This window comes from Geotrypetes seraphini, chromosome 8 (genome assembly GCF_902459505.1).
Source record: "Geotrypetes seraphini chromosome 8, aGeoSer1.1, whole genome shotgun sequence".
Taxonomy (NCBI): Eukaryota; Metazoa; Chordata; class Amphibia; order Gymnophiona; family Dermophiidae; genus Geotrypetes; species Geotrypetes seraphini.
In genome coordinates, this window is record NC_047091.1 from 80,487,387 (window position 1) to 80,599,460 (window position 112,074).

At 44.7% G+C, this 112,074-nt stretch overlaps 1 protein-coding gene across 2 annotated transcripts; it reads left to right on the plus strand.

Annotated features, from left to right (window-relative positions):
• The first annotated feature begins 46,780 nt into the window (after positions 1 to 46,780).
• ESRRA (estrogen related receptor alpha) lies at positions 46,781 to 108,386 on the plus strand. Of its 2 annotated transcripts, none has more exons than XM_033955059.1 (7): positions 46,781 to 46,885; positions 84,825 to 85,167; positions 85,679 to 85,795; positions 89,282 to 89,407; positions 96,385 to 96,552; positions 96,748 to 97,017; positions 103,106 to 103,353. In XM_033955059.1, the coding sequence occupies exons 2-7, from the start codon at positions 84,837 to 84,839 to the stop codon at positions 103,351 to 103,353; spliced, it is 1,260 nt and encodes a 419-aa protein (XP_033810950.1). In that variant the 5' UTR covers positions 46,781 to 46,885; positions 84,825 to 84,836. The 2 variants fall into 2 exon arrangements, with proteins under 2 accessions (XP_033810950.1, XP_033810949.1); XM_033955058.1 differs by lacking the exon at positions 46,781 to 46,885 and adding an exon at positions 47,608 to 47,965 and having other exon boundaries at positions 103,106 to 108,386.
• Positions 108,387 to 112,074: the final 3,688 nt, after the last annotated feature.

Here is a 112,074-nt window from a genome sequence, read left to right on the forward strand (position 1 = left end):
TGCTGCACAGGGGGATGGAGGGAGAGGGACAAATCCTTCATATGGTGAAGGGGAGGGACTTAGGGAGACATGTATGGAGAACAAAGAGGAAGAAATGTTGGACATAGGGTGGAGGGCAGGGAGAAATGGTGCACGGGGAGAGAGAAAGAAATGTTGCACATGATAATGGAGGGGAGAAAAGGAGAGATGCTGCATGGAGGGGAATAGAGAGATATGACCCAGGGCATAAGGCAGGGTGAGAGAGAGAGATGATAGACATTGGGAAATAAACAAATGTTGGATATGACAGTGGAAGGCAGAAAAAAAAATGTATTTTCCATTTTGTGATTACAATATGTCAGATGTGAAACGTATATCCTGCCAGAGCTGGTGTTAGACAGCGAGCGTGAGCTAGGAACTAACAGAGAGAGAAAAAGTTTTACACCACGGTGCTGGCATAGGGTTGGCGAGGGCAAAAAGGGGTGGGGTGAGTGGAAAGACTACAAAATAAACCTGTCAGGCCGTTTGAAAAAAAACACTCAATTGGGCAGGAAAAGTGAATCGAATCGAATCGAAAAATCGATTCAAAATTTTTTCCCCTGAATCGGGCAGCACTAGTCTCTACTGGGCAATGGCACCATGAATCTTTGATCACAACTGTTCAGGGTCATGAAATGTATCTTCTGCTCTTCTCCCACAGGGTCTACTGTCTATGTCCATCCCTGAATGCCACCTTTAGGTTCCACAGCCGGTGAGCCATGGTTGGGATTCACCCAGTCCTCCCAGACCCTGGGTGGATCCAGGTCTCTAACATGAGTGGCAGCAGGTTAGTGCTCCCCACTGTGGGAGAGGATCCTGTGAACTGCCTATGCTGGCACCCAACCTTGGTTAGGAAATGGAGTCTCTCATTGGGGATACATAGAAAGTCACTTTCCCACCCTCATGCTACCAGTTCGACTCCTTCTGCAATTTCCCCTGCTCTCTCCCCTCCCCCCTCAAGTATCTCTTAATAACTTTCAAATGCTATAACCACAGACCTTGGTTAACCTCCTGCCCAAGAGGCCTTTCATACCAGAGAGTCTACATCACACACAACGAAGCCTGTTTGCCTCCCAAAACTGAGAATTCTGCTCCAAAACTGGTGTGCTGTTATTTTTTTTTTTCCTTTTAATGTATTAGTTATTTATATACTGTCCAGGGTCATTATTATTTTGACTGCATAAGGTTAGACATGCTCATTGAAAAAAAAAAATTTTGTGCTTTATATTTTAGGTTCTAGCCACGCTCTCACAGAACTAAGCTCTCTTTGCTAGAAGATAATGAGATGCTGTCTGTCTTAGACTCTGTGAACAGTGCTGAGCTGCCATCCTGTGGCCAAACAGGGCTATCTACGTTTTGGTCATAGTAACTTAAGATTTCTAATATGAAACCCATAGAGAAGGGGTGACCAACCTGCGGCCCCATGAAGTATTTTGTGCGGCCCCGATCGAGGGCGATGCAGTGTTTTCCTCTGCTGCCCCCAGGTGTTTACAGTCTTGCCGGCTCCCTCCTCTGTCTTGCTGCAGCATTTGCATGTTTCTGCAGCCCCAGAAACAATTTTTCCGGCCAATGCGGCGCAGGGAAGCCAAAAGGTTGGACACCCCTGCCATAGAGTGTGTAACCCAAAAGCACAAGGCAATCACAAGAGCAAGAGACTCATCTGTTGGGGTAGAAAGATGGATTTCTAAAGGTCTACATGACGCATAGTTGATATGAACATTTTCCCATTTAGCTGGATGTGGTTTTACTTGAATTTCAGCCTAAGGTTTGATACTGTTCCACATAGGAAGCTAATAAATATGTCAAGTATTCTGTGGTTGGGTGCCAAAAGGGAGGATTGAGTGACAGACGACAGAGAGCAGTGGGTAACGAAAGCCATTCTGAGGAAAAAGAGCTGATCCGTGGAGGGCTTCAGGGATCTGTTAGAAGGAACAGACAACACAGAGATCTGCAATAAGAATATAAGAACATAAACATTGCCATATTGGGACAGACTGAAGGTCCATCCATCCAGACCAATGTCCTGTTTCCAACAGTGGTCAATCCAGGTCACAGATACTTGGCAAGATCCTAAATGAGTAAAACAGATGTTATGCTGCTTATCCTAGAAATAAGCAGTAGACTTTCCCACATCCATTTTAGGAAATTATCTAAACCTTGGGGTGTTTTTTTTTTTTTTTAAACCCTGCTAAGCTAACTACTTCTACCACATTTTCTGGCAACAAATTCCAGAGTTTAATTACACAATGAGTGAAGAAATATTTTCTATGATTTGTTTTAAATGTACTACTAAGATCATTGGAAAGAGTAAACAAGGGACTCATTTCAACCTGTTCCACTCAACTCACTATTTTATAGTCCTCTATTATATCTCCCCTCAGCCATCTCTTTTCCAAGCTGAAGAGCCCTAGCTCTCACCACAGGAGCCAGGATCCCATCAGCATCATGGATCATGCGGAAAGACCTGCATAGTAACATAGTAAATGACAGCAGATAAAGGCCCTGAATGGTCTATCCAGTCTGCCTTCACAGGTGAATCCCCTGCTACAGATGTTGTCGCCAGAAGCATCCGATTCTAGCAAACAGACAGGTGAGTGCATGCAATCATCTAGTGAGGGGACTGTGGAGGAAGGAATGCAAGTATTAAGGGGAGAAGGCTAAAAAGTGTGAGAAGACAGAGAACAGGATAAGGAAGAAGAATTTCCACAGGAAGGTCCATGTGAGGTGTGGGAGAGGGAGAGTAGCAGAAAGGAAGAGCTCCAGTGACTCATTCTCGCGTGCCACGGAGAAGAGAATGGCATGGAGACAAATTTTCCCCGTCCCCGCATGAACTCTTTTTTCCCGTTCTGTCCCCGTGAGTTTTGTCACTGTCCCTGTCCCTGCCCCATTCCTGTAAGCTCTACCTTAACCTCATAAGCCTCAAACACTTATGATTTTAAAGTGTTTGAGGCTTGTGCAGATGAGGATGGAATTTGCAGGAATGAGGCAGGGACAGGGACAGTGACAAAACTCACGGGGACGGAACGAGAAAAAAGAGTTCATGAGGGGACGGGGAAAACTTTGTCCCTGTGTCATTCTCTACCATGGAGGCCCAGAGCTTGGATGCAGAACTAATGATCAGCTACACATTGCTATATGAATGGCCCAGGTTAAGATGAGGAGGAAGATTTGGAAGTGGAGATACATTGATTTCTTCATGCTACTGGATGGGTTTCCAAAGAGGCAGAAGGTTAAAAAGAAGGCATCAAGGATGGCAAGGGTGCCTTCCTGATATTTGTATGCATCACTAATTATATCTGATTTGTTAGGTTATGTTGGCATAATCATCCAGGGTTATAGGGGCCCTGGGGGTTAGGGATAATTCAGCTATGATAAGAAATTCTAGTACATAAGAACATAAGAATTGCCGCTGCTGGGTCAGACCAGTGGTCCACCATGCCCAGCAGTCCGCTCCTGCGGCGGCCCTTAGGTCAAAGACCATTTCCCTAACTGAGACTAACCTTACCTGCGTACGTTCTGGGTCAGCAAGAACTTGTCTAACTTTGACTTGAATCCCTAGAGGGTGTTTTCCCCTATAACAGCCTCAGGAAGAGCATTCCAGTTTTCTACCACTCTCCTTACGTTTGTATGGAATCGAACCCCTTTTAACTTTAGAGAGTGCCTTCTTGTTCTATCTATCTTGGAGAGGGTGAACAACCTGCCTATATCTACCAAGTCTATTCCCTTCATTATTTTGAATGTTCCGATCATGTCCCCTTTCAGTCTCCTCTTTTCAAGGGAGAAGAGGCCCAGTTTATCTAATCTCTCACTGTAGGGCAACTCCTCCAGCCCCTTAACCATTTTAGTCGTTCTTCTCTGGATCCTCTCAAGTAGTACCGTGTCCTTCTTCATGTACAGCAACCAGTGTTGGACGCAGTATTCCAGGTGGGGGCGTACCATGGCCCGGTACAGCGGCATGATAACCTTCTCCGATCTGTTCGTGATCCCTTTCTTAATCATTCCTAGCACTCTGTTCGCCCTTTGCGCAGCCGCCACGCATTGCGCAGATGGCTTCTAAACTAAACTAAACTAAAAAAACTCGGGGCTCCTTTTACTAAGCTGCGTTAGGGCATTAATGCTCGGAATAGCACACGCTACAATGCCATGCGCGTTAGACACTAACGCCAGCATTGAGCTGGCATTAGTTCTAGCCACGTAGTATGGGGTTAGCGCGCGCTAATATGCTGAATGCGCTAAAAACGCTAGCGCCCATTAGTAAAAGGAGCCCTTAGTTTTATAAACTGAGTCATTAACCAAGAGGAGCTCGACTCGGTTTACAATAATACATAATACATAAATTTGACAAGAAAAAGTAGACTGAACTAGTTAATTTCCAAAATGTTTAGCAAACAAAAAAGTTTTCAGAACTTTCCGGAATAAAGCAAAAGAAGCTAAACTTCTTAATGTAAGCGGTAAAGCATTCCAGAATTCAGTTAATTTAAAAGCAAAAGAATAACTAAATCTCTTAAAGGTTCTGTTTTTACCACTGAGAGAGGGAAATGTAAGTTTTAATTTTTGAGAACTTCTGGCAAGATGAGATCTATGAACATTCCAGTCTCAAGGAATCAAAGTGGCAAAAATGCCAAATAGGATCTTAAACGCAATACAAATGCACTTAAATTGAATTCTGAGATACACTGGAAGCCAATGTAATTCCTTGAGCAGAGGGGTTACATGATCAAATCTACTCTTACCGAAGATAAGTTTAGCTACAGTGTTCTGTATTAATAATAATAATAATAATAATAACTATTTTTGTATATCGCCATACCAGATGAGTTCTAGGCAGTTCACATTAATTAAACAGAGTTACAAGCAGTGTTCCCTCTAAGCGGGCGGGTGTTGTGAGCAAACTTTTTTCACCGTGAGCCAAAAATATCGGGCGCCAGCAAGTTATGAGCCAACTCGCCCGATTCTCCTCTCGCCGCCCTGCCATCTGCCGTACGCCTCTTCCGATCGTGCGCTGTGACGAGAAACGTGTGCGCTGCGATGTAATATTTTGTGCGCCAGCGCACGCCAGCGCAGCTTAGCGGGAACACTGGTTCAAATGGTTTTATTTATTTCCCCAAATTTATTTTTGTTATACGCATTGAAAATATTTGATATTGCGTTTAAATCAAAATCTCAATAAACTTGAAACGAGTGCCCGTGAGATTGTGGGAGGGTTAAATACTCAAAACTTAGAAGTTTTTGCTACGCCAGCTTTCTGGTATCTTTACATACAGTGGCGTACCTAGCATATGTAACATCCGGGGCCCATCATTTTTTGGCACCCCCCCCCCATCTGTAAGAAAAACATGATTTTTAGTAACAAACCACACGTCACACATGAGTACCTAGGAAAAGGCAGCATCTTACATATTGCAGTGAGCAGTACATCAATACACCCATTGTAAAACTAAACAAGCCAGACCAGCACAGATCAATCCTACACCGTCAATCCTAACAGAAAACCATGTCTTTCGAACACACAGAACACAGAAAACACCTTCGCCTAGTAAGGAATATGTAATCACAAACTAACCCCTCCCTCTTTTACAAAACTGTAGTGTGGATTTTAGCTACGGAGGTAACAGCTCTGATGCTCATAAAATTCTGAGCATCAGAGCTGCTACCACCAAGGCTGGTGCTAAAAACGCTTCACAGTTTTGTAAAAGGGGGGATAAAATAAAAATACATAGACAAAGGTTAAATTGAACCAGCAAGAAGCTGGACTCTGCATACAATGCTTCACAGAAACAGTGACACATGTCTCCTAAAGCAATAAATAAATAGAAATTTTTTTCTACCTTTGTCTTCTGTGGTTTCTCCTTTCCTCATCTTCTTGTAACTCTCTTCCTTCCATCCACTGTCTGCCGTCTCTCTTCCCCTATATGGCATCTTCTCTCCTTCTATGCCCCTTCCAGAAACTGTATGCCTCCCCCTTCCATCTCTCCTTTCACCCCATTGGTCTGGCATCTCTCTCCTCGCCTTCCCTCTCCCACACCTCTCCTCATAGTCTGGTATCTCCCCTTCCCTGATTCTCTGGCATCTCTCTCCTTTCCTTTTCTTCCATCTTTCGCTCCCCCTCCATGCTCTCACATCTCCCCCTTCCTTTTCCCTTAGACTGGCATACCTTCCTCCTACGCTCCAAGCCCTGGCATCTCCTTTAATTCCCTCCCTCATCTTCCTTCTCCCTCCAGCTGGGTACCGCAACACTCTTCCCTGCAGCTCTGCACTTCCCCACAATTGCCATGCTTCGGTTCCTCTTCTTCCTTCCTTCCTCCCCCCCCCCCCCGCGGGACCCTGCGGCACCATCAACTCTTACTCCCTCTAATGTCGGCCCTGCAGCTCCAGACTTCCTCGCACCTTCTCCCCTCCCCCTTTGGATCGCTATTATTTTAAATGTTATAGCCGCGGAGCTGTATCCATCAGTGGAGATGTCTAACCTCGGCCTGCCCCGGAACTCTTACTGCAACAGTGACTTCCTGTTCCTGCCTAGACGGGCGGCTGCTGCAGTAAGAGTTCCGGGGCAGGCCGAGGTTAGACATCTCCACTGATGGATACAGCTCCGCGGCTATAACATTTAAAATAATAGCGATCCAAAGGGGGAGGGGGGAAGGTGCGAGGAAGTCTGGAGCTGCAGGGCCGACATTAGAGGGAGTAAGAGTTGATGGTGCCGCAGGGTCCCGCGGGGGGGGGGGGGAGGAAGGAAGGAAGAAGAGGAACCGAAGCATGGCAATTGTGGGGAAGTGCAATCCCCCCAATGCGTCCCCTTACCTTACCGACGCGTGTGTGCGCTGTGAAGAGAAACTTTGCGCTGCGATGTAATATTTTGTGCGTGAGCGCAGGCCAACGCAGCTTAGCGGGAACACTGGTTACAAGTGGTTCCATACAAGATTGATCAGAGTTGCGAACAGCGTAGAGAAGTAAGGGGGAGAGGGGGGAGTCTGGATTGCAGTAATCCAATACAGAGAAGTGTTGTTGGCTTCATTGACTTGTCGACCAATACTCCCAAGTCTCTTTCCTGTGGGGTCTCTCTGAGTACCGCATCAGACATCCTTTATTCGTGTATAAGATTTTTGTTACCGACATGCATCACCTTACACTTATCCATGTTAAACCTCATTTGCCATGCCATGGCCCATTTCTCGAGCGTGTTTATGTCACGTTGCAGGTATTCGCAATCCTTCTGCGTCTTCACTACTCTGAATAGCTTCATATCATCCGCAAATTTAATCACCTCGCTCGTCGTACCAATTTCCAGGTCAATTATAAATATGTTGAAGAACACAGATCCAGCACCGAACCCTGCGGCACTCCACTCATGACGCTTTTTCAGTTTGAGTATTGTCCGTTTACCCATGCTCTCTGTTTCCTATCTGCCAACCAGTTTTAAATCCACCCTCGATTCCATGGCTCGTAATTTTTCGACGTAGTCGTTCATGCGGGACCTTGTTGAACGCCTTCTGAAAATCCAGATATACAATGTTGACCGGCTCGCCCTTGTCTATCTGCCTGTTTACTCCCTTGAAGAAGTGCAGCAAGTTCATCAAGCAAGATCTTCCCTTGCTGAAGCCATGCTGGCTGGTCCTCATCAGATTGTGTCCATCAAGGTGATCAGTGGTGCGGTCCTTTATCAGTGCCTTTACCATCTTTCCCGGTATCGAGGTCAGACTCACCGGTCTGTAGTTTCCCGGATCTCCCCTCGAACCTTTCTTGAAGATCAACGTAACATTCACCACTTTCCAGTCTTCCAGAATCCTTCCCATTTTGATCGACAGATTGGCTATTAGTTGAAGCAGTTCAGCTATAGCCCCTTTCAGTTCCTTGATTACCCTTGGATGGATGCCATCTGGTCTCGGGGATTTATCGTTTTTAAGCCTATCAATCAGCCTGCATACCTCTTCTAGACTGACCGTCAGCCCTGTCAGTTTCCCATCTTCATTTCCTGCGTATAGCCTGTTGGCTTCCAGTATGTTGTGTATATCCTCTTCAGTAAATACAGATGTAAAAATTGTGTTCAGTTTGTCAGCGATGGCTTTGTCCTCCTTTAATATTCCCTTTATTCCATAGTCATCCAACGGCCCCACCGCTTCCTTCACGGGTTGTTTCCCCTTAATATATCAAAAGAACGGCTTGAAGTTTTTTGCCTCCTTGGCTATTTTTTCCTCATAGTCTCTTATGGCCCCTCTTACCGCCTTGTGGCACCTGCTTTGATATTGTTTGTGCTTTTTCCAGTTTTTGTCCGTTTTTGACCTTTTCCATTCCTTAAACGAAGTCTTCTTGTCTCTGATTGCTTCCTTCACCGCTACAGTGAGTCACACCGGTTCAAGTTTCAAGTTTATTAGGTTTTTTATATACCGCCTATCAAGGTTGTCTAAGCGGTTTTACAATCAGGTACTCGAGTATTTTTCCCTCTCTGTCCCAGTGGGCTCACAATCTATCTAATGTACCTGGGGCTATGGAGGACTGAGTGACTTGCCCAGGGTCACAAGGAGCAGCACGGGGTTTGAACCCACAACCCCAGGGTGCTGAAGTTGTAGCTCCAACCACTGCGCCACACACTCCTTTGTTCTTTTTCCTCTTGGATCCCTTGCTGATATGCGGTATATATAGATTTTGCGCCTCGGTGACCATGTCCTTAAAAAGGGACCATGCTTGCTCTAGCATTTTTACAGTGCATATCAATATCCTCTTCTTAATCTTCCTCCCCACCATGAGTCTCATCCCTTCGTAATTCCCTTTTTGGAAGTTCAGTGCCATGGCCAACGTCCTGGATCGATGTTTTGCCCCCGTGTCCAGGTTGAAGCGGATTATATTGTGATCACTGGTTCCCAGCGTCCCTTCTACTTCTACACCATGCGCCGCCAGTCCTCGTAGTCCATTTAGAATTAAGTCCAGAATTGCATTTCCTTTCATATTTTCCTTGACAAGTTGTTCCAGGAAGCAATTGCCTACAGCATCCAGGAACTTGGTTTTCCTACTGCAGCCAGAGGTGCCTAGGTTCCAGTCAGTGGCGTACCAAGGGGGGGGCGGAGGGGGCGGTCCGCCCCGGGTACCAAGCCCTGAGGGGGTGCTCCCGGTCCGGTCCAGTTCCCCCCCCTACGCCGGGTGTCGCGTCTGGAAACAGCCTGCAGCAAGATCGCGATGCCAGAGATCTTTGCCTGCTTCGACTGTTTCCTCCGCCACGGTCCTGCCCCTCCTCTGATGTCAGAGGAGGGGCGGGACCGCGGCGGAGGAAACAGCCGAAGCAGGCAAAGATCTCTGGCATCGCGCGATCTTGTTGCAGGCTGTTTCCCCAGGGCAGTAGCGTACCAAGGGGGGCGAGGGGGAGGTCCATCCCGGGTGCCGCCTTAGGGGGGGGGTGCACAGCTGGCCCGGTCCCTATCGCGCTCCTACCCTTCCAGCGAAAGCAGCATCGGCGCCATTATCGAAAAAGGTAATGGCGCCAGGCCTTGGAGCACCAAGGCAGACCGCTTCTCCCCCCTCCCAGCCGAAACCCCGCTGACCATCCTATCTCTCCCCCCCCCCAAGTGAACCTTTCCGACCCTCCCAGCGAAAGCAGCAAATAGCGTCGGCTTTATCCTCCCTCTGCCGCATCACTGATGACGTCATCAGTAACGCGGCAGAGGGAGGAGAAAGCCGCGAAGGAGGTTTGCTGCTCTCGCTGGGAAGGTCGGAAAGGTTCACGGGGGGGAGAGATAGGAGGGTCAGCGGGGGTTCGGCTGGGAGGGGGGAGAAGCGGACTGCCTCGGTGCTCCATTACCTTCTTCGGGCAGCAGCAGCGTTTACAATTCGCTGCTGTTGCCGGCTTCAGGCCTTGTTCTCTGCCGGGTCCTGCCTACTTCCAGTTTTCATGAAGACAGGACCCGACAGAGAGGAAGGCCTGAAGCGGGCAACAGCAGTGAATTGTGAATGCTGCTGCTGCCCGATGAAGTTCAGGACATCGGGGAAGGAGCAGGGAGAAATCGGCTGCTGGCTTGGGGGTGAGGGTAGGGAAAGAATCGTGGAAGTGGAGAAATCGGCACGATGGCTTTGTGCAGGCTAGGGGGAGAGAGAAAGAAAGGAAAAAATAAAGAGGGGGCCAGGGGGAGAGAGAAAGAAAGGCAGAAAGAAAGAGGGGTCAGGGGGAGAGAGAAAGAAAGGCAGAAAGAAAGAGGGGGTCAAGGGGGAGAGAAAGAAAGGCAGAAAGAAAGAGGGGGGCCAGGAGGAGAGAGAAAGAAAGGCAGAAATAAAGAGGGGAGCCAGGGGGAGAGAGAAAGAAGAAGGACCAGAAGAAGGACCAGAGACTCATGAAATCACCAGACAAAAAAGTAGGAAAAATGATTTTATTTTCAACTTAGTGATCAAAATGTATCCGTTTTGAAAATTTATATCTGCTGTCTATATTTTGCACTATGGCCCCCTTTTACTAAACCGCTATAGAGTTTTTTAGCGCAGGGAGCCTATGAGCGTCGAGAGCAGCGTGGGGCATTCAGCGCAGCTCCCTACGCTAAAAACCGCAATCGCAGTTTAGTAAAAAGGGAGGGGGAATATTTGTCTATTTTTGTATAGTTGTTACTGAGGTGACATTGCATAAAGTCATCTGCCTTGACCTCTTTGAAAACCCGCGGAATATAAATGATAATTAACATTTTCTCTGCGTACAGCGTGCTTTGTGTTTTTAAAATTTTATTGTTGGTAGATCATTTTGACTTGGCCACAAAGGTAAGGGGAAGGGAGGGGAACTGCTGAAAGACATCTAGTAATCCTTGCAGGCTTGACTGCAGGGAATTATTTTTGTAAAATCATGTTTTGTTATGTGACTGGCATTATCTAGACTTTAATTTCTATGAATGAATAGAATGAAAATGATATAAAATTACTTGCTTGTTTTTATGTGCGTGCGCTGAAGGAAAGTGGAGAGAGAGTGGGCTGAGGATGCTGAAGGGAAATGGGGAAGAAAGTGGGGAAAAGACGCTGATTTATAAATTGACAATTGTACAGAATATTGTTTCTTTTTATACTTTAATATAAACAATTCAAGGCTTGTGTGGATGGAATCAGGTGGTTTGCGGGGATGGGGACCGAGCTTACGGGGATTAGTCCAATAAAATGGTATTTTTTTATTTCTCATTATTTGTTTTATTTTTATTTGTTAATTTATAAAGTGGTGATTGTTATGTATCAGTTTTTTCAAATTTACATCTACTGTCTTTATATTTTGCACTGTATTAGAGGACATGTGTTACTGTTTTTTGTGGTGTTGCATTGTATCCAAGGTCTGGTTTCTTGGCGGATCAGTTTAACTTTTGTCTACATATTTCTATTTTTAGTTTGTGATTATTCCATATTGGGCGAGGGTATATCTCTGTTCTGTGTGTATGAAAAAGACATAGTTTTCAGTTGGCATTGACTACAGGACCAATTGACTGTGCGGGATCTGGCTTGTTTAGTTTTACAATGTATGTGTTGGTGTTCTAGTGCTCACTGCAGTGTTTAAGATGCAGCCTTTTCCTAGGTACACTCTTGTGGTGCGATATGTAGATTGGTACTAAAAATCATATTTTTCATATAGATGGGGGGGGGGGTGTCAAAAAATGATGGGCCCCGGGTGCCACATACCCTAGGTATGCCACTGGTTCCAGTCTATCCACGGATAATTGAAGTCACCCATGATAACTGCGTTGCCTCCCTTGCAGTTGCATTTAATCTCATCCATCATCTCTCCATCAATTTCTTCAGACTGCCCTAGGGGTCGGTAGTACAGGTCTGCACGGAAACAGGGATCACGGGAATCCCGCGGTCCTGCAGGGATCCCTCCTAGGTCAATGGGATTCCCATGGGGACCCCTCCCAGGCCCACTGGACTCCCAAGAGGATGGACCTGGTGTTCCTATCCCGAGGCCTACCTAGTTTCCGGTCCGGGTCCGGTGCCGAGCTGAAGTCCCAAGTCCCGACGAATCAGCAGCAACAGTCTCTGTCACGTAGGCAGTGAACTCAGCACGTAGGCACACAGACTCTGTGTATCTACGTGCTGAACTCCATGTCTATGTGATAGAGACTGTTGCTGCTGATTCGTGGGGAAGTGTCAAATGCAGGGTAGAGCGGGCGGTCAGAGTCCTCCTCCCCCCCCCCCCCCCGGGACAAACCTGAAATGAGCTGTTAACTTTGTTGGTCACATGAGGTGTGCAGGGCACGGTTCTGCTTCACGAGTCGCGATCTGTGGCTCAGAGCTGAGTGGGAATCGGTGGATGCAAAGGGCTGCTGAGCCGAAGCTGCGAAAACCCAGCGAGGAGCTGCGACCTGGGATCTTGGACTGCAGCAAGCGAAGATGAAAGTTGCTCTGCCACTACCGGAATGATCCAGCTTTCTGAACCCCCTTGAGCTTGGAGGGTCTGCTCTGTCTACCTATAGCTTGCTATTTCTTTCCCTTACTCCGGCTCTCTTATTCCCTAGTCTGTCACTAATTCTATCATCTTTCTCTTCCATCATTCAGCATTTCCCCCTCTCCCTCTGCTCCCCTTCTATCCAGCATTTGTCCTTTCTCTTTCTTTTCTCTCTAGCACTTTCCCTCTCCTCCATTTCCATCCAGCATCTGTCCCTCTCTCTCCTGCTTCTGCCCAGCATCTGTCTCTTCTCTCCCTCCTTTCTGCCCAGCATCTGCCCCCTCTGTCACCCCATCCATCATTCACCCTTCTCTCTTCCCCTTCCATCCAGCATCTGCTTCATTTCTCTTTCTCTCCCTTCTATTCAGTGTCTGCCCATCTTTCTCTTTCCTCCCTTCCATCTGCATCCTCCCCCTCTCCTCCCTTCCATTCAATGTCTTCCTCCCCTCTCCTTTTTCTTTACATCCATCATCTGTCTTTTTCTCTCTCCCCAAGCATTCCAGCTTGTCTGTTATCTTTCCCCTTTCATCCAGTGTGTCTGATCCCTCCCCCTTTCTATCTACAGTCTGTCTCCTCTCACCTCCTACTTCCAGTATCTACCCCCTCCCACCTGACACCTCAGTCGTCGCCAGACTGACGCGAAGCCTTCCCTCCGACGTCAGCTCTGACGTGGGGGGTAGACTTCCGGGTCGGCTACATATGGCGTGCTGCAGGCAGGAAAAGAAGACGAGCCTCTTTGCTCGAGCTGCCTCCAACCCCTGCTGTTATCTGGACTCGAATGAAGGGGTGAGAGGGAGTGCGTTTTTGGACACAGAAGGCATGAATTTGGGAGAGAGGAAGGGAGGGAAAGAGATGTTGAGGTGGGGGAGGGACTAGAAAGGGAGAATTGGGTGTGAGTGTTAATGAGCAGGAAAGAGAGATGGTTGTGTACACACGGGGAATGGAAGAAAGGAGAATTTTTGGTCATAGGGAGGGAGTGAGGTACAGATGATAGGGAAGAGAAAGATGAGAGGAAGAAATGTGGTAGAAAGGGAACAGTGGGACATATTGAAAGGGATGCAAGAAGGAGGAATGTTGGACATAGTGGTGAAGGGAATGGAGGGATAAATGTGGCATAGTGCTGGAGAGGGGTGATAGAAGGAGAAATGTTGGGCATGGGGCTGGTGGGCAGGGACGAAATATGAGAAAGGGTAGGAGGAACCAATAGACAGCAACAGAAGAATTTACAGAAGATGGGAAAGCAGAAAAAAAAAAACTGGGACCAACTTGATGGAAAAATAAGTTTCCAGACAACAAAGGTAAAAAACGTAATTTATTGACTAAAATATGTTAGCTTTGGGAAATGTATATAGCAGATGTCTTTGTATTGTGTTCAAAAGAAAAGGAAATGCATTTCTGGTTTTATTTCTACAGTGTTGAAGTACTTGCTGACCCTTGCTGTGGCTGGTGGGGATCCCCAAGTACTGCCAGCAGAGGACCTCCTCTAGAGATGTCCAGAACTCCCCTCCACCAAGCGTAGCAGGCATCAGATGCCGCCACCACCACCTGATATGCATTATGAGAGACATCAGGGAGGACCTTTGGGGGTATGTGTGGCCTTCCTAGTAGAGAATGACACAGGGACAACGTTTGTCCCCATTCACACACCCCAACTTCTATCCCTGTCCCTGCAAACTCTGATCCCATCCACAAAAGCCTTGAATAGTTATGATTTTATATTGAAATCATTTTATTAAAGTATAAAATGAAATAATATTCTGTACAACAGCCATTTTATAAATCACAAATACTTAACAAGGATCAACAAAACCCCTGTCTCCCCTCCCCTTCATCCAGGAAGTCTTGTGAAACATTCGATTATCCCTGCAGGATGACTAAGTCTAGGTCAGCCTACATCCTGCCCAAATACTGCCCTAACCACGCCTCCAGATATGCCCCTTTTAGCTCTAGGCACATAGCGGCATTCAGAAGCCTAAAAAGTCCCTGGATATGTCCAGAAAGTCAGTTTGATTGTTGGCACTTGGATGACCTGTCTTTTAGGTCATCTGAGTGCTGACTTGGGCGGGTTTATAGACATATTTCGATTATGAGCCCCAGAAGATCCATAGTGGCAAGAGGATAGACATGAGGTATAATCCTAAAACAACACTGGTGTGATAGCATTGAGACTCGGTAGGGTTACCAGATTTTATTTTAGTAAAATCCGGACCCCCTAGACCTGCCCAGTTCCACCCATCCCCACCCCATGATTTGTTCAAGAACACAAGGAGCTGCAGTGGGAGTCAAACTGGGCTCCCCTGGTTTTCAGCCTGCTGCTCTAACCATTACACTGTGGGGTCCTTTTATCAAGCCGCGCTAGCGGGGTTAGTGCGTCGGACATTTCATCACGCGCTAACCCCGCGACCGGCTAAAAAACTAACACCTGCTCAATGCAGGTGTTAGTGGCTAGCGCGGCAGGCGGTTTAACACACGGTATTACGTGCGTTAAACTCCTACCGCAGCTTGATAAAAGGACCCCCTGTATTTATGCTTCAGTTACAGCTGTACATGTTCCAAATACTGTCCCATGGCATCAGTTAAACTTTTACAGTATATCACTTAATCAAAAAGTCAGAGATAAATTTATCATAGACACTTAAATATTATTATACTTAAGTAGATGACCTTCTGGGGTTTTGCTCATAAGATCACATAGCTTCCAGCGTAGTCTCAAGGAACTTTATGACTCTTCATAAGGTCAATTCAATTCATTTTTTCCAAATCTTTGAGTGATTTCCATCATTCAAATTTTCATTTACTCTATATAAATTTTGAAAACAAACTTATATCGTAGCATTTAAATATCTAAAGCCAAAAACCTTGGAGACAAATCTCCCCCACGTAAATTCATGATTCAAGGATATATTTAAAAAAAAAAAAGTCACTTACATGATTTGAAAATCATTTCAGCCAGTTGTTTGAGGGCTGCCATGACTTTGGGGACCGCATGTGGATCTGGGGTTGCACACTAGAGATCACTGACCTAAGGAGACAGTCACCAGTTTGAGACTGAGGGTCATTGCAAGCTCCCATTATTACCATACTTCTGTCTAATCTATGTCAATTTCACAGTCTCATTAGTCTGGTTAGAGCAGTTTTCTTCAATGCAAGGCCTGGGGACCAATGACTACCCCTGAAACAGTGGCGTAGTAAGGGAGAACAGTCCGCCCCGGGCACTGGCACCTGTCTACTTCTCTGCCCCCCCCCCCCCCACACACATACACACACACACTGTGGCACGTGCTATGCTTCCCTTCCCCTGTCCTTTTTAATGTTCCAGGTGCAAGCAGCAACCCCAACCTGCTGCTCATGCCAGCGTCAGCTCTTCCTCTGACATCACTTCCTGGACCCGCACCTAGGAACTGATGTCAGAGGAAGAGCCAACGCTGGTGCAAACAGCAGGTTGGGGGTTGCTGCTTGCACTAGAAACGTTAAAGAGGTAGGGGGGAAGGGAAGGGGTGCGTGCGAACACAGCAGGAGGGGGTGGGGAAGGAGTGGTGGGGGAGGGCAGAGAAGAGGACAAGGGAAGGGTGCCACCACTCAGTGAAAAGATGGAAGATGATATGTGGGATTCTTTAGGAATAATCCTCAAATATACAGTAAATCCCACTAAAGGGTATTCAGGAGAGATCGTGGAGGAAAATGGTTTCAGAAACCTACTTGGATATGGATTTTCCAATCCGAGGATATTTTAATCCAATGCCAAGTTGTTAAAGGTTTATGACTTCCGTCACTGATTGGAATATCCGTATCCAAGTAGGTTTCTGAGACAATTTTCCTCCACGATCTCTCTTGAATACCCTTTGGTGGGATGTACTGTGTATTTGAGAAGGGCACCACCGCCCCAGTCACCTCTAACCTTCGCTACGCCACTGGCCTGAAGTCCTCTGGGACGGCCCTCCTCATCATTCTGGCTGTTTTTCTGCTACGCTTTGCTTCTCTACTCAAGCTCATGACACAAAGAAGAAAGTGGATGGGAGGAAAAGTCACAAGTTTGAAGAAGAAGGCATCTTTAGTAGATGAAGAAAATGCTTTTGGAAATGCCTACCATCTTCAGCATACACACAAAAAAGGTTTGTACACAGGCTGGTGAGGTAGAGACACACAGGTCAGCAGTGTCATAGCCTGCAGGGGAAGGTGGCTCTCCTTCAACTCAGTTGGATCCAAAGTATCTTCAGCTTAAAAAATTAATGAAGACCGCTGGGTTAGAGGATGACAGAATATTGGCTTTATTGTATTTTCCCCATCATGCATTTAATTTCTGGAACAGTAGAGGGTGCTGCAGGATAGAGTACGGTGTATTAGTAGAGCTATGGCTCTCTATTGAAACAGCAGGGAGTGCTGCAAGGTGCAAATAAAGATCATACAGTACAATTTGGGAAAACCAAATTGAAAAAAATTGTCATTAAAAAAATCAGTCATTAAAAAAAATATGTATGAGGTGACTTGAACACCTATAGAATAAAATCGTATATGATATCTGGATAGGAAAACGCACATTTAAGTCTGTGCATTTAAAACAATTTTTTATAAAAGGCTCATAGAATGAGAGGGGAGGGGCCAAGTAAAGAGCTGAGCTCCAAAACTCAAATTTCTGGCATTTTATGGTGTTTTGAACCACAGGTCCAAAAGAGCAGTTAGGTGTTATGCATGATTTGAAGAGGGTGGAAATGCTGATATGAGATGTTCAAGTGAAAAATACTTTGAAGGACCACCTAACCATAACCAAGTCACACCCAGTGACATAATAAGGGGGGGATGGGGGAAGCCAGTCTGCCCCGGGCACCCGTCCTTCTCTCCACCTCCCCTACCACTGCTATCTCACTGCCGCGCATGTGCACCACTTTCCTTTCCCGTACCTCTGTAACATTTGTGGCATGAGCTATCATGCCAGCATCGGCTCTTCCTCTGATGTCACTTTCTGGACCTGCACCTAGGAATTGATGTCGGAGGAAGGGCTGACACTGGCAAGACAGCAGCTCAGGGGTTGCTGCTTGCGCCATGAATGTTATAGAGGTGCAGGGGAAGGGAAGTGGTGTTTGCGCAGCAGGAGAGCGAGGGGAAGGAGCATGTGGAGGTGGGGATGGAGAAGAGAGCATCGGTAGGGCACCTCTCACCCTCGCTACACCACTGGTTTTGTTTCTGCAGCCTATTGGCTGGACAAGCTTCCTTAGGAATGTCTGACCAATGTGCTGCAGTTATCTTTGTATCCGTTCTAATTTCAGCTGTGTCCTCTCCTGTACATTCCATATCTCTTCCCTCAGCCTGTGTTTCCCTCAAAACTCCTTTGCTACGCTACTGGGGCACAGCTTCTCGCAAAGAACTCAGCGTTGGGTCATCTTGCAGTACCACCGACACTGTGGCCACCTCCTGCAGTTCTTCCCATTGCTGGATTTGGCGGAGTTTGTCACTCTCCCGGACTGAGAGATGTTGGCAGTCAAAGCAACAGCTTCCAATAGCTCCTGAGCCGCTGTTAGTGGCTGTAATCCGGATCCTGCTTTTAAGTATTCCTCATTCGCGCAGAGTTATAATTCACTACTGTTTTAAGTTTTTAATCCATATGTTTTCATATCAGGACTTTTAGGGACCCCTGAAGAAGGCAACATTGTCGAAACACATAGAAACATAGAAACATAGAAGATGACGGCAGAAAAGGGCTACAGCCCATTAAGTCTGCCCACTCTGCTTACCCACCCCCTGTCTATGCCCTAATGACCCAATTTCCTTATTTTGACCCTCGTAGGGATCCCATATGGGTATCCCATTTATTCTTAAAGTCTGGCACGCTGTCTGCCTCGATCACCTGCACTGGAAGCTTGTTCCAATGATCAACCACTCTCTCTGTGAAGAAATACTTTCTGGTGTCGCCATGAAATTTTCCACCCCTGAGTTTGAGCAGGTGCCCTCTTGTGGCCGAGGGTCCCTTGAGAAAGAAAATATCATCTTCCACTTCGACACGTCCTGTGAGGTACTTACATGTTTTGATCATGTCTCCCCTCTCCCTACGTTCCTCGAGAGTGTAGAGCTGCAATTTGTTCAGTCTCTCTTCGTACGAGAGACCCTTGAGCCCCGAGATCATCCTGGTGGCCGTCCGCCGAACCGATTCAATTCTGCGCACATCTTTACTGTAATGTGGCCTCCAGAATTGCACACAGTACTCCAGATGAGGTCTCACCATGGCCCTGTACAACGGCATTATGACTTCAGGCTTTCGGCTGACAAAACTTCTATTGATACAACCCAATATCTGCCTTGCCTTAGATGAAGCCTTCTCCACTTGATTGGCAGTTTTCATGTCTGCACTGATGATTACTCCTAAATCTCGTTCTGCTGAAGTCCTAGTTAAAGTTTCTCCGTTCAAGAAGTACGTCCTGCATGGATTTCCGCTTCCGAGGTGCATGACCTTACATTTCTTAGCATGTTGGGTCCATATCTCCCAACGGTTTTGGTCCTAGATATATTTTATGTGGATTATGAATTTGTACATTTTTAAATAAAGCCCGCATCTTGAACATCACCATCTCCACAGAGTTTTTGTTTTCGCTGTAATCTGGGTCCTATAGCTGACCTGTCTCCAAATGCTGAATGTGACGAACCATCGGACCTGAGGTAGAAGGGGGTCTAGGATGATGCAATATGTCCTTGACTCACTCATTTTATTTTTCTACTACCCATTGTAAGTTCTAAGAAAACTGTGAGTGAGGAACCTCACACACACACACACGCACATATACACACACACTGCCAGCATCCATCTTGCCGCCATGCAACGCCTTTTGCTCCTTCCCTCTAATTGTCACTTCTGCAAGGGCCATACAGTACTCCCCCAAAATTCGCGAGGGTTCCAATCCAAGAACCCCCGTGAATTTCAAAAAACGCAGCAGTGGAGGCAGGAGAGGGCAGCTGGAGTTCCAGCGGGTGAAGAAAATCACTCGCGGTCTTCTCTGACAAGCAGCTCCTGATTGGTGTAGCCCAACTTTACTACAAGAAGAGGTGGTAGGAGCAGACCGTGAATGAGTCCGCGATTCACGAACCGTGAATTTGCGGGGGAACACTGTATATACATATAGCAAAGGCATCTCTCTGCAAACCGCTACTGCTTCCTCTGCCAATCTCATCCCCTAAACTTTCTCTTTTGGAGGAGGCAGGACCAGCAGAAATAACAACAGCACACAGAGAGCCATCATCCCATGTGTCTTTGCTATATGAGTGTGGTTTGAAAAGCTTGGTAAGGAAAACAAGTTACTTAATTTTTTTTTAATTTTAAAATTTTTTCAACTTGCTTGCACCTAGTGGCGTAGCAAGGTTGAGAAGTGCCCCTCCCCTGCCCTCTTCTCCACTCCCTCCCCCATCCACTCCTTCCCCGCCCCCTCCTGCCACACACGCACGCCCCTTCCCTTCCCCTCCCCTGTACCTCTGTAACGTTCACGGTACGAACGGCAACCCCAACCTGCTGCTCACGCCAGTGTTGACTCTTCTTCTGACATCACTTCCTAGATGCAAGTCCAGGAAGTGATGTCAGAGGAAGAGCCGACACTGGCGTGAGCAGCAGGTTGGGGTTGCTGCTCACGCCACAAACGTTAAGGAAATATGAGGGAAGGGAAGGGGCATGCTTGCAGTAATGGGAGGCAGGGAAGGAGTGGGGGGGGGAGGCGGAGAGGAGGAAGGGTGCCGGTGCCCAGGGCAGACCGCACCCCCCTTACTATGCCACTGCTTACATCTAAGTGGTTCACAAAGATACATACATAACTGTCAAATAACGAAAGTAAATATAATACAATCATAAAATTCATCAGCAAATCATTTAGCAAAAGGCCTCTTCAAATAAAGTTGTTTTTAAAACCTTCTGGGAGCTTGATACCTGCTAGAGGGACATCGGAGGAGACTTCATTGCCGCTCCCTAGCTCTCTGCAGCAGCGCTTGGTTTTTTGCTCAGCGGGCAGGCACTGAGTGAGACGGACCCCTGACGTCATTGGATCCGTCTCCAACTTCTCAAATTGAAGCCGCTGCTGCGGTTGCAGCCGCAGCCACAGGGCGTGGCCAAAGGGGCATGCCCAAAAGTGCACATCTGGCCCCTTGGGAGCCACGAGAAGCCATGAGGAGCAGAGGAGCTGGAACTAAAGTTTGTATTTTTTTACTTTATAAATACTTGATAGATTGAACATGGGGAAAAGAAAAATTAAACCTAAGAGTTCTACACCAGCCGTATCTAGCTCCATGGATAGGCATCTAACATTATTAACTGAAAATCCTTCAGTACTACCAATTAATATGAATCCCTCTATGTCAGGTGCTTCAATGAGCCCCCTCGAACAGACTCCTCCCCTTCATCCAGTATCAAGTGATAGTGGGAATATAAATCCTACTATATCCACCGAATAAGTGGTATCCCCCACCCAGACAAATAAATTGGTCTATACTGAAATACCTAAATCACTTGATTTTTCAGGTTTAGTGGAGGAACAACCACTAATGGGGGAAGCACGAGATATTACCCTTAAAGATTTGTGGTTAGGTATTTCTAGAGTTGAAGGGTTTCTCAGGTCAACGATGAAACAAACAGTGGACTTTTCACAAGCTGCTTCTCATAAACTAGAAAATGTGGATTCCAATTTGAGATGTTTGGATAAACGATTAAATGTGATGGAAGGTCAGTGTAATACCCTTCAAACTGTCTCAGTATCTGCTATTAAAGATTCTACTCTGATTCATTCTAAAATGGAATTAATGGAAAATATGTATAGTGCGAGGAATCTCTGCTTGGTCAATTTCCCAGTAACTCATCTATTATCATCTGAAATCTTATTAAGGAAATTTTTTAAAGAAATACTGGGATTGCCCAATGCGGAGAATTTTCCAATCAATAATTATTACTATGTTCCTCAAGAAAAAATAGAATCTGCCCAGGAGGTGGACCATTTGGTCACAACCGAAATTAATTTGACAGAATTTTTAGAAGATAGTCGGGATGTGATTCAGAGTCGGTTTACTCTGGTGATAACATGCATGAGTGAGATAGATAAGATGTTAATAATGAAACTTTATTTCAAAAATAGACTAACAAAATTTTGTGGGGACTTGGTTAGAATTTTCCCTGATGTTTCTAGAGCTATTCAATTAAGGAGGAAAGAGTTTCTGAGGTTAAAAGTTAGAGTTTTGGCCCTAGAGGCTTCTTTTTACCTAAAATTTCCATGTAAATGTCTTGTCAAATTACAAGACATTGAATATGGTTTTGGGATCCCATTCAATTACAACAATTTTTAATTACTCGAGAACAAAAATGAGTTAAATTTTTCTTTAAGTTTCAGAGCTGAGAATATGAGGAAGAAAAATTAAGAATCCCTACAAAGTAAGGAATGATTTAAGACTCACGTGGGTGAGTCGAGAATTATTTCCTTTATCTTTTCTTATAATTTGTTTGTAAAAATTTATCATGTCTCCCCATCTATGTGGGCTTAAAAAGGAATTGTGTATGTTTGATTATGTATTGCTTATGAGATCACCTTTTTTTCTTTTGTATTATTGGATATTGTATTATTCAAATTTATTTAAAAAAAAAAAAAAATCTTCTTAAATTTCTGTAGGTCAGGTAGCAATCAAAGGGATCCTGTCAGGTTATTCCATAACAGCACTCCTGCCACTGAGATAATAGATGACCTTATTTTCTCATAATGCACAGTTATACATCAAGGGCTATAAACTTAGTTCAGCGCGTTTCCAGTTTTTTTTCTTCCCATCGGAAAAATATGTTTTGTCAAACTCTGCAAAATACTCATTGATGGCATCGATGACTTAATGGACTGTGGCGCCATCGCGTGAAAATTTACAGACTTTGCAAACCACTCTCCTATGCTTATTACCGTGGGCCTGGCAGTGGTGGCAACGTACGAGAGGGAACAAGAGGTGCTGCATGGTAGTGGGTGGGGGAGGGGAGAGAGAGGGGGCAATGCAGGATAGGAAAGGATAGGGTTATCAGATGTCCAGATTTACCCGGACATGTCTTCTTTTGTAGAGGACTGTCCGGGTATCCGGATGGATTTTGAAAACCCGGCACTTTATCCCGGTTTTGGAAGGCTCCTCCACTTCCCTGAGCTCAGGGCCGCATTTGGAGGGCCTCCGAGCGTGCATGGATGCGACGTGATGTTGGCGCACATATGCGCCCACGCGTGAGACATCATTGCTTCGCATCCGCGCATGCTCGGAGGACTTCCAGACGTAGTCCCGAGCTCAGAGAAGAGGAGACAAGGTGGGGGTGGGGGTGCGGCTGGGGCAGAACAGGTGGGGCGGGGCTGGGGCACATGTCCTCTTTTTTTCCCTAATAAAATATGGTAACCCTAGGAAGGGAGGACAGAGAGAAATGGGGCAACAGTGGATGAGAGAGAGAAGGAGGGCAATACTAGGAAGGCAAATGGTCCATCAGGTAAGAAAAGCTTCGGATGGGACTGGGATGTCTATGATCTCAAGCCATCAAAAGTCCTTGAGCCCGTAGACGTCAGAACAGGGGAGTCCACAGGGGCCAAGGCCTCCCCCAAAATTGGCAGTCAGAGTCAGCTATGGCTCTACTCCCTCACCTAACTCCTCCTGGCAGCCGCTGCACAGCGTCGCTACAGAATGAAGACTTCCAGGGCAGGCCTGCTCATTGATGCTGTGCGGCAGCTGCCGGAAGATTTAAAATTTCAGCGACCGAGGAAGATAGGTGGGGGAGTCAGGAGCTGGACAGAGAGGTCGTGCCACATGATCCTGCTGGGGCTAGGGCGGAGCCTTTGGGCCCCTCCCCCAAACAAAAAAGCATTCTACTGCCAGTGCCTATGCCTTCAGCACAGGCATTCCTTTGTCCTCCACTTATGGGGTGAATTCCATAAAATGAGACTACTTGAAATGAGAGTGAGCCAACAATCTCATTATTCACCCCAGGCACATGTGAGACCCATACTGTCAAACTTAGCATCAAACACACAATTCCCCTCATTCTATAACATGGTGTCTAAAAGCATGCACTGAGTGCACGCATAATTTTAAAGAACGCTAGCACTTATGTAGATGTGTGTACACTTATAAGTGCTGGCCAAGTGTCCAGGGGGAGATTGTGGCACAATGGTAAAACCTGAGGATGTGGGTTTGTAAACCTGAGGATGTGGGTTCAAACCCATGCTGCTCCCTGTGACTCTGGGCAAGTCACTTCCCCCCCCCCCCCCCCATCACCCCAGGTGCATTAGATAGATTGTGAGCCCGTTGGGACAGACAGGGAGTACCTGAGTACCTGAAAATATTCATATAAACTGTTCTGAAGTCTGCTTGATGTAGTAACTGCAAACAATCTCTTAAGTGTGTCACTCGGGTTACTGTTGACAATCCATAATAAAGAGAGTTTTTTAAATAAATGCTTGAGTTTTTGTAAACTGTCATGACCTGCTTGTTCAGACTGGGTATTAAACATTAAAAAAATTAATATTAATATCGATTCTACAACACTTCAAGGAATGAATGGCTGCGGCGAGTTCTCGCGGCAACCGCGAGAACATAGCGGCTCTGCACGGGACAGGAGTGTAGGAAGATTGCTCCTGCCCCAGTTCACCGCTGGACCACTAGGGATTCTAAAAGGTTCCATTTTTACAACCGAGGAGACGGGAGGGAGGTGAGAATTGTTAGAGTCAGCCAGGACAGGAGGCGGGAGGGATCCCTCCTGTCCCGGCCCACTGCTGGACCACCAGGTCTTACGGCAGGCCCGGTGGAGGCCTGCAAGGCATCGGAAGGGAGGGGGAACAGGGTGCAGAGCCTGTTAGGGCAGTAATGGGGGGAAAGGGTCCTATTTATATTCAGGTCAACCTTTTTTCTTTCTTTTTGGAGAAAAAAAGGTTACCTCGATTTATATTTGGGTCGGTTTATATTCCAGTATATATGGTATATTTTAAATTGTTGTTGAAAGGAGAGGTTGGGAGGGGGTTGTTTGAAAAGATTGGGATGTAGGGTGCAAACAGAAAATTTCATACCCAGCCATTTTGCCCCTAGTCGTACCCAAACTTTGCCATTTGGCTACACCATTGTGGGGAAGTGAGGAGGGATCTGTGGGCAAGAGTAAAATGCATTGACAGAGCTCAGAGGGAGTCATTCAGTATTAGAATGGAAAAGGTATTTCAGGAAAGTCACTGGATATAACAGGATCAGGGGTAGGATGAAAAAGGTCCCCGTCTGATGATGCAGCCTTCTCGGCCAGGGATCCCCATCCAATGGCATAGCTGGCCCACTGCTCAGGGCAGCTACAAGGGCACCCATCTTATCTACCATTTGCCACTGTTCTTTGTGATTGCAGCACAGGATTGAAGTGCATTTGCAGACAGGGTACAAGTGAAGGATGTGGTATAGCTGTGTGAAGGGCATGAAGGCAGGTTATCTTAGTGCATGAAAGAACGAGTGAAATGCATTGGTACAGATGTTTGGATGGAGGTGGAAGGGGAAAGTCTCTGGGCAGGAGCAAGGTGCTTCGGCAGAGCTATGTGTGTAAAGAGGAATGATCTTAGGGCAGGTTTAAAGCTACTGTCAGAGCTGTGTGTGAAGTTTTAGTATTGGAAACACAAGATGCTCTGAATGACAGGAGTGAGGTAGCAGAACTGTGGGAAGGAAAGCAGGAGTAAGGTGCATTACAGCTCCTTGTAGTTGATGCTTGTTTTTCTGTAGCTCATCTTAACCCCAACCCCCCCACCCCCTCAGTTGTTTCACAAACTGCTAAGAAATTTTGACCTACTTACTTAAGTCCTTGTAACAGAGGGGGGCGGACCACCCTAGGGACCCATGATGCAGATCCTCATCCTTGCCCTGACCTTTCTGTCTACTGCCACTCTGGCACCAGTACACTAGGTCATGGCATTGCATCATCGTGGGAGTGAACTGACTTAACTGACTGGCAGCCCCCCACCTGTAATTAAGAAGGGGACGTCAACTGGGCAGCAGCAATGCCTCCCCTCTGCATCCTCCCCCATATCATGTGAGCCAGACAGCTGGGGGAGCAGAACAGACCACTGAGACAGCCAGTGCCCGCTGTGGATTCCTGGTAGGAGCTAGAGTCTGCTTTGGCTGGGGAAGAGTGGGCTTCCTTGGCAGAGTCACTGAAGGAAGGGCACATAGGGTGATAGTGATCCCCTCTCATAACCATCTACCTCTTCCCAACTCATTTTAAATAATAAACACAGAACTAAATTAAACTAAATCTTAAGCTTATATACCGCATCTTCTCTATAAAGATAGAGCTCGGCACGGTTCACAAAAAATTTAAACAAAAGGAAAATATAAGAATTAGTGATTAAATAGAGAGCAGCGAAATTTACATTATTGAAAATAGCCAAGTTTTCAGATGTTTTTGAAATAATTGGAAAGAGCCCAAATTACGCAGCTGGAAGGGCAAATTGTTCCAAAGCTCAGTAATTTTAAAGTAAAGAGATTTCCCTCATTTTCCAATATAGATAACGCCTTTTAATGAGGGGAAAGATAATTTAAGAGCTGTTGGATAGATCTAGTAATATCAGGTCTCGCAGAATTCCAAGATAGAGGAATTATTGGAGGAAGAATGTCATACAAGATCTTAAATGTTAGGCAGGCACATTTAAAGTAAACCCTAGAGATTACTGGGAGCCAGTGAAATTTTAACAAAAGGGAGGAAACTTGATCAAATTTGCTTTTTGCAAAGATCAACCTAGCTGCAGTATTCTGGATCTGCTGAAGTCTTTGAAGATTTTTCTTGGTTAGACTTAAATAGACCGAATTACAATAATCCAACCTCGAAAGAATGATTGATTGTACAAGGACAGCAAAATGTTGTTGGTGGAAACAGGATCTCACTTTCCTTAACCACCAGACCTGTCAGTTTTTCCTTCCCCCTCCATGAAAAATACAAAAGGGCCACTAGTTCAAGGAATTTATATTTGTTAAGCTATTCCTTACTGCCCTGTGATGGCAGGATGCAACCAGGGCATAGGGCACTGGGTCCCTCTCATGACCTGGGATTGAGCATCAGGAAGGATGGCAGTGTCATGCTGCCTTTGGTGCAACAAAGCACTAGGGAGCAACTACATGAGCATAGGAGAGGGTTTTATGGCACTCTTCTTCCACAATCCCCTACAAAATAGTTTCAGGGGGCTCAGGAGAAAAGCAGCAGGAATGGTAGAGATGCTGTGGTCTGGAGATTCATCAATATCATTGCTCACTTTGCTACTTTCTTGTGGCTTCTCAAGACCAGTGTTTCTCATTTCATTCATTTCTCCCATACTGTGATGGGGTAGTTTCAGAGTAAGATGTGAAAGGGATGCTCAGGACTGGATTTGGGATTGGGATTTACAGCTCCAAAGTAGCTGGCTCTGTTACTAATGCTCTGGTCTGATAGTGCGCGGGATATGTACATTTACGGGATACGTACACGTACTGGTCTTGAATAATCACACAGAAAGTCACAGGCAGGCATACACACTCATAGGCATGCACATCCACACCCTACCCTGGGGAACTGCTGTTCTCTAAAGGTTTTCAAGGGCACCTTGTCGTTTAGGAGAAATAAACTTTTTTCTCTTTGACCTTAAGCACTTAGGTCAAAGATTGTAACACCCATCTTCCCCCAGTTAAAAGTTTTCCATAGTTAATAATTGAATGAGATATTCAGACTGCTCAAGGGTGTGTGTGCGGGCAATGTGTGTCTGTATAGCTCTCCATACTTGTGCATGTGTGTCTACATACAATGTGCCTGTAGGCATATCTCTGTATGTGTATAAACAATGCATCTATATGCGTGTGTGTGTTTGTGTGCAGTGCACCAGTATCGCTACAGGGTGCATATGACTATCTGAATAGCTCTGTCAGTGTGTGTGTATGCATGTGCATTGTACCTGCATGTGAGTGTGGTGTGTGTGCATGAGTAATGCATCCGTATGTACATGTGTGTGGTTTATCTGTACTCGTATGTATATCTGTGTATATCATGTGTTTGTGTGTGTGGTCCATCTCGTATATCTGTGTGTAGTTCTGTATACTTTTGTGTTTAAGAATGTGTGTATATACAGTCATGTGATAAATTAGGATATCCCATGAAATTTTCAGTCCTTTCTTAAACTATGTTCACATATCGATGTCAAATCTTTTTTTTTTTTTTTTTTAAATCTCCGGAAAAGAAAGTGATGTAATTGCAGGTAAACAAAAAATTTTTTCTTTGATTTATTCATGAAACAAAAGATATCCACAAAAATGTGTATTCTAACTGAGGAATAAATTAGGACACCCTAATAGCTAGTGTTATCCTCTTTGGCTGAAATAACTGCAGTGAAACGCTTCTTGTAGCCATCTACCAGTCTCTGACATTGGTCTGAGGAAAGTTTGGCCCACTTCTCAATGCAGAATTCTTTCAGCTGTGAGATGGTTGAAGGGTTTCTTGCATGTACAGCTCATTTTCAAATCACCCCAAAGCATCTCAATGGGATTAAGATCAGGGCTTTGACTCGGCCACTCCAGGACTCTCCATTTCTTAGTTTTCAACCAATCCTTGGTGAATTTACTGGTATGTTTTAGGTCATTGTCGTGTTGCAGGGTCCAGTTCTGCTTCAGCTTTAATTTTCTTACAGATGGTGTCACATGTTTCTCAAGCTTAGGGTTACCATATGGCTCCAGAAAAAGGAGGACGGATTGAGACATCTGGGTTTTACTTCCATCGCTTTCAATAGATGTAAAACCCAGATGTCTCAGTCTGTCCTCTATGCTTCCATTGCTTTCAGTGGAAGTAAAACCCGTCTTGATCCGTCCTCATTTTTCTGGAGCCGTATGGTAACCCTACTCAAGCACCCTCTGATACACGGTAGAATTCATGGTGAATTCTCTGATGGTGAGCTGGCCAGGTCCTGCTGCAGCAAAGCATACCCAAACCATGACACTTCCACCTCCATGCTTCACAGTTGGTATGAGATTCTTTTCCTGGAATGCTGTATTTGTTGTACGCCAAACATGTCCTCTTTTCTGGTGCTCAAATAATTCAATTTTAGACTCCTCTGTCCATAGAACACTATTCCAGAAGTCCTGGCGTTTGTCTACATTCTCTCTGGCAAACTTCAGTCTGGCTTTGATGTTTCTCTTAGAGGGCAAAGATTTCCTCCTTGCATACAAGTTAAATTTGTGCAGTCTTTTCTGATTGTAGAGGCAAGCACTTTCACATCAACCATAGCAAGAGGCTGCTGTAGATCCAGTGATGACATTTTAGGGTTTTTGGAGACTTCTTTTAGCATCTTGCGGCCTGCTCTGGGAATCAACTTGCTTGGATAGCATGCTGAGCATGTTGGCAGTTGTTTGGAAAGTCCTCCACTTGTACACTATTTTCTGGACTGTGGAATGGCTAATGTCAAATTCTTTTGAGATCTTTTAAAATCCCTTACCAGACTTATAAGCTGCTACAATCTTCTTTCTGAAGGCCTCAGACAGCTCTTTTGATCTCACCATGGTGTTCACTCTCACCGCAGCAGTCATAAGCACACCAAACTAAATGTCTGAGGTTTAAGTAGGACAAACCTCCTTCAATATGCTGAGTAATGATGTTGTAATCATGTGCACCTGATGTGATAAACCTGTGTATGATTTGAGCCACTTTAAGTGTGAAGATATGTGGGAGTGTCCTAATTTATTCCTCAGTTAGAATACACATTTTTGTGGATATCTTTTGTTTCATGAGTAAATCAAGGAAACTGTTTGTTGTCTACCTGCAATTACATCACTTTCTTTTCCAGAGATAAATAATAAAAAAAAAAAGATTTGATAACAATATGTGAACATTTGTATTTATTTCTTCCATTTGTGCATCGCACATACCTATACAAGCTCTTGGCGACAATACAGAGGAAGGAGTTAGAAGAGGGTAGGGAGGACAATGGAGGGCAGGAAGATACAGAAGAACAGGATACAAGTGATTAGGTGTCAAATAGATGAACTGAATATTTCATGGGGTGTCCTAATTTTTTCACGAAAACCTGTGTGTGTCTTTCTCTGTACATAAATGTGTGTGTGGCTGTGCACACTTGCATATGCAGTAAAGGGGATGGGACTTGATATGCTGTTCTTTCTGTGTGGTTTATACAATCAAATCAGTTTACATGGGGCAATGAAGTTAAATGATTTGCCCAAAATCACAAGGAGCTGCAATGGGAATTGAACTCACAATCCCAAGGTGCTGAGGCAGCTGCTCTAACCACTAGGCCACTCCAGTTGTGTCTCTGTTTGTAGTGTTTCTAATTGCACACCTGTATTTGAATATATTAATTGTATGTGTGTACCTATGCAGTGTGTATTTATGCATACCTGTGTGGGTATACTTATATGTGTATTTTGGGGACTCATTTTCAAAACACATAGACACACAAAATACCATAGGTTACTATGGTACTTTGTGTGTCTAAGTGCTTTGAAAATGAGTCTCTTTGTGTGTAGCATATCTATATGTATTTTTGTGTGTGTGTGTGTGTGTAGTGTATCTGTACAAAGTATATGTATATATATGTACTGTATAATCTGTGTGGTTTTGTGTCCCCTTCAGGGGATTAAAGGGACCCTGCAGTGAAGGGGCCTGGAAGCTCCTTAAACCAGGAGCAAAGGCCAACATGAGATGGTGACCAGGGACTGAATCATTAACCCTTCCATGTTAATGATTAGTGGTAAAAAGAGTCTGTGCTTTAATGAGGTTTTATCCAGATCAGAACTCAGGCATCTTCTTGGTAAGTGTAAGGGTAGGGATCAGATGAATCTGCTTCTGATTGGTAAGAGGTTCTAAGATAAGGTGTGCCTGAATCTTAGAAATGAATGACTTTGGGATCTAATGGCAGTGAGAACTGCAGGGTATCTTATTCCTACTTCACAGAAATCAAGGTTAATAAAAATAATGCAAGACATTTTTTGTTTCTTAATTGTACTAACCATACTTTTCACAGGTAATCTTAAACAAGGCATACTTGCACTCTTGTATGTTGTGCCTGCTTCATAAAGAGCACTCCAAGCTTCTTATCAGTTATTTAATATGTCCTTGAGCTGCAGTTAGTACCTAATTAATTTTTATGATAACCTTCCTTTTAAGAACTGCTGCGCTGTTTTTAACGACATCTATCCTAAGTTCAATAAGGCGTAAGCAAAGCTTGAATATTTTTTTATTTCATCCAGCTAAAAAATAATCACCACTTAGCTTGCTCAAATTTTACAGTCCAGTTCTGTCCATATTGTAGTTCTCAATGTTGGCATGCTTATTATTTGAAACTTCATCAGTCATTCGTTACCTAATCATAGGGCACTTCCTAAAATCTGTTCATTGGATGCCATTATCCCACATCATACCAGTCAGTCTCCCGATTCAAACCACAGTGTTCTCTTAATTTAAAAAATTTAGCAGGTATAATTAAGTGTGCATTGGTGCCACAAAAATTAGGAAGATACATGTGTATTTTAACTAAGGTATGCATGTAAGTGACAATCTCATCCCCACTCTGCCTATCCTTTGTTTAAAGGCAAAAACTGTGGAGGTAAGAGATTTTATAATGCATTTTCCAGATGTAAAGCATAATTTACAAGAGAAAATGTTTCTAAAAATGTGCACCGGACGCACATGTACCAAACATATGTGCCAAAAAGATTGCATTTATTACACAGAACAGTAGTTCCCAAGCCTGTCCTGGGGGAACCCCAGCCAGTCAGGTTTTCAGGATATCCACAATTAATATTCATGAGTTAGGTTTGCATGTACTGCCTCCATTGCATATAAATCTAACTTATGAATATTCATTGTAGATATCCTGAAAACCTGGCTGGCTGGGGTTCCCCCAGGCAGTGGCGTACCTAGGGTATGTGGCACCCGGGGCCCATCAATTTTTGACACGCCCCCATGTAAAAAAATATTTTTTTGTAATGACCATGAAACATAATAAATGGTCAGAATAGAACAGGCAGTGAAAATTTTCTTATATTCCAAACATAACATAACATAAATTATGTCTGAATTGTCATGACATCAGAAGTACATATGGAGTAGTTGCAGGTGATGCTTGGGACAGTTCTGATTGTGTTAGTTCGGTTTTATGTGTTTTTTGAATAGAAAGGTTTTTATTTTTTTTTTGAAGGTTTTGCAGTCTATGGTCGATGTCAATTGGTTGTAGAGTTGGGGGTCGAGTGTTGCAGCTCGAATGGCTAGGAGGTTGTCGAACAGTTTTTTTCTTTTGACGTTTTTGGTTGGAGGGTGTGTGAATGGTGCGTGAGTTCTCCTATGTCTATTTGAGGTGGATTGAATTATTTAGCTGAAGAAATTAGTTACCCCCTCATCCCACACACATTAATTCTCTTCCATTATAAAAAAACATTGATAAGTTCCCAGAAAAAAAATACATTAAAATAAAAAGTGAAAACAAAGGCCCCTACAGATGAGAACATAACATAAGAATAGCCTAACTGGGTCAGACCAATGGTCCATCATGCCCAGTAGCTCATTCTCATGGTAGCCAAACCAGGACACTAATACCTGGTCAAAACCCAAAGAGTAGCAACATTCCATGCTACCGATCCAGGGCAAGCAGACACTTCCCCCATGTCTTAATAACAGATTATGGACTTTTCCTCCAGAAATTTGTCCAAATCTTTCTTAAAACCAGCTACACTATCTGCTTTTACCATAACTTCTGGCCACTTCATTTTTAAGTTTAGATCTTTCCTTTCAAACAGAGACCTTGCTAGATGTCAAATACAGCACAAGGTAACTTCACATGGACTTAGCTGTGCAGGAAATGTGAATCTCCTCATACACCCACCATATAGTGCAAAAATGTGCAAAGGTCTGTTTATTTCTTTCGATCACTACATAGCCTAATGCCACACAAGCAGTGCTGTACAAACATATTCTGTAGGTCAATGCTAAGGATAACAAAGTTTCCTTCCTTGGACCAGAAGGAGATACTGATAAACCACTGGAAGAGATTCCAAAACAACACCCAAAGACCCACTCAGTGTGTGAACCAGTTGAGTGGAGTGGACTAACTGGGGGGTGGAAATGGGCCCGGAGTTTGCTCAGCAGAATTTCCCAGACCACCTCTTCCTCTCAACACATTGACACGCTGCCACCACCACCACTAGGAACACCTCACTGGGTAGGCCAGCTATGCTATAAACTTTATAAAACACATTATTAAATTTTCTTATAAAGCACATATTTTAACTGAACTCTCTGACATCCTCAGCCTTTCCATTCACAAAAATAGAAGGAAGAAAAGTTCCCATTTCCTGCTGTCTCATGTCCCCGACCTATACAATATTTTTTTTCTGCAGACCCTTCAAAAGCCTGACCAAATCCTCGTTTCACTTGCATTATAAAGTACTGAGGATGCCATCTCTCCCCAATCCCAGGTCCTAAAGTCTAAGACAGTAGCGCAAACTAATGCTGCCAGATTCAGGAAAAAAAAATTTCAATTCGATTTAGCCTATTGAATTGGTTTTTCAATTCGATTTTTCTGCCCAATTGGGTGATTTTTTTTCAAAACTCCTGGTGGGTTTTATAGCTTTTTCACCCCCTTTGGCTTCTCCTAACCATACTGGCGCTATGGTGTAAATAAAATAAAGAAACAAAAAGGACTTTTCCTCTCTCTGTTAAATCCTAGCTCACGTTTGCAGTCCAACACCAGCTCTGGCAGGATACACATTTCAAATCTGACATATTATAATCACAAAACAGAAAATAAAATTAATTTTTCTACCTTTTGTTGTCTGGTTATATTTCAAATCTTGTTGGTCCAAGGCTCTGGTTTTCTTCCGATAACTTGCTTGCCAGGGTCTCCTTCTTTCTGCATGCTAACCATCCATCTGCCAACTCTGTCCTCCCTTTCCATTTCCCTTCCCTCCACAGGAAGTCTGGTATCTTTCCTTTTTTTCATCTCCCTCCACAGATCCACCTTTTCTTAACTACCCTTTCATCCGGCATCTCTCCCTCTTTCCCCACCACCCCAGAGTCCACCATCTCTCCCTTTCTTTTCCCAATTACCCTTCTATCCAGTATCTCTATCCCTCCTCCACACCATCCCTTGTGTCCAATTTCTCTCCCTTTCTGTTCCTTCCCTCCCTAAATCCCATGGTCCATCATCTCTCTCCCTCTCCTCTATTTTCAGACCCATTATTTCTTTCCCCCCCCCCAAAGTTTGGCATATGCACGTCTCTTTGAACACCCCCTTCCCTCTGTGTACTTCTAAACCAGGGTCCCCCCCAAAGGCCTGTCCCCCCTTGAAGGCCTGCACTCCCCTTGAAGGCCTGTCCCACCCCCTTGTAGGCCTGTCCCCCCCTTGAAGGCCTGACCCCCCTTGAAGGTCTGCACCCCCCGAAGGCCTGTCCCCCCCTTGAAGGCCTGACCCCCCCCTTGAAGGCCTTCCTGCTTGCCCCCCCTTGAAGGCCTGCACCCCCTTGAAGGTTGGCACCCCCCCAAAGGCCTGAACCCCCCTGAAAGCCTGTCCCCCCCTTGAAGGCCTGTCCCACCCCCTTGTAGGCCTGTCCCACCCCCTTGTAGGCCTGTTCCCCCCTTGAAGGCCTGCCTGCCTGTTCCCCCCTTGAAGGCCTGTCCCCTCCCTTGAAGGCCTGCACCCCCTTGATGGTCTGCACCCCCCCCCCGAAGGCCTGCACCCCCCCGAAGGCCTGTCCCCCCACTTGAAGGCCTGCCTGCCTGTCCCCCCCCTTGAAGGCCTGTCCCCCCCTTGAAGGCCTGCACCCCTTTGAAGGTCGGCACCCCCCCGAAGGCCTGCACCCCCCCTGAAGGCCTGTCCCCCCCTTGAAGGCCTGCACCCCCTTGAAGGTCTGCACCCCCCCCGAAGGCCTGCACCCCCCCTTGAAGGCCTGCCTGCCTGTCACCCCCCTCCCCCTTGAAAGCCTGCCTGCCTGCCTGCCTGCCCGCCCCACCCTGGACCCACCCCGAAGGACCGTTCGCCCCCCTGGCCTCCCCGCACTACCTATGAAGCAGCCGCAGCAGGATCGCGACGTCAGCTATCCCTGCGCTGCTTAGGAGCTGCTTCCTGCACCGCGGTCCCGCCCCCTCCTCTGACATCAGAGGAGGGGCGGGACCGCGGCGCAGGAAGCAGCGCCCAAGCAGCTCAGGGATTGCTGACGTTGCGATCCTGCTGCGGGCTGCTTCATAGGTGTGCTGGAAGGTCAGTGGGGCGAGCGGTCCTTCGGGCGTGGGGGGGACTGAGCGGCAAGGCCGGGAACACCCCCTCAGGGCTGGCACCCGGGGCGGACCGCCCCCCCGCCCCCTCCTTGGTACTCCACTGCCCCCAGGACAGGCATGGGAACCACTGACATAGAAACAGAAAAAAATTAAGGCAGATAAAGACCATCTGCCTAATATTCAGCACTATTTAGCTAGCCAGGAATGGCTCCTGGCCTAGAGTTGCCAGATTTCTTCTTTAAAATAGAGGATACCTGGCCCCACCCCCAGCCCTGCCCCGTTCCACCTCAAGCTCCACCCTGTTCTGTCCCCAGCCCCACCCCCATATGAACCTCTGGTTTCTTTCCCTGAGCTCAGAGCCGCATCTGTTGGGCCTCTGTGAATGTGCGGATGTCAACGTGATGATGTCATGTGCATGCATATGACATCATTGTGCCCATGTCCACACATGCACAGAAGGCCTCCAGACACGGCCCTGAGCTTGGGGACTTCCAAAACCTGGACAAAGTGCTGGGTTTTGGAAATCTCTCCAGGCACCCAGACAGTCCTCTAAAACCTATCCTGGTCAGCTTAATAGCACTAAACCAGCTAACCACCGATATTCAGCAGGAAATAGCCAGCTATATCCCGTTGAATATCCAGGTCAGCAACAGCTAAGTCTTGAAGCAAGATAGTTGGGTGCCATCAACTCGTGTTTGAGTCCTAGCGACTTGATGAATCACAGATCTAAAAAGAAATTGGTTTTGTGCTAGTCCGGTAAGGTCCTCCAGTGTCACCACCATGGTTATTCTCAATGTGTCAAGCCATCTGATTGCAGGTTGCCCTCTTTGCATGGTTCCTTCGATCTTCCCAAACATAATATCCTTCTCCAATGACGTCAGAGGAGGAGGGTGGGACCGCGGTGTAGGAAACAGCACTGAAGCAGTGCAAAGATAGCTGGCATCACGATCTTGCTGCAGGCTGCTTCTCTATGGTAAATGGTGCGGGAAGGCCAGAGGGATGAGAGGTCCTTCGGGGTGGGGGGGGGGGGGCGAGCAGTCCTTCGAGGTGGGGCAGCAGGACCTTCGGGGTGGGGCAGCAGGCCTTCAGGGTCAGGCGGGCAGGCAGGACTTCAGGGGGGGAGACAGGTCTTGAGGGGGGATGCAGGTCTTCAAGGGGGGACAAGCCTTCATGGGGGGAGACAGGCTTTCAGGGGGGACATGCTTACAAGGGGCACAGGCAGGCCTTCAAGGGAGGAACAGGCCTTCAAGGGGGACAGGCAGGAAGGCAGGCCTTCAAGGAAGGGGACAGGCAGGCAGGCCTTCAAGGGGGACAAGCAGGAAGGCCTTCAAGGGGGGACAGGCCTTCGGGGGGTGCAGACCTTCAAGGGGTGGGACAGGGGATGCAGATCTTTAAGGGGGGGACAGGACATCAAGGGGGACAGGCAGGCAGGCCTTCAAGGGTGGTCAGGCCTTCAGGGGAGGGGGGCCATGGTGTAAAAGTACATGGAGGGAAGGGGGGATTCAAAGAGACATACAGATGCCGTACTTTGTGAGGAAAAGAAATAATGGGTCTGAAAATAGAGGAGAGGGAGAGAGATGATGGACCATGGGATTTAGGGAGAGAAGGAACAGAAAGGGAGAGAAGTTGGACACAAGGAATGGTATGGAGGGGGGATAGAGATACTGGATAGGAGGGTAGTTGGGAAAAGAAAGGGAGAGATCTTGGACCCTGGGGTGGTGGGGAAGGAGGAAGAGATGCCGGATGAAAGGGTAGTTAAGAAAAGGTGGATCTGTGGAGGGAGATGAAAAAAAGGAAAGATAACAGACTTCCTGGGGAGGGAAGGGAAATGGAAAGGGAGGACAGAGTTGGCAGATGGATGGTTAGCATGCAGAAAGAAGAAAGGAGACCCTGGCAAGCAAGTTATCGGAAGAAAACCAGAGCTTTGGACCTACAAGATTTGAAATATAACCAGACAACAAAAGGTAGAAAAATTAATTTGATTTTCTGTTTTGTGATTATAATATGTCAGATTTGAAATGTGTATCCTGCCAGAGCTGGAGTTAGACTGCAAACGTGAGCTAGGATTTAACAGAGAGAGGAAAAGTCCTTTTTGTTTCTTTATTTTATTTATTTTATTTATACCAGTGTCAGTGTGGTTAGGAGAAGCCAAAGGTGGGGTGAAAAAGCTATAAAATAACCCACCAGGATGTTTGAAAAAAATACCCAATTGGGCAGGAAAATAGAATCGAAAAACCAATTCAACAGGCTGAATCAAATCGAAATTTCCTGAATCGGGCAGCACTAGTTTAAGCTACTGTCTTAGACTTTAGGACCTAGGATTGGGGAGAGATGGCATCCTCAGTACTTTATAATGCAAGTGAAACGAGGATTTGGCCAGACTTTTGAAGGGTCTGCAGAAGAAAAATATTGTATAGGCCGGGACATGAGACAACAGGAAATGGGAACTTTTCTTCCTTCTGTTTTTGTGACTGAGGATGTCAGAGAGTTCAGTTAAACTATGTGCTTTATAAGAAAATATAATAATGTGTTTTATAAAGTTTATAAGCATTGCTGGCCTACCCGGTGAGGTGTTCCTAGTGGTGGTGGTGGTGGCAGCGTGTCAATGTGTTGAGAGGAAGAGGTGGTCTGGGAAATTCTGCTGAGCAAACTCCGGGCCCATTTCCACCCCCCAGTTAATCCACTCCACTCAACTGGTTCACACACTGAGTGGGTCTTTGGGTGTTGTGCCTGGGTAGTTGTTTTGGGATCTCTTCCAGTGGTTTGTCAGTATTTCCTTGTGGTCCAAGGAAGGAAACTTTGTTAACCTTAGCATTGACCTTCAGAATATGTTTGTAACAGCGCTTCTTGTGTGGCATTAGGCTATGTAGTGATTGAAAGAAAAAACCAGACCTTTGCACATTTTTGCACTATATGGTGGGTGTATGAGGAGATTCACATTTCCTGCAAAGCTAAGTCCGTGTGAAGTTACCTTGTGCTGTATTTGACATCTAACAAGGTCTCTGTTTGGAAGGAAAGATCTAAGCTTAAAAATGAAGTGGCCAGAAGTTATGGTAAAAGCAGATAGTGTAGCTGGTTTTAAGAAAGATTTGGACAAATTCCTTGAGGAAAAGTCCATAGTCTGTTATTAAGATATGGGGGAAATGTCTGCTTGCCCTGGATCGGTAGCATGGAATGTTGCTACTCTTTGAGTTTTGACCAGGTACCAGTGACCTGGATTAGCTACCATGAGAATGGCATGATGGACCATTGGTCTGACCCAGTTAGGCTATTCTTATGTTATGTTCTCATCTGTAGGGGCCTTTGTTTTCACTTCTTATTTTAATGTATTTTTTTTCTGGGAACTTATCAGTGTTTTTTATAATGGGAACAAAAATGGAAGAGAATTAATGTGTGTGGAATGGGGGGGGGAGGTAACTAATTTCTTCAGCTAAATAATTCAATCCACCTCAACCAGACATAGGAGAACTCATGCACCATTCACACACCCTCCAACCAAAAACATCAAAAGAAAAAAACTGCCTAGCCATTTGAGCTGCAACACTCGACCCCCAACTCTACAACCTATTGACCTCGACCATAGACTACAAAACCTTCAAAAAAGAAATAAAATCCCTTCTATTCAAAAAACACATAAAACCGAACTAGCACAATCAGAACTCTCCCAAGCATCACCTGCAACTACTCCATATGTACTTCTGATGTCATGACAATTTAGACATAATTTATGGTATGTTAGGAATAATGGTTACATATATGAAGTTCAATAAAAGAAAATTTTCACTGCCTGTTTCTATTCTGACCATTTATTCCGTTTCATGGTTATTACAAAAAATATTTTTTTACATGGGGGGTGTCAAAAAATGATGGGCCCCTTTTATAATGTCTCTGTATAGTGGAACTAGAAAAGGATCGAAGAAGAGCAATCAAGATGATAAAGGGGAAGGAATTCCTCTCATATGAGGAAAAACTAAATAGGTTAGGGTTCTTCAGCTTGAAGAGATGGCTGAGGAGAGGTATGACTGAAATCTAGTACAAAATCCTGAGTGGTGTAGAGCGGGTACAAATGGATCGATTTTTTACTCTGTCAAAAATTAGAAAGACTAAGGGACACTCAAAGTTACAGGGAAATACCATACTTTTAAAACCAATAGGAGGAATTTTTTTTTTTTACTCAGAAAATAGTTAAACTCTGGAACTTGTTGCCAGAGGATGTGGTAAGAGCGGTTAATGTACCTGGTTTTAACAAAGGTTTCGACAGTTTCCTGGAGGAAAAGTCCATAGTCTGTTGTTATTATTTATTTATTCACTTTTCTATACCGTTCTCCCAGGGGAGCTCAGAACGGTTTACATGAATTTATTCAGGTACTCAAGCATTTTTCCCTGTCTGTCCCGGTGGGCTCACAATCTACCTAATGTACCTGGGGCAATGGGGGGATTAAGTGACTATCCCAGGGTCACAAGGAACAGCGTAGGTTTGAACCCACAACCTCACTGTGCTAAGGCTGTAGCTTTAACCACTCCCCCACACTGTGCACCAGAATACTATTAATAACAGAATTCAAATTCAAAATTCAACAAACAAATGTGGTGGGACTTTTCCCAGTTTGAAAAATTACATTTTGAAATTTAGTGGCGTTTTTTTGCCTGCGATACAGAATAAGAACGGCTAAAAAACTCATTGGGTTGCAGTCTGCATATCACTATTGGTTGAGGCTTTTTCTCCACTTTATGTAATAACATTTTGTTGAGGCTTTTTCTCCACTTGGCTAATAACATTTTGTTGAATTTTGAACTTGAATTCTGTTATTATTAGTAGTATTCTGTAGACACAATTAAAATACCTGTGTGGCATAAACATACAAGAGGCAAATCTCATTCAACGGAAAAGAAACTCTGAAATGATGGGGCATAGGATGAAGTTAAAAAAGGTTAGACTCGAGTAATCTAAGGAAATACATTTTTACAGAGAGAGTGGGAGATGCATGGAAGTGGTAGAGATGAAGACTATATCAAATTCAAGAAAGTGTGGGACAAGCACATGGCATCTCTTAGAGAGAGGAAGCGTTAGTAACATAGAAACATAGAAATAGACGGCAGATAAGGGCCATGGCCCATCTAGTCTGCCCACCCTAATGACCCTCCCCTACCTTTGCCTAGTGAATAGAGCCCACGTGTCGATCCCATTTGGCCTTAAAATCAGGCACGCTGCTGGCCTCAATCACCTGCAGTGGAAGATTATTCCAGCGATCAACCACCCTTTCAGTAGATAGTATGGATGGACGGACTGAATTGTCATTTTATAAATTTCTTTGTTAGCACATTAAAAAGCTAAGATGTGTTTATTCATATGCATTTGATTTAGGGCTCCCTTTACGAAGGCGCGTTAGGGCCATAATGCGCGGAATAGCGCACGCTAAAATGCCGCGCGCGCTAGCCGCTACCGCCTCCTCTTGGGCAGGCGGTAGTTTTTCGGCTAGCGCGCGCTGCATCGTGCGCTCCTCCGGTGCGTGCGCTAAAAACGCTAGCGCGCCTTCGTAAAAGGAGCCCTTAATCTTGCACAGATAAATGTTCTATGCAGAGAAAGTATACACTATTAACATGTCAAAGGAAGAAAAGCTAGTTTTGGAACAGGAGTGGAGAGGTTTGCACTGAAAGTTAAATCAACCCGACTCTTTGATTTTCGTTCATTTTCCTTTGATTTTCCTTCATGTGTGCATGGGCGCTTCTTTAGTAAGATCTTAGCGTATCGGTCAGCATTACGGGATAAACAATTTATGTATTTTTCTTTCCCTACTTCTTACCTGGCATTTAGAAAATCTATGAAGACTGTTTTATTCGGGAAATATTTTGATTAATTGTGTTTATACCATGCACACTTGCATTTAAATTTTTGTTAGTCGCACAGAACCGCAAGGTAGCTGCGGTATATAAGAAACTTTATTATGTTATGTAATACTGGGGTCCTTTTACTAAAGCGCACACTAAATGCTAACTAAATGCTAATTATATTCGATGGATGCATTAGCGTTTAGCGCATGCTAATATTTAGTCCACGCTAAATCAGCTGGCACGCCTTAGTAAAAGAGGGTTATTATAAGTCACAAGTGTTTCAGCAGCATGTAAGTGTTAACACTTTCACCAGCTTTGTGGCATATGTTTTGGTAGTTATACAGGTATTCTATAAAGAAAAGTAGGTGCCTATGTTCCTTTAGACCAGGGGTCTCAAAGTCCCTCCTTGAGGGCCGCAATCCAGTCAGGTTTTCAGGATTTCCCCAATGAATATGCATGAGATCTATGTGCATGCACTGCTTTCAATGCATATTCATTGGGGAAATCCTGAAAACCCGACTGGATTGCGGCCCTCAAGGAGGGACTTTGAGATCCCTGCTTTAGACCAATGTCTCTCAAACCTTTTTAGCTCCAGCACACTAAAGGCTCCTTTGACGAAGGTGCGCTAGGGCCTTAAAGCGCGCAATTGTGCACGTTAAATTCCCAAGTACGCTAGCCACTACCACCTCCTTTTTCAGAGGCGGTAGATTTTCGGCCACCACGCACTATAGCATGCGGTAATTTTGTGCGTGCGCTAAAAACCCTAGCGCACCTTCGTAAAAGGAGCCCTAAATGGAGCAAATGTGTTTTTGCGGCACATTATAATTGAAATTATAAAATTGCAAAACCAACAAAAAATTAAATCTGAGAGTTATTTATTTAAAGTTCTTTAAACTATGTATGGGCAGTTGTAACAATGGTGAAACTAAAGTAGACAGAATTGCTAATCAATACGATGGATGTGCTTGTTTTTGAGTGCAAATTAACTCAAAACATGTCTTGATAGTCGACAAGCAAACATGCATTTTATCATCCACCATCCACAGTTGTTTTCTTTTTTTTATTTAATTTCTATCAGAGCTAAAAATCCAAGTTCACAAAGATTAGAAGATCTAAACGGTAACAAAGCCTTGATTGCTTTGTTGCTCAAGTTAGAATAACTACTGCATAAAAAATCAAAATAAAATTACTTGCCATTAGTTTTCAAGGGCCAATTACATCAAAGAATGATGCTTGTCTTAGTGGTTGTATCCTCACGCATGCAGATGCTCACAACATTGACAGACTCTTGCATATGCGACGTACATGTCATCTATACTAGTGTATACTTATGAAGGAAATTTTTTTTAAATAAAGTAAAATTCTGGAATCTCTCATGGCACACCTGGAATCTCTTCAGGGCACACCACTGTGCCGCGGTACACAGTTTGAGAGACATTGCTTTAGACCAATGTATTGCAAACTGTGGGCCTCCTGAGATTCTAAGTGTGCCACGGCACACTGAGGAGGAAGAGAGGCTCTGGCCAGCTGACTTGCACAGGACGTGCCTCTCATGAGGCGAGTTCTATAGGGCCAGAGGGTCTCAACATGCGGTACAGCGCCAGTGCCTCAAACCAGCAGCGACAGCTTGGTGTGCGTTTAACTTCTGAGGTTCCATCAGGCAGCCTTGGGGCCTTTACTAGGCCGGTCCACTTCGATGATGCAACTTCCTCTTTCATCAGAGGCGGCCCAGCCTAGCAAAGGCCCCGAGGCTGCCTGATGGAACCGCATCTAAACTAATGCTAGCAGCAGCTGTGTGTGGACGTTAAAAGCACAGTGAGCTGCCGCTAGAGAGGGGAGAGATACTGTTAGACAGGGGAGGAGGGAAAGAGAAGGAAGAAGGGGTACTGCTGGACGGTTCATAGTCATTTGTCATGCGCGAATTTGACTTGCCAAAGAAAATTGTTGCAGGAGAGAGCGTGATGAGATAGGGAGAAATGGACATGAGGTGGAGGAAAAGGAGAAATGGTGCATGGGAAAAGAGCATGTTGGGTTGGGGGTGGGAAGGAGGGATGTCACTCAAAGAAATAGGCAAGGAGAGAGAGAGAGAAAGCGTGCAGGAGGCAAAGTGTTGGACTCATGGAGAGGGCGAGATGGATAGGAAGGACAGAAAGGAGGGAAGGATAAATGTCACACTATGGGGAAGGGGGAGAGGGCAGAGAGTGAAAAGTTGGACACATGGAGAGAAGTTGGTTGGGGGAGGGAAGGAGGACCGAAGGAGAAGCAGCATGCATGAGGAAGAGAGAAAGAAATGTTGGATTGGTGGAAAGGAGGGAGAAATGTTGGACCACTGGGAAGAGGGAGGGGAGGAGAGAGATGTCGGACGACTGGGGGGGGGGGGGGAGGAGAGAGATGTCAGACCATGGAAACGGGGAGGGAGAGATAGGAAGGGAAGGGAAGACATAGAAAAGTAGATTTTGAGAAGAAAGCAAAAAAATGGAAAAATTGAATGTTAAGTTAATGCCAAAGATGGATACAAGACAGATAGTGAAGGAGAGAAAAACAGTTAATGGATAAAAAGGCCCTGGAAACATAGTTAAAAGCACAGAAAAATAAAGTCACCAGACAACAAAAGCAGGGAAAATGATTTTATTTTCAATATAGTGATTGAAATGTCAGTTTTGAGAATTTATATCTGCTGTGTATATGAAAAATGAATGGAAAAAATTGCATTACAATTAGTAAAGGGGGTGGGATCTGGGGCAGAGCTTGGGTGGGCCTAGGGCGGAGCTTGGGAGGTCTGTGGTTGGGGTACTCAGTTGATATTTGTTAGACTTAGGGGATACTTAGGTTGAAGTAGTTGAGAAACACTGCTGAAGGCAATCAGCCGGTGCCAGTGCTTCTCCTCTCTGGCCCTCTTCCCTGCTGGCAACCCCTACTGATGTGTCAGGGCCCCCCTGGAGGGCATCTGCGCATGGGTTGACGTGATGATGTCATGCTAGCGCGTGATATCACAGCTACATCCGCACACTTCCGGGTGCCTTGAGCCGTGGCCACTACACTACACTAAAGCAGTGTCAAAGAAAGTTTGACACTGCTTTAGACAAAGGGCTCCACCTATCAGAAACCCCTTATGATGAACGGCTTTCTCTTGGGAGCAATGTTTCCAAATAGGTTATTTTGGCGCATACCATGACAGTAATGAACCTCACTCCTAAGCCAGGGTATGTGAAGTATGATCGCAGTCTCTCAAATTTGCTGCTAACACTTGCCATAATACTTCCATTGTTCTAGGGTGAGTCTGAGTCCCAGTAGTGACAGGACCTGGGTAACAGGTGTGCCTGCTTCCCTGTAGTGACAGAGACTGGGTAGCTGTGTGCCTGATTCCTAGTAGTGATACGGTCTGGGTATGTAGTGTGCTTGATTCCCAGTAGTGACAGGGTCTGGGTATTATTGGGTGTACAGTACTTGCTTTCTAGCAATGCGAGATCCTGGGACTAGGTGCAATTTCTAATGGTGAAAAAGCTTGGAATTGTGTTTGCCCGATTCCTAGTGGTGAGAGATCCTGGGATTGGGAGTGTCTGATTTCTATTAAAGAGAGGGTCCTTGGATCCTGGGGCCATACTTGAAGAAGGCTGATTTGCAGATTCATGTGTGATGAGCATGGGCTGTGATGTCTCCACCCTTGTTTGTTGTCAAATAATTTAAAGTCAGGCAACTGGTCAGACCAGGCAGAAGCAGCATTCTCCTGTCTGAACCACAGGTAGGGGGCTTGTGTGTCAGTCAGGATCAGTCTCTATAAAGTGATTTGTTACAGTTGATGCCCAGGGCAAGTGATCTGCTCTGCAGAAAAAGAGAATTTTGATGTACAGCGTATAAGAAACCAAGAGTACTGCTTTCCCCTCCCCCTCTTCCACCTGTGCTGCCATCACTACAGTTTGCCAATGCAACTCACTGTCTTGAGACTCCCCACACACATCTCTGCCAGAGTACCTCATTGCTGCCTTGAGATTGTTTACAAAGGTCTATCAATATATACCTCATTCTTTCCATGACAACACCACTCCAGTGCACACACATACACACAGTTCTGCCAGTGTACCTCTTGCCCTTAGACCAGTGTTCTTCAATACAAGGTCTGAAGGCCAATGGCAGCCCCCAGAGACCTCTTTGGTGGTCCTCATTGTTTTTCTGTTGGGGGTTTTTTCCTGTTTACCCTGGCTCAGGAAAGAAAGGGAAAAGTAGATGGGGGTTGAAGTGCATGCTTAAAGGACAAGGAATTTCTCAAGCAGACAAAAAGAATGCATTTGGAGATGATCACAGCCATTGAAGGCACACCCTGATGAAGTCTGAAGGTGGGCTGTAGGGATGGATGTCATTGATACACACTGATCAACAGTGTCTTGGCTCCACATAGGAAGATATTTGGTGGCTCTCCTTCAGCTCATTAGAACCTCATTCCTGCCCTGTAACACTCTCTCTGGTGGTCCACATGCAGTTCTGCCACAATACCTAATTTCAACTAAATTTAAAGTATCAATATTTAATAATTTTCCCTACCTTTTCCCCTTGTGCTTCCTTCACCTATGGCTGATCTTTCCCTGGGTGCTATAGTGATGACCTTTTATTTACTCTGGTGTAGAGAGATAGGGGTAGGATATGAAGCAGAGTAGGTAGAGGGTAGCTTTGCTGCTGAATTTGATGAGATATAGGTATACCTCTTCCTTAGCACAGCAAGTAGTTCTCAGGTGCTTCCTGCATGCCAAATGGAATCTCTCAAGCACATTTACAGCAAATGACATATTGGAGGGGGTGCCACAGAGATGGAGATCACAGACTGAGGATCACAACCTCCCTAGAAGCAGGATCTTGCAGGAATCCATTCTATGCACATTGCCAGAATTACTGATCCCTTTGATTCTGGGAGAACTATTATAAGCATTCCCTGGCCCTTTGTCTTCACATAGGCCCAGATTCACTAACCTGCCCAATCGGGCCCGATCCGAACAGGTCCGACGAATTCAGGAAACATATGCAGATGGAGGTGATCGGAGAAACACTCCAATCCGCCTGCACGGATCGCTGGACCTCTGGGCTGACTGTTTTATTTTTTGTTTGCCCGTGGTTTTAACCCACTAGAAGCCTGCGGGTTAAAAACACGGGCTAGCACTGCGGGGCAGGCAGATTTGGGCAGCTGGAGGCAGATCGGGACAACAGGAGGCAGATCAGGGCAATGGGAGGCAGATCTAGACAGCGGGAGGCATTCGGGGCAGCAAGAGATCAGGGCTGACAGGGCAGAGAGCAGGGCGGCAGAAGGCAGGGCAGCCAGAAAGGGCTTGAGCGACTGGTCCCCAGCAGTTACTTCTTTTGTGATCAGCCAGCCAAGTCGGTGTGCCTGAAAAATGTTGGTGATCCGCTGCCTTGCTAGATTTGCATGCCATTTCCCTAATTTGCAAGCGTGGATCGGATCGGATCAGATCAGATGCGGCCAGAAGGTTAGTGAATTGGGTCGGAATCGTAAAGGGGTCGCAAACCAGTCGGTACACGATAGGTTTGCTTAGTGAATCTAGCCCATAGTTTGTCCAGGGCACTCCCTAGGACACCCAAAGATCAAAAGAAAGAAGCCTGTTGGTTACTGTGAAACTGTACTGCAAGGGACACAGAGCAGAAAAGCTGCCAAGTTGCCCTTTTCTAGGAGACTTTTGGGGCCATTACTGCTTTTAAATTTACATCCCAAACAGTATGTGATTCTACCCACTGAAATCAGTGCTGCAGGCCCTAAAGGGATAAATTCTCAAAAGGTTGCTGAAATCTAGGTGCCAGCATAATGTGTGCTAAGTGAAAATTCTGTAATGCCACTTATACTTGCAACTATCTATATTAGTATAAGTCTGCTTTTGTGTGAGCATTTAGGCGGGCTGTAGGCAGCTAGGTGCATAAATGATAGTATTCTATAACCTGTGCGCATAACTGTCTGACATGACAGGGAGAGTGTGGTGCAGTGGTTAAAGCTACAGCCTCAGCACCCTGAGGTTGGTGGTTCAAACCCACTCTGCTCCTTCTGACCCTGAGCAAGTCACTTAATCCCCCCATTGCCCCAGGCACATTAGATAGATTGTGAGACCACCGGGACAGATAGGGAAAATGCTTGAGTGCCTGAATAAATTCATGTAAACCGTTCTGAGCTCTCCTGGGAGAACGGTCTAGAAAACTGAAAAATAAAATAAAGAGAGAAATGTCCCTGCCCTGCACATGCTCCTTCCAAGTCCACACCCTCTTGAAGTTGCGCACTCTGGAATTCCAGTGAGCAACTTATAGAATGGCTACTAAGGGCAGTTACGCGTGTAACTGATAATCGGCTGTTAACTCCCAAGACTTTCGCAAAGGAGGTGATGCTCTCATGTAAAAACAAATATGCTTCTCTGGGTTGATCTTCTAAGGTAACGAATGACAAACTCAAAAGCAGACACTCGTATAGGCAATGCCGTAAAGCAGGTCTGGATTAACTTGTTTGACCGACTCGAGCAAAAGGTAGCAATTCCAGAGGGTCTTTCCGGGCCTGTTCCGTGTACCTCTCTGCTTGCAGTCCATGTGATACAGATGCACTGCAAGGAACTAGCTTCCTTCTCCAAATCTCTCAGGGCCAAAGGTTGTGCTATACAATACACTCACCGCCTCTACTAGCTGCTGCTTTTCCTCCCTCTTCTCTAAAGCACTTTGCCTACTTTTTCCTGCCTTATGTCACTGCACTTGTAAGCCCTTGAGGGGAAATGACCTACAAGTTTCTAAGCCAGATATTATATCCATAGAAAGTAGTGGAAGTATTTCTTGGGGCAGAAGATGCCCACAACTACCAGTCAGGTGTTTCTTAGAGCCGAGGGATAATTTTCTGTATCGCCTGGCTGCTTTTTCAACTTGACGAAGTGCATTGTGGGAGCTGTAGTACCTGCTGTTTCCAGTTTTGTCATCCGCAGCACTCGAAAGAAACGGGGGGGGGGGGGAGGTATTGCTGGAATATCAGGAGCAGGCTAAGATCTCCCTCAGGAAAATTAGGCACGCTCGGTGTCTCCGACTCCCTCCTCCGTTTCCGCCCCTACCTCCTCCCCCTCTGCTGACCTCACCATTACCCAGAAAGCTTCACAGAGAGAGGCTAGGCCGAGGGAGGAGGGGCCAGGGTGGTATCGGCCCCCCTCTGCCCCCTCCCCAGCAAGGTTGTTACATGATCTTGGTGCCTCCCGGTTAGTCTCTTTCCCCCTGCTTAGTGCAGACCTGCCTGAAACGCTGGGGGGAAGATAAGACCAGCTTGCAAAAGCTTCCTCCCCCCTCCTGTTTAATATTCATAAGGCCCCGCCCTCCCTGCATTTGTCAGCTGGAGGAGACCGAGTGAGGAAGTGGGTTACAAATGTCCTTTTGTGTGTCCTACAGCAGCGATGCAGGGAGCCGCAGCCTGAAGAGCAGCGGCTGAGCCGGCTCCTACCCCGGACAGGGGGAAATGCAGCGGACCCCCCCTAGACCCCCAGGTCTGTGCATCCTTCCCTTATACTTTCTTTTTGATATATATATATACAGTATATATATTTTGGCTTGATTAGACGAAAAGGGAAAGAATTTCTGTTTCCATGTGCTCTAGTGAACATGGTGCAGGGATAAGTCTCACTCTGTATGGAAAGGTCTGAATTTTTGTGTGTGTGTGAGGTGAGTAATATATTCATGCTTGGGGATTGATTGATTTAAAAACATATATGGCATTATAAAGAAGTTAGTAATTTATAGCTGTCTGGCTCTGTGTGTGTGTAAATATATATACACACATCCGTAGGTATCACTCCTGTGTATGAGCCATGCTTGTTGTAAATGAGTTTCTAAATTTAAGTATTTGGGGGGAGGACTACTGTCATCTGCCCTCTGCTCTTAGGGCTGGTGTTGGGAGGGCGCAAACAAAGTAGTTGCCCTTGGCACCATGTTATGAGGTCCCAAAGCCTGCCTAAATTTGAAGGAGATGTAGCCTGCTAGTAGGCTGTCAGGGCCTTCTTCCAAATTTCTGCCCTGGACATAGTTAACACTGTCACTGACCATGTCTAGTTCCCCTCCCCCCACCCCTCCAGCTCATAAATCAGTGCCCAGATTTTGGTGGTAGTGGTGAGGATGAGCCTAACCTATCTTTGGTTTGGGAAGGGTAATCTATATTTCTCCTGGCTTTTCAGGGTGAGCCCAGCCACTAGGTAAAGCTAGGCAATTGCCTAGGGCAGTAGCTTATTGGTGGCAGTAAAGAGCAAGTACAGTCAAAGCAAAACAGTACAGTGACACAAAAACAAAGAATAATCAGCACATACTTTAACTTGCATTGTTATAGGATGCTTGTGTGATGAACATAATTATTGAGTTAATTATCAGTGCCTTTGTTTGGGGGGAAGGGAAGGCTGAAGGCTAAGGGCCTGAAAGTTGATGAGGAGAGTGTAAGGCTGAAGATTCACTTAGGGCACTTGTTAATCTTGTACCAGCTTTGGACATATTAGTTTGTAGCTAGCATAGATTAGAAATGGGTGAAGGGCCCCTCATGCCCCACCTCCCCCAATTTCTTCTCACAGATTGCCTGTCTGCCATCCCAATTTTTGTTGCTCATATTCCAAGTCCCTTGAAAGCTTGCAAGCAAATAGCTGGGGAATGAGGGAGAGGGCATACAGAGGGGGAAAGTGTGTACCTATCTAGTGAATACAGTGGCTGAGAAAGAAAAAGAAGCGTGTGCTTATATGGAGAGATTTTGATCTGGAGTATATGAGTTTGGGAAATTTTGGGCTCCTTTTACGAAGGTGCGCTAGGGGCTTAACGCACGGAATAGTGCGCAAAAAAATTGCCACGCATGCTAGCCGCTACCGCCTCCTTTTGAGCAGGCGGTAGATTTTCGGCTAGCTCACGCTAATTCGATGCGTGCAATAAAAACGCTAGCGCACCTTCAAAAAAGGAGCCCTTTGTGGGGTGGAAGCGGGTACACACAGAAAGGGAGATAGAGAAGAAGAGTCGTGTGGTGTAAAGAGAGAGGGATTGTACATGTCTAAGGAGAGAAGGTGGGTGTTGGGTTGGAAGGGATTTGTTTATACAGTGGATATAAGGATGTGAAAGGATGTGTGCTGTGGAAGAATGTGAGGTGTGTGTATAGTAACAGGGCTGGTGCAAGGGTATTAGGCACTCGGGGCAAAATTTTGGCCTTGCATTCTCTCAGTTAACTTTTATACTCTGAGAAACCACCAAGATTTTAAATTCAAGAATTGTGATCTTTCCAACAGCATCACTCCAGACCAATCCTCTAAAAACCATTGAGGCCTGATATTCAAAGCCATTTAAATGGCCAGCAGAGGCTCCTCGCCTTTTAAATGGCTTATCCTGAGCTATTTAGTGGCAGTTAACCAGTTAATGCTGCTGAATATAACCTCTAACTTGCTTGGTTAGGGCCGGGCTGGGGGTGGAGTTAGGGCGGAGCTCAAACATTGTCAGTCAGCAGCAATTTTCAGCAAAAAAAAAAAACCAAAAAACTGTCCTAATTTAATGCAGTGAAGTTAAGCAGGCGCCAGTCTGAATATTGGCCAGAACCCAGTTAACTTCCAGGTGACCTCTAAAACATGGATATTCAGTGCTGGGAGCTGTGCATACCCTAGCATTGAATATTCAGGGCTGAATATCAGGCAGATACACTTTTAAATATTAAACTCTGTTCTGCAAATAGGGCCATTTAAAAAAGCCATTTGCAAGGGCAAAAGGGCTCTTAGAAAATTACCTATTCTTCCTGCAGGCGAAAGTACAGGCTGATGATTATTTGAGTTTGTGGCCATCCAAACCTATTGCTTTGCTTTGACAACATTGCTCTTTGCTGCCCCACAAAAGTTGCTTCCCAGGCAATTGCTTAGTTTGTCTGATGGTTGGACTGGCTCTGTATAGTAAAAAAAACAAAAAAACAACAAAACAAAGTGGTGTGCATTGCAGGAATATTTTCATTAATAAGAATAAGAATCTGAATGACTTTTTTGACCATTAGAGAACATAAGAACAACCTTACTGGGTCAGACTAATGGTCCATCAAGCCTAGCAGCCTGTTCTCATGGTGCATGAGAACTAGAAGTAAAAATAATGTGGGGGTTATTTTGGTTTTTTTTTCCAAAATAGAAATAAAAATTGTAGTGTCCCAAATAAGAAAAAAAAAATACTGTATTTATAATTCTTATTCTAATGAAAATGACTTGAGAGGAATGAAAATTTTATAGATGCATGAACTGAATAAAATCTAAAATTTTTTGGAAAAGGACTAGATAAAAACTAGAATTGTTGTTATTGTGCTCAATAAAAAAAGAAATAAGTACAAACCAAAATTATTTGTCGAGTGTGTGACTGGAATAGCAACTGAATAAGAACAAATTTTCAGAACAGGACTGAATAAAAACTAGAATCAAGATTGTCAAAACTAGAATAAAAATTATGTTTTGTAACTGAATAAGAACTAGAACTAAAGTTTTATGCTGAACTAAAATATCATTGGTATATTGTTGTGGAGCTTACCAGTAGTTGGAGGAATGTAGTGGTATGGGGGGTGGGGGAATCATCTGCCCCACATGACATTAGCAGCTAGGTAACCTGGAGGTTGGAGCGAAGATAGGTTTGCCTGACCCCCTTCCCACAAACATAGAAAATGATACGGGGACAGAATTTGTTCCCATCTCCATCCCTGCAGATAACCGCAGGAAACCATCCCATGTCATTCTTTAGCGTCTCTCTCAACCTCAGTCCTTCTACACTGGCATTCTTCAATCTAAGGCTTGAGGGTCAGCTGTGCCCGTTAATACACTGATTCTTCCCTCTCTCCTTAAAGAATGACATGGAGATGGTTTCCTGAAGTTAACCAATGTGAGGGTGAAGGGAAATGTAGCATGTGTGTGTGTGCTACGATGGAGAGAAGGTGTAAGAGTGGAGAGGTATGCTAGGAAAGAGAGAGAGGTTGTTTCTCTAGGAGGAGGCGATGAATGAAGGAAAGGTTGTTTCTCTAGAAGATGGAAATATGATCATCTACATCTCTTTCTCCTTCCTTCCTCCCTCCCACCCTTGCCCCCCACTGTCATACCTGGAAAATGAGCGAAGCCCTGATGTTGGATTAAGCACAAGCTGGACGATATTCAAAACCAGTTTAACCAGCCAGAAACGGACGCCAGCCAGTTAATTCACTTGTTTGTGGCTATCCAGTCATTTTCATTAGCTCAGTAGCACTTAACCTATCTTTGCTGAAAATGACCATTAGTACTGAATTCAGAGTGGCTAACTTGTGGGTATTCTAGGGGTGAAGTTGGGTTAAGTGCCGCTATTTAGCCCCTTAACGCCTAAGTAAACTGCTTAAATCAGGCTGCATAAATAGCAGTCCTATCTTTAAGCGGTTTGGCTTATGCAGTCAAGAGCTAAATATTGACTTAACCGAGTATATGTTAGCCAGCTGAAAAAAACCCAGATAGTCATTGCTGAAGCCCAGACAGGGGCCGGCATCGAATATCCAGGAATAACACCAAGAGTAGGCAGCAAAAAGTTCACCATTGCCAGGATTTACAAAAAAACATAGTTAACGATGAGGCCTGAAATTCTCTGCTAATTAAGGTGTTGGAAGCCAACACTGTAACAGAATATAAACATACACAGGACGAGTAAATAAAGGGAATGGGGACTTGTATAACACCTTTTTGTCGCTTTGGCATTTCAAAGCTGACATTGAAAGCGGTGGGCACTGGAGGATTACGGTAAGTGACTTGCCCAGAGTTGCAAGGAGCAGCACCGGGATTTGATCTCACAACCTCTGGGTACAGAGGCAGCAGCTCGGCCAGTGAGTTACAACTCTTCCCAAACAGGGAAGCTAGACTCGTACTCTGCAGGGATTTACTTCATAATCACTGCAGAAATGCATGGATACGTTGGCTTTGATTATTGCCCACTGAAAAAGTCCCATAAAGATATCTCCTGTTTTCTCTCGAGTCATTTTGTGGCACAAAGGAATGCACGTAGGTTTTAGGTTCTCAAACCTATACATCTTGTTCCTCTCTTCATCCCTAGGATCGCCTCCATGGGAGAAAGTGTGTACATTGGGAAGTAATGGGAACAGCAGTAGATTGTGAAGATAAGCAATGTCTAGGACTTTTAAAGCAACTTTTTATTCTTGCAAACTACAGGAATTAACAGAAGCCCGAAGTGGCCATGTTTGGCCTAAACGTAGGCTGTATCAAAGACGCACCAGAAGGTAGAAAAAATTTCCTTCTGGGTAACGCAAGCTAATCCTCGCATATGAAAAAAATTTTCTCTAGGTCGGCTTACGTTACCAGAAGGAAGTACTGTTCCTTCTGGTGTGCCCCTAATGCAGCCTGGATTTGGGTGAAACATTGCCATGTCAGGCTTCTCTTATTTCCTTCCTCCTAGTTTGCAACAATAACTTTTTATTATTATTATTATCATCATATTTTATTAATTCTACAGTTACCACCAACTGTACAAACCAAAGCAGTGCTCAATCAACCGAGAAATACAATTCCAAAATCTCACACAGATCAGAATGAGAAATTGAGGACAATAGTAAATACAACCTGTGGAAAACATTTTATTGTAAAAAGGAACTTCCCCTCCCCGTTGCAACAATAACTTTAAAGTTCTCCACATTGCTTGTCTTTGTCATCTGTTGCAGTTCCCAGGCCTCTGGCGTTCTTCAGATCAAGTCTGTCTTTGTGGTGTCCTTGGGGAAGAATAGGTGGGTCTAGGACAATTCAGCATGGCCAGTTCAGCACGGCCGTTATAATGGCAAGCACTTACCTTGCTGAAGCTATGAGGTTTGACAGAGGGAGGGCATAGCCCCCCCCCCTTGCCCCCACTGGTGCTTCTTTCCCTTCACCCACCAGCGGTCTTCTCCTGCCTCCGCATCATCTGGTGACTTTAAGGTTTGAAAGGTGGTGGGGCATCATCACAGATCAATCAGGCATGTCATAAGGTTTCCCTTTATATTGTCCTGTCTATGGGGGAACAAGAAGTTGTCCAGAGGGAAGGCTTCCAGGGTATAAGGTTGACATTGATTGGCGATGCTGCTGATATACCACAAGACTGCAGAGGTAGGAGGAGAAGAGGAAATCATCAGACACCAGGTAGGTGAAGGGAAGTAAAGCAAATACTGGGCTGAGGGGGGTCGGGAGTGAGATGGTGGCTTAATATTGAGTGATGAACTGTCCTGCGCTGAAAGGGCCGTGCTGAATCGTCCCATTCCAAGAGTAGGCATGGACAGGCTGGGCAGTGAAATGCTCTTTAAGCCACATGAAAAGCTTTGAATATTGTTATACAGGACAGAATGAGAATGAAGAGGCTTGAGTAACCACATGGAGATGCTTCATATTTATGTAAAGTGGAATAAAATTTAAAAAGGAAATTTACTGGCTGGGCTGCACAAGACAATGAAAAATAGCTCTCAGAAAATGTTATTTCTGCTCAGAAAATGACATTTTTCTGTTTTTAAAGTTTTACTACCAACTTTTTCTTATGTAATGCTGAAAAATGACAGGAAAGAACAGGGTAAAAAAAGTTGCTCTCTTCAGTTCTGAAAATACCAACTTCATTGCAGTAAAAATATCCTCCAGGATCCACGTAGGCCTCAGTACATATGACATGAACTGTGGCCTAGTGAGACACTGTTCTCTGAGAAGTGAGGCCTAGCCACTCACGAACTCTAGCCTTGTGAGACATGGAATAATTCTGAAAAGATAATTGAAATTTAGGCACTAGAATGCTGCATGCTAAACACAAATTCTGTATCGCCCTTCCCATGTCCACACCACCTTGATGATATGTGGTACAGATTTTTTGCATGGGCTGAACTAGCCTTGTATTTCAATACTGGGGCATATGCAGTATTATCCAAATATGTGCATTAACTCAGAAATTAACCAGTTAACTGAGCTCATATAGTTAAGAGAACCTTTTTGCTGCCCTACTACTACTATCTATCATTTCTAAAGCGCTGACCTTTTGGCTTCCCTGGGCCGCATTGGCCAAAAAAATTTATTCTGGGGCCGCACAAACGCAGCAGCAAGACAGAGGAAGGAGCCGGCAAGACAGTAAACACCCGGGGGAAACAGAGGAAAACACTGCATCGCCCTCTACCAGGGCCACACCAAATACTTCACGGGGCCGCAGGTTGGACACTCCTAACGTACACAGTGCTATACATTTAACATTCAATAGAGGGTCCCTGCTAAGAAGAGCTTACAATCTAATTTGAACAGATAGGCCATCTCATGGTTGGGGAGTTTCTAGCACAAGGAATTTATTTATTTAGATTTCTAGCTCGTCCTCCCCCCAGAGCCCAGAACGGGTTACAACAATATATTCACAATGTTTTCAAGACAGACAATTTAGGGTACATACACATTATTTTGACTTAGGATTATACATACGAATAGGGTACACTTGCATTATATTGGCATAGGACAGGGTATAATCACATTATACTAGGGAATTTGGTGTGGGGTAAAGTGACATAATCTTGATATGTTGGCGGCATAATGTACTATGCTCAACAAGTACTCAGTCTAGGCGTAGTGGTGCAATCATAATGTGTTGGGATGTCGGGTTGGTGTACTGTTTCCATATATTTGAGTCAAGGGTTAGGGTTGATAACGGTACATTCAGATTTCCAGTTTTTGTTTATACTGCCAAAGCCTGGACATTCGGGTCTCAAGGCTGGTATGCATTGGTTTGAGACCAATATGTTTTTTTACCGCTTTCTGGAAATGTAGTAGGCTATCTAAGGCTCGGATGTCTGGGGGGAGCTGGTTCCACAGTTTTGCTATATTGTGAGAGAAGGATCATCTCTGAGCGGTTTCAAGTTGGAGTTTGTGGGCCGGTGAGATGTTTAGTCGGCATTCTTGCTGCGATCTGAGTGGTCTGTTCGGATGGTAGATGGGGTGTTTTTCAGTTATATAGTGGGGAACCATGTTGTGGAAATGTTTAAAGGCAATGGTCAATTGTTTGAAGATGGCCTGTTTTCTTGCAGATAGTCAGTGTACTTCATTCAAGGCAGCAGTGATGGGATCGAAGGGATTGAGGTTTTTCAGTAGTCTAACATCATACGATGGGTATAGATATCTGACGGTTAGTGGGAGTTGAAAGCTTCAAAAAAGTGTGCAAGCTTAGATTTGAATACTGCTAGAGATGGAGCATGACGTATTGACTCTGGCAACCTGTTCCAGGCATACGGCATGGCAAGAAAGAAGAGATGGAATGTGTGCTTATTTGTTTAAAATTTGTTTAAAATTTCAATAAATTATGGAAGAAAAAAAAAAAGAGACTGAGTTTGGAGTTAGCGGTGGAGGAGAAGGGTACAGATAAGATGGACTTAACCAATGAATGGAGTTCATGGGGGGGGGGGAGCATCGTGTTTCTAGGTTTCTGTGTTTCCTTAAGTGAGGGGAGAGATTGGGTTCATGGGGGGAGCATCATGTTTCTATAAGGGAGGAGAGATATTGAGGAGCTACAGAGTGAATGTACTTGTAAGTCACTAAGAGGAGTTTGAACTGTATTTGGAAACGGATGGGGAACCAACGAAGTGACTTGAGGAGAGGGGTAACATGAGTGTGGCAGCTCTCATGGAATGAAGGGGAGCAAGATGGTTGAGCGAAAGACCTGAGAGAAGTACTTTGCAGTAGTCTAAGTGAGAGGTGATGAGAGCATGGATAAGAATTTTGGTAGTGTGCTCAGAGAGGAGAGGTTGGATTTTGGTAATATTCTAGAGGAAGAAGCAACAGGTTTTAGCAGTTTGTTGTATCTGAGCGGAGAAGGAGAGAGAGGAATCAAAGATTACCCCGAGGTTGTGAGCCAACAAGACAGGGAGGAGGAGAGCGTTATCCACAGAACTAGAGAATGGCGGAAGAGGGAAGGTGGGTTTAGGGGAAAGGATAAAGCGTTCGTTTTTAGATGGCGGTGAGACATCCAAGCAGCAGTGTTGGACAGGCAGGCTGAGATTCAGGCCTGAATTCCTGTAGAGATATCTGGTGTTGAGAGGTAGATCTGGGAGTCATCAGCATAGAGGTGATATCGAAAACCATGGAAGAAGATCAGTGTACCGAGAGAGCAGGTATATATGGAGGAGAGGGTTCAGGATAAAGCCTTGAGGTACACTGATAGACTGTGAGATAGCAGCAGGGGAAGATCTACCATTATGTACTCTGAGGATCTTCCATTATGTACCCTGAAATTACAATGGAAGAGTTAGGAAGAAAACCAGGAGAGAACAGAACCCTAGAATCCCAGCAAGGACAGCATATTGAGGAGTAGATGGTGATCAACAATATTGAAGGCAGCAGACAGATCAAGAAGAATGAGGATAGAATAGAGACCATTGGATCTGGCCAGGAACAGGTTGTTAAGCAACTTTTTAGCAAGAGCAGTTTCCATAGAATGGAGAGAGCGAAAGCCTGATTTGAAGCGGGTCAAGAATATCTTGAGAAGAAAGGAAGTCCAGACAACAGCGGTGAACATCACGTTCAAGTACCTTGGATAGGAAAGGGAGATGAGGCGATAGTTGGAGGGGGATGTGGAGTCTAGTGAGGGTTTTTTGAGGAGAGGTGTAACTACATGTTTGAAGACATCAGGAACTGATGCAGTGGAGAGTGATAGTTCTAAGTAGGTGGGTGGGAATCAAATCAGAGGAACAGGTGGTGGGTTTGGAGGAGAGAAGGTGAGCAGTTTCCTCTTTAGTGACTTCAGAAAAGGATGAAAATGTGGCAGGGGTTTGCAGAGTGGATAGTTGGAAAGGGTGGTGGGGGAGGTGAATTGGTTGAAAATTCAAGGTGGCTCTTGTGAATCTTGTCATAGAAGAACTCTGCTATTGTCTGGGGAAAGTGAATAGGGGATAGGAGGTAGGGGTACTTTGAGTAGAGAGTTGAATGTGGCAAAGAGATGGTGAGAGTTGGCACTAAGAATTAAATGGTTGTAGTATTCTTTGGCAAGTAAGAGGGTGGATTGGAAGGACGTTGGCATGAATTTGAAGTGTGTGAATTCGATGTGTGTGCGGGATTTAAGCCAAAGACGTTCAGCAGCTCAGGCACAGGAGTGCAGGTGATGGATGTTGGGGGTCAGCCAGGGCTGGGGTTTGGCATGTCTTACAGGACGTGAAATGGGAGAGACAGGGTATCGATAGCAGAAGAGAGAATGGAGTTGTAGGAGAGGACAGCTTCATTGACAGACTTGTGTGACAGGAGGGTTGAGACAGGTGGAGAGTGGATCGGGATCAATAGCCTGAAGGTTCCTAAATGTATGAGTAGTGATTGGCTGGGTTTGGGGGAGAGAGTGATGAGTTGTGAAGGTTAGCAGATGATGGTCAGAGAGGGGAAGAGAAGGTGTAGAATTTGGTGGTAGAGCATTTGAAGGAGAAGACGAGGTCAAGGCATGTGGGAACTCTTAGAGAGCAAGAGATAATGGTTACTGCAGATTGGCAGACTGGATGGGCCATTTGTCCTTTATCTGCCATCATGTTTTTAAAGCAGTGGCCTTTCTGGTGTTTAGGGATGGTGAAGCACAACTGGAAATTGTATGATGATGTTAGAGCAAGAAGCCTGGATATATAGGAGTCAGAGGGTCATTGGCATGGATGTTGAAGTCGCCGAGGAGGAGGGAAGGAGATGAGGGTTCAAGAAAGGAGGAGAGCAAGGAGTCAGTCAGTGAGGAAGGAGGAGAAGGACTTAATAGGGGGTCAGTAAATGACTTCTACTCTGAAGGTAGAGGAGCGAATAGATGAATGGAGTGGACTTCAGAGGAAGGAGAACGGTGAGATTGAGGCAGAAGGGGTTGATATTTACAAGATGGTAAAAATCCAACATAACCTCCATGACCATTTGGGTAAAGTGTGTGTGAAAAAAGATGCCCCAGAGTCTTCGGGGCAGATCAGGTTTCAGTTAGTGCTAACGGGTGGAGAGTTCTAGAGATAAAGAGGTCATAGATGAAGATAAGTTTGTTGGAGATAGAGCAAGCATTCCACAGGGCGCATGAGAAGGGCAGGAAGGGAGGGGGAAGAGAGGAACAGAAATTGGTTACCGTGTGGTATGATCCCATGAGTAGGTTGAGGGCTGATTAGGATTGATGTCCCCTGCAGAGAGCAAGAGAAAGAATACGAGTTGAGAGTGGGAGAGGTATGAGAGATGCATACAGGTAAAGTGGGGATGGCTGAATGAGAGGGAGAAAGGTGTAGTAGCTGTAGGACTGAGAAAAGGGTGGGGGACAAGAGGGAGGGTGAGGTGGTGAAGTTGAAAAGTGAGTGGCGTGGTGGTGGGGAGTTGAGTAGTTTGGGATGTGGAGAGGGGATGGAGAAGCTCAGTAGGAGGAAGAGGAATTGGTATACAGGGGTCATCAGAGAGGAGGACTGAGTAGTAGGTGCCTCCTAATTGGACAGTGAGAATTGTCCTGGATATGATGGTGCAAGACAGATTAGTGAGGTTTGTGAAAGAGTGGTGGCTGGTCTCATAAGATGAAAAGGAGAGTAAATTGGTAAAGTAAATTCACCAGGAAGAGTCCATGTGCGAAGGGCAGGGCCATGCGAGTGTAGGGCTAAATAAGACGCTTACTTAGCTGGTTATTGACGCCAACTGGCTAAGTACTGGCTTTGCCCAAACTGACCGCAGATCACCCCTAACCTAGCAGGCTAGAGAATAACTAGTTAGTGGTGATATTCAGGAACAGAACCTGGTTAGGGCCCATTGAATATTGGTGGCCAAGCAGGAGACTCCCTGCCTAGTTAAACCCCTTTGAATATTGGGTTCTAAGTTTCTAGAATAACGATTAAGGGCAGAAAAGTGCATAACTGCAAGTTAGCGCCAGTTAGCTCCAATTATGATTGATGGTTTGTTTTGCAAAACTGTACTAAAGTTATCACTAGCTCCATTTCTTTCTCCTATGCTGTGCTTTCTAACCACTGCTTCTTCAGATATACTTCCTACTTTTGCATTGACGTCTCCCCTAATGATCAGTAGATCTTGTTTCAGTGTTTGAGCTATTACATTTTGAAGTTGTTCATAGAACAATTCCACATCTTCATCTTCTGCGTCTGTCATTGGAGCCTATACTTAGAAATATAGAAACATGATGGCAGATAAAGGCCAAATGGCCCTTCTAGTCTTCCCATCCGCAGTAACCATTATCGCTTTCTCTCTCCGAGAGATCCCACTGCCTATCCCAGGTCATTTTGAATTCAGACACAATCTCTGTCTCCACCATCTTTTCTGGGAGACTGCTCCATGTATCTACCACCCTTTCTGTAAAGAAGTATTTCCTTAGATTACTCCAGAGCCTATCACCTCTTAACTTCATCCTGTACTCTCTCATTGCAGTTTCCTTTCAAATGAAAGAGACTCGACTCATGCACATTTACATTATGTAGGTATTTAAATGTCTCTATCATATCTCCCCCTCTCCCTCCAAAATATATAGATTGAGATCTTTAAGTCTGTCCTCATATGATGAAGACCACGCACCATTTTAGTAGCCTTCCTCTGGACTGACTCCATCCTTTTTATATCTTTTTGATGGTGCGGCCTCCAGAATTATACACAATATTCTAAATGAGGTCTCACCAAATCTTATACACGGGCATCAATACCTCATTTTCCCTACTGGCCATACCTTTCTCTCCCTATCCTTCTAGCTTTCGCCATCACCTTTTCAACCTGTTTGGCCACCTTAAGATCATCACATACAATCACACCAAATTCCCACTCTTCTATTGTGCACTTAAGTTCTTCACTCCCTAAACTGTACCTTTCCCTCGGGTTTTTGCAAACCAAATGCATGACCTTGCATTTCTTTTTCTTTATTCAAAAGTTATCATCATAAGCACACAAACTTGAAGAAGATTTGAAAATTAATATTCAACAAAGTAAATTTGATTGATTTTTAACATCAAACAATAGATTAATTAATTATTTAGTCCACATATTGGATCCAAGACCAAAGAAAATTAAAAAAACAAATGCATTAACCTATTTAGACATAATCAGGGACATAGCTGACCCCCAGACAGCCGGTTCGCTACACTGTGGCTGGTACAATTGAACCAATAATGACTCCACCTCCTTCTCTGGCTTTAATAAATTCACATAATTGTTTTGGATCAAAAAATAAGAAATTTTTTCCCTCTAAAGAAATACAACATTTTGCAGGAAATTTTAAAAGGAACTGAGCACCCAGGGCCAAAACCCTGGATTTATAACTAAGAAACTCTTTTCTTCTTTTTTATGTTTCTTTAGACAAATCAGGAAAAACTTATATAGTAGTATCAAAAAAATTATCATTCAAGTGCCTAAATTCCCTTCAAATTCTAGAGCAAAACTCACAATAAGGGTAGTTCTTTCAGTTATTATTTCAAGTGAGTCCACCAAAAAATTTGTCAAATTTAAATCACTTTTCTGTTGTTCTATTTCTCATCCAGGAGTAGAAGCAAGCTGTTTTTTTCCCACTCTGAGATAAATATTGAGCTCTGATTATTGGTGGCAGATTTTCTTCTGAGATTAACAAAATTTCCTTTAGATACTTCCACATCATTGCTAACTGAGCAATTACTAATGATTTTGGGAAGTTTAATCATCTTATTCCTTCTTTGTTTTCTAAATATTCCAATTTTTTCTGTATTTGAGATCTTTCTTTAACAATCTATCTCCAAACTTTTTATTTGATTTATCTGTTCTTGATGGTTCATAATAGTCTCACTTTGCTCTTTTAGAATAATCCCATGTGTATTGACCCGAGTACTGATAGCGCAATCGGCACACACTAATGTTACTACCTTTTTAAGGTAACTATTGCCTTCCACAGGTCATCTAAATTGACTTTGGCAAGCTTTGTTAGCTCCCAAAATTGAACAGATAAAGATAAGATATTCCCACCAACTTGAGCTGTGGAGGACATCGATGTTACACTGTTTTCAGGAAGGGCCTGTTTCTCAAGAGACTTTCCTCCCACTTCGCCTCCAGGGCTTGCCAGTTGTCCGCCTTGATAGGACCACTGGGTTGCCTCTTCCACAGCTGTAATACTTCCTTCAGGTTGGGGAGGAGGCTGCCTTTGGATCAGGCTCAGAGAAGCCTGATCAGCGCTAAGGTTTGCCGATGAAATCGGCACTCCTCCCGAAGTATGGGTCTCTCCCTTGAGTCAAGCATAATTCCGGCATCCAACGTCATCTGTATCATTGCTCTGGAGCCGCCAACCACTGGAGATCCCGGTCGCAAGGCTTCCTTTCTTTTCCCCATCGCAAAGCAGCGAAGGAGAATTGGTCAATCTCTCGCTGGGCAAGACATGTCCCAGCGACCACGAACAAGTAAGCAGATCAAACGGTGAAGCATGGAATTGCGCGTCATACTTCTGCCTCAGTCGCCGACTTGGATCAGGCCTCTGACCTTGCATTTCTTAGCATTAAAATTTAGCTTCCAAATTTCAGACCATTCTTCAAGCTTCATCAGGTCTTTCTTATTGCAGGTTTTGGTATCGTCCTCAAAAAGGCAAATCTTACCTGACAACCCTTCAGCATTATCCTTTATAAAAATGCTAAAAAGAACAGGCCCAAGAACAGAACCTTGAGGCATATCATTGATAGCATCCCTTTCCTCAGAGCAAACTCCATTGATCACTACCCTTTGTCGCCTTCCAATCAACCAGTTCTTGACCCAGCCCATCACTTTGGGACCCATCCCGAGGGCACTCATTTATTTATTAGATGTCTGTGTAGAACACTGTCAAAGGCTTTGCTAAAATCTAAATACACTACATCTAGCACATGTCCTCTATCCAATTCTCTGGTCACTCAGTCAAAGAAATTGATCAGATTTGTCTGACAAGACCTACCTCTAGTGAATCCATGTTGCCTCTGGTCCTGTAACCAACAGGATTCTAGAAACTTGACCATTCTTTGTTTTAAAAGTGTTTCCATTAATTTGCTTACCACAGAAGACTTACTGGCCTGTAATTCCCTACTTTTTCCTTACTTCCATTTTTGTAGAGAGGGATCACATCCACCCTTCTCCAGTCCTCCGGTACCGCTCCCAACTCTTGAGACTCGTTGAAAAGGTCAGTCAGCGGAACTACCAGAACTTCCCTAAGTTCCTTCAGCACCCTAGGATGTACACCATCTGGCCCCATCGTTTGTCTGCCTTTATTTTAGTTAGCTCCTCACAAACACACAACCCTTTGAAAATCGATTAGGGCTGAAACGAACAGGTCCCAATTTGCATTAGCCTCGTTCTGCTGTCCTGACTACAGATGCATCCGGGGACAGAAAACACACACAGATAGCCAAAGAGATGTGTTTTTATTCAGAAGAACCACACATATTTATAGTTCCCCCTCCCCCCTTTGTACATGCGCAGTCACAAGCTAATAATGGGTGTAGCTTATGAGGAAAAGTAAGTTTCGTTTCTCATGAACACAGGGTGGGAAATTCCACAGCCAGTAGTCATAGTTACAGATAACAAAAAGAGACAATGTTTTTGTGTGATTTCTACATAGCAACATAAACTTATAAAGAATATACCCTTACAATCCCCCTTATGTCATGAAGATGACATCATAAGCGTACAGCAGCAGCGTGGAGAGAAAGGTATTCCGCTAAGGTATCTGAGATCACATATATATAGAGAAAACCTTGGAAAAGAAGTATAAAGAATAAATAATTCCTTCACCAAGAACAGCAAATATAGATATGGGGGTCAATGCTGCCGGGAAAGTCGGGGGTCTGTGGTAGGGACCGGTAGGTACTAGCCAGGGCTACAGTAGAGCGAGGAACAGCAGAGTTGACAATATCATGGAATCACAGGAACCAGGCAAGGCAGGCAGCCAAGAGCGAAAGAGCCAGTCAGCAGGGAGGTTACGCCAGGTTCGGAGAGTAACATGAGCCAGTGCGGTGATGCGGTCCACATCTACTTCGAGTACGGTACCATCATCATCAAGGTCAAGGCAATAGTTAGGTGGAACTTGGCACAGATGCCATCTTCCGCAGCCAGCAAGTAATCTAGAGACAGGCGATTCTGGTACATGGCAGTGCAAAAGTTCAAGAACAGCATGCAGTTGAGCAGGTAGATTGGGGTCCGACAACCCCAGGAGCCATCTTTGGCCCACATAGCAGGTCCATAAGCAGCAATGATCCGTTCAGCAGGCTAGTTGTCGCCCCATTTTCCAATCTGTATGGGGTGGAGAGTGCTAACTGCTTTTGACGACCCCTGGTGTCGAATACAGGGGCTCCCAGGCGTTCGCCATTGGCCAGTAGTAGCAGAAAGGAGCTGGGATGGATCCGAGTACACATGTAACAGTCCAGTGAGCAGTCAGCCAAGGGTAAGCAAACAGGCCACAGAGTCAATATCAACCATCAGGAGCTGGCCATCAGGCATAGGAAGCTCCATGGAGCAGGTGCTGAAGAGGAGGTCCTGGTAACTTGAAGATGCAATAATGGAAGTCCGCAAGGCCCACAGTGGAAGTCATGGGGCTGACGTGAAAGAGAGGTTCTGTGAAGGCAGGTCTAGCAAATCCAGCCGTGTTCATAGCCACTGTTCTCCCATACCGGTCCCACCACAGACAAAACAATTGCTGACATTAAGAGTCTGGTCTATAGATTCAGCAAACTGTCCTTTTGCCTAAGGTTTGAACAAATGTTTCATTCTTAGCAAAATGTATTTTTTCTTATCTACAGGAGAAGCAGGATCGCTCAGCTGTGGGGGGTTCAGGACATGAGGAGGAATGACCTTGTCACAAGTAGCTAGCTTCAGAACAGGATGTAAAACACAGAGCTCAGAACACAAAGAGAAAAATGACCTTGTAGCTGTTCGGCAGAATGAAAACTGTTTTTTAGCAGTTCTTTTCTTTTATATGTTACACAAACAGGAATAGAAAACTTACAAGGAATTTATGTGCCATTTAACCCATCCTTGCATCCAGCTAAAGTACTGGTCCCAAGGATTAGATAAACCACAGTTACTTTTGAGCTCAGCAGAGAGGCGCGCTAATTTCGGAATGGCCATAGTAACCTTTCCTGTAGGAACTGTATTGTCAGGAATAAAGGTGCAACAGGAGAAAGTACTGGGGAGAATTTTACAGACACCCCCCCTTCTCAGTAAGGATCATCTGAGAAGTGGGGGGCCCAATTGATCAGCAATATCATGCAAGGCGGCCTTAGTGTAGTTACTTTCATATGTGCAGAAAAACAGGGGAAACATAACAGAAAATAGCACATGAGACACATTCCCATAAAGGACAGACTCCTCCATGAGTGAAGGTGTCCTCATAAGGACATTACTGGAAAGGCATTAAGCTAGAGAACACATTGGAGATAATAATGCTGCCAATTGAGGAACAGTATGAGGGGCAGTACCATGACCATAAGCAACATCAAATAACATGCATGCATCAAAATATAAAGGCACTGGGCAGAGAGGGTAATGAGGGGGCCCTCAGCACCTGCTAAAGGCACCAGGTGGGGGTTGCGATAAACCACAAGCTGCCAGTTACAGTCAAACACTTGTAAACAGTTCCAGTCCAAGAAATGAAAAGGTTAGGATGTGGTGTTGCAGGGGTATCAGTCTCCTTAAACTGGTAAGGTCCATACTCGGAGAGAAAGGTGTCTGCACAGACAAGGAGAGACATGCACCAGCTTGAAAGGAGTTCAGGTATCATACAGGGTGATAAGTTGGTGTGGGTTGCGCACAACTAGTAAGGCATTCAAGAGAGACCATAAGGATATACTCGGTGTAGGGCACAAAAAAACCCATTATGCCAGAAATGTGTGAATTGAGCAGATCCAGTGGGCAGTCCAGTGTTCCCTCTAAGCGGGCGGGTGTTGTGAGCAAACTTTTTTCACTGTGAGCTAAAAATATCGGGCGCCAGCAAGTTATGAGCCAAATAAATATGTTGCTTTCTACCACAGAACTTCCTTACGTTTGTATGGAATCTATCCCCTTTCAACTTTAGAGAGTGCCCTCTCGTTCTCCCTGCCTTAGCTACTAAGTCTATTCCCTTCAGTACCTTGAATGTTTCTATCATGTCCCCTCTCAATCTCCTCTGCTCAAGGGAGAAGAGGCCCAGTTTCTCTAATCTTTCGCTGTACGGCAACTCCTCCAGCCCCTTAACCATTTTAGTTGCTCTTCTCTGGATCCTTTCGAGTAGTACCGTGTCCTTCTTAAAGTACCAGTGCTGGACGCAGTACTCCAGGTGAGGGCGTACCATGGCCCGGTACAGCAGCATGATAACCTTCTCTGTCTCTTCAGTCCAGCATCTGCCCCTTCCATTCACTGTCTGTCTTTCCCTGCCATCTCTCCTCCTGCCCCCCCCCCACCCCCCAATTTGGTCTAGCATCCATCATCTTCCTTCTGTTCCCCTCATGGTCTGGCATCTCTATCCTTCCCTCCCCCCTGTGGTTTTTAGCATATCTCTCTTCTCATTTCCTCCACTCAGATCTGATCATTCTCTGCTCTCTCTTCCCTTTTCTTCTCTGGTCTTCCTTCTCTATTTTCTGCCTCCATCTAAATTAAATTCTTTCTTACTATTTAGTCCCGTTTCCCTCTTTTCACTGTGTCTACACACAGCTTGTCACCCCTTTCCCTCACCCCTCCATTATCTTACTATTTTCTTCCCCCTTTATTTATCTCCTCCTTCCATCCAGTATGTGTTCTTTCCCCACTTCCATTCAGCATCTGCTCTCCCTTCTCAACTGACATCCATCTGCCTTCTGCTCTCTCTCCCTTCTTCTCACTTCCATCATCTGTCCCCTTCTCTCTCTCTCTCATCTCCTCCATTCCATCATCTGCCCCTTCTCTCTCTCTCTCTCTCTCTCCCCCCCCCAACTTCCATCATCTGCCCCCCTTCCCCTCACCTTTGTGGGTCACTTTCTTTCCCCTGAGGGTGGCTCATGTCACAGGGGAAGCTTTGGCCGAGCAGAACCGCTTGATTGACAGTGGAACTTACTTGATTGATGTCGATGCTGGGGCCCGTTGCCGTTTGAAGGAAAAAAAAAAAAGGTGGAAAAAAGGAACCTGTAAAGGCGAGAGGAAGGGAAACCTCCAGGACAGCTGCTTTTTGCCCTCCTTCAGCGGCCCAAGAGTTCAGACCAGCAGCGGCAGCTCTGTATGCTTTTAACTTCGGCACAGAGCTGCCCCTAATCAATAGTTTAGCGCGGTTTCATGAGGCAGCCTCGGGGCCTTTGATAGCCGGCCCGCTTCGATGATGCGATGTGGGCCGGCCTAGCAAAGGCCCCGAGGCTGCCTTATGAAACCGCGCTAAACTATTGATTAGGGGCAGCTCTGTGCCGAAGTTAAAAGCATACACAGCTGCCGCTGCTGGTCTGGAGGTGCGGAGACAAGGCAGGAGGCAAACGCGGTGGAAGGCAGGAGTCCCGGCGAAGGCAGGAGTCCCGGCACAGCGACTACAACAGGAAGTTGCAAGTCAGCTGACGCCGGCCTTTCGTTGCGGCGGGGACCGAATCCTTCGCGGACCGGCAAGATTTTGTTTGCGGACCGGCGGTTGAAGAACTGTGCTCTACACTGTGTGCGCTGTGACAAGAAACTTGTGCGCTGCGAGGTAATATTTTGTGCGTCAGCGCACCCCAGCGCAGCTTAGCGGGAACCTAAGTAACGCTCAGGCCATGAAAACAAGAACCAAAAAAGATATTGTGCAATTTAGATAGGAAACAACAAAAATGCAAAAAAATGGGGATTAAAAAACTCCAAAAAATGGCCAATGGTATATTTTTCCGGGGTACCCTACAAACCAAACAGACAGACAACACAGAGATTACATGGCACAAACAAACATAGAGCTCCAGTAGGCCTTAAACTTGCTTTCATCCATCACGGAGTCAGGGCTGAACTTACATCTGCACATAAACACAATTATACAAAAGGAAGAAGAAAAATAGCATCATAGAACCAGGCATATTTGTGTGCACACATGAGCAAAGTAGATTTCCTGAGAACACAGTCATAAGAGTTAATGCAATCAGGGACACAACTGGCTTCAATCTACAGAGGAAAAAAAAACATTTTAAAAATTTTTAAAGTGCAAGGTCATTTCAAGGTTACTTGAAGCACAACTTGTTCTTCCTGTTTATTTTGTTTCAGTTCAGCAAAAAGAGTCTTTGTGCCAAAACTTATCCAAGATACCTATGTATTCCAACTGCCTGCCTTCACATCATCATCATCATAAGGAAACACATATCCACTGGTGAGAAAAAAGAAAAGTGATAGGGGAAACGCCCCTTTCCAGATACCGGTGGTAAATCAGTCGCCAACAAGCTGCATCTCCCAGACCTGTAAAAGAGACTTGTACAGTGTACTGTAAAACAAAACAAAAAAAAAATGAAACACTACAACGCTTAACAGATTAAAGTAGTAAATTGCACTTTCCACTAGAACATATGAGTTAGTGTCAATTCATAGTTGCTTTATACAGTTCCTACCCCAAAGAGCTTACCGAAACAAAAATAACTTGGAACTTTACTCACACCTGCCTATTCCAACTAGAATATCCTTTATAATAAGGACATAATACATGCACATACTGTACACATCCCTGTTTATAAACGTACACTATCCTGTCTGCAGCTTTACTCACATCTGTCTGCAACTTTCAGTAACTATCATGCATCTTTGCTACAACCTTTCCCATGTGGTTTTTTTGGGGGGTTTTTCCATCTCCCCAGTGCTTTCTTTGACCAAGTTCCCAAGTTAAAAACTCAATTAAATTCCAAATACTAAGCCTTTGACTTTTTTTTCTCAAAACTTCAACTTTTGGCAATAATCCTATGCTTAGATTTTTTTTTTTTTAATATGCAGGCGATAGTGTTCTTCTGACACCTTAAATGGGTGCCAGCAAAAGTCACACACCCACAGCTTTATAAAATAATTCTAATGTCTCCTAAAGCCAAAAGATATCCTAAAACTATTAATTCATAAATTGTTCATGTAGATCAGAAAACTAGTTCTTATTGTCTTCTCCCTTCCTATTCTGAATGTGAGAAAGTTTAATAAGTTTAAACTCTAGTCACGAGGAAATGTTTTCTCTCCCCCTTCTCTTGTAAAAAGACAGAGGGACAGGCAAAAAAATGCTGGCCATAGGGGTGGAGGGAAAACATCAAATCCCCTACAAATACGGTATGCATAAGGTGACCATTTATTTTTTTTATCAAAAGGGGACATCTATTAATTCTCAGTCCCGCCCTAGCCCCGCCCCAATTTCTTCCATTCATTTTTCATGTACACATATCTTCATATTAATTCATAATGGTAACCTTAAAATTAAAAAAAACTACAAAGCACACTATACGCAGAGAAGATGTTAATTATCATTTATATTTGGGGGGTTTCAAAGATGTCAAGGCAAATGACTTTAAAATATGCAATATCATCTCAGTAACTATAGAAAAATAGATAAATATAGTGCAAAATATAGACAGCAGATATAAATTCTCAAAACTGACACATTTTGGTAACTAAATTGAAAATGAAATCATTTTTCCTACTTTTGCTGTCTGGTGATTTCATGAGTCTCTTGTTGCATTTCCTTCTGACTGTGCATCCTTTCTTTCATTTCTTTCTTTCTGCACTCAGACCCAACAATTGTCCCTTTCTATTCCCTCCCTCCTTCCTTCCTATGTCCTCAGTGCCTCCTTCCTATGTCCTTAGTGCCCCTTCCTGTGTCCTTAGTGCCCTCGGTTCCTCCTTCCTATGTCCCCATCACTGCCTTCCAGTCTTTCTCTCTACCCCCTCCCCTATGCTCTGGCATCTCTCTCTTCTCCTTTCCTTCCTTCCTTCCCACCCCACCCCACCCCATGGTCTGGCTTCTCTATCTCCTTCCGATCTCTCTCCTCTCCTTCCATCTCCCCCTCCCACTCCATTATCTGGCATCTCTTCCTTTCTCTCCTTCCTTCCTCCTGGTCTGACATCTGTCTCCTCCCCCTCCCACATATACCCTGACATCTCTCCCCCCTCCATGGTCTGATAGCTCCTTTCCTTTTCCTCCCTCCTGTGGTCTTGGCATCTCTTTCCTCTCCTCTCCCTTCCCTGGTCTTCCTTTTCCTCTCTCTCTTCCCAGTTGGGTGCAGCAGCAGCACTTCTCTTCCCCTCTCCCCTCCCCAATTTAGTGCAGTAGCAGCTTTTCTCTTCCCCTCTCCCCTCCCCTTGGGTGCAGCAGCAGCAGCTTTTCTCTTCCCCCCTCCCCTTTGGGTGTAGCAGCAGCAGCTTTTCTATTCCCCCCTTCCTCCCTTGGGTGCAGCAGCAGCAGCAGCTTTTCTCTTCCCCTCTCCCTCCCCCTTGGGTGCAGCAGCAGCTTTTCTATTCTCCCCTCCCCCCCTTGGGTACAGCAGCAGCATGTTTTCTATTCCCCCCTCCCTCCCCCCTTGGGTGCAGAAGCATCATTTCTCTTCCCATCCCTCCCATCGGCACAGTCACAAGTTTCCCTCCATCGCTGACCTATCTTCCATAGGTTAGCGATGGAGGGAAGCTTACAACTTGCTTCGGGCCTTCCTCGTTGCCGGGTCCTGCCTTCGCGGAAACAGAAAGTAGGCAGGAGTCAGACCCGGCAGTGAGGAAGGCCCAAAGCAAGTTGTAAGCTTCTCTCTGTGTCTCGCTTAGCTTATACTTGAGGAGAAAGACTAACTCATTCATTAACTCCGATTTAAAAATCTGACCTAAAATCCTCTGAGACTAAAAACAGTGATGTGCTCCTTCTCCGAAGCTCTACGTGTGCGTGCCGGCTTCCGTTCTCTTCTCCTCCCCCCCCCCGGGATGTAACTTCCGGTTTCGGAGGAAAGAGAAGGGAAGCCGGCACGCACACGTTAGAGCCCAGAGTGTGGGTTCAGTTTGTATGCAGAAGTCAGCATCGGCGGTAGCAGCAGGATTAGCCGACACGGAGAACACTGCAGAGGTTTGGCACTGGACCGACCGTCCCCTTGTCCCCGAAAACTGGACATTTCGGTGTCCCAAAGCGGTGGCTCGGGACAACGGGACAGTCGGTCCAATAACAGGACTGTCCCGTTGAAAACGGGACGTATGGTCACCTTAGGTAACATAGAAACATAGAAATAGACGGCAGATAAGGGCCACGGCCCATCTAGTCTGCCCACCCTAATGACCCTCCCCTACCTTTGCCTAGTGAATAGAGCCCACGTGTCGATCCCATTTGGCCTTAAAATCAGGCACGCTGCTGGCCTCAATCACCTGCAGTGGAAGATTATTCCAGCGATCAACCACCCTTTCAGTGAAAAAGAATTTCCTGGTGTCACCTCGTAGTTTCCCGCCTCTGATTTTCCACGGATGCCCTCTTGTTGCCGTGGGTCCCTTGAAAAAGAAGATATCTTCTTCCGCTACGATGCGGCCTGTGAGATACTTGAACGTCTCGATCATGTCCCCCCCTCTCTCTGCGCTCCTCAAGCGAGTATAGCTGCAGTTTGTCTAACCTTTCTTCGTACGGGAGATCTTTGAGTCCCGAGACCATCCGGGTGGCCATTCTCTGAACCGACTCCAATCTCAGCACATCTTTGCGATAATGTGGTCTCCAGAATTGCACACAGTATTCCAGGTGGGGCCTCACCATGGATCTATACAATGGCATAATGACTTCCGGCTTACGGCTGACGAAACCCCTGCGTATGCAACCTAGGATCTGTCTTGCCTTGGATGAGGCCTGCTCTACCTGACTGGCAGCCTTCATGTCCTCACTGACGATCACCCCCAAGTCCCGTTCTGCTACCGTTCTTGTTAAGATCTCACCATTAAGAGTATAAGTCTTGTATGGATTATGGTTGCTTAGGTGCATGACTTTGCATTTTTTGGCATTGAAGCTGAGTTGCCAGGTCCTAGACCAGCGCTCCAGTAGGAGTAGGTCGTGCATCATGTTGTCGGGCATTGAATCTTCGTCCGTTGTGCATTTTCCCACTACATTACTTAGTTTGGCGTCATCGGTGAATAAGGCTATTTTACCTCGAAGCCCTTCTGCCAAGTCTCTTATAAAGATGTTGAATAGGGTCGGTCCCAAGACCGAACCCTGTGGCACTCCACTGATCACCTCCGTCATTTCTGAGGGGGTGCCGTTCACCACTACCCTTTGAAGCCTACCACCAAGCCAGTTCCTAACCCATTTCGTCAATGTGTCACCTAATCCTATAGAACTCATCTTGTTCAGCAACCTGCGGTGTGGTACGCTATCGAATGCTTTGCTAAAGTCCAGGTACACGATGTCCAGGGACTCCCCAACATCCAGCTTCCCCGTCACCCAGTCAAAGAAGCTGATCAGGTTGGATTGACATGATCTCCCCTTAGTAAATCCATGTTGACGGGGGTCCCGTAGATTTTCCTCATCCAGGATCTTATCCAATTGTCGTTTGATCAGAGTTTCCATAAGTTTGCTCACTATAGATGTTAGACTCACTGGTCTGTAGTTTGCTGTCTCCATCTTTGAGCCTTTCTTGTGGAGTGGAATGACGTTAGCCGTCCTCCAGTCCAACGGGACGCTTCCTGTACTAAGGGAGAGGTTGAAGAGTGCCGACAGTGGCTCTGCCAAGACATCACTCAACTCCCTAAGCACCCTGGGGTGTAGGTTGTCAGGCCCCATTGCCTTGTTAACCTTGAGTTTTGACAGCTCATCGTAGACACTGCTGGGCGTGAATTCGAAGTTACTAAATGGGTCAACTGAGTCTGCCCTTGTCTGTAGTTGAGGGCCAAGCCCCGGCGCTTCACGGGTGAAGACTGAGCTGAAGTATTCATTTAATAGCTGGGCTTTTTCGGAATCCTTTTCCACATAGTCTCCGTTTGGTTTCCTAAGACGTACAATCCCGCCAGAGTTTTTACTTCTATCACTGATATACCTGAAGAAGGATTTATCTCTCTTCTGGATGTTCTTTGCCAGAGACTCCTCCATGTGAAATTTAGCCTCCCTGACTGCTGTTTTGACTGCTTTTGACTTGGTCAGGTAGTCTGCCCTAGAGTCTTGTTTCCCCGATTGTTTGTAAGAGATGAATGCTTTTTTCTTTTCCTTGATGAGGTCCGAGATCTCCGCAGTGAACCATTGCGGCTTGTTGTTTCTTCGCCGCTTACTTACTAATTTAACATAGCGGTTTGTCGCTTCTTGTATGGTGGCTTTCAAAGTCGACCACATTTCTTCCACGCTATCGGTTTTTGCTTGGCTTTGTAGCGCCTGGTGAACAAAGGAACCCATGTCTTGGAAGTTTGTGTCCTTGAATTTGAGGACCTTGGTCAGGTATGCATACTGTGGGACAAAGATCCTGGCTAGGCCAAATGACTTCGCTGAATCCTAGTCCTGAGTTTAAAATAAGGATAGTGGAACACAGGTTTCTTATTGTATCCCAGAAATTGTACACAAAAGGTCCAGGTTGTTCAAACAAAATCACTTTAATGAAATATCCAAAAGTTTCAAACAACAAAAATATGTCAGAATTTTGGCACGAGTGGAAAAACAAACTTTCAAGAATTTCCTTTACTCTTCTTAAGGAATCAAATAAGTCCCGCTCCAGCACAAACCGTGCTTTCAGAGTTAGTCCTAGCTATCAATACAAAAATCCTTAATTTAGTTTTCTGGCCAAACTCATGGCTTAACAAAACAGTCCAAGCACCAAGCACCACTTTCTTGGAAAAGGTTTTGTCTGGCTCCGACTGTGTCCCTGTTGGGTAGAGCCAAATCCCCAACAGGTTGGGAGAAGAGGAGCCTGTTCACCACAGGTGTTGCCGCCCTCCCAATAGACAAGCTCTGGTGTAACTTCTGCAGCTCCCAGCACAAGTCAGAGCAGCGCACAAGCTGCTCCAAAACACAAATTCAAAAGTTCAAAAAAAACAAGGAAAACTTCTGGGCTTAATAGCCTACTCACACTCCATCAAGCATTCCTCCCAGTTAGGCAGGTCATAGTCCACCTGGCATTCCATGTCTTGTTCCTCAGGCTGGTCTTCTGGTTCCTCCATTTCCCAATCTGCAGGGAAACTTTCTTGTGCTGGCCATGGTTCAATTGGAAGGACTGGCTTCCTTCCCAGCTTCTCTTCAGCTTCCTGTCCCAGCTGCCTCTCCTTTCTATCTGACGAGGAAAGCTCTGTAAATAGGAGCCTCGGCAACAAGCCACGCCCCCTCCTAGCAGGGTTAGCCAAATTCTTAAAGGGCCCTGTCCTTTCAGTAACAGCCTGAGCTTTGGATACTCTTAAAGGGGCAGGCACCTTCCTAAAGCTGTTCACAGGATTTTCACCTCGCTCAGGAAGTTTCCTAGACCTGGTCACTGTTTTTTTACTGGGGCCTACAGGGACTTTCCCCTTGGATTCAGCAGGACTAGCCAGATCCCTGTCACAATACCACAGTTAGAATAAAGTTCCTTTTTACTAGGCACAACACAAACAAACCCCTTGCAAATATGCAAAATGGTTCCTAAACACTTATAAAAATTATTGAATTCCAAAGCATCGCTTGCTTTAAGAAAGTCTGTTCGTATTAGCTCAACTACTAAAGCTGTATTTCTTCCTGAGTCGTACTGCTCCCCCCCTGTCCTATGCTGAATGACCCGTTCAGCTACTCCCATCTCTGTGTAAGGCACCGTCTCAAATTATTTTCTCCAAACATCCCCTCTCCCCCGAGGGTTTTACAGGGAGGAGATAAATAGTTTAAGGGGTCTCATGGGCAGATTTTTTTACCTCTTTGTAATCCCCTTTGTTTTGGACATAGCCAATTTTTTTTCTCCGCACTAAACAAACTTGCTCCATCCCCCCTTCCTCCTAGAGAAAAAACTATGTGAAGAAAAAAAAGGGAGGCGGCCAAAAGGCCGCCTTCTATCTCACAGGAAGGCATGGAAAAGGAGGAGGGGGTGAAAGCTCTCACTACTGCATAGAGGCACAGCGTGGGGAACTGTTTTTTTTGGGGGGGGTTTTCAAGTGAACAAAAGAAAAGCCAGATTGCATTTTGTTTGTTTTTTGTTCACAGATAGAAATTAGTAACGTAATTCAGACATGCTTCTCTGTTCAACAAAGAGCAGATACCAAAGCTGCAATTCTTGGTGGTGTGTTTTTTGGTTTTTGTGGGGGTTTTTTCAAGACTCGTTCTTAGGAAGGGAAGGATCCTTAGTGCCCTTCTACACAAGACACCGTAATATACAATGCAATTGAAAGAAAAAAAAACATGCAAGAACAGCAGAACAGATTTGAATTAGTTAGAGCAGTCCTTACCAAAAGGACAGGTAATTAGTTGGAGCAGTCCTTCCCAAAAGAACAGGTAATTAGTTAAATCGGTCCTTCCCAAAAGGACAGGTAATCTGTGGGGTTCCCAAAACCACCACTATAAACTCACAAAGGGTCAAAAACCTCATGAGACTTGCCAAAAGCCTCAATTAAATAAGGGTGTGGAAGAGGGCAGAGATCAGTGAGCACTAGAAAACAGATACTCACTTAGAGTCCCGGTACCATCTCCAATCCCGGACGAGCCCCCAGCTGAAACGAACAGGTCCCAATTTGCATTAGCCTCGTTCTGCTGTCCTGACTACAGATGCATCCGGGGACAGAAAACACACACACACAGATAGCCAAAGAGATGTGTTTTTATTCAGAAGAAACCACACATATTTATAGTCCCCCCCCCCCCTTGTACATGCGCAGTCACAAGCTAATAATGGGTGTAGCTTATGAGGAAAAGTAAGTTTCATTTCTCAAGGAAAAGTAAGTTTCGTTTCTCATGAACACAGGGAGGGGGGTGGGAAATTCCACAGCCAGTAGTCATAGTTACAGATAACAAAAAGAGACAATGTTTTTGTGTGATTTCTGCATAGCAACATAAACTTATAAAGAATATACTCTTACAAGGTCTATTACTGCTCCATCCCTATTCACTTTTGTCTTCTGTGGTCCCACTCATTGCGCTTCAGCCGTGAACACAGAACAGAAATATTTGTTAAATAATTCAGCCTTTTCTTTATCAGCTTCTACATATTCCACCCCTTCACTTTTAAGTCTCACAATGCCACTTATGTACTTCTTCCTATCACTGGTATATCTATAAAATGTCTTGTCTCCCCGTTTTACCATGTCAGCTATTTTTCTTACATTTGCATCTTTGCTTTCCTGACTATATGACCAGCCTCTCTTAACTTTTCCAGATATTTTTGCCTATCTTCTTCTTTCTGCGATCTTTTGTAGTTTATGAAAGCTACGTTCTTACTCCTTACCTTCTCAGCTACTACTTATGAGAACCAAGGTAGCCTTTTCCACCTCACAGAAAGATTTATTGCCCTTACAATAACTCCTTTCAGTTTTGCCCACCGCATTTCCACTCCTATCCAGACAATAATTCCTTGACATAAACCCCTATCTGAACAAAGTTAGTTGTTGTTTTTTTTTAGTCTAGAACCTTTGCTTTTGAATGAGTCCTCTCTATACCTATCTTAATGTTAAATTGTACCATGCAATGATCACTCATTGTAACATCAGAAACACTTTCCCCGTTTATAAGCACTAAGTCCAGTATGACCTCATCCCATGTGGGTTCCATTACTAACTGCTGGAACAGTTCTCTTTGTAGAGAATCCAGAATCTCTTTGTAGAAGACCTACTTTTAGAAGACCCCGCAATAGGGATACCCCAATCAACATCCGGCATGTTAAAATCACCTATTAGCAAGACTTTCCCTTTTTTAGATATATTCTGAATGTCTATTAAATCTCTATCTACTTCTTCCGTCTGTGAAGGAGGCCTGTATATCACACCAATGTAAATATATTCACCATTCCCTCTTTCCAAATTGATCCACAGTGCTTCTTCCTTGCCCTGCAGATCCTGCAATTGTGTGGCTTTTAATATGTTCTGTAGCACACAGTATAACACTACTCCTCCTTCTGTTCTTCCTACCCTGTACATCCCAGCCATGGTTCTCTGTGAGCCATGTCTCTGTGATCTCCACTATATCCAACTCCTCTGCTTCCATCACAGCTTCTAGATCCAGAATCTTGTTTCCCATACTTCGAGCATTAGTATATACTGCTTTCCAGACATTGCCCTCTTTTCCCATCCGTATAGAGCAGGGGTCTCAAAGTCCCTCCTCGAGGGCCGCAATCCATTCGGGTTTTCAGGATTTCCCCAATGAATATGCATGAGATCTATTTGCATGCACTGCTTTCAATGCATATTCATTGGGGAAATCCTAAAAACCCGACTGGATTGCAGCCCTCGAGGAGGGACTTTGAGATCTCTGGTATAGAGGTATTAAGTGATTTACTTACCCGAGGGCTTATACTCACCTGGGAGCTTTGATCACCCTGCCCCATCATTTCTAGTTTAAAGCCCTCTTTAGTAGATTAGCTAGCTTGCTGGCAAAGACACTTCTTCCCATCTTTGATAGATTCTTGCCAAGATCATCCCATGGTCCAGGAAGCCAAAATGCTCTCAACGACACCATCCACGTAGTCACACATTCATCTCCAAGATGCGAGCTTCTCTGCCCTGGCCTTTACCCAGTAATATCACCTGCACACCTGACTGCTTCACCTTCTCTCCCAGAGCCACAAAGTTACTTTTGACACGTTTGCAGGGGTACCTGGCAGTATCGTTAGTGCCAATGTGGATGAGCAGCATCGGATAGTAGTCATTAGGCTTGATGAGTGTCGGCAAGCTTTCCATAACATCTTGGATTTTGGCACCAGGCAGACAGCATACTTCTCATGACATCATGTCTGGTCTGTAGATTGACGCTTCTGTACCCTTCAGAAGGGAATCGCCAACTACCACTACCTTACGCCTCCTAGTGGTCACAGATCCAGTACTTTTGGGGATTTCAAGCTCTGGTCCTTCCTCTCCTTGGGATTCTCTCATCTCCTCCACTTCCAGGACAGCATACTGTTCTTCAGTTCAAGGGTGGAGGTAGTTGCAGTACAAATCTTGCAGTGATCCGTAATCTGAGTCCAGCTGTCTTCCCTCAGCACAACCTCTTATTCTCTACTACTGGAAATCTTTGACATCTCATGAACCATTTCATCGAAGTACCTCTCATTCTCACAGATGCTTCTCAATCTTGCCACCACCTCTCTGTTCTTTTACTTCCTTCATGACGGATTCAAGCTGAAGACAGCTTGTACATGGAACCACTCCCTCTGCCTGGGTAACATTTTCTGTCTGCACAGAGACAGAAGTTGTAACCAGAGCAGCAGCTTTGGTAATACGATGTTTCCCAGTCATACTGTGGTGCATAAGAACTTACACTTGGAAGAAATAAAAAAGAAAGGGCAGAAAAATCCTACCAAAGTAATGCCTTGTTCCAGAACCAGACGGTAATTCACAGGTTGCTATAAGTAAAGAAATGAGCTAGGGGTGGGCCTGCTGATCCTCTACAATCTCTCTCTTAGAACTAGGCTTACTGAGGGTTAGGCACTAGGCCAGCATTCCTCCCCTCAAGGGTCACCTGTGGAGTCTGCTCTCTTAAGAAAGTCCTCAAGAGTTCAGTCTTGGATCAAGGTGACATTGATTAGCTTTCCATGCAGTCAGATTGACATGACACCGTTCAACCAGTATGGTGAAATCATTTTCAAAAAAGCAAATTTGGAAAAGTAGTGTATCTGTTTCAAGGTTGGTGGCTTAAAATATAAATAACCTGTGCTATGCAGATGATACAACGCTTATCACCAGCAGCAAAGAAAACATGCTGTATCCACTGAGAAAAGTCAAAGCCGAAAGTCATAACATGGGATTAGAACTGAACATAAAGAAGATGAAGATCATGAACATAGAAAATGATGAAGATTTTGAGCAAGAAGGCGATAGAATCTCCAGGGCTCTTTTGTGAATAAAGAATCAACTAGCAGGGAGTAAATACTCCGCACAATAGCACTTGATCACTCTTCAATGAAAGCTCTCGACAAAGTTATTCAAAGGCAAGGAGGTAACACTCAAAACGAAGATCAGACTTATCCATGCATTCATTTTCTCAGTGGTCAATTATGGATGCAAAGGCTGGACACTATTGGAAACAAAACAGAAAGAAGATTGACTCATTTGAGCTTTGGTGCTGGAGAAGGATTTTAGGCACGCTGTGGACTTCCAGAAGAACTAACAAATCGATTCTGGAAGAGATCAAACCGGCTATGCCACTTGAAGTTCAAATGATGAAGTTATGACTGTCTTATTTTGGTCACACAATCAGAACAGAGAGATCACAGGAGAAAGAGATCTTGTTTGGGAAGATCGAAGGAACCAAGCAAAGAGGGCAACCTGCAACCAGATGGCTGGACACGTTGAAAACAACCATGGGAAATGATGCTGGCGGGCCTTTCCGGACTAGCACAAAACCGATTTCTTTTTAGATCCGTAATTCATCAAGTCGCTAGGACTCGAGTGTGAGTTGATAGCGCCTAACACCGAACAACAGCTCCAATTTAACTTGCTTATATATCAAGCACTATTCTGCAACACGGGTACCCAATTTTGTGTTTTAAGCACAAGATTATAGAATAGGGGTGGGTGGGAGTTCTCATGCTCACTTCTCAGATTGCAAGCTATGGCTTAATGATGTGCTATTATTGTTGCAAATTATGGAAATTAAATAACAAGACATCTAGTCTGGCCATGTTTCGCTCAAATGCAGGCTGCATCAGGAACACTCCAGAAGTTAAAAATGAAATGGCATTTCCTTCTAGTAACACAAGTTAGTCCTCACGTGTGAAAAGAATTCCTGCTTAGGCCTCTCTTTTCAGAGAACGAGCAGGGACCTAGTGGAGAGAAGCTAAGGGTGAACCATCCCAAAGAGTGACATTTACCAAACCAAGGAGTGAGATTTTTCAGATAGTACTTCCAGGTTATAGATCCAGAATGATTTTAAATGTAGTATTGCTTTTGCAAATGAATCAAGGCAGCATTAAATGATATTGGCTTTTCATTGGAGTCTCTGAAAGAATACAAAGTGGGGAGCAATTTGGTAAATTTTTTGAGCTGAAAATTGTCTTCCACCCAATAGTTTAAAAAGTATGTACAGCAGTTGCAGAGCACATGTGCAAGGGGAAGCAGCAAGAAGGTATGCTCATATTTCTTTTTACTGGTTGGTCCACTTGGTTTACTTAAGGCTTGCTTCTCATACAAGCAGTGATCAAGATCAGTGCACTGGTACTGAAGCTCTGATGAGTGAGAAATAGGGCTCAAAGAGCGTGAAAATGAGAAAACATTCACGGGTGAGATTTGGCATCTCTGTTAGTGAAGCATCCTGAGCACCCAAGCCTCACTTCTCAGAGAATGAGATTAGGCCTAGTGTGTGTGGGGTGGGGAGTATGCACTAGTGCTGCCAGATTCACGATTTGAATCGGTTCACCGATTCACTTCGGGTGAATCAATTTGAATCGATTAAAAAAAAAAAAATTGGCTTCCCGATTCAGCTGACCCTCGCCCCCTAAAGCAGGAGCGGCAGCGCTGCTCTTGCTTGCCGGCCGCTGCCGCACCTGCTTTAAAGTATTCTAAGACTCCAGCTAATCCAGAATACTGCAGCCAAACTGATCTTCTCAAAACGCAAGTCTGACCATGCCTCCCCACTCCTTGCCAAACTTCATTGGCTCCCAATAATCTCCAGAATCCATTTCAAATGTTCCTGCCTGGCTTTCAAGATCATTCACGGAATCCTGCCTCCTCTTATCCCACTGTCTTTCAACTCCTCCAGTCCCGACTCCTCCAGAACTGCCCAAAGGCTTAAACTAGCCTTCCCCTCTCCACGCGGCATCCACTATTCAGGCAAACTGGGAAAATCCCTTCTCTTCAAAATCACAGGTCTTTGGAACGACCTCACCACCCCGCTGCAGAACCTGAGCTCCCTTCAGTTATTCCGCAAACAACTGAAAACCTGGCTTTTCAGCAAATTGTAGCTCTATCCTTCCCCCCTTTCTCTCCCCCTTCTACACATAAGTTCATGTAATCCTTTTTCTTCTTCTCTACCCACTATTTTAAGTTCTTGTAAACTGTGTCGAGCTCCATTCTCATGGAGATGATGTGGTATATAAACTTAAGGTTTAGATTAGATTAGATTAGAGGGTCAGTCGGGAAGTGCAGCTGTCAGCTTCCCCCTCTGGCCTCCCGCTTCCCCCCAGGCCTTCCCGCACCGTTTACCATTGAGGAGCAGCCTGCAGACAAGATTGCAGTGCTAGCGATCTTTGCACTGCTTCTGAGCTGTTTCCTCTGCCGCAATCTTGCCTCTGATGTCAGAGGAGGGGCGGGATGCGGCAGAGGAAACCGTTCCGAAGCAGTGCAAAGATCACTAGCATCGCGATCTTGTCTGCAGGCTGCTCCTCAAAGGTAAACATTGCGGGGAGGCTGGGGGGAGGCCGGACACCAGTGGGAGGCCAGGGGAACACACAGGCCTTCAGGGGGGACAGGCAGGCAGGCCTTTAAGGGGGGGACAGGCCTTCAGGGGGGACAGGCATGCCTTCGGGGGTGGAATGCAGACCTTTAAGGGGGGTCAAGCCTTTAAGGGGGGGGTCAAGCCTTCAAGGGAGAAACAGGCCTTCAGGGATGGTGGTACAGGCCTTCAGGGGGAGGCGCAGGCCTTCAGGGGTGTGGGGCTCTGGTGTAGAAGTACACAGAGGGAAGGAGGGAAGGGGAAGTTCAAAGAGACGTGCATATGCCGGACTTTGGTGGGGAAGAAATAATGGGTCTGAAAATAGAGGAGAGGGAGAGAGATGATGGACAATGGGATTTAGGGAGGGAAGGAATAGAAAGGGAGAGAAGTTGGACACAAGGGATGGTGTGGAGGCAGGTGGGGTGGGGGGTGGATAGAGATACTGGATAGGAGGGTAATTGGGAAAAGAAAGGGGAGAGATGGTGGACCCTGGGGTGGTGGGGAAGGAGGGAGAGATGCTGGATGAAAGGGTAGTTAAGAAAAGGTGGATCTGTGGAGGGAGACGAAAAAAAGGAAAGATGCCAGTCCTCCTGGGGAGGGAAAGGAAACGGAAGGGGAGGACAGAGATGACAGATGGATGGTTAGCACGGAGAAAGAAAAAAGAAGGGGACCCTGGCAAGTAAGTTATCGGAAGCCAACCAGAGCCTGGGACCAACAAGATTTGAATAATGACCAGACAACAAAAGGTAGAAAACTAATTTTATTTTCTGTTTTGTGATTACAATGTCAGATTTGAAACGTGTATCCTGCCAGAGCTGGTGTTAGACTGCAAACATGAGCTAGGATTTAACAGAGAGAGGAAAAGTCTTTTATTGTTTGTTTATTTTGTTTACACCACAGCGCCAGTGTGGTTAGGAGAAGGGGGTGAAGAGGTTATAAAATAACCCCACCAGGATGTTTGGAAAAAAACACCCAATTGGGCAGGAAAATCGAATCGAAAAACCAATTCAATAGGCTGAATTGAATCAAAAATTTTTTTTCCTGAATCAGGCAGCACTAGTGTGCACACATGCTAGGGGAGCCCATCTCGGGCCTCCCACCCAGGTTCCACAGAGTCCCAGCTATGCCACTCCTGTGGCATACTTTTCCCTGCTGAGAAGGTGTGTAGTAGTGTGGTGCATCTCTGTCCTGTAGCTTTCTTGAAGGATGTATGGTTTCCTCTAGCGGAATAGACATTTTGTGTTAAAAGACTCTCCCCTCCCCCTGAGAAAAGCTATTCCTTTGTCCTTGGGGAAGGAGTCATATGCCCAGGAGTGATACCATTCGACTCCTAACATTACTACCTTTTGCCATGCCTGTAACTCAGCAGGTCTATGGCCTCCAGTAACATTCTCCTGGCTTATGACATGACTATAGTTCATGTGCTCACTCTCTCTTCCTGATAGTAAAAAGCATTTTTCCCATTTGGACAGTGGCATCAATAGCACATGGCTGCCATTAAGTAGTAATGCTTGGGAGTGGGTAGGAGGTGCTTTGGGCATTATCCTGTCCCCTTCTTTTCTTGTACATTCCCAGCATATTACATATCTGCCCTCTAGAACAGCAGTCTCAAACTCGCATCCCATGGGCTGCATGCAGCCCGCCAGGTGCTATTTTGCGGCCTGCGGTCTGGACGTGATGATTGAGTGCTCCCTTGCTGCAGTCGTTTTTCTGTTCAAAGCCGTGGCCGCTCCTCGCGCAATCTGAACCTGCGCCGGAAGTCACGACGTCAGAGAGAAGGCTTCAGATGCAGTTATGGATTGCATGAGGAGCCGCCACCACCTGCAGCTTTGAACGTAAAATGACTGCAACAAGGGAACCGGCCAGAAACTGAACACTTGGCGGAGGGGGGGGGGGGGGAAGAGAAATGCTGCTTTGCACAGAGAAAGGGGGAAAGAAGAGAAATGCTGTTGTTGCACAGGGAAGGGGGGAGAAAGAAGAGAAATGCTGCTGTTGTACGGGAAAGGGGGGAAGAAAAGAAATGCTGCTGCTGCACCCAATTGTGGAGAGAGAGGGAAGGAGGGAGAAGGAAGATGAGGAGAGAAATGAGAGATGCCAAGTCTATGGGAGGGAGGAAAAGGAAAGAAGAAAAGGAGAAACCAGACCATGGAGGGGGAGGGAGATATGCCAGGGTATGGAGGGGGGAGGAAAGGAGACAGATGCCAGACCAGGAGAAAGGAAGGAGAGACATGTCAGACCGTGGAAGGAGAGAGAGAGAGGGAAGATAAGACATAGAAAGGCAGATTTTGAGAATAAAGCAGAAAAATGGGAAAACTAAATGTTAAGTTAATGCCAAAGATGGATGCAAGGCAGAAAGTGAAGACGGAGAGAAAAACAGTCAAAGGACAAGAAGGCCCTGGAAACATAGTTAAAATCACAGAAAAATAGTCACCAGACAACAAAGGTAGGGAAAATGATTTTATTTTCAATATAGTGATTGAAATGTTAGTTTTGAGAAAAGAATGATGTTAAACTTTAACTGTGAGGGCTGCAGGAAAAATAGGGTACTTGAAGGGCCGCAGAAAAAATAGTTAATGTCTTATTAAAGAAATGACAATTTTGCATGAGGTAAAAGTATTTATAGTTTATAAATCTTTAATTGTTAAAGGAAAGATTTATAAACTATAAAGAGCTTTACCTCATGCAAAATTGTCATTTCTGTAATAAGACATTAACTATTTTTTTCTGTGGCTCTACAAAGGGTTTGAATTTGAGACCACTGCCCTAGAAGCATCTTGGAATGAAAGCCCCAGGCTGGCCTCTCTCTTTGGTATGCTATATGTTGCCTTGGTATTCACAGTTCTAATTGCCCTGGTCTGGCAGCACCAAGAGATGTTAGGGGCATAAGGCTTGGCCTCCCATAGTGATTTCTAACACTGCCTTAGAACTCTACAGAAATTTACTGAAACTTTGTGAGGAGAAAGAATGCTGTTTGAAGGTCGGTACACAAGGATAGCCTGTGGGGCTTGAATGTTTCATATTTTGATAGCTCCACTCTGTGCGTAGTTTTGGGACTGCTTAATTTCATCTATTCATGAAGAGCTAGGTGACACAGGCAGCAGAAACTGTGATGCTTATGAGCAACTTATATCCAAAGTGATTACCTCGCTACAAGGACATCAGCTCCTATGTTTATCTACCCCTCCAGGTCAAAAAGCTTCCTTGGCTAGGCTAAAGCTTTATCCTGGGAACCTCAGATCCACATGGCTAGTGCATGCTAGAAACCCCTTATACAACAAAGATATTTATTTAGTGTTTCGCTTGGATTTATTTATTTATTTAAGTTATTTGTACACCGCCTATTAATTAGAAGTTCATAGTGAGTTACATTCGGGTACAATAGGTAGTTCCTTGTCCCCAGAAGACTTACAACAGAGCTTTCCAAACTGTAGGTCCAAACCCCAAATGGGATCACAATTTGGGTAGGCTCTCCATAGGTGCATCATTATTTTGCACCTCCAGGAGGGGGGGGGGGGTCAGACAATTTTATTTGACCATTATTATGGGGTTATCACCACAAAAAGATTGACTGACAAATACAATCTAAAGGCTCCTTTTACAAAGTTGCACTACTGATTAGCAGTGTGCTGAATGCAAAAAGCCCTTTGGAATCGAATGTGCTTCTTCACATTCAGCATGCCACTGATAGGTAGTTCAGCTTTGAAAAGGAGCCCTAGCTTTATATCTGAGGCAATGACTTGCCTAGGACCACAAGGATTCGAATGGGATTTGAACCCCGGTTCATGCCTGCTGCTTTAACCACTTGACTACTCTTCTGCTTGTCAATTGTGAGTCCTGTCCTGGCTCTGTGTGAACTTAGGACAAATTGAACTATCTCCCAGTGCTTCAGGTCTAAATACTGATTCTGTCATCGACTCCTTGCGCCTCACCTTGGGTGAGCCGCTTAATCTTTCTGTGCTAGTTCTAATCCACAGCTCCTGTTGCCAGAAAATTTGAGATCCCTTACCTCTTTGTCCCTTACAGGTGTGAGTCGCAATGTCTTCCCGAGACTGCCGGACGGATTTGTACATTAAGACAGAGCCTGCCAGCCCTGAGAGCATCCAGCAACATAGCCCAAGTGCATCATCTGACACCAGTGGGAGCGGACCAGGCCATGAACTGGATTCAAAGAACATCCATATCCCTGCGGGTACACCAAACCGGCATTGTGAGGAGGAGCAGAGTGATGTCCAGTGCAGGGGCAAATACATGTTGAGTTCCATGCCCAAACGTCTCTGCCTAGTGTGTGGAGACATTGCTTCAGGATACCATTATGGAGTGGCTTCCTGTGAGGCCTGCAAAGCCTTCTTCAAACGTACAATACAAGGTAAGAGGCCTCCATTCTGTTCACTGTCTCTCTCTGCTTCTGTTGCTGTGTGTCTCCATCAATGTCTCTTACTCCATCTTCAGCCCTACCTTTTAAGTTGTATTTTGTAAAAAGCAAGGATGCCTGTAACTGAGGGTCTTTTCATCTGCCTTAGACTGTCCTGGTCATATAGCCTTAGTGAAGGGACCACACACGCCAATTAAAAGGAGCCAGGGTCAGAATAATGGAAGCAGCAGGAGTTTGTCTCCTTACCTGTTGCCTTTGAACAATGGAAGGAGAACACCGTCCTTGAGAGTCAAGAGAAGAATCACTGCAAATTTCAGTCAACATTGCAGAACTTGTAGCCTTTGAGAAAAAGGGCTAGAAAGGAGAGTGTAGAATGCTCTTTTTCACTTGTCCTGTTCTGCTCACAACCTTTCAAACTCATCATACTCGCAGTCTAATCTAGTTACCCCTGATGCTTCTGTTCCCAACAGTCATTTTATTCTCTCTCTCTCTCTTTCTTCTGCAGGCAGTATCGAATATAGCTGCCCAGCCACCAATGAATGCGAAATCACGAAAAGACGCAGGAAAGCATGCCAGGCTTGTCGCTTCACCAAGTGCCTGAAAGTGGGTATGCTAAAAGAAGGTAAGGCACTGAGCCAGCACTGCCTCCCTTCCCGTTCCTAGCATGAGACTGAGCGCAAAACCAGCACCAGGGAGCACTGAGCCAAGCCCAGCTCCCAATATAAGGAGCAGGAAATACATACAGCCAAAATTGTGATGGATATAATATACGCAAATGAGGTAAATTTTAAAGTGGTGCCAACATATAGGTGTTGGGATGATGTGCGCTGAGTGCAAATTCTAAGAAAAGCAAATTTGATCATGTCACTCCTCTCTTAAAGGAAGCCCACTGGCTTCCCATTTCCCACCGTATCACTTATAAAATTATTCTACTCACTTTCAAAATCAAACTCTTACATCAACCTACATTTCTTGATAAAACTCATTATTCCTCAAAGTTCCACTCGTACATTAAGATCATCGGACCACAAACTTCTCTATATTCCATCCCTAAAAGACTTCTATTATACTCGCAAAACAAATTTTGCTATAACTGCCCCTACATTATGGAACTCACTTCCACAATACCTTCACGACGAACAACAATTAGCCAAATTCAAGACGAATCTAAAGACTTTCTTATTTCGGGACGCTTTTACTCAAACCTAAAATTTTTTTTTTTTTTTCTCTCTCTCTCTCTCTTTTTTCTTTCTTTCATCAGGCAAGCATCCATCATCTTCACGCCTCCCTTTCCCTTCGTTCAATCCCCCCCCCCCACTTTTCCCATTTCTTCTATACAATGTAATTTTTTCCCTTTCCTCCCCTATTACCCTCACACTCCAGTATGTCAAGTCTTTGTCGTCTATGTTTAATTTTAGATATCTTCATGCACATTCTACTACATTTAAACTCTTTATTAATTTTATTGTTAACCGGCCAGACAATTGTTTGATGGTCGGGATATTAAAAACTAATAAACTTGGAAACTTGGAAGCGTAAATTTGCAGTTTTGCGCCTAACCTTAGACAAGAGCTCTTAGGCTATGTCAACGGCTGGTGTAAGTGCTCACGCCTAACTGTTGGTAATTAGATAAGTATCCCCTAGTATTCTAGAACCTATGCACAGAACTTATAGGAATGTCCTTGGCCCACTTATGCCCCACTGAGGCCACACCCCTTAGAAATTGTGCATGACAGAATTTACACATGCAGTGTCTAGAATAGCAACTAAGGTCGGTTATGCACACAACTGCAAATTAGTGTTGATTAACATAACAGTTTGTTTATAAATCACAGTACATTTGGGTTCAATGCGGTTCACAAAAAACTAAAAACTGAACATATCAATAATATATCTTGACAACTCATATCAATCAACAATAGATTTAGGATACAGATAAGTTAAGGCCAATTAACACCAATTCAAGCCACTAATTAGTTAATGCCAATTAACCAATTATTAAATTAAGTTGCGCATGCAACTGACCTTATTCTATAAATGGGGCACCCAACTTTGCATATGGCGCATTAAGATGTGCACAGAAATTGGTGCACACAGCTGATTTGAATGCACGACTTGTTTAACAAGCCTAATTGATGCTGATAATTGGCAATTAACACTTCATAATTCTATTTCTGAGGAAGATCTACACCTCTCTGGTTTGGAACATAGGAAGGGATTCCTGGATTCAGCTTTTATATTTCATATTTTATATTTTATTTTTATACTCTTATATTTTTCTTTTCTTGTGATAATGAGTTCTTTTCTTTTTTGTTTTTACTTCTTCTAAACCGCTTTGATGCTATCGTGAAGAGCGGTCTATAAATATGAATAAACATAAACATAATTGATGCTAATTGGCACTGATTAGAAGTTGGTAGGTGCATTCTATAAAGTGGTACATCTCTGTTCTAGTACATGAATCTGAAAAAGGGGTGTGGCCAGAGGAGCATGAGTGGATCACGGGCATTCCTAAGATTTATGCACACTGTTACAGAATACACCCAGTGCATACACAAGTTAGACATAGGTACTTAGATCTGGTTTTCCTTGGCTTAAATGGGTGCACCTAAAAGTTATGATAACACACTGGCACTTAGCACGATTCTATAAGATACACGTATGCTTTATAGAATTTCATTAAGTGTCATTCTAGTTGGCACTGATTTTTTTTTTTTTTTTTTTTTTTGGATGCCATATAGAGAATATGGTCCTGAACATAAAATGTGTGTGTGTTTGTGGTGATTGTGCACAATGACGCACATGTAGTCATTTAGATGCACTGGAGGTGTCATACACTTGTTTCAAGAAATGAACACACTGGAACGGTTCTTTACTTGTAGACTCCTACTTGTCGTCTTTGTTGAATCATCAAACTTGTATTCATCATACCCAGGCTGTTTACACTCATGCTACTGAGATGCTCCATGTGTAACATCAGTTATGCTTTCTACTGCTTTTTTACCTAGTGCGGAAGAATTGATGTAATTTTGAATACATCCCTTTAAGGATTAAAAAGGGAAGCTAGTGGTTAGAAACCTGTGACCTTCAGGGTCTGAGATGCCCATTGTCATTGGCTCCTAGTGCAGGAATTCTAGGGCCACAAATGCTGGGAATTCTCACCCAGAAAACTGGATTAGGTTTACCTAGACAGACACTGAGCACATACCATGCAGTGCTGGAGGAGAGAAAGGGATTGGGATTTTAGCCCATGCTTTTCCAGTGGTAGTTCAGGGTGAGTTACATTCAGGTGCAGTAGATATTTCTCTGTCCCCAGAAGCCTTGCAATCTAAGGGGTTGATATTCAGCTGTTAGTTTTGCTGACCATTGCCAGCACTAAACCCGGAAATTCAGTTCCAGGCTACGTCTGGGCACCGGCAATGAATTTCCAGATTTGCAGAGCTGATTAGCATATAGCCAGTTAAGTGCAATATTTTATGTGGTCTATTTGTACGGTTAACCTGGCTGGTTGAGTTTTGAATACCGTCACATCTGGCCAAGTGCTGATTCCACTCCCAGAATGCTCCCAAAATAGCCAAGTTTGAGTTTAGTGCTAACTGGTTATTTTCAGCCATACTAACCACTTAAGTGCCCCTGAAAATGACTGGTTAGCCCCTAAAAGATGATTTAACTCACCAGGAGCTGTTTCTGGCTAGTTAAATCACATTGAATATCGACACCTAAGTTTGTACCTGGGGATATGGAGGGTTAAATGACTGGTCCAGGATCACAAGGGGCGTCGGAGGTTACAGGATCACCAGGGTGGTACTGGAATGTTATGTTAGTGTTGTGTGTTTTATATGTTGTGTGTCAACTTACATCCTGCCAAACCCTTGCATATTGGAGTTATAAGTGGGTTACAATTGGTAAATAGCTTTGCAAAAGCTTGTATCCCTACAAAGACTGGATTGGGCCTATTTCATCATTGGTCATTTATACATGCATCAATATATACATACAAAGACTGAACTAAACCTATATCATTTTGACAATTATTACAAGTTTCTGTGGGATCTTACTTCTGAAATTTGAGCCTGAAGTCTGAGTCTGTTTTGGGTTTTTTGCTTAGGCGTTCGGCTGGATAGAGTACGAGGAGGCCGGCAGAAGTACAAGAGGAGACCCGAGATAGATGGTGTGCAGTATCAAAGCACATTCCAACACACGCAACTAGGCATTCCCAGTGCCAAGACACCAGGTAACCATTTAGCAGTTCCTTGTAGTTAGAGTCTGTGGTCTCCTGCAATTTCACATCTGGGAGAAAGGATACAATATCTGCCACTTCTGGTGCAATATATCTAGGAGTCCTGACTATAGGTAATATCCCCCAAATAATGATTTGTGTTGCAGATGGATGACATTTACATTCTTCAACTCTGCCTCCTTCTCCAGTGGCTGTAGTGCCCCCTTTAGTTTTTCCTTCCGCAAGCGAGTTGAGAAGATGGTGTTCTGATCATTTTTTTGTTCTTAATTTTCAGGCTTTTATCCAAATCCAGAGATTTTGTGGTGCTCAAGAGGTTCCCAGTGGCCCTGGGATAACTCTGCATGGAAGAGGATACAGACTCTGGGAAAGAAGTCTACAGCTAGCAGGGAAACCCTTGGGGTACCTGTCTGGCCAGCCTGCAATAGGACTTGTGGAGCTCAGGGTCTGTTCTCATGGAAGCTAGCTCACAACCTGATTTATCAGGTACTTGAGTGTAGGCTGTTTGGCCCTCGTGGTGGTCCAGTTGGGTTTTAGTGGGTGCTGGCTGCATTTCCCTGCCCCTTGTCACATAGATCCATGGGGGTTGTGGGCTCGGTCCAACTTTGTTCCAACTTGCAGTTCGAAGATTGCAGCACGTGGATTTGATTTGGCTGACTGAGGCATTCTCTTCTCCAGATTCCAGCTTCTGTGACAGTTGAAGCAGGCTAAAACCAGCATACAGATTGTAAGTAAGGCTATTGTAGCCTAAGGAAAAATCAGGGGGGGAGGGAGGTGTCTGGAATTGTATGTTTGAACCATTTATGGGGCCGGATATAGGGTTCCCCACCTCCAAAAACCCCTTCCCAGAATTTTTTGACCTTTGATTTGGTTTTCTTGGGCCGCTTGTGGCGCAACCATGCTGCTGTGGCAGCCATCTTTGATTTCACAGTTTTTGTTTAAAAGCCTCCATCTGATGCAGAACCCTTCAGTTTTGCTGAAAATCACTTGGGATGGACCCCTCAAGCTGTGATGCCAGTTTTGCGCATGTGCTATGTGCCATAGGGCATATGAGGGAGGGGTTGGGAGCCTTGGGCTTAGCCTGTCCTGGTACCTCCAGAGCTGGGGGATTGCAGATGTCTCCTTTTGTGGAGGAAAAAATCCCCTCGAGAGTCTCTGGATAGTGATCAGGTGAAGCATAGGTGCGTGGATGCCACGGAACCTAAGAGGAGACTGTGGGAAGCCCTGAAGAGTCCTCGGGGCCCTCTAGTCAGGGCTTTATCCCTGATTTTGTAAGTCTAATGTGGAAGTCCTATTTAAATTGTTGAGGTTTCCAGGCTCTAGTGGAAGGAATGCTGGTGACTGCACAAGGGATCTTCCTCACTTCAAATGTGAACCTTCCAGAAAAGGTCCCTGGGCATGATCCAGAAGCCCAGTCAGATAAAGACTGGGGGGGGGGGGGGGGTACTGGGAGTCTGAATTTGTGCCTTTGCTGTCCTAGAATGAATCTTCTCTTGTGAGAGATGCTGAGGCCAGGGTAGAGCCTTTGAGTCCATAGGCAGTAGCAGGACTGTACAATCAAGTTGACAGCCTTGTTGGAGTTTATTACTGAGGCACTGTGAGAATTAGAACTGGATTTTCTGTAGGTATCTGCTATGCAGTGCTATGTTAGGAGTGCTTCCCAAACTGACTTATTTTTTTTCCCTCTCATCCTGATCTCGCTTCCTTAATTACGAAGCATTGGAAGACTCTGGAGGGCTCCCTATGGTTTGCTAAGCCAATGACAAAGCTTTACTCTATGGCTCCTGAATTTCAGCAGTTATTCAGCCAAAAGTGGATTCACTGGTGGCGCAGGTTACCAAGTGCACTTCCCTCCGCAGTGCAGGGAGAGTAAGGGTACACAGGACCACAGTCCTTAAGCGGCAATTCGAAGCCTTAGCCTTGGGAGTTAAAGAAGTATCAGCGGCCTCTTTTTTTTTTTTGTGGCATGCACCTGTCATATATGAGTCCGTCAGATTCCTGTCACGAATGACATCTACCCCCAGCTGGTAATGATGGGGATTGATTATGTGATGCCCAATATGACATTATCAGAGCATTGAGCAAGGTGTCTGCTTACTCTATCTCTGCCCGCAAAATGCTTTAGATCAGGCAATGGGCAGGAGATACAGTTTTGAAAGCCACTCTAAGCAGGCTGCCCTTTAAGGGACAGATGCTCTTCGGTAAAGGACTGGATGATCTTATGACCAATGTGGCAAACCATTGAACCAAGACTTTTCCAGACAGTAGATCTCATGCCCCTAGAACAGACATGAGCAATTCTGGTCCTCGAGGGCCGGAATCCAGTCGGGTTTTCAGGATGCATGCACTGCTTTCAATGTATATTCATTGGGGAAATCCTGAAAACCCAACTGGATTCTGGCCCTCGAGGACCGGAGTTGCCCATGTCTGCTCTAAAGGGTCTAGTCTGGGTAATTCTCATGGCTCAAGGCACTTTTGACAGTACTCTGGAGAACATATCAGAGTTGTCGGCAGAAGTACGGAAACTCAAGGCATACTCAGTCCTCTAGTCTCGCTTGCCCCTAAAGCCTCCAAAAAGTCTCAATGACGTTGGGTCAGTAGCCGTGCCTCTGCAGATAGGAGGGAAGTTAACAGGAAGTTAACAGCCTATTAAGTATCTGCCCAAGCCCGATTTCTGAAGGAAGTATAGGCTCTATGGCTCAAATATCTAACAACCTTCATACTATTGCTTGGACTCTGACAGCCTTCTCTGGTCGTCCAGCCGAAGAGTCCACAAAGTAATCTGTTAGGGTGTAACTGAATTCAAATTTGTATTCAACTTATGTTATCTCCAGCATCCAGCAGTCCAAGCTGACAAGCTGATCCATGCCCATGCCTCCCAATATATTTCATAGTGTTCAAGAAAGACTCGGATGATAGGAGACTGAGCAGTCAATGCAGTGCTAAAGGTGGTGTGTTTCTGCATGGATACTGTTCATTCTATCATTGTAGCAGTTGCACAAGGGGAATTCCAGGCCTCCGTCAAATCCAAGGGGACTATCTCCATATTCCCATATTTCCAGAGCACAGAAAGTTCTTGAGATTTCATATGCTAGGGAGATATTTTCAGTTCTCCACACTTCCCTTTGGTCTAGCGACAGCTCCGTGCACCTTAACCAAACTGATGGTAGTGGTACTTCCTTGCTTGGACAACTGGTTGATCAGAGTCCCACCCAAGATGGAAGGAGAGAGAAAAGTGTCCCAGGTGGTCCAGCTATTGCAGGATCTGGGCTGAATTGTCAACTTTCGAAAGAGTCACCTGGAGTCAAACCAGACCCTGGAGTATTGGGAATCTGTTTCAACTCGGTGGAGGGTCATGTTTTTCTTCCCAAGCCACGCAAATGGAAGCTTACAAAGCAGATTTCAGACTTTCTGAGGATGCCAATTCCTATGGCACTGTCTCCAGGTACTTGGATCCATGACAGTATCCATAGAAGTAGTCCCGTGGGCAAAGGCTCATATGCATCCTTGCCAGGACTCTATTATCACGATGATCCCTGCAGACAGATTTGCTCCAGAAGCTGCTAGCCTGGACAGTGGAAGCATGGTGGAGCTTGAATTGGTGGCTCTGATTGGAGTCATTGGAGAAAGGCATACCATTGATATTTTCATCTGGGGTGATTTCTGATGACAGATGCCAGCCTCTACAGCTGGGGGGAGGGAGGCATTGCCTTGGTCATCCAGTTCAGGAGCTGATGGACACCGTAGCAAAGAACTTGGAATTGCAAGTCATTTAATTCACCCTGCAAATGCTTGAAAAATATCTGGAAGGCAAAGCAGTTGGGGTTTTCTCAGACAATGCCATGGCAGTGGCTTAAGTCAATTGACTAGGAGGTACCAGAAATACTCGGCTTTGCCTGAAGACCAAGTTGTTGTTCCATTGGGCAGAATTCCACCTGCAGGCGCTCTCGGCAGTGCATGTAGCAAGAGCAAACAATATACAAGACTATCTCAGCCGAAAGATCTTAGACTCTGGGGAGTCGTTTCTGTCCCACAAAGTATTCAACTGCATATTGTATCAATGGGGGCAGCTGGTTCTTGACCTCATGGTGTCAGCAGAAAACAAGAAAATGGATCAGTTCTTCAGCCTTTAAGCTGGGAAGTGGCAGCTTTGATGCCCTAGTTCAACCGTAGCTAGAACAAGGGCTTCTGTGTTCCCCCGTGGCCCATGATAGACCGAGTCATATGGCGAATAGTGAACCATCCGAGGATGGTAATCCTGATGGTGCTGGATTGGCTGTGTTGACCATGGTATGCAGACTTAGTGCGCCTTCAAAAGGATAGAAGTCTCAATTTGCTGGTGCATTCGGAATCGGATCTCCTGTCACAGGATCCAGTTACCATAGAGAATCAGGAATGCTGTGGCCTTATGGCATGGCTCATGAATGTTCAGTTCTAGTGTGGAAAAGTTACTTGGAAGTGGTCATAGCTGCCCTTCTTAGAGCAAGAGACCAATAACGATTACAGCCTGTGCAAAGGCATGGAAGTTGTTTCAACAATGGTGTGCGAAGGACAAGAAGGAGCCAAAAGTCCAGTGTCAGTGGCTTTTGCCTCGCATCCTGATTTAGCCAGGTTTTTGAAGGGAGCGCTCAGATTTCAGCCTACAGTGAGACAGCTGTTCCCAACATGGCAGCTGAAGATCATTTTGAGAAGGCTCAGGCTCCATTTGAGCCTTTATAGGACACTTCGCTGATGGATCAGACATTGAAAATGGTAGCCATTGTCTTGGCGAGAAAAGTAGAGAGCCATTTCTCAGACTTACAGAAGCAGGAGTCTTCCTTCACACAGTCCCTTTCTTTTTGCCAAAGGTGTTGTCAGCCTTCCATATCAATTAGGAGGTCAGGTTACCTGTGTTCCATTCTAAGGGTTCCAAGAAGAGAGACAAAGTGTTAGAATTGCTAGATGTGCAGAGAACTCTTCTCTGTATCTCGAAGTGATGATTGAATTTCATTTAAATACTTACGTGATGTAAATGCGCATGAGTCGAGTCTCTTTCATTTGAAAGGAAACTCTGGAATGTGAAGGGTACAGGATGAAGTTAAGAGGTGAAGGATGAAGTTAAGAGGTGATAGGCTCAGAAGTAATCTAAGGAAATACTTTTTTACAGAAAGGGTGGTAAATACGTGGTACAGTCTCCCAGAAGAGGTAGTGGAGACAAGACTGTGTCTGAATTCAAGAAAGCCTGGGATAGACACGTGGTATCTCTGCGGATGGGCAGACTAGATGGGCCATTTGGCCTTTATCTGCCATCATAATTCTATATGTCTCGGATCATCTTTTTGTCCTTACCAAGCTAGCATCTAAGGCAACCATTTCCAAATGGATTCGTAAGGTGATCTTGTCTGTGTACTTTGGCTGTGGGAAATAGCCACTGATTTCCTTGACAGCACATTCCACTAGACTCTTTGTGAGCAGAGTCTTGCGCAATCCCTTCCGAGGAGATTTGTAGGGCAGCTATGTGGTCTACTCCCCATACATTTACAAAGTTTCACAGAGTAGATGTGGCAGCACAAGAGGATACAGCCGTTGGGTCCTCAGTTTTAAGGGCAGGCTCATCTGTCTCACCCTACACTCAGGAGTCTGCTTAGGTATGTCACGTATAGTCAGAACACCTAGACACTTTGCACCAGAATGGAAGATTAGGTTCTTATTTTGATTATCTTCTTTCTGGTAGATGTGTCTAGGAGTCTTGACGCCCTGCCTTGTCAGTTAGAATTTGCCTGCTTATTTCCTTGAACAGAGTGTATGTCCATAGCTGGAGATCTTCTCCTGCCAGTCTGATATGAAGAGTAAAACAATAAACATAAAGTGTGAATCTTTCAGATCTCCATAAATGTTAGTGCTGGTTGCATTTTGACAGGTGGGTTGTTTATTTCACCTGGGTTTACGTTATAGGTTGATTAACATGGTTCAATTTTGTCTTGCAGAGCAAAATATAAATGTATTATCAGGGATGTTCCCTGTACACCTCTCTCCTACTTCTTATGTTGTAGTGATGATCGATTGCTGTGGTACAAATAAAAGGGGACATCTACAGAAGGAGGCGGAGTTGAAGAATGTAAATTTCAACTGCAACACAACTTGAGATTTTGGGGATATTACCTATAGCCAGGACTCCTAGACACATCTACCAGAAAGAAGATTATCGAGACAAGAACCTAAACTTCCATTCTGTGGAATTGCTGCAGGAGAGTGTGTGTCTGCAGCATGATCAGAGCTTTGATGTTGAGTACCAGTGCTGGTTGTGGCCCTTGAATTTCTTTCTACCCCCTTCCAACTGTTTTGTGAAGAACAGTGCCTCAAACCATATTTCCTCTGCTAGCTAGGGGATTAAATGCATGAACCCGGTCCCAGGCAGAAGAGGGGAGAGGATGTGGCCTGAAGTACTGCGCTGTTGCTGTTGTCTCCATCATGTGATGGATAAGAGGGGTGGGGAAAGAGCGGTAGGGGGGATGAGAGAGTGACAGAATCCAAAGGGTTATGGGAGGAGAATGAATAAGTGAGAGAGGCTCCATTGTGAAAAGTGGGGATTAGAGGTGCTGTGTAGTGTGAGGGGGGTATCTCCCCCCTCTCCTCCTTGGTTCCCTCACCTGCCTATCCTGCCTGAAATCCCTTTTTCACTTCTTTCCTCAGACTCCTTTTTATAATTGCCCTTCTTCCTTCTCATGATCAGTCACTAAGATCATCACCCACCCTGCCAAAACACAAAATACCAAATTAACCTGGTATACAAGAAATGTCAGGAAGTCTCATCTTTATAAAAAGTTGTATTTTTTTTTTTTTAATTAATTTAATATGCAAATTTATGAAAATGTGCCATAGAATCTTGAAAAATATGTCACAGGAAGCCTTAGGTTGTGCTTACAATGCAGTATCTGCTCATAGAACAGCATCTTACATGCAGGATGTTAATTGGCTCTTTCTCTGCCTTTCAGCTACCATAAACACCATTGTATCGCACCTATTGGTGGCAGAGCCTGAGAAGCTGTATGCCATGCCTGACCCCACAGTACCAGATAGCTACCTGAAAGCCATGACTACACTGTGCGACCTTGCAGACCGTGAAATTGTAGTTATCATAAGCTGGGCTAAAAATATCCCAGGTGAGAGAGACAAAGGGTCAGAGGCACACCTTTTGCAGTTACACTGAAATGCTGGATCATTCTCTACCTAAATATTTATGCAAACACTGATTTTATGTTATCTTTAGCAATTCTTCCTTTTTTTATATTTTGTAGCTATTTTTAATGAGTGGTGTATCAACATTTTAATAAACTGTAAACTGTTCTCTCTTGTAGGATTCTCCTCCCTTTCGCTGTCAGATCAGATGAGTGTCTTGCAGAGTGTCTGGATGGAGATCCTGATCCTGGGCGTAGCATACCGCTCCTTGCCTTTTGAAGATGAGATTGTATACGCAGACGATTACGTGATGGATGAGGACTTCTCGCGCATGGCGGGTATGCTGGACCTGAACGGCTCGGTGCTGCAGCTGGTGCGCAAGTACAAAGCGCTGAACCTAGAGAAGGAAGAATACGTACTGCTGAAAGCCCTCACGCTCGCTAACTCTGGTGAGAGAATGCAGCTGTATTGAGGGGGCTCTCTGGAGAGGTGGTGAGAAAATAAAAGCTACCTGTGGGGATCAAGGGTGCCATGTTGTTGTTAATTATAGATTTTGTTGATTGTAAAACTTCTACTCCACCAATTCCTAAACAGATCACAAATAAAATGGGAAATCATAAAAATGTGTATAAGTATGAACACAAAACTAATCTGTATAACATCCAACATTAAGCAAAAAGGCAAAACAAATCTAATTAACTAGACAAAACCAGATTTTGATAGCATTTTGGTACGTTGGTGGCTTTTTTTTTTTTACCAGCTAGTACAAGAGCAGTAGAAGAATTGCCTTCATGATGCAAAACTGTTTCTTTCTTAATCGCCACCAAAATCTGTGCAGACTATCCCACCCATTGAACTTTCTGAGCTCCTCTAAAATACATCCTTAGATGTAGCCAAGATGCTGTCTATTAGAATCAGGTTTGCTGCTCGTGTTTTCCAAGCTAAGCTTACCTAGTCTGCTTATGAGGATAGCTATAACGAATATGTACATTAGAGAGAAATGCACACATTAGATCTTTCTTTCTTGAGATTTATTAACTGCTTTTATGAAGATTCACCCAAGGCAGTGACAGCAAGCACAATTTAACATAAAACTTAAGATTTTTGTTAACAGCATAACAGTAGTAAAAAGACCAAATGAATGAGATGCTCAAAATCAGCAAATTGAAACTTAATAATAGGACCACCATGAAACAGTTTCAAATATATACTTATTAACAGCACTGAAATTCAAATGAGATAATATAATGCCAGCATAATATGTATAAATAACATGACACTAATGCTTTTCTACAATACAGCTTATCATATAGCTGAGGGGCCAAGTGCAGTTGATGCAAATATTTCTCATGCATATTAATTCTGTTGAACAGGGCATACTAGTCCTGATGAGTGGGTTAACTTTCTCTAACTGTGAGCTGTGCAGAAGGAATCAAACACTTTTTCTTCAGCTCCGCCTCCTTCCTCAGAGGTCTGTATTGCATCTCTTAAGTTTTTCCTTCCGCATTCAAACTGGAAGGTATCGTTCTGATCTGTTCTGAGAAGTTTTGTTATTTTGGGGGGGGGAGGGGGGGTTATCCAAATTCTGAGGCTTTTGGTACTCAGGAGCTCCACAGTAGCCCTGGGGAAGCTCTGCCTGGGAGAAGAGCAGACCCTCTGAGTAGCAGTCTGCAGCTAACTGAGCAACCCTTTGAAGGAACCTGAGTAGATTACCATTCCCCTGGGAGTAAGGCTTGCCCCATCAGGCATTTGAGCACAGGTTGTTTGGCTCCGCAGTGGTCTGGGAGGATGTTGTCAGGTGCCAGCTGTTCTTCAGACACTCCATGGGGTCTGAGGTCTCAGTTTGACTTTAGCCCAACTGACAATCCAAAGATTGCAGCATTCAGGACTTGGGCTATGCTTGTTTGAGGCAGTGGTCTTTCTTCACTATGCAGCTCCATTGTGAACTGAAGCAGGCAAATGGCACCAGTGCAGCACAGTGAGTATAGGCTCTTATAGCCTATGGGAAAATCAAGGGGGGGGGGTGTATCTCAGGATTGCAGTTTTGGTGTTTTCTGGGGCTAGCTACAGATTCCCCCACCTCCAAAAACCTCTTCCCTGAATTTTTTGGACTTTACTTGCAGCTTTCCCAGGCCTTTTTTGATGCCAAAACGCTGCCATGGTGCCTGTCTTCAATTTCCCAGTTTTGATTAAGAAGCTTCAAACTGCCTCAAAATCCCTTGATTTTGCTTAAAATTGATTACCAGTGGGCTCCTCAGATCTCTCTACCCCTATATCATGCCAGGTTTACGCTGGATGGTCGGCTGAGCAGCGTTCATGTGCCACGTACTATGGCGCATGTGAGAGGGACAGAAGCCTTATGTTTAGCCCCCTCTGGTACCTCTAGGGTTGGGGAATCACAAAGGGCTTGTTCTTCATGGAGAAAATCCCTCCCAGAGCTCTTGGAGAGTGATTTGGCAAAACGCAGCTGCATAGAATTTGTAGAGCTCAAGAGACAAAAAGGTTAGTCCCTGAAGGGGTCCTCTTGTCTTCCTGCTCAGGACTTTACTCCTGATTTTGTGAGTCTTTATGTGGAAAACAAGCAAATTGCCAGGGTCCTCCTGCGCTCTGAAGGCTTGCATGTGGCTATGCAAGGGGAGTTTGCCCTCCCAAAACGCATTCCCCCCAGAGAGGGTGTCCGATCAGGACCCAGAGGATTAGTCAAAGGACTGGGGAAACTGGGGGTCAGAGACCATGCCTTTACTGCCCCAGAATGAATCTTTGCTCTTAGGAGATTTAGGGGTCTCAGCTTTAAGGAATTAAGGCAATAGTGGCGGCCTCATTCATAGCACGCACTTGCCACATTAGTCTCCCATGGTGAATGATGACGTTTAACCCCAGCTTGTCATGGCAGGAGTTGACTATATAGAAACATAGAAATAGACGGCAGATAAGGGCCACGGCCCATCTAGTCTGCCCATCCCAATGACCCTCCCCTACCTTTTTCTGTGAATAGATCCCACGTGTCTATCCCATTTGGCCTTAAAATCAGGCACGCTGCTGGCCTCAATGCTCTGTATGACATAATCCGTGTCATGAACAAAGTTTCTACTTATGCTATCTCTGCTTGCAGAATGCTTTGGATTAAACAATGGGCAGGAGATTCGGCTCCTAAAGCAACATTGAGCAGGCTTCCTTTCAAGGGACAAATGCTATTTGTTAAGGGATTGGATGATCTTATGGCCAGTGTGGCAAATAATCACCCTAAAGCTTTGCCAGACAGCAGACCACAAGCCCCTAGAGGATCAGGTCGAGCTAATTTTCGAAGTTCTTGACAATTTAGTCAGAACTCAGGAAGAGCCTCTGCCTAGATATCATATCAAGGATCTCGACATAACTACAGAACCACTAGACAATCTCGATCCTCAAGTTCTTGCACTAAAGCAGCCCTCCCCTCCTTCCAAAAAAAAAATCCCAATGACTCCAGATCCATAGCCATACATCCGCAGACAGGCGGGAGGTTATCGGCTTAAGGAGCAGCCTGGGTGCAGATCTGCTCAGACTGCTGCATACTGGACATCATTCGAAAAGAATACAAGCTCAAATTCTGTCACCTGCTCCTGTTTGTGGACTCTATGGCCTGGTGACTGGAGAAAGTGGTCAAAGTCCAAGCGATGGTGACAAGGCTGTTAGACATTCGAGCCATAGAGCCCACACCTCCCAAAGAATCAGGCTTGGACAGATGCTCTATATACTTCATAGTATCCCAGAAAGACTCAGATGACTGGAGACCAATCCCGGATCTGAAGTTCATCAATGTAGCACTGAAAATAGTGCAGTGCTACAGAAAGACTGTTTGATTAGTCATTGTGACAGTGGCACCAGGGGAATAGCCTCCCTGGATTTGACTGAGGCCTATCTTCATATTTCCAGAGCACAGGAAGTATTTAGTACTTTATGTACTGGGGAGACATTTCCAGTTCTCTGCGCTTCCCTTTGGCCTGGCAACAGCACTTTGCACATTCACTGTGGGAATACAGGTGCATCGGTACTTGGACATTTGGTTAATCAAAGCCTCTCCAAGTCAGAGGGGGAAAAAGCAGTGGTAAAAGTAGTCTGACTGTTTTGAGCCTGGGTTGGATTGTCAACTTCTGGAAAACCATTTAGTATCGGTTTCATCCCTAGAGTATTTGGGAATTTGTTTCAATACGGCAGAAGGCTGTGTTTAGTTTCCCAAGCCATGCAAACAGAAGATCTTGAGACAAATTTCAGACTTCCTGAGGATGCTAGCGCCTACAGCATGGCACTATCTCCAGGTGTTGAAGTTCATGGCAGCAACCACAGGAGGTGGTCTCAGATGCGCCCACTCCAGGACATCCTCTTTTTCGCTGGTCCCCGCAGCCAGATCCCCTTCAAATGCTGCAGTGGACAGAAGCACAACTTAGCCTGTGTTGGTGGCTCAAGCCAGAATATCTGTCAAGAGGCAGGTCCCTCCAAATGGTCTCATGGGTGATATCATGGGGAATTTGTAGAGTTGCTCACATGGTCCACACTTCATACCTTTACAAAGTTTTATAGCATATATGTAGCAGTGCAAAAGGATGCCATTTTGGGGTCCTCGGTGTTAAGGGTAGGTTCATCTGTCGTACTCTAGATTCAAGAGACTGCTTTGATACATCCCACTCATCAGGACTCCTATGCCTTATGCAATAGAAGGGAAGATTAGTCTTTACCTCAATAATCTTTCTGTTAACAAGGCATATGAGTCCTGGCATGGCCCTGTCTGTTTATTATTCACCTGCTCACCATCTTAGACAAGTATGTCAGTACAGAACTTGGAAATCTTCTCATGCCACTCAGATATGTTTTGATTAACATTGTTCATTTGTACTTGTTGCAGAGCATTACATTACATTAGTGGTTTCTATTCTGCCATTATCTTGCGGTTCAAGGCGGATTACAAAAGGAGTTATCTGGCCATTTCCAGAGGAATTGAAGAGTAGAGCGGGTTGCTTCAGAGGATTGGGATGAGTCTTGCGATGTTAGTTTGTCTTCAAGGATTTCTTGAATAGCATGGTTTTTATTTCTTTTCTGAACGATTTGTAGTCTGGGGTCGTTATCAGTAAATTGGAGAGTTGGTAGTCTAGTTTTGCTACTTGTGTGGCTAGAAGGCCATCATATAGTTTTATTCAGTTGACGTCTCTGATTGGGGGATGCGTGAATGGTTTGTGGGTTCTCCTATGTCTGGTTGAGGTAGTTTGGATTAGGCGGTTGTTTAGGTAGGCTGGGCTGTCTCTGTTTATGGTTTTAAATAGTAGGCAGTTGAATTTGAATAGTACTCTTGCTTGTATTGGGAGCCAGTGTGAGTCGAGGTATGCTGTGATGTGGTCGTGTTTCCTTGGTGAAAAGATAAGTCTTAGCGCTGTGTTTTGAACTATTTGTAGTTGTTTTATCATAGTTGTGGGGCAGGGGCCAATCGGGTTTTCAGGCTAGCCCTAATGAATATGCATGAGAGAGTTTTGCATATAATGGAAGTGACAGGCATGCAAATCTGCTCCATGCATATTCATTAGGGCTATCCTGAAAACCCGATTGGCCTGGTGGTCATCCAGGATAGAGTTGGGAACCACTGGTCTAGAAGACCTAGGACTAGGGACTGGACCAAGAACTGGAATTGTGTTCTGTCGAAGAATTTTTGAACTTGCTTTAAGTTTCTCATGACCACAAATGATTTTTGTATTTTGTTGATTTGTGGTTGCATGGTACAGCATCTATCTATCGTCATTCCTAGAAGTTTTAGAGTGGGTTGTATGGAGTATGTGATTGAGTTTATTATTAGATTTGTTATGGTTGGGGTGTTATTATTTTTGAGGAGAATGAATTTTGTCTTGTCTGGGTTCAGTTTCAGCTTGTGATTTTTCATCCATGTTGCTACTGTTTCAAGTGTCCTGTGTATTGGGTCTGTCATAGAGGACGTTGGTTGGTCAAAAGGAAGGAGAATGGTGATGCTGTCTGCATAGCTATAGGAGGTTAAGCCTAATTTGTCCAGGCAGGTGCCGAGGGATGCAATGTAGAGATTAAAGAGAGTTAGGGATAGTGGAGATCCTTGGGTATACTGCAGGGGTTGGACCATGGTTCTGATTTTTCTTTGTTCAATTTTACTCTAAATTCTGGATTGTAGGAATCCTTGAAACCATGTGTCATGTCAGGGAAGTTCCCCATACCCCTCCTTATGTTTCATATTGTAGTGGTTATCAACTGCTTTGGTACAAACTGAAGACATGCAGTACAGCCCAATGAAGAAGGAGGCAGAGCTGAAGAAAAAGTATATGATTCCTTCTGCACAGCTCACGGTTAGGTGAAGATAACTCACTCATCAGGACTCGTATATCCTGTTAACATAAAGAAGATTATCAACGTAAGAATCTAATCTTCCCTTATGGATATCCTGAAAACCACCCTATTTAGGTATGTCTTCAGGACAGGGTTGGAAACTGCTGCCTTGGATAGAACTGGCATGCAGCCATGGGCTTCACTGGGTATCTTCTCTTCCCACAGACTCGGTCCACATTGAGGACACTGAGGCGGTTCAGAAGTTGCGTGACACTCTGCATGAGGCGCTACTGGATTACGAGGCAGGCAAGCATGGAGAAGAGCCCCGTCGGGCAGGCAAGCTCATCCTCACCCTCCCACTGCTCCGCCAGACTGCAAACAAGGTCTTGCATCACTTCTACAATATCAAGCTGGAGGGAAAAGTGCCTATGCACAAACTGTTCTTGGAAATGCTGGAAGCCATGATGGATTGATGCTGAAAGGCTACAAGGGCAGAGGGAGGACTGAGGAAATCCCAGTTTTATAGAAACCAGCCATGGCCCTAAGGGCCCCCTGACCCTAGGAAGCCAGATGCAAGGCTATGGGTGCTTAGATTGTATCCAGACAGCAACCAAGGCGGTGCCTGTTGAATGCCTTTTTGTTGGTTGGCACTGAACATGCTGACTTTGGCTACCAAGCCACTGGGAAAGGAAGGGGGATTGACCATTTCCCTTACCCAAAGGTTCCTGCTCCCAAACCCTGATCTCAGTTCAGCACCAGAGATGAAGATGGGATAAAGCTAAGTGGAAGGAGCTTGGTACTGGAGTCAGTCCAGCCTGTGGTGTTTTTGGGGTGGGGGAGTCTTGCTGAACTTTGGGAAAGGTCTGACATACTCCACCCACATATTTGAAGAGGAGAGAAAGAGAAAAAAAACTCCTTCTTTCTTACAAGTTTGGGCTATCCAGGGAATAGAATATCTATTTATTTTTTTTAATGAAAAAGGTGGTTCTTTTAGAGGAATGGGGTGTGTGTTTGTTGAAAGGGAAGCATTAAGGCTATGTTTTTAAGGGGCTGGTATGGAGGAATTTTTTTTTTTTTTTTTGAGGGTATGTTTTTATTTTGTTTTATTTACTAGGTGTGTGTGTTTTTTAAGATTTTCCCAAATTCTGTTTATTGCATCTTCCCAACTGCCAGTGTCCAGTGGTGCTCAGATCTTCATCTCTTTGGATTAGAATAGATAGAGGGAAGATCTAGATTATTTAATACCATTTTAAAGATGTCAGGGGTATGAGGGCTGGGGGGAGGAATGGGCAACTCCTTTCCCTTTAGCAGGAGAACTCGGCTTAGGAGGAAGAGGGCAGGAGATACCTGTGCAACAGCCAGATCGCCTATGATGATTGGGATGGGGATATTCTCAGGTAAGGCTATGAGAAGGGTATTTTTAAAAAAAACAACCAACCCTACCCCCTCTCCTTTGCCTAAGGCCATGGCAGAGTGGTTGCAAAAGTTGTGGGTATTTCCTATGACCTAGGCTCTGGGCCACAAGCTTATATTACTTTGCAGCCAAGGCGGGCCATTCTCTTTTGTATAAGCCAGGAGGCTCAGGGAGTGCTGGAAGGACTGTACCCACTGTAACTCCCAGCAGGAATATAGACAGGAGGGGCTGTGCATTGGGGCAGCCTGATACCTGCTAAATGTTCCTGGTACACTAAAGGTTGTTGGCTGAGATGAGCTAAGGGAACCCTTTCTCTGTATCCCTCTGAAAAGCTGTTTGTCCTTGTTTCAGTATGATTGAGGAGGGGAAGAGGCACAGGCATACAGAAGGGAGTGGGGGAATAAATGTCACTGCCCCTTATAGAAATTGGCCATTTGTGGAAAGTGGGATCCTCTGCATCTGTCACCTCCACCTGCTCTATCTGTTCATAGGATAAGTCACAGGGATCTAAAAGTCCCTCCTTGAGGGCCGCAATCCAGTCAGGTTTTCAGGATTTCCCCAATGAATACGCATTGAAAGCAGTGCATGCACATAGATCTCATGCATATTAATTGGGGAAATTCTGAAAACCTGACTGGATTGTGGCCCTCAAAGAGAGACTTTGAGATCCCTGAAATAAGAGATTGTCTTGTCACCGTCACCCTCTCTTAATACCACATCCTAGTTTTAAACCTAGTTTTTAAAAAACGGTGTGTACCTTTTTGCAGAATTAAAGCTCCCCTAAGGGCAACTATCAGCCTGATGGGCTGTCAAGCATAGTGCAAACTGTTTGGTTCAGAGAGACTCCAATAGATACAAGCTGATCATTATAGTACATATAAATTGATTTTCAGGAGGTTCTTGATAAGGTCCCTTGTATGTAGCTCTTCAGAGAGAGAAAAAAAGCAGAGCTAGGAGGTGATTTATTCAAAAAAGCAACAAAGGGCAGGACTAAATGGTCAGTTTTCTCAAGGGGAGAGAGGTGAATGGTGGAGAGCCCCAGGATCAGCACTAGGCATGTTATTGACTTTTTTTTTCTGGTTCATTTATGAATATGTTGATGAGCAAAGTAGTCAGAGCTGCAGGTGATATTCAGTCATCCACACAAGGGATTGCAGGAGGACCAGGGCAGCCTGGGGAAGTAGGTGTCTAAATGAAATGTAAAATGATGCATGTGAGGGGGGCATCCCAACCATATGTACACAGTATTGGGTGTTACCACACAAGAAAAGGGTCTCTGAGTCAAAGGACAGTATAAAATCCTCAGTGTGGTGTGCAGCAGAAATTAAGAGGCCAGCAGGATGTTAGGAATTATTTGGAAAGGAATGAAAATCATGGTACTGTCACTGCAGAGCTATAGTGTGAGAGGATCTTGAGTACTGGTGCTGCTTTGTCTGCCCCATCTAAAAAAAAACCAAACAACAGAGAATAAGAAGAGTAGAGAATGACACGGGGACAAATTTGTCCCTGTAGGAACTCAAATTTCCTTGTCTTGTTGGTGTCCCATTCCTGTAAGCTCTGCCTTAACCACATAAGCCTTGAACACTTACGATTTTCAAGTGTTTGAGGCTTATGCAGATGAGGATGGGTTAGGGACAGGAAAAGAACTCATGTGGACGGGAAAATGAGTTCCCATTGGGACAGGGAAAAATCTGTCCCAGTGTCATTCTCTAGTAAATAGCAGTAAAAATTCTGATAAAGGAAATGGAACAACTTTCTGTTGAACAATTTAGGGCTCTTAGGGTTAGAGAAGAGATGATTTTGAAGGGATACATTAAAGGTTTAAAAAAATCATGAGCGGTGTGCAAGTTAACAGAGAACAGTTATGTAGAGTGTCATTTTAGAAAAGCTGTACTAATCAGAATTAAGATGTCTAGGTTGGGACAACTTCCATTCTATTAGTATTGTAGAACAGGATTGGCTGCCATAGATCCTGTTCTAAACTACATGAAGAAATAGACGTTTGTGCACTGGTTAATGTAGTACAGGCAGTCCCTGGGCTAAGAACAAGTTACAAATCTGACTTAAGAACGATTTTAATATTCTTGCTTTTTACCTCTACTTCCAGCTGACAGGAGTCAACTGTCCCTACCAGTAAGGTACAGCATGCACAATCACACACTGTTCTTAATGTGGCCATACATCACTCCTGAATCTACTGCAGAAGAGTCGTAGTTTTTGCCATTGGACATACTGCTCAGTGAAATCAAATGAAGCCACAACTGCGTTCTTAAGTATGAGTCATACTTAAGTCAGGTGTCTAACTCGGGGACAGCCTGTATATCTATTTTAAGATCCAGAACAGCAAAAGATGCGGAGCAGACCAAAGTGATGAAAAATATAACATTTATAAATCGTAGCAATCTCTGCCATCTAATTATAAATAAATGTTATACTTTTCATCACTTTGGTCTGCTCCGCATCTTTTGCTGTTCTGGATCTTACAGATTTTGCAGGACATCTGCCTGGCTTGCTTCTTGGGGCATATCTAGTTCAGAGAAAGGTCTAAACTATCAATGGTTCAAATCAGGGACAACATAAACATTTATTCTAGCCAGTCTTTTGAAATAAACATTTATTTTTCCCAAACCTATCAAAAAACCATAGGAGTATTTTTCTGCAACCTAGACATCCCTTCATGGATCTGTTAGGACATATTCCCCTGGATCTTCAACCAGTGGCAGTCATTGTTTTTTTAAATGCTTAATGTCGCTGGCTATATTAGCCCCCAATATTCATTGCTGGGCCATGACCGGGCTAAGTGTGGGCAGGTAGGCTGCCGGAGCTTATGTAAGCCTGACCAAAATTCAGCCAGGCCCACGTAAGTGGGCTGGCTGAATATCGGGCCAGGACCCATATAAGTATTGGTGCCCCTGATCCCCCTCTCCAACCAGACCACCCTCCATGCCTAGGTTGCCCTCCCCCCAGCCTACCTAAATATCTGGTGGAAGGTCACTGGGGGCAGGAGGAGCATGGCCTCCTTGCTCCTGTCCTTGCCCCTTTGCAGCTGCTTCCAAAATGGCTAAATATTGATCTCAATATATTTATTCCCCCTCTGAAATGGGGAATAAATGTTCAATTTTTAGGCCCACCCTAGTCTCATCTGAATCCCTCTTCTCACTCACACCCATCTTTTTATACACTTTCTGAGCCAGTTGGACACTAGTATATTCCCTGATTCCTAGAAGTAGGCAATAATACTGTCCCCATCTTAAAAGAAAATAAAGCTGATTTATCTGTAACCACCAACTAATCTCTAATCTTCTTTTTGTGTTCAAGATCATTGAGAAATTTGTTACAGCTTAATTAACAAATTACGTTGAAAACAAATGCTTTTCACCCATATCAGACAGGCTTTAATGCTTATCATTCCACCAAATGAACCCCTCTTGGCCTCACCAATTACATCAGATTGATCACGGATGGTGGGAGAGATGTGCTGCTTTTTTCACTTTACTTTTCCACCCCCCCTTGAATTAGTTGATCATTCTTGTTGAGTCCTACTTTACTAATTGATCTTTTATTGTCTACTGGCTTAGCAATTCATTAACTCTTCAACCACTTCCATCTGAAGTTCCTAATGGTTCTATTTTAATACCAGTTCTAGGTGATGGTTTTTTTTTCCAACCTGGCCCCTCTAATCTAGTTTCTTTTATCGTTGCTAATAACATTAATCCTTCTCCCCTCTTGACTCGCCCTCAGCTGCTTTTTTCCTCAAAATTAGACCTGTTAGCTAATGGTTTACTAAGGAAGATTTTAGTTATCTCGATAATCCTATTTCCTGTAGAACAGCATATAATTCTTTATTGATGGGTTAAGCATCCCAACTCATGAGTTATTCGCAGAAGACATCAATCATTTTCTTCTCTCTGCCCCCTTGCCTCTCTGGGCAGCACCCTTTCCTCAATCTGTACCAAAGCAAGTGATAAATCCTAGGAAAGGAAATGAAAACAAGGGGGAGAGGCAGAGCAGATCAAACTTAACAGTTAATAAACAACCACCCAACAGGGCAACAAAGAATAGTGGTGAAATTAAAAAAAAAAAAAAAAAAAACCCAACAAAAAACCACGTGCCTGTGTGCAACTGGTACTAACTTATACAGCTCTTAGCAAGGCAAAATGTACCAATTTTGGTACTAATATGCCACCTCTACAGAGGCTCTGCTTCTCTTTCCTTCACTTGCCACAAGCCAAGCCGGAAGACTACAAGCCTCCGCAAGCATAACAGACATCAGATGGGGCGGGGTGTAAGGAATCGCATGCTGTTCTACATAATCCTTCATTCCTGTGTAAACATACGATTACTTATAAATGGGACATACCAGAGCAATCCCTTGAGTCTAGGGCAGGACAGATGAGCCTGTGACCAGCACAGAGGACCCGAATGTCTTCTTCATTTATGCATTCATGTCCACTCTGTAAAATTCTATAAAGGTATGTAGGATAGACCATGTGACTGCCCTACAAATTTCATTGGATGGCTCTGCCCAGGAAGATGCCACACTGCTGGTAGAGTGAGCTTTCTTGGCAAATGACAGCTGCTTTTCATAGCCAATGTATCCTGAGGAAATAGCCATATGGAGCCATCGGGAAATAGAATCTTTAGATGGCTATTACTGATCAAATCAAATAGGTGATCTAACAGGTGGAACTCATTTGACCGCCTCAAGATAACGAAAAAGAGCTCTTTTGACATCCAGCAACTTGAATACTTCATCCTGTTTCTTCTTGCCTGTGGGCTGAAAAGCGGGAAGCTGCACTTCCTGATTGACATGACAGAAGCAAAAACAACTTTATCGAGGACCTGTAACTCAATGTTGAGATTCCACTTAGGGACTGACTGGAGGGTGGAGCCTGAAAGCTCCATTCAAAAACCTGGACACATCTGGATGAGAGGTCAAAGACCTTCTGTTCACTCAAGCTCTAAGATGGGCTGTTTGAACCTTGAAAGATCCTACCACCAGTACTGGACTTCGGAAATGGGTTTCTGGTATAGCAACTTATGGCAGGCCTTCACCACAAAGAAAGCTGCGATCACAGTTTTAAGGCCTAATGCCAATGCTTCAAATTGCCATTTGAGAACTAAGTTCACCCTATGACCCTGAGAATCCTTTAGGATTACTCTACCTTCCCTAGCCAGAGAAGTTTGGTTTGTTTTTTTTAGTAACATGAGCCATGAGAGAATCCACCTTAGGTAGGGTAAATAACTGCTAGAAATCAGAAGCCATGGGCTACAATTTTATCATTGCCCTGACCCCCATCAGAGGACCTATGGTATCTCCCAATGCTCTGTTATCCTGGTAATCTTTGGGTAGGAAGGGAAGCAAATGGACTGCAATTTGGTACTGCTTAACAGTGATTGCTTGGCAGTAGAAACCTGCAAGGGCTCTAAATCCAAATCCCTCAAAGAAACTATAATAACCTCAGTTAAATTTATCAGCTTACATTGCCTGTGCAGCATCAGATCCTCTCCCTGATCTAGGACTTCACTGACCCCTGGTCGCCTGCCCCAAACTGAGAACCAGAATTCTCCAAGGAGGACACAAGGCACTGTGCTGTAAAGGTCTGCTATAGCTGGCTACCCCTTGGAGATCTACCTCTTGGACAGCATGTATGGAGCTTTTTCCAACACTAGGATTACACACCTTTTTCAATAGTAACTCAAGGTGAAGTTGCATTCAGGTACAGTAGATATTTCCAGAGGGCTTACAATCTAATTTTGTACCTAAGGTCATAAAAGCTTAAATGACTTCTCCCAAAACACAAGAAAATACCAGTGGGATTTAAACCTGGCTTTGCTGGCTATCATCCTGAAGCTAAGCTACTCCTCCACCTCTCACCAACAGATAAACATGTGACACAGTGCAAAAGTTTGGATAGTCCCAAGCTGCAGTCTGCATTTTAATTGTTCAGTTATTCAAAGGGTTGGGGAAGAAAACAGTATAATTTTTTTAAATACTAAACTGTGCAGCTTTAGAGGTTAGATACAGTTTGCTTCTCAACTATGACATTGATTAAGATTTAATAGCCTACCCCCAATTCTATAATCTTGTGATACATTTCTGCACTTACCTCCAGATTCTATACATCGTGACTATAGTTGTGCATGAAGCTTAGTTAACAAGCTAATCCATGCCAATTAACAAGCAATTATAGAAAGATTAGGTTCTTACCTTGATAATCTTCTTTCTTGCAGATGTCTAGTAGTCCTGCACCATAGGGTTATGCATCTGAACCTGCAAGTTGCTTGCAGAATGTTGTCAATCATCTTTGAACTTCCAGGCTCCTGCCCCCTTAGTTTCTACAAAATTAAGGAGCACTGTAAAGATAAACATAACTGGAAGGAGGGAATCGGGGAAAAATCCTGGACACTACAATTCTGGTCTGGTCTGCTCTGTAACAAATATATCAATGAACATTATAATATTCAAGTAATGACCAAAACAGATACCAAAACTATATAATATTAGTGTGAGTTGCACATACAGTTACTCGCATGTCCTGCTATCAAGCAGAGACTTAGACCGGACTTTACTTTTTTGCATGTTGTGGGTGTTTTTCCGCTTATCTGAGAGACAGAATGGTCTCTAAAGCCAGACAGATCCCAAGAAAGTAGGTAAAGCCTACTTTACAGAGTGGGGCTTCAGGACTACTAGACATATCTACAAGAAAGATTATCAAGGTAAGAACCTAATCTTTATTTCTAGTGCAATGTGTCTTATAGTCCTCAACCAAAGGGATGTACCAAAGCAGTCCCCCGAGTCTAGGGAGGGCCAACAGCCTGCCTTCAAAATGGAGCACCCGAAAGCATCATCGTTCCTGGCAGCTATGTCTACTCTATAGAACCTGGTAAAGGTATGAAGTGTAGACTATGGAGGTAGCACTACCAACTCCTCTGGTGGAGTGCACACTCAATGCGATCAGCGGCTGCATACAGCGTAGGTGGGAGTAATGGCCATTTTAATCCATCTGGAAATCGAGCCTTAAACACCGGCCTCCCTTTCTTAGTCTGACTGATCAGAACAAAAACGTGATCCAATACGTAAAACCCATTGGTCACCCTGAGGTACTGGAAAAGCACTTGCTTGACATCCAGCAAATGCAACACTATATCCTTTCTCTTAGACCCTGTAAGGTGAAAAGTGGGCAAATGGACTTCCTGATTGATGAGGAAGGCATAGACTACTTTTGGTAAAAAGGATGAACCGTGCGCAAGGAAGGCCCTGCTTCTGTAATCTTAAGGAACAGCTCCATCCAGGATAGAGTTTAACTCAGAGACTCATCTTGCAGATGTAATCACCACCAGAAATGCATTTTAACTGTAAGATCTAGAAGAGCAATTTGACTCTAATCCAGCTAATGACCCTTCGGACACTTCAAGTAAACTTTTACTCCCCTGCGCTAAATGTTCAAATTTCAATATACCTACATTGACAATTATTAAACAAATCATCCAAAAAATAAACTTAAAAAGCTCTCCGTCAGAGATCATTCCTCCGGTTATTCTAAAGAAACATTTGTCTTGTTTTGGACCCTTTAACTTTCATTCATTAAAAAAAGTCTTCTTTCTGGGATTCTACCCAATGCATGGAAATCGGCCGTAATTCTTCCTATAATAAAGGATCGCAAAATTAGTCCCGAGGACTCCGCAAATTATCGCCCTATCGCCAACATCCCTTTTTTAGCGAAAATCACTGAAAGGGTGGTATTCAATCGGTTGTCTGATTTTGTTGAATCTACAA

What these genes read in the sequence shown, in the direction of transcription:
- ESRRA (XM_033955059.1), top strand. Translation starts at nt 84,837, where the DNA reads ATGTCTTCCCGAGACTGCCGGACGGATTTGTACATTAAGACAGAGCCT. An exon ending in CTTCAAACGTACAATACAAG is followed by an intron (nt 85,168 to 85,678) that starts GTAAGAGGCCTC and finishes TTTCTTCTGCAG; the next exon opens with GCAGTATCGAATATAGCTGC. An exon ending in CTGGGCTAAAAATATCCCAG is followed by an intron (nt 96,553 to 96,747) that starts GTGAGAGAGACA and finishes TCTCTCTTGTAG; the next exon opens with GATTCTCCTCCCTTTCGCTG.